The sequence below is a fragment of the Lontra canadensis genome, unplaced genomic scaffold (assembly GCF_010015895.1).
Source record: "Lontra canadensis isolate GAN:19392208 unplaced genomic scaffold, GSC_riverotter_1.0 scaffold1, whole genome shotgun sequence".
Taxonomy (NCBI): Eukaryota; Metazoa; Chordata; class Mammalia; order Carnivora; family Mustelidae; genus Lontra; species Lontra canadensis.
Genome location: NW_022630995.1, coordinates 120,828,233 through 120,954,241, shown reverse-complemented (window position 1 = coordinate 120,954,241; position 126,009 = coordinate 120,828,233). Strand labels below are relative to the sequence as shown.

The 126,009-nt window shown below is 38.3% G+C and overlaps 1 protein-coding gene and 1 non-coding gene across 3 annotated transcripts; both read right to left on the bottom strand.

Annotated features, from left to right (window-relative positions):
- Window positions 1-53,343: 53,343 nt before the first annotated feature.
- MND1 (meiotic nuclear divisions 1) lies at window positions 53,344-122,896 on the bottom strand. 2 transcript variants are annotated; one of them, XM_032862532.1, is made up of 8 exons: window positions 122,742-122,888; window positions 115,066-115,131; window positions 110,804-110,861; window positions 106,365-106,513; window positions 74,039-74,113; window positions 70,903-71,017; window positions 60,706-60,750; window positions 53,344-53,562 (listed from the first exon to the last, which is right to left on the bottom strand). In XM_032862532.1, the coding sequence occupies exons 1-8, from the start codon at window positions 122,742-122,744 to the stop codon at window positions 53,456-53,458; spliced, it is 618 nt and encodes a 205-aa protein (XP_032718423.1). In that variant the 5' UTR covers window positions 122,745-122,888; the 3' UTR covers window positions 53,344-53,455. The 2 variants fall into 2 exon arrangements, with proteins under 2 accessions (XP_032718423.1, XP_032718430.1); XM_032862539.1 differs by lacking the exon at window positions 70,903-71,017 and having other exon boundaries at window positions 53,453-53,562; window positions 122,742-122,896.
- On the bottom strand, window positions 109,414-109,542 carry LOC116871878. The gene has a single exon (XR_004383544.1). It is a non-coding gene; the product is annotated as a small nucleolar RNA SNORA65 (small nucleolar RNA).
- Window positions 122,897-126,009: the final 3,113 nt, after the last annotated feature.

Genomic DNA, 126,009 nt, shown 5'->3' with positions numbered 1-126,009 from the left:
CCCGCCCCCCGCCGCCGCCGCCGCAGCCGCCGCCGCCGCTGCCGCCGCCGCCGCTGCTGCTGCTCTGGCCCCGCGCGCGCCGCTTGCTCTGCGCGCGTGTGCGCCACAGATAGGGAGGGACGGAACGCCGCGGGGCGCCGGGGGACGTGGACAATGCGAACGCGGCGGTCCAGGACGCCCCGCCCGGGCGCGGACCCCACGGCTGCGAGCCCGCCCCTCGGCAAGCGGCCGCGTCCTTCCCAGATCGGCGGTCCTCCGGCCCTGTCTGCGGCCGTGCCGGGGTCGCTGAAGAACTGTCGAGAGGCGCTAGCAGGCCACTGTCGCCAAGTGCGATCTGAGGAACTTTCGGGTGGTTTCCTCTTTGTTTGGGCACGCGGGCACAGTCGGGTTATTATCCACGAGCGAGAGGGTAGCGCTGGACGGTGGGAGCGGGGAGTCGCCCGGCCAGAGGCCTCAGACAGGATATTAGTGGAAATAATGCAGTGGTTGTCAGGAAACGCTAGTGCAGCCACATGGCTACTGCCAGTTATGCAGCGAGGATATCCGGTGGCTGCAAAGTCTGTAATTTAGAATAAAAAGAGCTCTCCCAAGACTCGAGAGGCTGACCTCAGCGAGGCGTGGCGGTGGTGTGCGCGGCAGCCTCCGTGGAGACGGTCCAGGTTGTGACAGGTGGGGAAGCCTCTTCCTAGAGCACTGAGAGCTTCAAAGACCCTGCAGATACTCCCCGGAAGATTCATATTGTAAAATTCAGCTAGCCTCTTCTGAAACACGGTTGAGATCGAGGACGTGGTCAGTTGCCTGTTTCTAACATTAACTGGTTGAAACACGGAACCCTTGAGAATGGATTTTCTAGCCCCAGTATTTTGATGCCAATAACCAAAAGTATGCCTAATGTCTGAGATCTCTTTTAAGTTTAAGATCATGCCTTTGCGAACGGTATCACAAAGGTTTATTCAGCAATCGCTTTGCATAACCTGGAAGTATTTGCAGTCTTAAGATTTTTTAACTAGATTGCTGCTTCCAGAGTGGTTTGTATGAAATGTAGAGAATATGAGCAGTGTAGAAGAAAGCGGGGAAGTGTCTGGGGCACACCTGTCCGCTTACACTGATTCTCTAATTGTTTCTGGTGCCTTACAGTCCAGACAATGGGAAAGCAGTGGTCAAAGAGCAGGACAGATACCAAAGAAGGACTAAATCAATCATGGGTCCTCTCTCTCCCAAGGAAAAAGTCACTTTGCATTATCCAACTTCAACACCTCCAATGTTCACTCTGTTCCCTGCCTTTTCCATGTGTTCCTGCTGGCATCTTCCTTTCTGTGGCAAGGATCTTCAATCCCATTCTAATGTATCTTTTTTTTCATTTTACTTCTTAGGTTTGTATTTGCCCCTTGAGCTCTGAAGGTTTTCCCACTGTGTTAAGGGGTCCTCTTCTGACAAAAAAAAAAAAAAAAAAAAAAAAAAAAAAAAAAAAATTTGCATAGCCAAAGTAGACATTAACTGCACCTTCCAAGTTTGTTTTTAAATGAAAGTTCTCTCATTGGCCTATTTATTTACAATATGTATTTTTAAGTCCTCTTAGGACTTAGGAAAGCAAGCAAACACTGATGACCTAACAGGTTTTATGAAACAGGTTTAATAAGCAGTCATGGTACAAAACTTTTTTTTACTATTTTTTTTTCTTTTTGACTGATTTTTAAACTGTCTTTTTTTTTTACTTAAAGTCTTGCCCACACTAACCAGTATCACAGAATCAATGAAAATACCTTAAAGATAGAGGAAAATTGCTGTGGACCATATATAAAAAGAGCTTTATTTTGTTCTCCCTCTGAAACTTTTTGAAGGCCAGCTTCATTTTCAGATTGTGGTCTTGTGTACTTTACAAAGTGGGTAATGCTCTTTGACTGTTGTTCAAAAAGCCAGCAGTACGTATCTACAGTGCCATGGGGCTGGAGAGGGATATGGAATTACACAGCTGTCTTCTTAGATAAATCTGACCTACTTAGCCTTCTCTGGAGGTAGTTTTCATGCTGACTCATGAACAACAGAAAAGTTATGGCATCCATGTTTTGAAGTAAACTTGTTTTCCAAAGAAGACTCTTTTGTCATTTACTCCATTATTTGCCTGTAGGAAATAAATATTCAATTGTCACAGAATATTAGAGCTGGAAAAATTTTGGCCATGAAATAATAGCCCAACTGCCTAATTTTATAGAAGGAGAAACTGAAGCCCAGTCAGGCTGGAAATATCCAAGTTTTAGTGGCAAAGTTGTGGAGAACTATGTAGAAATAAGTTTAATTGAAAAAAACAATTATTATAAACACGAATTAACTCAATATGCAAATTATTTACACAAAACTAAAGCATGGAAGAGGCACTAAGGAGATAGCTTACTAGAGTTAATCAATTTTAAATTAGATCCACATAAGTTAAAAAAAAAAATACACCTGGGGCATCTGGCTGGTTCAGTTGGAAGAGCACGTGACTCTTGATCTTGGTGTTCTCAGCTGGAGCCCCACACTTGGTGTAGAGATTATTGTAAAATAAACTTCTTTCTCTGTTTCTCTCTCCCAAAGTAAATAAATAAAAATCTTAAAGGAAAAAAAAAGAACAAAAGGGACACCTGGGTGGCTCAGTCAGTTAAGGGTCTGACTCTCAGTTTTGGCTCAGATAGTGACCTCAGGGTCATGAGATCAAGCCCCAACTTGGACTCAGCGCTCAGTATAGAGTCTGTTTGAAGATTCTCTCCCTTTGCCCCTCCCTCCATGCTCTCTCTTTCTCAAATAAATAAAAAAAAAAAAACTTTGAAAAAAAAATAAACTTAAAACACACGCACACCTAAAACTCACTAAATCTACTCTTATTTTGAAATATACAGGATATTGACATGCTTTTGACTTCATTCACCCTTGTTTGTTTTTTCTTAATGAGTATTAATGAAAACCAAGCAAGTCTATAAATGTGAGTTACATCTCAACACATTCTACATAAAATTGACAGTGAAGTGTCAAGTCCAAATCATCTGTCTCTAGTCCAGAAAAGATTCAATACACCAGGTCACATAGTGGTTGTGAAGACTGAATGAGATACTATATGGTAAGCATCTAGTATAGGTGCTCAATAAATGCTAGTAATGATATTATTATGTATTCACATTGTGGGGACATGCCTGACCTTTCCTTCATAGGGTAAGGTTTATACAGATATTCAATTATTTGAATTACTTATTCATCATCACTGATCATTTATCACTTAGACATACTGGAAATGGGAATGCTTAATGAAAATGTACATAAACAACTATTTGCTATACATCCATTTTGGGCTTCATCCAATCATGACAATAAAACCAAGTGTTTCGTCAAACAACCACCACCTTCATTGCTGGGATCCTAACCTCATCTTCGCTGGGAGAAAAGGCCCAGAAGGGATGGCTCTTAGGAATACAGAAACCTAGTGTTTATGATCAAGGACTCCTAAGAGGCAAATTGTCCCCTTGACCTAAGGGGACCAATTGTTCACTAACTTTATTCCATTTCATCTCATCTCAGGAAACTTTGATTAGGTGCATTAATAAGGGTTCTCGCCTTGCTCAAATGACTCCGTTGTGTTAAGTAATGGTCCTTTTCCATTATGAAAACACCAACCAGCGGTATTCACAGTTAAAAACCGTCATTTTCTGATTTGTTTTCCAAACTTGTAAGGCTGTACAATGAAAAGGATAAATTTTGTGCAAAAATTAAAGTTAAAAATAATAAAAGTTTTTACCTAAAAAATACATTTTGGAGGCACCTGGGTGGCTCAATTTGTGAAGTGTCTGCCTTTGGCTCAGATCACGATCCCAGGGTCCTGGGATCGAGCCCCACATCAGGTTCTCTGCTCAGTGGGGAGTCTGCTAATTCCTCTGCCCCTACCCCTGCTCATACTCTCTCTCCCCCCAATTCAAATGAGTGAATGAATGAATGAATAAATAAATAATACATTTTTAAGAAATTAAAGATAAAATATTTTAAAGGTAGATTAAAATGTGATTTATACAGGATACCCTGAATGTGGTCATGCTAAAGGCTTAAATATGATTAAATAAATGATGCATGAGTGAAAAACAAAGAAGTGAACAAAATAAAACATAACAAAAAAAAAAATTGTCATCTTCCCAGTCTCCTTTGTAACATGGCATGGCTGTTTGCCTTGTTTCTGGTCAATGAGATATAAGCAGACCTCTACTGGCATGGCTTCAAAGAAAGCTCTTGTTTTCATGATGAAAAGTGATAGGCTCAGCTAGGACAAGTCTTCTACTCTGTGTCCTTCTTCCTGCTGGAATATAGATGTGATGCGCAGAGGTCTGCAGCCATCAGGCAAGATTGAGAAAGAAAACTACACATCGAGGACAATGGATTGGAAACCCAGAAGTATGGAGCCTTGTTGGAATCATGAAATTGCTAGATCACCTGCTTTTAGATAACTTGTTTGGGCAAGCAGAAGTAACCCCTTCTCACTGTACTCAATTTTTCTTTTATTAGTAGCTAAAAACAATCCCAAGTGAAAAAAAAAAAAGTCAACCAAAACCAAAATGAAAGTAAGCAATCATCACTAACAATAGCCAGCTGCAAAGATATTAACAGAGTGCTCATATAACAAGGGGAAAAATAGCAAACAAGCAGGTGGTTTATTTTACAAGTGCATTAAAATATGATGCATCATTTTATATCAGTTAAATTAGCAAAATAAATAAAAGCAACAAAAGTAAAAAAAAAAAAACCAGCAAACTGGTTCATTCTCCAATGGACAGTGTCATCACCAGGTATGTCATGTTAGGTCATTGGAAATGGCCCTCATGATCCGTGTGACATACAGCTGTGAGTGCCCATCTATCCCTCTTCAAGTGGCTTTGCAGTCCCTTCTTTCAATGCTCAACTTCTAAAAGTAGGAGTACCATCTAATGAGTCCCAAGTTACAATTTTAGCCTTAACCTGAAGTTCACACTCATATTCCCAACTGCCTACTTTCCATCTCCACCAGAAGGTCTAATAAACATCTCAAACCTAATGTCCCAAACTCTTGCTTCTACCTAACCAGACCTGCACATCCCCCATCTTCCTAACTTCTAGCCCACTGCGGTACCATTTCCCCATTTTCTCAAGGCAAAATTCAAGAGGTCATCTTTAATCCTTCTTTCCTTTATACTCTTTAGATCGATCAAGTCCTAGGGTGCTCACCTCCAGAATATTCCCCATACTCAGCCTTTCTCAACCACTACCCTGATGTAAGAGTAGCTCATCCGTCAGGTAGACTTTGACAGTTGCCTTCTACCTGTCTTTCTGCTTCCATTCTTGCCCCTTACATCTGGTGGTACAATAGCCAAAATGATCTTTTTAAAGCAGAATTCATCGGGCAGCATTCCCTTTAGCAAATAGAGGAATACTCTCTCTCTCTCACACACACACACACACACACACACACACACACACACACAAATAAATCAGAATTCATGTGCAAAACACTCTAGTGGTTTCCTCTAAAATTAGACTAAAATCCCAGCTCCTATCCCTGTCCTGCAGGGAAGTGAGATCTAGCTCCTCCTCAACATTCTGACTTCCATCTTCTACCTGTCTTCCCCTTGGTAACTGTTCTTCAGCTCAGGAGCCTTGATGTTCCCTAAGCTCATCAGGCTTGACCCCCTTCTCCAGGTCTTCACACTTGCTGTTTCCTCCACATGGGAAGCTCTTTGTCTGATTGGCACACCTCTGGCTCCTTCCCATCATCTACTTAGGGCTGCTGAGTAGGCTGTGTGTGAAGAGTGTGAGGAGTAGGGCCTAACTTCAGCTCTGTAAGTCACCAAGACGGGCTCTGGCTCCAGGGTGCCTGGAGTAAGAAGAGCTGCCTTCTGATGCCACAAAAACACTGACCATGGCCAAACCACATGCCTATGCTGTGTCCTCCCAGAGGGAGGGAGGGAGGAACATTTTCTAATAAAAATATTATTTCTTATGTCTAAGAAGAAGGGAGAACTAGCTATCACTGGACACTGATTTTACTTGCATGTCTTATGTAAAAACACAACAAGGATTTATCTTACTGTCACCATTTTACATGTTAGACACTGAGATTGAGAAGAGTACGTTGTTAATCCAGACTTAAAATTGGACTCTAATTCCAACGTACCAAACTATCTCTAAAGATGAAGAAGTGAGAACTCACTTGGAAACTTCCATTTCTTTCATGTTTTAATTCTACTTCTTACTTAAGGATGCTTGTAGGAAAGTTAGAACAATCTACAAAGGCCCAACTATAGTTATTAAGTATAAATTACTATTACTACATAGAGCTACAAAACATACCCACCTAGACACCCTCAAGGTAATAAATTAAGGTCAATATGAAATCCAGTAAAACCTGTCATTTTTCTTTTGAGTCTCTACACTTTTGGAGATTCAGTTCTTATCCTTCTGACTTCTGTACATACTTTTACTCTATTTGGGAAAGTTATGTGTTTAAACTTCTAAAATAGTGGCTTCATTAACCTATTTGTTTACACTTATAAGGAAGATCTACAAGGGAAGTCAAAAAGCAGACCAATGAGTAGGATTGATTTTTCTCTTCTTTTCTGGCTTTTTTTCTTCCTTGTTTTTAAAAGACAGAGAAGTAGATTTCAGAAGGTTGGCAGGAATCATAGTTCTGTAAATTGAGTCAATTTCTCCATGGATGATCTTGGGAAAATATTTTGTAAGGTCCCACTTACGCTATAAAAGCAGGCCTAGCCTTAGTCTGGGAAGCAGAAATAGTGAGTACTTTTTCAGTTGCATTTCATGGTCCAAAGTGATTCCTTGTAACTCAACTTCCTTTTCTAGAAATAATAATATAGTGCTTAGAGCGTGCCAAGCCCTATCCTAAGTACTTTGCATATAGTAAGTCACTTAGTCCTTCCAACAACCCTTGGAGGGGGGTATTATTATGATCCCTATTTTACAGATGGAGAAATTGAGGCACAGATAGGTTAAGGTATAGCAGCCCAATGTCACAAACCAGTAAATTGCAGAGCTAAAATTTAAGCCCACTAAGTCTGTCTCTGGAATCCATGCTCTTGACCACCAGAGCAATACCAGCTTTATAACTTCAAGTGATTGGGAGGTTAGTTATGAGCACTCTGTACCATTGGTGATCATTAGAAACGTCTGTAGAATACACTGAAAATAAAGGCCTTTATGGCACAAAAAATCTAAAAAATTGTTAAAAGGACATCAATGCTGAATAACCAATTTCTAGTCATTGAATGTGTCATTGTTCCAGAAACAATGGCATTCCTAGTAGTGGAAATGGGTCTGTCTAGGTGAGGTAAACTTGACAGATGAACTAAGATATATGAACCCATGTTGGCTATAGAAGCTTCACAAACTAATCCCATCTGCCAATTTCCATAACCAGATAGAACCTCAACAGTAGTATTTCAATAAAACTTACCTGACCCACCCACCTAAACAATCTAACTGCAATTTTAGAAAATATGCTCCATGACCTTGAACAAAGCACTTCACCTCCCTGCACTTGCTTTCTTACCAGTAAAATGAAGCCATAAAACAATATGATCTTTAAGGTCCTTTCCATGTCTAACATTATATGATTTTCTGTCCAGACCTGATAGCTTGGAAGCAAGAAGCTGGAACTTTTTTGGTCATTGTTTATTTTTACTTCAAAACCCACTGAATAAAGCAACTTCACAGCTTCCTGAACTTGCATGCTTTGAGATCACAATCATGTTAAGTTTGGACCTTGTAGTTCAAATAAAAAGCTGCCAGGTCAGCAGCAGGGAGCCAGATGTTATGGAGAAGAGGTAGGAAGGGGTGACCTACCCTTTCCTTAGGTGCACGCCTGTTTTGCCAGTGTAGGGCCACTTAGCGAAGTGTACTGTTGGTAGAATCTAGTGTTCTATCTGTGGGGTCTTGGGCAAGTTACTTAACCTCTCTGTGCCTTACTTTCTCATTTATAAACTGGCGATGATCATCATCAACCTCACGAGCTGTGGCCGGGAGACGAGTCTATAGAAGAGTGCCTGGCACCTAGTAAATGCTACAGAATGTTGTTTCATTCCTGTTTCCTGTATTAAGGGAACCTTGATGAGAACCCGAAGAAGGCAAAGTCCAAGAGTTTATATGGCCATGCAAGAGAGAAGCTCACACAATGGCCTCTAGAAGGCTTCTACCACATTACCTTGAATGCCAGGCCAACGTGAAACTAGAGCCCTCATATTGTGAAAACGCCCCCACTTCAGTTCTTCCTTTAAGACACGTGGTTAGATTCCAGCTCCCAAGCCGATACAGGGCTGCCTTACTTTTTCCCCAATGGCAAAGCAAAGCAGACCACCAATTAAAAAAGGAATATCTGGGGTAAATTCTGATCTGTTTGCTCCTGTATGATCTCCCTCCCTTTTCAAGAAACAATAATGGGCAAAAACCCTGACCTATGGGGCGCCTGGGTGGCTCAATTTGTTAAATGGCTGTCATTGGCTCACGTCATGATCCCAGGGTCCTGGGATCAAGCCCCCGTTGGGCTCTCTGCTCAGCAGTGAGGCTGTTTATCCCTCTCTCTGCCTGCCTCTCTGCCTACTTGTGTTCTGTCAAATAAATAAATACAGTCTTAAAAAAAAAAAAGGGCAAAAGTTCAAAATTTATAAAAAAACAAAACACCACCAACAAAAAAACCCTGACCTAGGTAGAGGTGAAGTAACTTCCCAAGGTCCCAGAGCTAGGTGGTGGGGACAGAATTAGAACCCAGACTGTCTGGTTCCAGAGTGGGCCCCCATGGGCTAGTAACCACAGCATTTTGCTGCATCACAGACTATATTCAGTGTGCGTGTGTGTGTGTTTGAAGAAGAAAGCAATGTACACCCTAAAGGGCTTGAGAGGAAGGCCTGCTGGATCATTGAAAAATATACTGGCATGGAGCACCAAACATGACATCTGCCTGCCTTGTGCTGACTCTAGGCCCCTATGCACCTCCCTCAAGAAAAAAGCAGCAGACCCCTGAACAGGGAGGGCCTCCACCAGCGGAGGGAGTCCGTTCCATGCAACTCACAAGCCCCCCTGGAGTGCTGGCTGGTCATGATGGCCACACAGGGCAGCAGGTCCCATGGCTTGGGAAGAGAAACCGGGCGGGGGACAAACCGAAGGCATGGAACACAACCTGAGGCAAGTCAGCGGCCAACAATAGCTCAGAGGTAACAGCAGGAACAGCTCAAACTGCAGTGCAGCCAGCATGCCCTAGGACTCTGGGCCGGCAGGAGGCAAAGGGGCAGAATCACAAACAGCGGGTGTGTGAACCTCGAGTAGTGGCTGCTACTGCCGCAGGCAGAAAGCTGTACAGACAGCCTCCGACCTCAGCCAGCAGCTCTTCAAGATACCTAGAGTCCCAGAAAAAAGTGACAGGGGCAAGATGGAGGTGAAAGGGCAATGTCTGGGACTCGGGAGACAGAGGGTCCAGTCCTAGCTGGCTCTGTGCCCTCATCACCCTCCCCTATGTCCTCTGTAAGCAGCACATTAAACTGGAAGTTGTGGGTAAATAACTTGGAGAGTTGGAGGTTACTAAATTGGTTAAAAGACTTTGGCAATCATCATCATCTGTGTGTGAGGAAAGAAGTATCTAGACTATAGCTATTTTGTTAAATAGCAGTCAAGAGTTTCTCCTCTGCCAACATGCAAGCAAATGCTCAGTAGATATTTTTTTAAAAGATTTTTTTTATTGATTTGAGTGAGAGAGGGAAAGGGAGCCTGAGCGAGGTTAGGGGCTGAGGGAGAAGGAGAAGTCGACTCCCTGCTGAGCAGGGAGCCTGACATGGGGCTTGATCCCAGGATCCTGGAATCATGATCTGAGCCAAAGGCAGACGCTTAACTGACTGAACCACCCAGGTGCCCCAAATGCCCAATAGATTTGAAGGAATGATCAATCCCACTCCTTTGGAAATTGGTTTTGCTTTCTATTAAAAGTTATCTCAGTCCTGAAATTTTATACTGATAGATCAGCCTCACTTAGACATGCAAATTAAGATAACTGCAGTATCATTTTCTAATGATTACATTAACAACAATAACAACAAAAAACCCAAAATCATTATAAAACCCAGTTTGGGAAGGATTCAAAGAAACCAGCCGTTACAGTGCTAGGGACGGGATGAGTTGGGACTTCTTCCTAAAGACAAGCTGAACACAGACTATGAGCCATGAAAATGACCATAATCTTTGACACACTAATATTCTTAAAATTTATTTTGAGAAAATAATTTTAAATAAAAGCTATTTTGCAAGATATTTACAGCCATGTTATTTAATAGCTCTAAACTGGAAACAGTCCAAATAAATCCATGAATGTGGAAATGGCAAAAATAACGATGATAGTTATACCTATAGATAGGCTTTTTAAATGCTGTAAAGAGAAAAAAGCACACATAATGCTGGAAAGAAGGGATTTCTAGGCAATGAGATTAGGATGCGGTGGAGGATTGTGTTGTACTTGGGCAGAATGTGCGGCCCACGAAAGGATAAGATAGACCCAGCTCCACTTGGAAGGGGTGTAAGTGTCAGGATCAAGGATGGGCTGGGTCAATTCAAACACAAACCAACAGCCCTTGGGAAGCCATGGTCATAAACAATTAGTTTATGCCTTCTCCTATCAAATGATTAAAAAAAACCCACTAACTTCCAGTTAGTACTGGAAGAGCACAGCACAGGTCTTTGGGCCAGTCGGTGCTGGTTACTTAAATGGGAAAGGGGAATCAATGACTGAATTTTCATCTGTTCTTTGAGTGAGCGGATAACTAAACATATCCCTAAAGCAGGAAACTGGTACGCAGGCCAGTGGCTCAAAAGGAGCAGGGCTCTGGGCAGGAAATGGCTAAGACAGTCTTTCAGGTTGTCAGAGGAAGTTGATGCAATGAAGACAAGACTCTGGGAAAATGTTGCTCAAATAATAAGACCAAATACTTCAGGTCACCTCTGAAGAAGCCCAGATGTCTTCTTAGAACAAAAAGGTAAGAGGCCAAGAAGATTTGTTGAAATAATGTGTACAGAAGTGCTTTGCCAACTGAGAAATGCTTTTTAAGTACTATAAAGCCGTGGAGACTGGGGCTTCACGCTAAAAAACAAAACAAAGCAAAACAGAAGACAAAAAAAGATTGCAAAATGAGCCACTGTGTTCTTTAACTATAACTCTAAATCAATAAATGATTTTATAAATTCTTAGAGCTCTAATTTTGAAGAAGGGTTGGTAAAATCATTATCTTTTTTTCTACTCAAGCTATGATTTTATCTTGGCCATTTAACCATGTTGGCTCTTTTCAGATCTTTGGTAACCTATAAGCCAGCCCTAATTAAATGGATCCTGTTGTGAATTAGTGAATCAGTCTAAAAACACCAATTTGGTCATGATTCGCTCACGGATTTTTGTAGTCTTATATTTTAAATAAAATGACCACTTCATTCATTCATTCATTCATTCAGGAAAGTTCCAAGAGAATCTATGTGTCTATGTAGGTAGGGTGAACATAGTAGGTCAATAAAAAGGTACAGAACACTACAGATTTTAAGAAAAGAAAAATATGAAAGTAGGGTTACAGTATATAAATTGTTCTTTCTGCTGATCTCTACGAGCAAATTACTTACACCATTTCAAAGAACACCATTTGCTCTTTCTTGCCCAGTCTTAGCATTTGGCTTCATAAAGCCTGCTAAATTGTGCTAGCTAAATGCTTGCTCTCACATGCACTTACATGTCTCTGTGATGTTTGGTTCACGTGGGCCAAGAGTCAGCGTCTACCTCAAGCCTCAGGGAGATCAGGCTTCAACTCCTGCTGTTTGAATATAATATATCTCCCCTCATGTCTTATTAAAACAAAGCCTTTCGATTTGATTTTCTTCTTGAGACTACTGGGCCCACAGTGGTTTTCTTTCTCTACTGTTGCTAACCATCTCCTGTATCATTAAGACCAGATATGGAAAGGTGTACACTTTATACACTTCTGGCTGAGAAAGGCAGTCATCTTCACTAGATACCAGTTTGTCCACACGATGAAAGTAGCATTTCATTTCTGATGGCCTTAATTATCCTTGGGGCTGGGTTTTGTGTTGTCTTTATAAACACACACATACACTCATACACAAAGAGCCTAGTTCTCTTTAGGCATTTATCCAGCTGTGAGTTTAGCAAGGCTTCTTGCTAATGGGGAGACAGAATTACAGCTCCAAACATTCCCCTGCCACTGATCCAGAACATGTGTTATCATCTCACACACTGTAAATTTATTCCAAATCCCTGCCAACAGGGCACAGTCTGCATTCCAAATATCTAAGCCCCTGGGACAGGGAATCATAAGTCATGAATATGCCATGCTTTCTCCTTTCATGTGTAAACAAAGTTTGTTAAACATTTTTGATTCTTAGGACTATATTTGGGGGTTTTCTGAAAACAGAGAACAGCCTACAAAATCTCTGTACCTTTGTAACAACAGATTTCATTTTGAGGATACCCAGTTTCCTCGATGTCACTTCCAATCTCCTGGTAAGGGTTGGTTAACAGAAAATGGGGCAAGATGGAGGGGAGCTCACATTTAAGATAATAAAGTGACTCTCGTTCAACTGACGAGACACATAAACAGTCTGACTATGATGGTCTCATGGGAATAGAAGGCTAGGATTTCAAATGCTATATAAACAGTTGCAAATCTCTGCAATTACTCCAGAAATGGACTCCCAGCACACATGGCCATGTCAGGAATAAACAGAGCTTCAGTTCTGTGCTATCCCATATTGACGACTTGAGTTCCTATTGACTTATTCCTTATTCGAAATAAGCACAGAGAACAATTCAAAATAAATGTTGTGAACAAACACAGTTAAAACTTTTCTTTATTTTTGTGACCGTTGGTGACTGGAGAGCAGTAGCTGGGAGAAGAGAGAGTAAGTGTCAGCAGCAGCCTGGCTTTGGGAACATCTTGAGGAGAAGCAGGAAAGTTGGTTAATCTCCTCAGAAGTCCTCAGCCCCAGAGTGTCTGGAGAGCGCCAGCTTGGTTACCATGGTGATACCAGCCATTCCATCATTTCACCTTACAAGGTCTCTATTATCTCTTCACTCTTGAACATTAGCCCACCCCACTCTGCTTTGACCCAGCTGTTCCTCGTTAGATCCTAAGAAATAACCACATATGCACACATAGGGAGAGCCAATTAATATTTTGTGACACATGGGTTCATGCCAGAGGGTGAAATTGCCAATGTAACTACTCAAGTACTTATAAGAAGAGGATTCTGCCCAGGTTCAAATCCTATTTCATCATGCACATAAGGGTACTAGGGTGATGGTGGCATATGTGGATGAGTGAGTGCTAACAACAACAACAAAAAAACATCTGGTAGGCTGCATAATTAGCCCAAATTATTTTTGAGTTGGTATCGGATAATGAAGACAGAAGTCCTCTAGCTTTTAAGAGGGCTGGCCTCCAGGGTAGACTTTTGGTCAACCAGCCGAATGAGCTCAGGCAAGCCTTTTCTCCTCCCATGCCTGTGGGTTTCAAACAACAGAGTAGAGGTGTCGAAGATGGTCCCTACGTCTCAAATCCAAGGATTCACTTTTTTATTGGTCTTTCCTTCTCTGAGATAAAAGATTTTACTGCACATTTCCAAGTTTATGTCTTTGATCTTGCTACTTTAAACCTTTAGGGAACAAAAACAATAATGTTTGAAATAGGAGTGTACATTATCAAAATAAAGGAAATTTAACCTTTTATACTTTTTTAAAAGATGAAACTATGTCTCTGGGAAAGGCAATACATAAGATTATAATAGGAAAGAATGATTCAAATCTATTTAAGTATACTAGGTGTTTTCATTTCCTGAAAAACCAAACTATGAACAATGGGAATAAAAACTAGATTTGAATTCTATAACAATAAAAGTGGATCCTTCTCAAATATGAAGATGGAAGTCTACATATTAAAAGTGCCTCTTGAGAAATGTTCTCCTAGGTTTATTTCTACTTATTCCAGTACAACAGATATCATGGTCAGCATTTTGCCGTAAATGCCACTGACTATAAGCGCTTGGCTTCGTTGACCCGAGTCCAAAGCCAGAATGTTGGAATTCTCTGGAAGGAAGAAGGTCTGTTCTAATTGGCTGTAAGATGAGAGTAGAAATGAACCAGTGGTAGCAGGGCTCCAGAAATTTCTCCTGCATAACTCAAGGAGGGGCAGGGGTGGTGGGACTATAAGACATGACTTTAAGTGGGAAGCTCAAGCTGGGCTTCATTAAAAAGAGGATGATTTGAGAGGAGTCAACCTTGCAGCCATCAAGGGGCAGAGCCTTCCAGGCAGAGCTCAGCCAAGACCCTGTGGCAGAGCTGTGCCTGCAAGAGGCCAGTGAGGCTGGAGAGGGAGAGAGTGCAAGAAGAGATCTGAGAGCGAAGAGCGGAGTGGGTGTCACGCAGATTAGCCAGGACCTCTGCGACCACCATCCCTCTGCAACCACCCTCAGTGCTGCAAAGTATACTTCTACTTCCCAGAAAGATGGAGAGTTGCAAAGGGTTTTAAGCACACTGACCTGATCTGATGTACATTTCAGGGGGGATTCCTTTGCGCCCGTGTTGAGAATAGACTGCCTGAGAGTAAGGATGAGACAAACCAGTTTGGAGGCTAAGATGGTAATTTGGTCTAAAAATGATGATGACTTGGACTGGACATTGGCAAATGGAGGGACTGAGAAATAGTCAAATTCCAGATAGGTTCTGAAAGTAGAGTTAATAAGATTTCCCAACAGAGATTGGATGTGGGATTTGCAGGGGGAAAAGGAGCCAAGAATGACTTCAAACTTCTTGGCCTGAGCATCCAGAAAAGTGGAGTTGTCATCAACCAAGATGGCAATAAAATGAAATGGCCAGCTTACCCACAAATCTGCATTTTTTTCTTTAGAAAAAAAATTACTGAGCTCTTATTTGCCAGGCACTGTGCTAAGCATTTGATTTTATTTAAACATAGCAATGGTGCTGCAGGGTATATACTACTAGTATGAACTATCATTTGCAGATAGAGAAACCGAGGTTTAGAAAGATTCAGATAGGTAAGTCAGACAGTCAATGGATGGAGGGTTGAAATTTGAACCCCAAAAGAGCCCTCACTCATACTGCTCTACCTGGTCAGGTCATACTCTGTTTACCTGCCAGTATTAATAGTATCCTCTTCTAAAGTACAGGAATACAGCACAGTTATCTGGGTAAGACACTGCGCAACATTTAGAACCCATCTTCACTTTGTGAAAGGTCAACCCAGGACCCATTATCTCAGCTAGGAGCAAGAGGACTCACATCAGGGAAATGCAAATGAAAAACCACAGTAAGATATCACCTCATGGGGCACCTGGGTGGCTCAGATGGTTAGGTGTCTGCCTTCAGCTTGGGTCGTGGTCCTGGGATCAAGTCCTGTGTCGGGTTCCTGGCTCAGTGGGGGAGTCTGCTTCCTCCCTCTCCCTCTGCCTCTGCCTCTCCCCTTGCTTGTACTCTCTATGTCTCTCCCTCAAATAAATAAATAAATCTTAAAAAAAAAAAAAACCCACCTCAACCCTGTCAGCATGGCTATTATCAAAAAGACAAGAAATAACAAGTGATGGCAAGGACACAGAGAGAAGGGAACTCTTGTGCACTGTTGGTGAGAATGGAAACTGGTGCAGCCACTGTGGAAAACAGTATGGGGTTTTCTCAAAAAATTAAAAACAGAACTACCGTATGATCCAGTAATTCCACTTCTAGGTATTGATCTCAAGAAAATGAAAACGTAGACCCCATGTTCATAGCAATATTATTTCCAAGAGCCAGGATACAGAAACAACCTAAGTATTCATTTTTTTTAAAAAAGGATTCTATGTTTTTTTTAAAGATTTTATTTATTTTTGAAAGAGAGGAAGAGCAGGGGGGAAGGGCAGAGGGAGAGGAAGAAACAGATTCCTCACTGAGCAAGGAACCGGATGTGGGGCTTGACTCCAGAACCCTGGGATCATGACCCAAGCTTAAGGCAGACACTTAACTGACGGAGCCACCTAGGTGCTCTAAGATTTTATTTTTTTTAACTAATTTCTACACTCAGCATTGGACTTAAACTTACAACCCCGAGATCAAGAAGTCTTATGCTCCACTGACTGAACCAGCCAGGCATCCCCTAAGTGTTCACTGATAGATGAGTGGATAAAGAAGTTGTTACATGTGCGTGCGCGCACACACACACACACACACACACACACACAAGAATAATATTCAGCTATGAAAAAGAATGAAATCTTGCTATTTGTAAAAACAGGAATAGACCTCAAGGACATTATGTTAAGTGAAATAAGTCAAAGAAAGATGTATGATCTCCCTTATACCCGGATTCCAAAAACCGAAACATAACAAAACCCAGCTCATAGACAGAACAGACTGTTGGTTGCTAGGGGCCTGGGTAGGGGAGAGCACAAAATGGGGTCAAGAGATACAGATTTCCAGTTATAAAATTAGTAAGCAATGCGGATGTGGCATACAGCAAGGAGACTATAGTTAATAATACTGTATTGCATCTTTTAAAGTTGTTAAGAGAATAAATCTTAAAAATCTTCATCACAAGGAAAAACAATTTTGTAACTGTATGGTTATGAATGGTAATTCGACTTACCATGGTGATCATTTCACAATGTATGCAAATATCGAATCATTGTGTTGTATACATGAAAATGATATAATGTTAAATGTCAATTATACCACAACTAAAAGAAAAGGAACAGAGGCCATCAACTACTTGTAAATAGATTGGCACATTTGAGTTAGCCTCATCACCCCTTGATGTCAAGATAAGGTGGATATTGATCTTCAAGCCAGTATAAAGGAGACACATGGCATAGAATCCTCGTCTCCACAAGACTATGGTTTCCCATGAAAGGGAGATTGTTTGGGGGAAGGCAATGTGTGTTGCCGGATTACTGGTCAAGAAAAGGTTTTCAGGACTCCTTTGAGGTAAGAAGACAGTAAGCAGGACAGAGTTCATCATATATCACGTGATACATTTGTAGACACTCAGTAATTACGAAATGAACTGAAAAATAGGTCATCCAATAGTTTTTTCTCAGAGGTACCTTACCCCAAATAGGAAAAATTGAATAAACAAATACAAAAAGTAAACCAGTCATCAGGAAAGTTGCCCTGGATGTTAAGGTGACAGGTACGGGGGCAAAAAAATGAACAACTCTAACACCATATGTAATGTGAACCCCAAATGAAAGGTGGTGAGAAAGACACAAGGAGCAGAATTGCTCGGGATTTAAGGCAAAGCCCTGGAGTTCTTAATGAATTCTGTAGACTCATATCTCCAAGCAGTAAGAACTATGTTATCATGACGTTGAGAAGATCAAGGGGAATGAAAGGAGGAGGGTCTTTTTCTCTCATTTATTTCCAAGGGCGGAGGTGTTAGTCCCACTCCCGGACTCTACATTTCTCAGAAAATGGGGAGCCAGAGAAGGGGAAGGTGAATACAGGCATAGATGTCACGCTGACCTTTTCATGACAGCCATACCAGCTTCACAGTAAGGAGATTTATTCAGAGTCTAAAGATATTATTGAGCCCGACTCAGGGGTACTCTCTCAGAGGCAGTAGGACTCTGAAGTCTGGGTTTCATCCTCATTCTTCCACTCTGCATGACTTTGGGTAAGCATCTTTTTAAACTCTTTGTGTCTCAGTGTCTTCATCTGTAAAATGGGAATAATAATGGTTCTTATTATCATTGTGTTGTAGGGAAGATTAAATGAGATAATTCACTTATTAGTTTAGAACAGTGACAGATACATCAGAGGTACTGAGATATTAAATTAAATTTAATATCTAATATTTAAATTAAAAATTAACAAATATTGTTAGTATTATTGCTTAGTAGTAGAATACAATCTTGGCAGTCGGTAAAACTTTTTAGGTAATTACTAGAAAAAACCTGGAAGGCTCTTGCTAGGATAGTCTCTTGAAACTTGTTATTTATGCCCCATAGAGAGGCAGACCACCCTGCTGGGTCTTCCCTTACTTTCTACATATATCCCTTCTAGTTCACTTGAAATCCCCCAAAATCTACATCCTTTGGTCTTCTTGCTTGCTGTTCTTGCTGCTACCATTTACTATACACCTAGCAATAAAATAAAATAAAATAAAATAAAATAAAATAAAATAAAATTTAATTTAAAAAAAGTTAAAATAGCCACTGTGTCTCCCAATTACCATTCCAGTATACATGCAAGCTTGTTCTTTTGCGCTCCCACCATCTTTCCTGCCTATAATAACCTCCCTCCCACTTTCTGCTCATTTGAATCTTGCCTGTCACTAAAGGGCTACTTCCAGTTCCACATTCTCCAGCAAACCTAACCTGACCATGTTCCCAGCCTAAATCTTCTGCTATATTGTCTTTAATGTGCTATCTGTAACACCTTTCTCTTTTTCCTTCCTTCCTTCCTTCCTTCCTTCCTTCCTTCCTTCCTCTCTCTCTCTCTTTCTCTTTCTTTCTTTCTTTCTTTCTTTCTTTCTTTCTTTCTTTCTTTCTTTCTTTCTTTCTTTCTTTCTTTCTTTTCTTTCACAAAGAGAGAGACAGAGAGAGGGAGAGCGCACAAGCAGGGGAGGTGGCAGGCAGAGGGAAAGGCAGAGGGGGAAGCAGACTTCCTGGTGAGCAGGGAGTCCCAACTCGGGACTTGATCACAGAATCCAGGGATCATGACCTGGACCAAAGGCAGATGCTTAACCGACTGAGCCACCCAGATGTTCCATCATGACTTATTTTAATCAAATGATATTACTCATGGGATCACTGTTGATTTTAATCCCCCAGTAACTATTTCTACTTACGTTCTTACATTCTTCAGCTTCTTTTTTCTAGGTTTTTTTTTTTTTTTAAATTTCCTTAAGTGATTGCTACACCCAATGTGAGGCTCCAACCCACGACCCTGAGATCAAGAGCCACATGCTCTACCCACTGAGGCAGGCAGGCACCTCTTCACTTCCAGTTTTATTGAGCTATAATGGACATATGACATTTTAGTTTCAGGTGGATGACATAATGACTTGGGTAGATACAATGAAATGATGACCACAGCAAGTGTAGTTAATATCCATCATCACACTTAGTCATAGATTTTTTTTTCTTGTGATGAGAAATTTTAAGATCTACTTTCTCAGCAACTTTTGAATCTATAATGCAGTATGTTAACTAAACTCAACATGCAGTACATTATATTTCCACGACTTAGTCCTCTCATGACTGTGGTTCATCTTACCCACTGCCCCTGCCCCTTGTCTCTGGCCCCCACCCATCTGTTCTCTATATAATCTTCAACTTCTAATTTTTTTACTCATTTCCTTCACCAAGAACTCATGCAAAAATAGCTCTCCAGCTTGAATTACCACAGATTCTATCGCCGTCACGTTCCAGGCCTGCGTTGTGCCTGTGGTTCCCTCCCTTGGTCACTACCAGAAGTTGCTTTGACGGCTCACCATCACAGAACCTGCAGATGTCTCAAGATAGTTAACAATAAGAGGCATTTTGAAAGCTCCATTGTTCTTTCGCTCTGAGTCAAACTTTCCCCTCCGTGCTGGGCTGGCTCTTACACAGTGCTTTCGTGTGCAGACAACTCAGGGGCTGTGGGTCAACTCTGAATGAGCTGACTCCACGAAAATGCTTGCTTTACCTAAAACTACATAGCAGTCAACTCCCGGGGTAGTAGTCCCACCTCTAAAAAGGCCAGCTCACCTCTTCCAGTGCCAGAAATTAGAAAACTTCTAAGAAAAACAAAAAAAATCAGGGGCCCCTGGGTGGCTCAGTGTGTTAAAGCCTCTGCCTTCAGCTCGGGTCATGATCCCGGGGTCCTGCGATTGAGCCCCACATTGGGCTCTCTGCTCCGTGGGGAGCCTGCTTCCTCCTCTCTCTCTCTCTCTCTGCCTGCCTCTCTGCCTACTTGTGATCTCTTTCTGTCAAATAAATAAATCTTTAAAAAAAAAAAATCAGTGTCATTTCCATTGACCTGGGCCTGTTGTTGGTTTTCAGATATGTTTATAACAGGAAGAAAGAACTTTCAAAAGCAGGGAAGAATATCTCAATCCCCCACTGGGCTTCATTGTTTCTCTTCTCTCTCCATGGGCTTGTTCTGGGTTTCTCATCCAATCAAATGGCTCCAAAAACCACACCCCAGACTCCATCTCTGGCTCCAGCTTCTCTTCTGGGTTTCACATTACTGACTGCATACAGAGTGACTCTCCCTGGAAATTCATTGGCTCCTCAGACTCCAAATATTCCATGTGGAGTTAATAATCTCTCCTTCCACCTACCTCCTTCCTGTCTGATATTACCTGTCTTGCTTTCTTGCACATTGTTCCTACCAAACTAGAAGTTTGATGTTGGCTTCGACTCTTTCAACTCTCTCCACAGTAAAACACTGCTACTCTGAATGTTCTCTTCAGTGGCCGTTGCTCTCCTCCCCGCTGACAGGAGGGCTGATGTAGTTGCTACATCTAACCTCCCTTTCCTCAAGTTCATCCTGATGTTGCTGCTGGTGATTCTTCTGAAACCCAGATTTGATCTAATTATTTCCCTGCTGGAAAATGTTGGATGGGTTCCTACTGCCTACAGAATAAAGTCCAAATCCTAGCAGGGCCTACAGGGTACTCTACACTCTGAATCTTGGCCACACTCCTGGCATTCCTTCTCCAATTCCTTTCCCCAAATCACCCCAAGCTCCAGGAATGAATGAATGGTGTTTCCTGAAAATCCCACTGAATTTCCCAATCCCATTTTTGCTCTGCTCTTCTCTCTCCATATGTAATACTTAACCCTTTTCTTTCTTTTCCATTTCTGTTTCTTCACATCCATCAACTTATTCTTTCAAAAAAGAATTATAGCAATGATCATACTATGCCAAGCAGCGCATGAAACTATCCTTATATCTGTAACAGACCAGCCCTGCCCTCAAGGAGTAGCGGAATGGTGAAGCCAGGTGTATAAATGGTAGCTTTTATAATCATACAGGATGATAAATAATGTAGGGCCCAGTCTCTTTTCCTTAATGAAGCGTTCTCCCACCTCCCTCAGGTAGAGTCAGTGAATTGGTGACCTTCTTATCTATATCCCCCCAGGCTGAGTTGGTCACCACCTGGTCAGTGTTTGCCTCAAGTAGACTTGACCACCCTTTCCTGAACCTTAGTGGTCTTTATGTCCCTAGCACATGATGCATCTTACATACTTGGTACATGTTTCTAAACCAGGGGCCACTCCTCAGGAATACTGAGCTTAGAGCCTCCCTGTGTTTCTCCACTGAATTCAGTGTACGTGGCTATGAGTACCAGGAACAGCAGTAGCAGAGATCATCTCCTGGAGTCCTCATATAAATCTACAATAAACATTACTTCTTTAGTCAACTTTCTAAACGTAGTTTTATTACGAATTTTCTCCCTGCAGAAGCTGCCTTGGCTTCTAGTGGCTAACAACAAGAACATAACTAGGATACCAAGTTGCTGATTCCTCTATTTCTGGCCTGATGGTATGGAGAGAAGAAGGAGGTTGCCCAGAATAGGCACAGAAAGGTATGGAATTATTCTGTCAGTTTCACTTAGTTAATAAGACTCTCTTTTGAAACACAAATGTTCTCTTGGGGATTGAACCTATTGGCCACTTGAACTTGGAGTACGGTGTGTTAAAGTAATCTGAAGCGTGTATTGCCTACTAATTCCTTGGTGACTGTGGCTTCCATATGCATATGACAGGGTCATCTGATGGTTTTCCAACTCTGAGAAATTGGAAACTTTACATGAAGTGCATTTTATTTCATTTTTTAAAAAGATTTTATTTATTTGAGAGAGGAGAATTAGAGAGAGAGAGAGCATGAGAGAGGGGAGGGTCAGAGGGAGAAGCAGACTCTCCACTGAACAGGGAGCCTGATGTGGGCTTGATCCTAGGATTGCAGGATTATGACCTGAGCGGAAGGCTGTTGCTTAACCAACTGAGCCACCCAGGTGCCCCATGAAGTGCATTTTAAAAAGGAATAATTTTAGGACAAAGTATAGTTTTAAGGACACAGCCTTGTTCTGGGAATTGCTATACCCATGATTAATCCATGATTCATGGATTAAGAAGACACCGAACGATTAAGATTGTGCCCATGAGTGTGACAAACATGCAAAAATGGCAGGTGAGAGCAGGCAAAAGAGCTTGCTTGCTTGCTTTCTCTCATTTTCCTTTAATTAATTACTTCATTGATTTCTGTCTAGGATTATGATGACATACCTTCTTTCCAAGCTATTTGTAAATCACTTGGGATTGTCACAACCTAGACGATATGGTCAAATTCAAACTCACTCAGGCTTTCATCTTCACTTGGCCCATGTCCTCACCTTAGATCAAATGTTACTTTCCCTCTGACTTACCCTACCCACCCCTGCTTCCACTTCTGGGTTCCTTGGCTTACTAGGGGCTAGAATGTCACCTTCTCTCAAACCTACCTATCCTTCCTTCATTTATTTAGCCAACAACAATCCCCTGAGAACTCACATTCACAGGACCATGCTAGCAGGGAGCACAAATACCAGTAAACACTGAGATATCACCAACCTTGCTCTTGTTTGGGTGACTTTTCCCCCATTAAGGTGTTATTCATAGTTTGGCCAACACTTTCTTTTCCTTTTTTTTAAATTTAAATTCAATTAGCCAACATATAGTTTCATCATTAGTATAGCCATCATTAGTTTCAGATGCAGTGTCCAGCAAGGCCAACACTTTCTGAACAAAAAACCAAATCAACCACCTGACATGAGATATGAAAGCAGCTCAGGAAAGTTTCAATCCAGTTACTCTGGAAAATGTAGTTTAACACTCCCATTTTCTGTACCATACTGCCATATTGTTTCAACCATGAGGAATTAAGGAAAGAAGAGTTTTTCTCAGTCGGGATGGAATTTTAAGATAAGACTGGATCTAAAGTGGCAGAGGGACAGACGGGCTGAGAAAGAGTGATCACAGGAAGAGAAAGGGTGAAACTCAACAGCCCTATTGGAACAGTAACTCCTTCTCGCACTAGTGATCCCAGTCCAGAAGCCTATTCTGGTAAACCCCTCAGTGAGTTTTGTTTGATTTTATTTTAAGTTGAGTTTATAGCTATTACTACTAGATTTCAAAACTTAAGAGATATAAATAACATTGGATAGGGTTCAGGGAAGAACCACTGTGAGAACCACCATGACTAAAGTGAGGGCAATGATACCTATTAATAGATAAAGAAATTGAAATCACTTAGCTTGAGGGAGAGCAAGTTTAAGATCAACCCAAATGCTATCTTTAGTGGATAAAAAGGTCAGAAGAGCAATGGACCAGTAAGAAAAAGACATACTCTTTTAGGCACTCCTTTTTAGAATCTCTCTTTTTAAGAGGAATGATAAACTACTCATAATTTTGTTAAAGTGAAGTTGAGAAATAAAGGCTTTCTTAATACTATCCATAAGATTTGGCTTATATAAAAAGTATGTAGGAGCCTCTGCATGGAGAGCAGGGGAAGACTATTTATTTATTTATTTATTTGACAGAAAGACATAGCAAGAAAGGGAACAAAAGCAGTGGGAGAGGAGAAGCCACCTTCCCACTGAGCAGGGAGCCCTATTCATGGCTTGATCCCAGGACCCTAGGATCATGACCTGAGCCAAAGGCAGACACATAACGACTAAGCCACACAGGCACCCCTAACTTCTAAAATAACCATTAAGTGTCCTTAATGCCACCGTTTCTACATCTAGAAATGGTCAAAATGGTCATAGATTTATATTACTATATTTTAAACACACACACAAAATCTGTGGAAGAAAGCTGGAGTTAACATGATGCTAAATAATGTCATTTTTAGGAAAATTCATACTCACGTGCCTGCTTTTCTAAGACTCAGATAATAGTCTTAGTTTTCCTGCAAAAACAAAGCATTCTTATAATGCAGAAATGGATGCTGTAAGGAGATAGACCTTGGCCTTGAATTCAGATGCAGAGTGATAGGATGTAATGGACAATCCATGCCCTCTTGGCTGCTTCTATATGGAATTCCAGTTAAGTCTGGGGAGGAGCACAGCAGTAATGTTGGTTGGGTGGGACAATGTTTCTTTATATCAGGCAATAATGTCCCAAAGTACGGAGTCCTGAAATAGAAGTTCTTGGGGCTTCTTCATTCTTGGTTTTTCCCCTTCCAGGTCCTCTTTACTCTACTCCCAAAGTTAGATCTTCCCTCCAGCTTTATTCATGGAAGCATCAGTGGGCAACTAACTTGTGAACTGAAACTGCAGGGAGCCATACTGTTCCTTTCCTTGACTATCCTAAAGAGGTAGATGAAGCACTGATTTGATTGTCCCACCTGAAAATAGATATCTTCTCTTACTTTCAACTTTTAGAAAATAAATTTAGATCAAAGCAACTCATAATGACTTCTAAGAAACATGAAAAGGTTCCCTTAAAAGAAAATATATCTAAAAAAAAAATTTTTTTTTTAAGTAGTCTCCACGGTCAGCATGGAACCCAGCATGGCTTGAACTCATGACCCTGAGCTGAGATCAATACCTGAGCTGAGATCAAGAGTCAGCTGCTTAACCGGCTGAGTCACGCGGGCATCCCTACATTGAAAACCTTTAAAACTTTTTAAAGGCCTAAAAAAGCATCTACCATTTCCTTCTGGTAGTTCTCTTGTGATATTTTCATGGAAATCGTATCTGTGCATTGCCTTTAAGGAAATGTTCATATTTTCTTAGGATCCCACTCTGGGCATGGCTAGATGGGTCAATGAGTTTTGTTGATCGTTCCTAGTTCTGCCTAGGTACTGGTACTGTGTTTAACAACAGAAAGTTCAGAGCCTGATCTGTTTGGGAGATTATTTTCTCTGAAATGACCAGCTGGTCATTTCAAAATGCCAGGTGAGACTGATCCTGCCCTCCCATCAGCCATTACGTAGACACCCTGCAGTGAATTAAGGAAGGAGGACATTTTGCTTTTGGGGAATAAGGTCAAAAGTCACCCCTATGGCAATTTTAGAGCAGAAAAGGAGATTCTCATTTCAGTAAAAGGCATAGACTTTTGAAAATAAGGTTAGAGCTGAAAGGAGACAGTTATTAATTTATTTAATCCACTTTGTCTAAAAACTGGAACCCCACTCAACACTTATCATAAAAGTGTCCAAAATTTGGATTCAGGTATGGTATTTCTGTATAAGGAATGCTAATCAAAAGGGTGGAAACAGGCCTCTTCCTATTTTTGCCCCCATATATTCTACCCAGAAAACCATTATGGGGATGGAAGGCCAAAGAGAGGTAGAAGGGAAGAAATGCTCAAAGGGATTGAAGACTGGTTGAGTGCTCACTTTCATTCACTAATGGAGATAAAAAGTCTGGATTTGGGCTCTTGTCTCTGAGATTAAAAAGAGCCCATCCCATGGGGCACCTCGGTGGCTCAGTCAGTTAAGTGGCTGCCTTTGGCTTGGGTCGTGATCCTGGAGTCCTGGGATTGAGCCCCAACATCAAGCCCTGCATTGGGCTCCCTGCTCAGTGGGGAGCCTGCTTCTCCTTCTCCCTCTGCTTGTTGCTCCCCCTACTTGTGTGCTCTGTCAAATGAATAAATAAAATCTTAAAAAAAAAAACAAAAACCCATCCCAAAAACAAGAGGACCTTAACCAATGCCACCTTGAAATCTACCTCCAGTCTTCTTTTGCAAACCAATAAATACTATAAAAAATCCTAGTCACAACTGTGACAACTGTGGCAGGTTTTAAAAAGTGATATGGATATATACATTTTTCTTTTCTTTTAGAAAGAGGAGATCCTTTGTATCCCCCTTAAGAAGGGTAGGTCCATTTTGGTTTATAAAGGAAGGAAATCCTGACACAGGCTACAACAGGGATGAATATTATACTATATCAAATACACCAGTCATGAAAGGACACTATGATTCTATTTTCATGTGGCACCTCGAAGAGCTGATTCATAGACACAGAGAGTGAGAGAGTGCAGTTGCCGTGGGCTACCAGAGAGGCCATGGGAGTTATTGTTTAATACCTGATATACAGAGTCTCAGTTTGGGATAATGTAAAAAGAGTTCTGGAAATGGGTGGTGGTGAGGCTTGCACAACCACGTGAGTGTACTCAATGCCAGAGGCTGTCCCCTTAAAAATGGCTCAAATGATAAATGTAATGTTACCTCTATTTCACCACAATTTAAAACATTAAAATTATTTAATGACAGTTCTGCATGTTGGCTCTTTTCTAGATGTCTGGACATAGTGCAATCTACATCTGCTTCCCAAAACATAGTGTGAAATTCATAGAGTTGATTTAGCTCACAGTAAATATCTTCTGAATCACAATGGGGACTTTGACAGTAATGTCCCCCAGCTCACCTGTGGGTTGCAAGCTGCCTGCCACATGATTTATTTTTACAATTAGCCTGGAGCAAGAACTGAGTAAACGCTTGATAAAATAAATTCTTAGAAGGTATTGCTTTTCTCCTACTTTCCTACCCTCATCCCTCCCTCATGAACACCACATAAAAAGCAACAGTTTGTAATCTTTTTTTCTTCTTTTTTAAGTGTTAGCATTAACATTGGATGGGAATTTCATTCTTCTTTGAATGCAAACAGGCTACATTCCACTCTGGGAACATCCCTCATTTCAACCTAGAAGGTACCCTATTATGGAGCTGGTTATCTTATCCAGCCGGAGTCAGAGACTAGGGTGCAAAGGGACATTTCCTGTCTATCTTTCCCCTAATATGGTTTCTTCTTTGTGGGGAGAGGAGTCAGGGAGTGCTCTGGGAAATACAGCTTTCTGGTCCCCAAGTTCCTCTTTCGATTTCTATAATTTTCACTTCCTGTCCCATCAGAAATCCCCACGCAGTGGTGCTTTCTCCTCTCTCTCTCTCTCCCTTCCCTGTCATTTGCCTTTCATATCTCCCCTGATAGTACTTCTGGGTTTGTGCCCCGCCTCCCTGCTACTGCAACCTTCTCTGTCTTCACATTTTGGGGTCCATTTCCCCGAAAGTACTGGCAGGCCATTTCTATACCAAATGTAATGCTCTGCTTTCAGTAACACCGTTTATACTTGCAAGCCTGGATGGCTCTTCCTGGTGCTTTTTCCCAGTATAAACATTGGCTAATGGGAGTCAGGGTCTGCCTTCTGAGTGCTTCCATTTTCTAGCTCCTGCCAGACATCTGGGCTGACAGGGAAGATACCCACCCTCTGCATGTGATATTGCCTGCTGCTCTCTGACTAGTCAAAGAGGAATTTCATAGGGAAGGATTTACCTCCCACTCTTTCTCAGAAACACACGTCCCCATTTCACATCAATGGTGTCTTCTGGAAGGATAGAAATGTGAGAGTTTTCATTGGGTAAGCCAGCTCTGAAACCTCAAGTGTCATCAGGCCCTTTGCTCCCTTTCAGAAATTCTAACCTATATAAATGTCTAAGTCCTGTGTCCGTTGACCCTGTGTAAATGACTTGGACTTGGCACTGAGAATCCTTTCCATAAAGTTCCATTTTGGAGTGCTGGCATGGTTAAGCCTCATTTATTCACGTCCTCCTATTCCAGAATGAGTACAGTTACCTAGACATGCTACACCGACGTGTCTTTCTGCACTTTATATAGAAAAGAAGTTGGCCCTTTGTAATGTTCCTAAATCTCAGCCCATAAACCCATTTTTGTAAGGAAAACATGTCGGTGTACTTTACTTTCTATATCAAATTGTTTCCCATTTTAAGGTCCCATCCTGCAGGATGAGAGATTGAACCTGAGTCCCTTTTGAGGCTCTCTCCTCATTTCCTAAGATTTTGCCACAGCCCTGGGATCTTACATAGTATCAAGGGCTTGTGCCTCTGATCTTCTGTTCATAGACGTCACCTGCTGCAAAGAGGTCCACTCAGATCCAAGGGCTCTTGGCAACTTCAGGGCCATATTTGGGACGTGGAATTCTTGCCCACCTATGTACTTCAGGGCCATATCTCTCTGGAGCTTGCCTTGTCCTTAGCAGTGCAGCTAAGAAGCAGTGCAAGGGTCCCATGCATTTTTAGGACCCCCAACTTTCCCTCTCTTTCCTCTTCCACCTGACCTGGAGTAATTTTTTTCTAATAGCAAGGAAATCTTCCCTTCGTGTTTTTGGCGGAGACATTTTGACTCTGCCCACTCACCATCACTGCTTCCCCTTGCCTTTAGACCAACAGTCTACCTACAAGCAGGAATCCACAACCCTCTCTGGGGCTTAGGCCTTTGAAGAGAATCCAGGATTTCTGCTCTCTGGGACTATCACTGAAATGGCGAGCACCCATCACGCCTGCAAAGTAAGATAAAGAAGAGCCCGACTCTAACTTTAGGTCCCATTTCCACCAGCAGTTTTTGAACACAATGATTGTGATAGCTACAAATGACTTTTAGATATCTGACTGATTAAAGAAAACCCTTGTCTCCCCAAAGTAGTTGTCAAGTCTTTATATAAACTTGTACCTGTAGAGTACAAAACTGCATGTCTCAAAATTAGTTCAAGAGTTATGCAAATTCTCTCTTGTGGAGAAAATTAGCAAGTTATTTCTAAATTTATAGATAACATTTCCCCTTAGACGTTAGGATCACTGAACAGGCTCAGATGTGTGTTTTACTTACTAGTCTTTCTAACTAAGAGAGTGAAGCAGAAGTAATTACAAGCATTCAACAGGACATTTAAAAAACCATTTTTGCTCAGTATGCATGTAAGAGAAACATCTTGCTTTCTTCTATGTTCCAAACTCCAAGTCACTCAAATTCATTCCGAATTCAAAATCATTCAAGCAGACTTTTGATTATGGAACAGGACTGTGGGTCTGACATCTTCTCACATTTCATTGATTGATTGATTGATTCAATTTCTATGTAGGTTGCTACTCCAGGAGCACTTAAAAATGATTTTGTTTTAAAGATAGTAACACACATTCGTATATGAACTTAAGAGTTTCCATAATGTTTCCATTATGTTCATTATCATTATCATTATCTTTTTGGATCCTCAGAATCACTCAAAGTGGCTGTGCCATTGAAAGGATTTTTTTTAACAGTAGTTGTAGCTGATATTTGCCTACAGATAAGTACTAAGCCCAAGGGCTCCCTTAATGAGGGGGTTCCCAGCCAGAGCTCTGGAGTTGTGCAAAAGATGCCTGCTGCCCACGTATGGAATAATCATAAATCCTTCAACTTCTTTATTTTTGTAGACACCTGTGAATAGCATTACTTCTAGTGTATGTGTATGCTGAGAAAGTCTCAAGTGTTTCTGAAAATGTACTAAGAAGTCATAAAATGGATCAATGGGAAAAGGTTATAATTTATATGTATTTTATATATAATTTATATATATATATACATATATATATATCACAATCAAAATTGCAAGTAATAAAGGTATTCCTATAACTTTTACAACCTAGAATGTATTTAGTATCTGAGAGAGGAAGCAACAGAAAATTGGGGCCTTAGGTGTCTTGGCTTTCTATGGGAATTTCCTTCCCTTAGAGAAAGAGAAGACAAGAACAGAAAATATGAGGGCTAGAGGTAATCCCTGTCACAACAGGAAACCACAAACACACACACAGACAGCTGAAATGACCGTAAGAGTTCTTCCTGTCTTTTTTTTTTTCCCCTCCAAAATTTAAATGGCAGAGTTTTTCACCAGGCTACATTTAAAGGGTAAATTGCCACTCTCATTTGAGAAGTTACTCAGACCAGAAACTGGGTGGTGCCTTTAACATTGTCTTCTTCCTCACCCTCACCCCCTCCTCTGTGCCATCCAACCACTCAACAAGTCTTCTCTATTCAACCTGTAAAATATGTTTGAAATCTGGGGCACCTGGATGGCTCAGCGGGTTAAGGCCTCTGCCTTCGGCTTGGGTCATGATCCCAGGATCCTGGGATCGAGCCCCGAGTCAGGCTTTCTGCTGAGCGGAAAGCCTGCTTCCCTTCCTCTCTCTGCCTGCCTCTCTGCCTAATTGTGATCTCTGTCTGTCAGATAAATAAAATCTTAAAAAAAAAAAATGTTTAAAATCTGTCCACATCTCACCTTCCTTGCACTAACCCAGCTCCCACCACTTCTTACCTGGATTATCATGGTAACCATATACGTATCCCCTCTCCCAGTCTTGCTATCCCTCCACACACCACACCAGTATCTCCCAAAAGGGTTCTGCACCTACAGAAGGCATAGGATGAGCTATGGGGTCTGGAAAGAAAATCCTAGGACTTTGGGGGGTGGGGGGCACCTGGGTGGTTCAGTGGGTTGAGCCTCTGCCTTCAGCTCAGCTCATGATCTCAGGGTCCTGGGATGGAGCCCCGCATCAGCTCTCTGCTCAGCAGGGAGCCTGCTTCCCCCTCTCTCTGCCTGACTCTCTGCCTACTTGTGATCTCTCTCTCTGTTAAATAAATAATAAAATCTTAAAAAAAAAATAAAGTGCAAATTGTGAGAATTTAAAAACAAAATCCTAGGACTTCTATTTATCTTATCCTTTAAAATGACTGTCTCTGCATTTTATAATAGACATAATATTATGTAATAATAAACATCACCTCACAGAACCTCTGGCCTTTCTTGCATTCATCTGCCCCGCTCCAAAATACCTTATCTTTAAGACTCGGCCCTGATTAACCATTTGTTTTTCTATCAGGACTTTTGAGATGCCCCTGGACAATTATTCTTTTACCCGGACTCCCCAGCACCCTCTGAAAAGCTTTATTAAAGCACTCAGTGTGTACCTATTTCTACCTATTTCCTTTTCTGTGCCAGGATTACCTTCAGGACTTGGACCTCGTCATTCCTCTTTGTCATAGGTGTGAAGGAGGCATTTCATAAGTGACTGGAGATCTCAGGTGTTCAGAGAACTTACTCTGTAGAAAAAAAGTTTCAGCTGGCTTCATTTCCTAATTCTCGAAAAGTTACAACCATCCCTTAGATCAAGCCAAACACTCTAGGTATCTCCACAACTTTTATTAAGACACATTTAATGTTTCTATCTTACCCATCTTGAGAACTGGCTTTGTTAAAGGGTTGGGAAGAGAACTAACATTCTGCCTACTGCTGATTTTTTCTTCTCCCTCTTAGAGAAACTAAATTAAAAGAGAGGGTGAGTAACTCAGAGACTGAGTATAAACCTGGGATTGTAGCGAAGAGTACATGGAAATTGCTATTGTATGTAGACACGAAGATAAAAGAAAGAAGAAAAAGGTAAGAAAAGACACACCTGATGCTCTTTGAGGATGGAAAAATAAGAGAGTTAGAAAAATATTTTCTTGGGACTTAGGACAGGATGAATTCAAAACAGGACAAGAATTGGTTTTTTGTTAGAATAACAACCTCATAGAGATCATTTCTACTCATGCCTGTTCCTCCCCCAACAACTTTATTCCAAAGTCAGTTTAGTTGCTCCACACAGTATCTACCAGCTTCTACACACAGGGGATTCTTAATCTTAGTCCCTGGGCTGTTTAATTTGTAAGCTTGGATCCTAATAAGGGTTCAGCTTGCTCCCCTGAGTCCCATGAACTGCTCTGAGACAGTTACCATACATGGGCAGAGAAGCCTCCCAGGAGGGAAAGGGGGAGGGAGCCCTCCCTTCAGCGCGGTGCTTATACAACCACAAGGGGAGCGCTGCAAAAGGAAAGGTTCTCTCTGCCTTCCTTTAAAATATTAAATTCTAAAAATGTCTGAGAGTTACCTAACAAGCACATCTGAGTTGCCAGAATTAGTAGATTAAATATAATTAAGACCTAGAATATCAATTCAATCTGATGGGTTTCTGTGACTGCTGTTTTAAATACATTAGATACTTGGTATCCTCAAGAAACAGTCATAGAAACATATGTACATTGTGTTTCAGTAATAGCAGAATAAATGTCATTTCCTTTTTCATTGACAATGAGTTATGAATGTTGACCTACAGACAGTCCCCAAACAAGTTGCATTCCAATAGCTCATTTCTAAGTCAGTTGTTAGGCACGTGGAACATAGTTTCCCATAGAAACAATTTTAGATGGGGTGGTTTGGATTTCCAGATATGGCCAAAGAAGTCCATTTGCCCATAAGTAATTTTACTCAAGACCCTAACCACTACGTATAACAATGCTTTTTTATAAGAAAATGTTTTCTGGTTTTCTACTTGGGATTTCCTGTAACTCATCTTCCCTTGTCCTGGAAGGGGTGGGGAATGCCCTGATTGTAGAGCTGGTTGAGAGTTGGTGGTGGTGTGAAGTCAGGGAGGGAGAATGCCAGGAAACGTAGGCTTCTCCAGCACCAACAGTAAGGACTCCAAGGAGAGAGTGAGGTCTGGTGGGGTCTGGGCACTGGAAGACGGTGCACCTGTGACAATGACCTCTGTCATTATATTTGCATTGAGGGGTATTTTATTTTCTCCTAGCAAGAACTTCCTAAATACTCAGAATGATATAAATACGTTTGACTGAACACAGTGTTGATTTCTGTGTCTACATTATTTCACACAATTCTCCAAACTCAACATCTATGAGGTCAGTTGTTTTTACCACATTTAAGAAAGAGGGCACAAAGGCTCAGGGACTTTAAATAACTTCCTAAATTCATCCAGTTGGAGCCAGCCCTTGAACCCAAGTTTGTCTGACTCCAAATCCACTATTCTGTATTCCAAGGACTTAGGGAATAATTCCAACAGCTTATCATTAAGTTTTCCGTGTAGCAGTTTAATTAAGTCAGTAACTATACCCCTCGAGGAATTGACTGAGTTAATGGCTCAAAAAATATGAAGTGCTTTTTATGCGGAGGATGTCGCTAGACATCCAAACATGAACATTTAGATAACTTTGCATAACAACAGAAGACCAGTGCCACAAGAATGGACATACCTGAATTCGTTATATGGAGACTTATGAGAGGTCACCTGGAGCTGGCAGTCTCAGAAGACTCATGAAAGATGTTTGACTTGGACTAGACCTTAGAAAAATGGCTTTAGATAGAGAGTATGCCTGATGAGGGGCTCAGCTGAGCAAAGTTTGCATACTAATGATTGAGACAAAACTAGCTAGATTTACCTCTTGCTACTAAGTGGAAAATAAGATTGAAAAAGTTGGGGCTAGACAGTGTGGAGACATCTAGGTTTTTTCTGTTATAATTTAACTTTTTGAACAAGCAATAGATAGTTCAAATCTATAAAAAGGAACAGAGGAAAAATCTCTACCTCTCACAGAATTAACCACAAGTATCCTGTGAATTCTTCCAGATATTTTTGTGCATATACAAGCAATTACAAATATATATTATAAAAATATTGGGGTGCCAGTGGGTTAAAGCCTCTGCCTTTGGCTCAGGTCATGATTCCAGGGTCCTGGAATTGAGCCCCACATCGGCTCTCTGCTCAGCGGGGAGACTGCTTCCTCCTCTCTCTCTGCCTACTTGTGATCTCTGTCAAATAAATAAATAAAATCTTTAAAAAAATATTATATATTATTATACATATAGTATATCGACAATACATATATAGATATATCCTCACATAACACAGGAATGTGTATGTGTATATATATTAAAAGGTAGCATATGACCTGTAAATTTTGATAAGCCATTACATTATTTACATTGATATATTCTTATTATTTGATTCTGTTTACTTATTAAAATATGATGCTATTTCCTGGTGTGGATTTATCAAACAAATATCAAGAACTGGGATGCAGAATAGGGACAATGATATCCAGAGGTAGACTCAGAGTCAACTTTGTATCTATGGATCTAAATGCAAAAAGTGTGGGTTTAGGTAACACCATGTATACTCCTCTCCTTAAGCTTTCTTCATAGCTTTATAATTGACTGTTTATGTGTTTACCTCACTCGATTAGAATTCTTTGAGGCAAATAAACTATAGGACTCATTTATCTTTATATCATCATCTAATACAATGCCTGGCAAATAAGAGTACTTAAAATAAATGTTCAAATGATTTAATGAGTGGAGAAAAGGTATGTTGGATGAATGTGAATAATATGATCAAGGAATGCCTTGAACAACATAGCTAAATCCTAGGGCATCAGAATATAAGAAGGAACAGTAATACAGGAATATAGTTTGATGAAACTCTGGAGAGATGTGTTAGGAAATATCAGCCAGTAGAGAAAAAGAGGGAATAGATTCACGGGAAGAGGAAGAGAGAAAATGAAGGTAGGTCTTTGAACCACCAGGAAGGAGTTGGATCATGGGCAACAACAGAGATGATGGCTTACATAGGAAGTATGGGCGTGAAAATAACCGGAGGTAGGATGGTCAGAGAGCTGAAATTATGCTTAAAGGGCTCAAATTTGGGGCACCTGGGTAGCTCAGTGGGTTAAGCCTCTGCCTTCGGCTCAGGTCATGATCCCAGGGTCCTGGGATCGAGCCCTGCATCGGGCTCTCTGCTCAGCAGAGCCTGCTTCCCCCTTCTCTCTGCCTGCCTCTCCTCCTACTTGTGATCTCTGTCAAATAAATAAATAAAATCTTAAAAAAAAAAAAAGGGCTCAAATTTAAGTTTGTTTGTTGATTGTTTTTAAATTTTATTTATTTGAGAGAGAGAGAGAGAGAGAGAGTGAGAGAGCATGAGAGGGGAGAAGGTCAGAGGGAGAAGCAGACTCCCCATGGAGCTGGGAGCCCAATGCAGGACTCAATGCTCATCCTCCTGTATCATGACCTGAGCCGAAGGCAGTCTCTTAACCAACTGAGCCACTGAGGCACCCTATTTTTGTTTTTTTTTTAAATGGGTAAAATTAAGTAAAGTGAGGTTGAGCAGAGAGGCCAGGGTGGCAAATGTCTAAAATAGTTGTAGGGACTGAGAGGAAGGACTGACTGAAAGCAACAGGTGCCTTCTGGAATAAGGCCAATTATAACTTTGAGTAAAAGCATTGATAAGCAATACTCTGTGTCTATTTGGGGCAAGAGATGATGAAGTTGCAAGTCTTTTGTGCCAAATTCTGTGTGAGTGCTCTGGGCCTATAGAAAGGAAAAATCAACATGCTATCTTGGAGCTTTTGTCTAGTACCAGAGAAGGTCGTCCAATACCTCCAAATATATTTGGTTCCAACATTACACCTTACTCTTTTTTTTTTTTAAATATTTTATTTATTTATTTGACAGACAGAGATCACAAGTCAGGACCCTGAGATCATGACCTGAGCCGAAGGCAGAGGCTTTAACCCACTGAGCCACCCAGATGCCCCTACACTTACTCTTAAAATGATCTTATTATAACATTGCCCTATAACGTGGCTGTCACTGCTGCTATTCTGTTCATACGTGAGAAAACTTAAACAACCTTAGATACTTTCAGTTATGGTTATGCAAAATAATTTTGATATCGTGGTACTTTATTCCCTGAAGTTGTGCTATTGTCAAATGCTGACACTGTTCTAAAAAAGAAGTTATCCTTCTGGATCCACGAATGGAATTGTTAGAGAGTACATTTTTATCTGTTAAAAACAAACAAATAAGCAAACAGACCATTTCAATCCCATAACAAACTGATTTTATTAGGGGACTTATGGCAAAATATTTGTTCCCCTTAACCTAAGAATCAAACTAAATCTGCTCAGATAGAAATTGCTAAGCAAGTTAAACTCAGTCACGTGTGGGTCCCCAGAGCTCATATAACACAGGAAACACATGTAAGCAAGAAATACACTTACTTAAGCGTGGTGACAACAACAACTGGACAGAAAAAAAATTACACATCTGTTCAATTTAAATGTGTAAAAAGTTCCCATAGTAAAAATAAATAAATAAATAAATAAAAAGTTCCCATAGTGACTTTTCCAAATGTTATGAGAAACATGATGCCTTCCAAGTTCAGGCTTGCAAAACAACTCACCCTTTCTGCAGCAAATCCAGTCTCCAAATTGGTAAGTTGTATTTTAGAGATGTTGTTTAGAAAGCATTTAGGCTTTGCCTTTCGAAAGCCAATCTTTAACCTAAAGACATGTGAACAGTAATTACAAACTTTCTTTTTATTAATAGGTTCTAACAGATTTTACAAATCTGTTTTTGATAATAGATTCCCAGCTCATTTTATACAGATCTTTTTAATAAAAAATTACATAGAGTTCATTTCTAAAAACCCATGGAAAAGGCAGTTAAAAAAGTCCTCAAAGCTATTACCCTTCCTCTTCTTTTCTATAAAATTCAACTGTCTTATATTTTTCATTCTTTTTTAGAGGATCAGTTCTTCATGAGTAGGGAGTTTTCCCTTCTTTCTTTCCTTTCCTCCCTCCCTTCCTTCCACCCTCCCTCCCTTTCTTTCTTTCTTCACAAGGGATTTATCCTCAAAACTCCCACAAATGTGCAAATAGATATGTTTGGAAATGTTTTCTGAAAATATTGTTGGAAACAGCATGAAACAGAAAAATTGAGAAATATATGTCAGTTTCAGCATATCTTTTTTTTTTTTTAAAGATTTTATTTATTTATTTGACACAGAGAGATAGAACAAGCAGGGGGAGTGGAAGGCAGAGGGAGAGGGAGAAACAGACTCCCCAGTGAGCAATGAGCCTAATGTGGGACTTGATCCCAGGATCCTGGGACCTTGACTAAGCTGAAGGCAGACACTTAACCGACTGAGCCACCCAAGTGTCCCTCAATTTCAGTATAGCTTAATAAAGAAATACTACATAGCAAGTAAAACAAACTTTTTGAAAAAAAAACTCACAAACTTTTAAATGAAAAACAAAATATTGTTGATCTATATGTACTGAACGGTCTAATTTTTGTTTTTGCTCATTTAAAATTTTAATTGAGTAAGGGCATCAGGGTGGCTCAGTTGTTAAGCATCTGACTCGATTTTGGCTCAGGTCATAATCTCATGGGTTGTGGGATGGAGTCCTGGGTCAGGTTCCACACTCAGCAGGGAATCTTCCTGAAGATTCTCTCCCTCGACCTTCCCCCGACTCACATGCACATGTTCTCTAAAATAAATAAATAAATCTTTAAAAAAGTTATAATTGACTATCTTTAGAGACCAGAGAGTCCCAATGTTACAAACATAAATTGTTTCAGAGCAAATAGAATGAAGGAAAACATCCACACCTTTTATCCAAATCTGTAAAGATAGCACATAAAGAAAAAATTAAAGATCAGTTTCACATAAACAGTGATAAAAAAATTCTAAAGGAAATGTTAACAAATAGATTTTAACATCACATTAAGAAAATAGTTCAGCATAACCAAGTAGGTTTTATGCCAAGAGGGTTGAGCATTAGAAAATGTATTAATATCATTCACCTTATTAATAATCTTAAAGAGAAATATCATATACTTATCTCTATAGATGGGGGAAAAGACTTTGACAAATTCAACAACCTTTCCTTATACAAATATTTGAGAAAACAGGACTAGATGAATACTTAACATTATAAATTATATACTACAAAATTATAAAAAGCCAGCATTTTAATTATATAGAAATACAAATGGCATTCCTGCTAAGGTCAAAAACAAAAAAACAAAAAAGATGTCAACAATCTCCACCACAGTTTTATGAATGGTATTAGCCAATGCAATTAGATAAGAGAAAACGAATAGAAGCATAAGAAGCAGAAAAAAAGAATCAAAACTATGTCTATTTGAACATGATGTGATAGGATACCTGGAAAACTTCAGAGAATTAATCATAAACAAATTCAAAAAACGAAGACAGCAGGATGTAAATTATAGTTGACCTTTGTCAACACAGGTTTGAACTGCGCAGGTCCCCTTATATGTGGATATTTTTCAACAAATACAGTATAATACTATAAATGTGTTTTCACTTCTTTATATTTTTTTAAAGATTTATTTATTTGACAGATCACAAGTAGGCAGAGAGGCAGGCAGAGAGAGAGAGGAGGAAGCAGGCTCCCCACGGAGCAGAGAGCCCGATGTGGGGCTCAATCCCAGGACCCTGAGATCATTACCAGAGCTGAAGGCAGAGGCTTTAACCCACTGAGCCATCCAGTGGGTGATTTTTTTTTTTAAATATTTTTATGATATTCTTTATGATATTCTTAATGATTTTATGATACTCTTTATGATATTCTTAATAACATTTTTATGATATTCTTAATAATATTTTTTATGTTTTTTATGATTTCTTTAATGATATTTTATGATCTTTATGATATTCTTAATAACATTTTCTTTTCTCTAGCTTACTTTATTGTAAGGATGCAGTATATAATATGTATGGCATAGAAAATGTGTTAATTGGGGCGCCTGGGTGGCTCAGTGGGTTAAGCCGCTGCCTTCGGCTCGGGTCATGATCTCAGGGTCCTGGGATCGAGCCCCGCATCAGGCTCTCTGCTCAGCAGGGAGCCTGCTTCCTCCTCTCTCTCTGCCTGCCTCTCTGCCTGCTTTGTGATCTCTCTCTGTCAAATAAATAAATAAAAAATCTTTAAAAAAAAAAAAAAAAAAAAAAAAAAAGAAAATGTGTTAATTGACTATTTGTGTTATCAGTGTTTTCCAGGCAACTGGAAGCTATTAGTAGCTAAGTTTTTGTAGAGTCAAAAGTTGTATGTGGATTTTTGACTGTGTGGGGGTTGGCATCTCTAACTTCTGTGTTGTTTAAGGACCAACTGTAATATGCGAAACCAATAGCCTTTGGATACATAATAACCAGTTAGAAAATAAGATGGAAGGGAAGACTCCATTTGCAATGACAACAAAAAGGATAAAATACTTAGGAATACACTTAAAAACTTCAACAAAGAGATAGAAAATATCTTTAAAATCTAAGAGCTGTAAGAATACAATAACCGAAATGAAAAATATGCTAGAGGAAATCAACAGCAAATTAGAAGATGTAGAATAGATCAGTGATCTGGAAGACAGGGTACTAGAAAGCACCCAAGTTGAAGAGCAAAAAGAAAAAAAGAATAATACAAAATGAGAATATGTTAAGGGAACTCTACAACATGATCAACCATAATAACATTTGCATGATAGGGATCCCAGAAGGAGAAAAGAGAGAGAAGGGGGCAGAAACTTTATCTGAAGAAATAATAGCTGAAAACTCCCCTAATCTGGGGAAGGAAACAGACATCTAGGAAGCACAGAGAGAGCACAAGTTGAATTCAAGGACACAAGACGTGTAATAATTAAAATGGCAAAAAGTAATGATAAAGAGAGTGTCTCAAAAGCAGCAAGAAAAAAGAAAACAGTTACAAAGGAAATCCAAAAAAGCTATCAACTGATTTTTCAGCAAAAATTTCTGGGCAAAAGGGAATGGCATGGTGTATTAAACTGCTGAAAGGAAAAAAATCTACAACCAAGTATACTCCACCTAGCAAGATTATCATACAGAATTCAAGGAGAGCTAGTCTTACAAACAAAATTTTAAGGAGTTTACTGCCACTAAACAAGCCTTATAAGAAACATTAAAGCAGGGAGGCCTGGGTGGCTCAGTCGGTTAAGCATCCAACTCTTGATTTTGGCTCAGGTCATAGGCTCAGAGCTGTGGGATCATGCCCCAGGTAGAGCTCGGTGCTCAACAGGGAGTCTGCTTGAGATCCTTTCCCTCTGCCCCTACCTCTAGCTTTCACACATACTCTCTCTCTCAAAATATATAAATAAATCTTAAAAAAAAAAAAAAGAAATGTTAAGGGGAATTCTTTAAGGGAAAAGAAAAGACAATAACTAGGGGAAAATTATGAAAAGAAAAAAATTTATAGTTAAAAGCAAATATATAGCAAGATAATAGATTTTATAAAGCCAGTATGGAGGTCAAAATACAAAAGGAGGAAAACATATTTACAAAAATTAGTGAAGGGTTACACAAAATAAAAATATGTGAACTATGACATCATATACATAAAACACACAGGAAGGAGTAAAAATTTAGTACTTTTAGAATGTATTTGAACTTAAGTGACCATCAACTTAATATCGACTGCTATACATATAGGACATTATCTATGAATCTAATTGTAACTACAAATAAAAAACCTATAATACTTACACACAAAATAAAGAGAGAGGAGACTAAGCATTACACTGAAGAAATCCATCACATCACAAGGGAAATAGTAAGAGAAAAAGGAACAGAGAAAAACTACAACCAGAAAACAATGAACAAAATGGCAGAGTACACACCTATCATTTAAATATAAATGGATTAAATGTTCTAATCAAAAGACATAGGGTGACTAAATGGATAAAAAAAGAAGACCCTCACATATGCTGCCTACAAGAGACTTCTTTCAGATCTAAATATATATACAGACTGAAAATGAAAGGATGGAAAGATATTCCCTGCAAGCAAAAGCAAAACAAAACAAAAGAAAACCCAAAAAACAAAGAGCAAGGGTAGAAGTACTTTTATCAGACAAAATGGACTTTAAAAGAAAGACTACAGAAAGAAACAAAGAAGGGAATTACATAATGACATAATGATCAATCCAACAAAAGGATATAACAATTTTAAATATCTATGGTTCCAACATAGGACCACCTAAATACACAAAGTAAATATTAACAGACATAAAGGGAAAAATTGACGGTATTACAATTGTAGGTGACTTTAACATCCAACTTACATCAATGACTAGATTATCTAACTAGAAATCCAACAAAGAAACAATGGCTTTGAATGACAGGTAAGACCACATGAACCTAACAAGTATATACAGAACACTTCACCCTAAAGAGTAGAATACACATTCTTTTCAAATTCACATGAAACATTCTCCAGGAGAGATCAGATCTTAGGCCATAAAACAAGTCTCAATAAATTTAAGAAGATTGAAATTACACCAAGCATTTTTTCTGAACACAACCGTATGGAACTAAAAATCAATTACAAGAAAAATAAAATAAAAAAAAAACAAAACTACAAACACATGGAGGTTAAACAGTGCTACAGACAAGATAACCAATGGGTCAACAAAGAAATCAAAGAGACAATAAAAAATACATGGTGACAAATGAAAACAAAAAACACAACAATACAAAATCTTTGAGACACACCTAGAGCAGTTCTAAAAGAGAAGTTTATAGTGATAGAGGCCTACCTCAAGAAACAAGAAATATCTCAAGAAATCTAACCCTATGCCTAAAGGAATTAGAAAAAGAACAAAGTTGAAAATTAGTGGAATAAAATGAAAAATAAAGATTGGAACAGAAACACATGAAACTTAAAATGAAAAAAAAAAAAAAGAAAAGGAATCAAAGAAACTAAGAGCTGGTTCTTTGTTTTTTTTTTTTTTTTTAAAGATTTTATTTATTTATTTGATAGAGAGATCACAAGTAGGCAGAGAGGCAGGCAGAGAGAGGAGGAAGCAGGCTCCCTGCTGAGCAGAGAGCCCGATGTGGGGCTCGATCGCAGGACCTTGAGATCATGACCTGAGCAGAAGGCAGAGGCTTAACCCACTGAGCCACCCAGGAGCCCCAGAGCTAGTTCTTTGAAAACATAAACAAAATGGATAAGCCTTTCGCCAGACTCATCAAGAAAAAAAGAGGACTCAAACATAATCAGAAATGAAGAAGAAATAACAACTGGCACCAAGAAATATAAGAGAATATTATGAGAAATTATATGCCAACAAACTGGACAACCTAGAAGTAATGGATAAATTCCTAGAAACATATAATCTTCCAGAAATGAATCAAGAAGAAATAGACAATTTGAACAGACCAGTTACTGGTAACGAAAGTAAACTGGTAATCAAAAACTCCCAACAAACAAAAGTCCTGGACCAGATGGTTTCACAGGACATTTAAAGAAGAGTTAATACTATTCTCCTCAAACTATTCCAAAACAATAGAAGAGGAAGCAACACTTCCAAATTCATTCTACAAGGCCAGAATTACCCTAATACCAAAACCAGACAAAAGCAATACAGAACCAAAACCAAATCAAACCAAATCAAACCAAAACTGCAGGTCAATATCCCTGATGAACACATGTAAAAATCCTCAACAAAATATTAGCAATTAGCTAATTAACAAACCAAATTAAAACTATCAATTACCAAGATCAGGTGGGACTTATTCCTAGGATACAACGGCAGTTCAATGTTCACAAATCAATCAATGTGATACCTTACATTATAAGAGAAAGGATAAAAACTATGACAATCTCAATAGATGCAGAAAAAGCATTTGATAAAATAAAACATCCATTCATGATAAAACACTCTCAACAAAGTGATTTTATAAGGAACATATCTCAATAGAATAAAGGCCATAAAGGAAAAACCCACAATGGTAGAAAGAGAAAATCTTTTCCTCTAAAATCAGGAATAAGATGAACACATCCACTGTCACCAATTTTATTCAACACAGTTTTGGAAGTCCTAGCTGCAGCAATCAGACTAGAGAAAGAAATAAAAGCCATCAAAGATGAAGTACAACATTTACTATTTGCAGATGACATGATACTACATACAGAAAACACACACACACACACACACACACACACACACACACACACACACAAACTATAAGAATAAATGAATTCAGTAAAACTGCAAAATACAAAACTAATACACAGAAATCTGTTGCTTTTCTATAAATAATGAAATAGCAGAAAAAGAAATTAAGAAAACAATCCTATTTACAATTGTACCAAAAAGAATAGAGTATTTAGGAATAAATTTAACCAAGGAGGTGAAAGGCTTATCCCCTGAAAACTATAAAACACTGATAAAAGAAACTGAAGGTGATACAAATAAATGGAAAAATACACCATGTTTATAGACTGCGAGAGCCACACATTGTTAAAACATCCATAATATCCAAAGCAATGTACAGATGCAATGTAATCCCTATCAAAATACCGATAGCATTTTTCACAGAACAAGAATAAATAATCCTAAAATTTCTATGGAACCACAAGAGGCCTTAACTGGCCAAAGCCATCTTGAGAAAGAACAAAGTTGGAGGTATCGTAATCTTAGATTTCAAGATATACCACAAAGCTATGGTAATCAAAACAGTAAGATACTGGCACAAAAATATAAACACATAGTTAAATGGAACAAGACAAGGAACTCAGAAACAAACCTTGTGTTGTATAGTCTATTAATCTATGACAAAGGAGGCAAGACTATACAACAGGGAAAAGACAGTCTCTTTAGTAAGTGGTATAGAGAAAAATGGACAGCTACAAGCAAAGAAGTGAAACTGACCACTTTCTTACAGCATATACAAAAATAAACCAAAATGGATTAAAGGCCTAAATGTGAGACCTCAAACCCTAAAACTCCTAAAAGAAAACACAGGCAGTAATCTCTTGAACATTAACTTTAGCAGCATATTTATGTATACCTATCCTCAAGCAAGAGAAATAAAAGCAAAAATAAACTACTGGGGATACATCAAAATACAAAGTTTTAGCATGGTAAAGGAAACCATCAACAAAAAAGAAAAAGCAAGCCACTGAATGGGAGAAGATATTTGCAAAAGATATATCTAATAAAGGGTTAGTATTCAAAAATTAACCCCAAAAGGATTCATATCCAAAAGAACTTGTATGACTCAACACCAAAAAACCAAACACTCCAATTAAAAGATGGGCTGAGGACCTGAACATTTTTCTAAAAAGGATATACAGATGGCCAGCAGACACATGAAAAGATGCTCAACATCACTAATCATTAGGAGAAATGCAAACCAAAACCACAATTAAATATCACCAATCAAAACAGCTAGTATCAAAAAGATAAGAAATAAAAAATATTGGCAAGGATGTGGAGAAGAGAGACCACTTGTGCACTGTTGATGGGAATGTAGATAGCTACTGTAGAAAACAGTGTGGAGGGGCACCTGGGTGGTTCAGTGTGTTAAGCCTCTGCCTTCGGCTCAGGTCATGATCTCAGGGTCCTGGGATTGAGGTCCGCATCGGGCTTTCTGCTCAGCAGGGTGCCTGCTTCCCCCTCTCTTTTTGCCTACTTGTGATCTCTCTCTCTGTCAAATAAATAAATAGAATCTTAAAAAGAAAAGAAAACAGTGTGGAGGTTCCTCAGTCAGAAGAGCATGAAACCCCTCTTCTTCCATATTTTTTAAAGAGCATTCAACTCTAAGGGCCCCTGGGTGGCTCAGTTGTTAAGCGTCTGCCTTTGGCTCAGGTCATGATCCCAGGGTCCTGGGATCAAGACCCATGTTGGGCTCCCTGCTTGGCGGGAAGACTGCTTCTCCCTCTCCCACTTCCCCTTGCTTGTGTCCCTCTCTCTCTGTCAAATAAATAAATAAAATCTTAAAAAAAAAAAGAGAGAGAGAGAGAGCATGCAACTCTTGATCTTAGGGCTGCGAGTTCAAGCTCCACATTGGGTATAGAGATTACTTAAATAAATAAAACTCTAAAAAAAATAGAAATAGCATATGATCCAGGAATTCCATTGCTGGGTATTTACCCAAAAAGAATGAAACACTAATTTGAAAAGTTATTGCTGTCCTGTTTTACTGCAGCATTACTTACTATAGCCAAAATATGGAAGCAACCCGATGTCCACTGATGAATGGATAAAGATGTATATAAACACACCATGAAATATTACTCAGCCACAAAAAAGAATGAAATTTTGCCATTTCCTATAACATGGATAGACCTAGAGGGCATTATTCCAAGGGAAGTAAGTTAGATAGAAAAAGGCAGAAACCATATGATTTCACTTATATGTGGAATTTCAAAAACAAAGCAAATGAACAAACAAAAAAACAGGCTCCTAAATACAGACAGTAAACTGGTGATTGCCAGAACAATCTGGCAAAGTCAGTGGTGGACAAAGTCAGTGAAAGGGATTAAGAGGTACAAACTTCCAGTTATAAAATATACAAGTCATGGAGATGAAAAGTACAGCATAAGGAATATAGTCAATAATATTGTAATAATGTTACATGGTGACAGATGATGACTTTGCTTATGCTCAACATCACTAATCAGCAGGGGAAATGCAAACCAAAACCACAATTAAATATCCTCATACCAATCAAAAGGGATAGTATCAAAAAGACAAAAAATTAAAAAAATGTTGGCACTGAACACTAATGTATAAAATTGCTGAATCACTATGTTGTATACCTGAAATTAATATAACATTGTATGTCAACGCTATTCCAATTAAAAAAAAAATAGGGGTGCCTGGGTGGCTCAGTTGGTTGGGTGTCTGACTTTAGCTCGGGTTGTGAACCCAAGGTCCTGGGATCAAGTCCCACATCGGGCTCCCTGCTCAGTGGGGAGTCTGCTTCTACCACTCCCTCTGCCCCTCCTCCCACTCATGTTCTTTCTCTTTCTCTCAAAAAAAAAAAAAAAAAAGAAGAAGAAAAAGAAAAAAACTGGAAAACTGAAACTGGGGGAAAAAAGAATACACTTAAGAAATGTGAAAAATCCACGTGAAGAAAATTATGCAATCTTTAGAAAAACACAAAGGTATGCTTGAGCAAGTGGAAAGGTATTACCTGCTCTTGGTTCTTGAATAGGATGCTTCATCATCATGAAGATATCAAATCTCTCTATGTTAATTTATAAACTAATACAATACAATTTTAAAAAATAGCACCAGGATTTTTGTTCTGCAGTTTGAAAAGTTGAAACTAAAGTTTGATCTCAGGTCAGTTTGTCAAACTGATATAAAACTGTGACTTAAAGAAGAAAGCTGCGGGGCGCCTGGATGGCTCAGTCAGATAAGCATCTGATTCTTGATTTCAGCTCACTCAGGTCATGATCTTAGGGTCCTGGATCCAGACCTGCCTCAGGTTCCTTACTCAGTGGGGAGTGTGCTTAAGATTCTCTCCCTCGGCCTCTGCTGCTCCCCCTGCTTGTGTGTGCACATGCATGTGCTTTCTCTTTCCCTAATAAATAAAAAAGTCTTAATGAAAAAAAAAAAAAAAAAAAGCAAGCAAGCAAGCTATATGCTGGCATTCCTCCAAGAAAAGAACTCATTACCATTGAGTTAGTTAGTCCTACTACCTCTAGTTGATTTGTTGCCATGTATAACGAGGATTTAAGATTACTAAGTCATCCAGTTTCCAAAAGAAGCTCAAAAATATCAATTTGCAAGTGACATCTTCCATGGGGATATGTTGGCAAGTATTCTAAGTTAAAAAATAAAATACAGTTTAGGCAAAATAAAACATACCTTGCAGGTCATATGCAGCCCACAGGCTGTCAGTTTTTGACCTTTTTGATCAAATTTTTCTGTAAAGGGTCAGACAGTTAATAATTTTAGGCTTTGCAGGCCATAAACACCCTCTGTTGCATATTCCTGTCCATTTTTACATCATTAAAAAATGTAAAAGGACATCCTTAGCTCAAGGGCTGTAAAAATCAGGCCTTGGATTTGGCTCTAGGGGTTGTAAGTTGCCTATCTTGGTTAATAGAAATCATTGCCTTTGAGATTCAACGAATGCTTCTAAAGGCAGCCATGTTATCTGACTTCCATCTCTCACAAATATATATATATATTTAATTAAGCTGAGATAAGTATATTTAAATTCAATGCTGTGGGACATTTCATAATGCAGTACATTTTTCTCTTGGTATAGGGAAAATATTCAGAAAGCATATCCTGAAAATGAGTTTATGTGTGATTTTAAGATACAGTCCTACCATCTGTCACATTTTAACTGCTCTTACAAATGATGCCATATTGGCTGAAAATGTTTCCTATTTTATTCCAATCAGGTTCTTAAAAAAAAAAAAAAACAGTTTTATCAGGTTTACAATTTAGACTTTTGTGTTCAAGAATTATAAGGGTTGTTTCTTGTTTCTTGGCTGGCCAACTGTATTCATTTCCTTTTTTAATCCCTTAAAAAGAAGCACGTTTGATAAAGTTGGATAATAGCATCTATTTCGGAGACAGGCAAAGAAATTTGTAATCCCATTAGACTAATGATATGGCAAACATCAGGGGAAAAGTCATATCCAATTCATCCTTACAGATCGTTTTGGTCCTGGACCAACCTCAGAAGGGACATCAGTGATACGATCTGGCCCTGAACAACTGTGAAACTTATTAGGAGACTATAAAATCTTTCTCCTAGTATTCTTTAAAAACAGGATAGTGAGATTTAAAAATAACTACAGGGGCGCCTGGGTGGCTCAGTGGGTTAAAGCCTCTGCCTTCAGCTCAGGTCACGATCCCAGGATCCTGGGATTGAGCCCCGCATCAGGCTCTCTGCTCGGCAGGGAGCCTGCTTCCTCCTCTCTCTCTGCCTGCCTCTCTGCCTACTTGTGATCTCTGTCTGTCAAATAAATAAATAAATAAAATCTTTAAAAAATAAATAAATAAAAATAACTACATGTGAAGAAGACTAATTAGAGATGGATGTCAGCTCTCAAATACCTTTTAAACTTCATAATTCATTTGGAAAGATACTGGGAGTATCAGTTATAGTATTATTTACCAAACCAAATTTGATCTTGGATCACTAGTAATTTGACTCTTGTTCTACCCCAGTTGTACTCAGTCTTCACATCAATAAAAAAACCAGCCTGGGATGAAGGATTTCCTAGAGATTGGCTGGACCAATGCCCTGTGCTTCTTTGTCAGTATCTCTATTTCCGGGGAAAAGCAAGCTTAAAAGAAGCTTTTTTTTTTTTTTTTAAAGATTTTATTTATTTATTTGACAGACAGATCACAAGTAGGCAGAGAGGCAGGCAGAGAGAGAGAGAGGAGGAAGCAGGCTCCCTGCTATGCAGAAAGCCTGATGCGGGGCTCGATCTCAGACCCTGGGATCATGACCTGAGCCAAAGGCAGAGGTTTTAACTCACTGAGCCACCCAAGCACTCCTTAAAAGCAGCTCTTAAAGATGAAGAACAATGATGTGCTAGGGTAGGCAAGCCAAGTGTTAAGTAGCAGTGAACCACCTGTTAAACACAGCCATCACTAAAGATTAAATTACATGAACTATAATGAACCCTTATATATTAAAAACAATAATATTGAAGGTAATAACTCATCACTCCCTAATTATTTTACATTTTATCCTTCTTTGTATTCTTGACATTATTTGCATCTATTATATCTGTATGGTAGAAATATTTATACCACGCAGATGGACAAATAATATAAATCAGGTCCCATCTTACCACCTATAGAGTTAGTTTAAACACTTAAAACCAAATTACTGTATGTTGGTTAACTGACCATAATAAATAAATAAATAAATAACCCAGAAAGAAAGAAATAACCATATTCCTGGGGGGGTACCTAGGTGGTACAATTCATTAAGCATCCACAGTTTTGGCTCAGGTTGTGATCTCATGGTCATGGGATTGAGACCTGCATCTGGCTTCACACTCAGCATGATATGCTTGAGACTCTCTCCCTCTATCCTGCTGTGCCTTTCCCACCCCCCACTAGTGCTGTCTCTTTCAAAAAACTAAATGAAATCTTAAGAAAAAAAAGCACATTACTGGCTTGGGAGGGTAGCCTAGTCTCTGGTTGGCTCATATACAGACCCCATCTCAATCATTCTTGTTAGCCCCATAATATGGACTTAAAAGAAAAAAGAAGGTGCCAAGCAGCAGAATACACATTTTTCTCAAATATCATAGAGCATTCTCCAGAATAGATATGCTGGCCACAAAATAAGTCTCAGTAAGTTTAAAAAGCTTGAAATCTCATCAATTCTTTTTTTTTTTTTTTAAGATTTTATTTATCTATTAGAGAGAGAGAGCCAGAGAGAAAGCACAAGCATGGGGAGCAGCAGAGGGAAAGAGAGAAGTAGGCTTCCCGCTGAGCAGGGAGCCCAATGTAGGGCTCGATCCCAGGATTCTGGGATCATGACCTGAGCTAATGGCAGATGCTTACCTAAGTGACCCAGGTGCCCCAGAAATTGCATCGATTTGAACCATAATGGTTTAAATCTAGAAATCAATTATAAGAAGAAAACTGGAAAAACCACAAATATATGGAGATTAAACATGTTATTTAACAACCAAAGGACAACAAAGAAATCAAGAAATAAAAAAACACATGGAGACAAATGAAAATGGAAATCAACATACTAAAATCTATGGGATGCAGCAAAAGCAGCTCTAACAGGGAAGTTTATAACCAACCATACAGGCCTACCTCCAGAAACAAGAATAATCGCAAATAAATATCTAACTTTACCTAAAGGAACTAGAAGAAGAATAAAGGCCAAAGTGGCACCTGGGTGGCTCTGACGGCTAAGCGTCTGCCTTCGGCTCGGGTCATGATCTCAGGGTCCCGAGATCAAGCCTCATATCGGGCTCCTTGCTCAGTGGGAAGCCTGGTTTCCCCCTCTCTCTGCCTGCCTCTCTGCCTATTTGTGATCTCTGTCAAATAAATAAATAAACAAACAAACAAATAAATAAATAGGCCAAAGTTAGTAGAAGGAAATAATATAGATCACAGCAAAAATAAATGAAATAGAGACTAGAAAATACAATAGAAAAGATCGGTGAAACTAAGAGCTGGTTCTTTGAAAAGATAAAATTGATAAACCCTTAAGAGAGGGCTGGGGCATCTGGCTGGCTCATTTGATAGAGCATGTGACTCTTGATATTGAGGTTGTAAGTTTGAGCCTCAGAGTGAATGTAGAGATTACTTAAAAATAAAATCTTTAAAAAAAAAAAATAAGAGAGGGCTCAGAAAATCAGAAATGAAAGAGGAGAAATTACTATTGATGTCACCAAAATACAAAGGATCATAAGAGACTATTATGAATAATTATATACCAACAAACTGGACAACTTAGAAGACCTGGAAAATTTCCTAGAAATATACAATCTTCAAAGATGGAATCAGGAAGAAATAAAAAATCTGAATAGACTGATTACTAGTACTAGTAAGAACAGAGAATCAGTAGTAAAAAACTCCCAATGAACAAAAGCCCAGGACTAGACATCTTCACCAGTGAATTCTACCAAACATTCAAAGAAGATTTGATACTTACCCTTTTCAAACTCTTCCTAAAAAACTGAAGAGAAGGAAATGCTCCTAAATTCATTTTATGAAGCCAGCATCACCCTGCTAACAAAACCAGAGAAGGACATCACACACGCACACACATTACAGACCAAATCAGTGTGATACACTACATTAACAAAATGAAGGATAAAAATCATATGATCATTTCAACAGATGTAAAAAAGGCATTTGACAAAATTCAACATCAATTTAGGATACGAACTCTTAACAAAGTGGATATAAACAGAACATAACGTATCATAATAAATGCCATATGTGACAAGCCCATAGCTAACATCACACTCAACAGCAAAAAAGCTGAAAGGTTTTCCTTTAAGATCAAAAGCAAGACAAAGATGCCCACTCTCACCACTTTTATTCAACACAGTACTGGAGTCCTAACAAGACCAATTAAGCAGGGAAAATAAACAAAAGCCACTTGAATTTAGAAAGGAAGAAGTAAAACTATCACTATTTGTGGACATGATTTTATATATAGAAAGTTCTAAACACTCCACAAAAAAACATTATAATAAACCAATTCTGTGAAGCTGGAGGGTACAAAACTAATATATAAAAATCTTTTACATCTTTATAAACTAACTAACAGAAAAATCCTAAATAGGCAAAGTAATCCTGAGAAAGAACAAAATTGAAGGTATTACATTTCCTAATTTCAAACTATATTAATCAAAACAGAATGGTAAATGGCATAAAAACAGACACATAAATCAATGGAACAGGTAGAGAGCTCAGAAATAAACCCAAGTATATATGGCCAATCAGTTTATGATGACGGAGGCAAGAATATACAATGGGGGTAAGGAAGGCTTTTTAATAAATGGTGATGGGAAAACTGGACAACCACATGCAAAAGAATGAAACTGGACCACTATCATACCATATACAAAAATTAACTCAAAATGGACTAAAGACTTGAATGTAAGATCAGAAACCATAAAAATCCTATAAAAAAATACAGGCAGTGAGCCCTGTGACACTGCTCTTGGTGATATTTTTTTGGATTGGACTCCAAAGACAATGGCAACAAAACCAAAAATAAACAAATGGAAATACATCAAACTACAAATTTCTATACAGAAAAAAAAAGTTAAAAAAAGACAATCTACTGAATGGGAGAAGATATTTGCAAATCACATATTTAATAGAGGTTAGTATCCAAAATATAAAGAACTCATATGCCTCAATAACAATATAAAAATAATCCAATTAGAAAATGGACAGAGGATCTGAATATACATTTTTCTGAAGACGACATACAGATGGCCAATAGACACATGAACAGATGCTCAACATCACTACCCATAATGAGATATAACTTCACACCTGTCAGATTGGCTATTATCAAAAACAAAAAATAGTAAGTGTTGGTGAAAATGTGGAGAAAAATGAATTCTCATGTACTATTAATAGAAATGTAAATTTCTGCAGCCACCATGGAAAACAGTATGGGGTTCTCTAAAAAAGGTAAAAATGAACGAAAATCCAGTAATTCCACTTCTGGATATTAATCCAAAGAAAATGAAAACACTAATTTGAAAAGATAGGTGCGTCCTATGGTCAATGTAGCATTATTTATAATAGTGAAGAAATGGAAACAACCTAAGTATCCATCAATGGATGAATGGATAAAGATGTGGTACAAAATACTACTACTCAGCCATAAAAATGAATGAAACCTTGCCATTTGCAACAATGTAGATGGACCTAGATGGTATTATGTTAAGTGAAATAAGTCTGACAGAAAGACAAATGCATGGAATTTGTATGTGGAGTCTAAAAAAATTAGCAAACAGAACAAAACCAAACTAAACTCATAAATACAGAGACCACACTGGTAGTTGCCAGAGGGGAGGCTGTGGAGAGTAGGCGAAATGTGCGATGGGGATCAAGGGGTACAAACTCCCAGTTATATAAATAGTAAGTCATGGAGATGTAATGTATGTAATGCACAGCATGGTAACTATAGCCAATAACATCATTGCAAATTTAAAAGTTGCCAAGAGTAAATTTTAAAAGTTTTGATCATAAGAAAAATTTTTCTATATCTTTATATGGTAACTAGACTTACTGTGGTGATCATTTTGCTAAGTATACAAATGTCCAATTGTTACCCTGTACACCTGAAACTAATATAATACTATACGCTAATTATACTTCATGTTTTACAAAGGTACCTAAAATCTTTTAAGGATCATTAGAAATGGCTTCCTTTTGGAAGATACATACACTCTCTTTAAACAAAGAAGTATATTTTCTAATAAATAGCAAACTGTATCTGAGAAATTTTGGAATTTCCACAATTGGTGTTTCTGGGAAAGGCTTATGATTAGTTATTTTTATTTTTTGTCCTTTTGTCTCTCACTTCAAATACTTTCTCCTGTGAAAAGAGCTGTTGCCCTAAGGCAACATAAAATAGCCTTGAGAACAAAGAACAAAGATGGACCAATTTGCTCCCCCCAACCTCCAGGAAGTAATTAAGAAGGCGCAGAGCGACTCCATGCAATACAAAGGCCAGATTCACCAACAAATGGTTTGGATGGTGTTTGGTCATTTCAGACATATGGGGTATCTTATTCAAGTTACTTAAAAGAACATCAAAATTAGTATGAGACAAAATTAAGGCATGTGAGTAAAGAGCATTACACACATTAGTTTTAGTTTTTTTAAAGTTTTTCTTAGAGTGCCTGCCCATACTCTAAATACCCAAGCTGAACTGGAAAAAAAGTTATACACACAAAACAAACTATTTTTCATTTGCTTTTTAAAAATGTAGTTGAAAAAAAGAAAATCCCTGAACTCTAGTAGGTGATGTGTGGCAGGCTAATGCCACTGTATCTTATAAAAAGTGCATAAAATGGGACAAAGGGTCCCATGCATGTTCTTTACAGTAAAAGGGCATCAAAAAGTCAAAAGAAGTTTTCATGACTGAGAAATTACTACCTAACTCTAAACTTGAGTACACCAACATTTTGTATTTTTTTCTATAGTAAATTCACAAACATGATGCAGTATAGTGAAAATCAACCACATACATTTTCCACTAAATAATGAAAAATAGTAGAGAATCCATTAAAGTTTTAAAGGTTTTTTTCCAAGTATTTATGTGTGGGTATATGTCTGTAATAGGACCTTCAAAGGTACCCTTAGTTCTCAATGTTTAATATTTGAGTGAAACTAAAAAAATGTTATCATGTCATGATGTCTGTGATCCCTAAAAAATTATTTGTAAAGTAGATGATTTTATTTGCATTATCCTACTTTGATGACCACCTGGGAATATGGTCATAATCCTGCTTTTGATAGATCAAAAAAAGAGAAAACCATGTTCACTTTGTACTTTATTTAAAATTAATTAGTATATGTGCTGCCGAAGCGAGCACTTAAAATTAATTAAATGATAAACACAATTACAGGTAAATGGCAATTCGGTACATTTGAATAACATTTTAAAAATTACATATTCACAAGTACATAGATCCTTTACCAACATTGAACATTTTAGTCTATGTAGTCAAAGTCTTCTGGAATTCCAAAGTTTTTATCAATTTTATTTTCTTCGAAACCAAATTTTCTTTTGGCCCAAGATTTTATTGCAAATATATTATCTATAAAGAAAATTGAGAAATATTTTTAAGAATTAAAAACACAATCATACAACATGTTAAATATAATTCTTTTTTGTTATTTCTATTACCTTCAGAAGTGTCAACATAGGAAATGTGCTTTATTTTCAAAAGTAATGGCAATTCATTTCCGAAGAAAGAATATTCTTTAATTAGTATTTTGAGCAATGAGATTGCATATTTAAAAATGCAGGAGATTAGCTGCCATTAAAGAATACTCAATTTAGGAATAATCCAAAAACAGGGAAAGATAACAATGGTGTCTCTTCCACCATTTCCACAGCAGAGGCTCAGGAATTAAATTGCTCCTACCCAAAGGGTACACATTCTCTCTAGACTTTTTCACAGATAATGATGGTTCCCAGATAATCAGGTCAGTGTGAGGAGAAGGGGAGAGTAGAATAGAAGGTAGTTCTCCTATCTTAAGACTAAGATAGGAGCAGAGGTATCTTTCGTGTCCTCTGAGGGGAATTTAAAATGCGTTTTGCCACAGAAGAGGTATTGTATCTACCTACAAGGATTTATCCCAAGGAAACAAAGTAAATTGTGTACAAAGATTTATGGTTAAATCTTTATTCCAATATAATAAAAGAAAAAGTAAAAAGAATATAACTATCTAATCTCATCTATTGTACTTCACTTTATTGTACTTCAAAGATAGTGCAGTTTTTACGTATTGAAGGTTTGTGGCAACCATGTATAGAGGAATTCTATTAGCACCATTTTTCTAATAGCAGTTGCTCACTTCATGTATTTATGTCACATTTTGGTAATTTTTCACATACTTGAAACTCTTTCATTAATATTATTATATTTGTTCTGGTGATCTATGAGCATTGATCTTTGATGTTACTATTGCAATTATTTTGGGGCACCACAAACTGCACCTATATAAGATAGCATACTTAATCAATCAATATTTTGTGTGCCTGTCCCACCAACTGGCTGTTCTCCCATCTCTGTACCTCTCCTCAGGCCTCCCTATTTCTTGAGACACAACAATATTGAGATTAGGCCAATGAATAAACCCGACATCGGCCTCTAAGTATTCAAGGGATAGGAAGCATTGCATATCCTTCACTTTAAATCAACAGCTAAAAATGATTAAGCTTGGTGAGGAAGGCATGTCAAAAGCCAAACAGGCTGAAAACTAGGCCCCTAGTGCCAGGCAGTCAAGTTGTACATGCAAAGAAAGAGTTCATGACAGAAATGACAAGTGCTACTCCAGTGAACACACAAATGATAAGAAAGTGAAACAGCCTCATTGCTGATATGGAAAAATTGGAGTAGTCTGGATAGAAGATCAAACCAGCCACAAAATTCCCTTAAACCAAAGCCTAATCCAGAGGAAGGCCCTAAGTCTCCTCAGTACTCTTTAGGTTGAGAAGTGAGAGTTGGAGAAGTTGCAGAAAGAAGAGTTGGAAGCCAGCAGAGGCTGGGTCATGAGGTTTAAGGAAAGAAGCCATCTTCATAACATCAAAATGCAGGAAGAGGCAGCACGTGCTGATGGAGAGGCTGCAGCAAGTTCTCCAGAAGATCTAGCTAAGATCATACACTGAACAACAGATTTTCAATATAGATGAAACAGCTTTCTACTGAAAGATGACACCATCTAGGACTTTCATAGCTAAAGAGGAGAAGTCAGTGCTGGGCTTCAAAGCTTCAAAGAGCAGGCTGACTCTCTTGTTAGGGGCAAACACAGCTGGTGACTTTTACTTGAAACCAATGCTCATTTACCATTCTGAAAATCCTAGAGCCCTGAAGGACTCTGTTCAAATTAAGCCCTGAAGGATTGACTCTGCCTGTGCTCTCACACAACATCCATTCTGTGGCCCATGGATCAAAGAGTATTTTTGACTTTCAAATCTTCTTAAGAAATACACTGCATAGAGCTATAGTTGCCATAGATAGTGAGTGATTCCTCTGATGAATGTGAGCAAAGTAAATTAAGAACTTTCTGGAAAGCATTCACCATTCTAGATGCTATTAGGAACATTCATGATTTATGAGAAGAGGTCTGAATATCAACATTAACAAGTGCGGTGGAAGTGGGTTCCAACTCTCAAGGAGGACTTTGAGAAGTTCAAGACTTCAGTGGAGGAAGTAACTGCAGATGTGGTGGGAACAAAAAGAGAACTAAAATTCGAGGTGGAGCCTGAATGGGACTGAAATGCTGCAATCTCAGGTTAAAAGTTGAAGGTATAAGGAGGTGCTTCTCATGGATGAGCAAAGCAAGTGATTTCTTGAGATGAAATCTCCTCCTGGTGAAGATGCTGTGAAGACTGTTGAAATGACCAACAAAGAATTTACAGTGTTACATAAACTTAGTTGTTAAAGCAGGGGCAGGGTTTGGGAGAACGGACTCCAATTTTGAAAGTTCAACTGTGGATAAAATGCTAACAAACAGCATCACACGCTACAGAGAAATTGTTTGTGAAGGGAAGAGTCAATCAATGTGGCAAACTTTTTTATTGTCTTATTTTAAGAAATTGCTACAGCCATCGTGACCTTCAGCAGCCACCACCCTGGTCAGTCAGCAGCCATCAGCCTGGAAGCAAGACCCTCCACCAGCAAAAAGATTACAACTCACTGAAAGCTCAGATAGTTAACGCTTTTTGGCAATAAATTATTTTTAAATTAAGGTATGTGCCTTACTTATTTAGACATAATGCTATTGTATACTTAATAGACTACAGTATAGTAAAAACATAACTTTTACCTGTACTGGGAAGCAAAAAATTGATTTGACTCACTTTATTGCAGTATTCACTTTACTGCAGTGGTCTGGAACTGAACCTGTAATATCTCTGAGCTATGTCTATATTTTGTTATGTTACCCTTAACAAATTAAGGGTAATTTGTTACCTTTAACAGATTTAAGTTTGATCACCTTTAAATATATCATTTTAGGAAATTTAATTCCAAGTACCGAATAATAATTACATGTTTGGGATGAAGTTTGTTTCTCACCTGACTACTACTCCATCAAATAGAGTGTTAACAAAACATCCCCAGTTTTTTAAATTAAACTGTAATGGAGTATCAGCAGATGTTAAAAAATGAATCTTTATGTAACAGATTAAAGCAAATCTTTAGTTTTCCTGGGGACCTATGAGAGACCACTACTAACATGAGACACTCCAGAATGATTTGTTTCGTTTTCCTAGAGTCTACATAACCATACATTCTTGTCAGTCACAGTTAAATACTTAACACGGGGCCCACTGCTGCGTGAGACGGGTATGAAGTTATTACAGGTACCTATAAGGTAGACAGCTTACACCTTCAAGCTGACACAAGAGTTGAGAGAGAAATATTAACTTATTACTAGATAATTCCAAAGGGTTATGTATGTTAAAGAGAAAAGAGAAAGTATTATGTGTATAGCTTCCAGAACAGACTCCAAGAGCACAGAAAGACTGCCAGCAAATGAGAGAACAGATGCAACACTGTAGGAAGCATGAAGGAACAGACTTCAAACCTGGATTGGGAGAGAGAAAACTAAGGCAGCACAGTAAGGTTACAGGCTTAGCAGGAAGGAGTTGCTGGTTCACATGAATGCAAGGAACCATTTTATTATAAACATCCAGAGATTACATTCGATTTTTGCCAAAAGGCTGAGAAGCGATTAAATCTCCAAAGATTAAAACGAACAGAAGACCAAACAAAAGCCTATCCACAACAACGCTTCATGGACCAACTCCAAAAGACTGACTAAACCTGTCTCGGCCTGCTGGATGTCTGCCTTCAAGACAATGTTACCTGCGATCTTGATAATTTATTCCCTGTCAAATAAAATTTTCCTATTATGTGGAAATTTTTATAAATGGATAAAAAATAGTTTTTTTTTTTTTTCCCTTTAAAGAAACAGCCTTACGAGTAGTAGGATTTCTGTTTATTTCCATGGTGGCATCCCCAGGATATATGCAGAGATAAAGATGGGCAAAATCATAAACGTGAAATCTGTGTTTAGGACCTCACAACACCTATCCCCCTCCTCACTCACGGAGATGCCTCTCACACAAAGTCATAAAAACTCCACTATCTTAATTATTATGCAAGATTTTATATAAGTTGTTAACTGACATTTAAGGTGTATTTAAGGGGCGCTTGGGTGGCTCAGTGAGTTAAGGCCTCTGCCTTCGGCTCAGGTCATGAACCCAGCATCCTGGGATCAAGCCGCATCTGGCTCTCTGCTCGGCAGGGAGCCTGCTTCCCTTCCTCTCTCTCTGCCTGCCTCTCTGCCTACTTGTGGTCTCTGTCAGATGAATAAATAAAATCTTTAAAAAAAAAATAAGGTGTATTTAATGCCATAAATCATTTAGATGTGATATTTCCAGTTATATTTATACCCTAAGGTCATCTCTCATTTTATAAAACTGAAATAATGAATTACTGAACAGTAACTATCTTCCATTCTAGACACATTTTAAGAAATTTTTTAGATAAAAAGAAAGCAAAACCTTAACTAATAAGTAGGTAACAATCTCTGGTTACAAGTATTACCGATGTTTTCTTTTTGTTTTGAAGACAGGTTGGTTTTCTAAGGTGTAATTTGTTTTAAACTCCATGCTTTTCTTAACACTTTTAAATTGGAAGGATCAAGTTGTAACTTCAAATGGAAATATGGCTCCCAACAGCTGTTTCTGCTGTGCTAAAAACATCTTCCTTCCTACATGATTTTAACAGTTTCAGGTTCTTTCTCAACTAATAACATAAGGGGAAAAAGTTCAAATTATTCCTTTTTTCATAACTGGACGTTTATGATCAAGTGGAAAACATGAAAGGATTTTTTGTTTTCATGAAAGGATTTTTTAAGAGAATAACGGGAAAGGGGAGTATTTGTTTATCTATGTATCTAACATTGCGTGAAAGGGCTTACAAACTGTTTTATTTAATTCTCCCAAAACGTAAGGTAGATATAATCTACACAGAGGAAGCAGGTTCAGAGAAGTTCAGTAAGTGATACAGCAGCTAAAGCACACAATCCACATTCCTTTCAAAGTGAAGTTCTTCTCACCATATACAAAGGCTGCTTGTTCCTACTGCTTACTGAGCTGCTTTCCCGAGAGCTATTGCAGGAAATCACTTTGTCTTATTTTTAACCTATGAGTCCACTTGTCTTCCTTGCTCAAAGTTTTGTATTTCTCAAATTTTCTATTGATATCAATGTATTTATTATTTAATTATAGTTATTGGACACACATCTCATTTTTCTCTTTTAGTCAATGTTAGCTTGCTGTTTTTACCCTCGTCAGTTCTCATCACTAAAACATTACAATATTTATGAAATGTATTACTTTGTAATAAATAAGATTGCAAATTTATCAGAACAAAAGGACAATTACAATTATTTTATCAACCTACTTAATTCTAAAATAGACAAGGACACGTGATTCGTGAATGTTGTGTGACATACAGAAGCCTCGACACAGAGTCAGGAAACCTGGCTCAAACCTTTGTACATCCAGTGACTAACCACCTTTGACTGAAGGCGTCACTTTAAATTTTCTGCGTCTCTGTGTCAATATAATTTTACCCATACTCTCCCAGTCAAACAGAACGATGATGAGTGGTACATGTGAAGGTATTACAGACTCTTACCAGGATGGTAAAAGTTCAATTACCATTACTTTAGAACACTAGAAAAATGTCAGTGTAATTTGTAGACATATTTTAACAATACCGATCACACCTGTATATATTTGATAATAATCCTTATTAATTGTCATCTACACTTTAAGACACAGCGGAAAATACCTTATTAATTCTCATTTCTTAGAACATCTCTGGTGTAGACCAGAGTGTATATCCATTGGCAAATGGATTAATGAAGTATTTATATGAAAGCAGGTATACAAAGAAGACAATATCATGTAGTGGTAAGAGCTTGGACTCTGGGATCAGAAAAGCTGGATTCTAATTCCTGTTCATTGCCTAGCCCATGTGTCGCCATGGGCTCCCAAAGGCCTCAGTTCCATTGCTAAAATTAGGGATGATAATCCTATTTAACTCACAAGATTGTTGCAGAGATAAAATGAGAATGCACCACAGGTACTCTTTGTGATGCCTGACTTATAGTCCAGCCCTCAACAAATGTTAGCTATTATTATCATGAACAAGAAGACAAATCTTTAGGATTCATAAAATTCCTGAAGTTTTATCTTGTACTAAAATCATAAAGCTTAAGTAATTAGCCCAAGTGACTTATCTAGGAAAAATTACACAGAAGTTAAACTGTAAGCAGTCGTTGGTTTTACAAAAATACATTGTATTTTACATACAAAATGACTCACAGTATGATTTTTTAAAAAATAAACTTAAGTAGGGGTGCTTGGGTGGCTCAGTGGGTTAAAGCCTCTGCCTTCGGCTCAGGTCATGATCTCAGGGTCCTGGGATCGAGCCCCACATCAGGCTCTCTGCTCAGCGGGGAGCCTGCTTCTTCCCTTCTCTCTCTGTGTCTGCCTCTCTGCCTACTTGTGACATGTCTGTCAAATAAATAAAGTCTTAAAAAAAAAAACTTAAGTAACTAAAATGATTTAATATAATGATTTAATAAAAACTCAATACAGGGATGCCTGAATGGCTCACTCAGTTAAATGTATAACTCAGTATTGGCTAAGGTCATGAACCCAGCATCATGGGATTGAACCCTACATCAGGCTCAGTGCAGAGTCTGCTCGAGATTCTCTCTCTCTCCCTTTGTCCCTCCCCCTGCTAACACTTGTGTGCACTCTTTCTCTAAAAATAAACAAACAAAGTTTTTATTTTTTTATTTTTCTAAAGATTTTATTTATTTATTTGACACACACAGAGAGAGAGAGAGAGAGAGAGACAGCAAGAGAGGGAATACAAGCAGGGGGAGTGGGAGAGGGAGAAGCAGGCTTGCTGCTGAGCAGGACCCTGGGATCATGACCTGAGCCAAACGCAGATGTTTAACTGACTGAGCCATCTAGGAGCCCCAACAAACAAAATCTTAAAAAAACAAAAAACAAAACTTAATACATACACTTCTGGAAAGGTATTTTCTTGAACAAAACTAGGTACAATAGCTTCTGCATTTCATATCACAGTAAGTGTGGAAAAAGCTTAACTATAGCTTGTGAGTACCATTATAATACATACCAGTCCATCTGTTAGCAGCTTCTTTGGCTATTTTATTTGCTTGTCCTGAAAAAAAAATTTTATAAATAGTCATATTCATCTATTTATACATTTTTTAAAACATGAACAAAATGTTATACAAATAAGAGTTTATGTAAAAAGTTCAAATAGTGACATATTGCATCTGACAATCCTACTTAACTTCTCAGATTTTAGTTTCTATTAGTCATGAATAGTCAATGTAAAGAATTTCCCTTAAATGTCCATTATTATTGTACTTGTTCCTTTAAAGGTAAGTGTGAGATGTGTTTCTCAAATAATTATAACATCAAGAGAATAAAATAATTTAAATTTAATGATAAGAATTTTAGAGTATATGTATTAGATTATAATGAATCTGACTTTAAAAAATATATTATACATCTTACTATTAAATTATCTATGTCTATGTCTCTCAAGTTAATCTACATAGCACATAACAGTGCCATGATCAGCTGAGCACAAATACTACTTATTATGATGGCATTTATTTATTGAAAGATAATTTATATACTACATAATTCACCATATTAAAGTGCATAATTTGGTGGGTTTTAGAACAGGGTTGTAAAACCATCACCACTACCTAATTCCAAAACATTCTCATCACCCAAAAGAAAATCTGATACCCATGAGTAGTTATTCCACATTCTCTTTCCCCACAGCCCCTGGAGACTATTAATCTACTTCCCATCTCAATGAGTTTCCCTATTCTGGACATTTCATATAAATGAAACAATACAATATGTGACTAGCCTCTTTTACTTAGCATCATGTTGTAGCATGTATCAATACTTCAATCCTTTTTATTATCAAATAATATTCAATTGCATGGATATACCACATTTTGTTTAGTCATTCATCAGGTGATGGACATTTGGGTTGTTTATTGCTAATATGAATAATTTAATAATTTTTATGTGAACATGTTTTCAATTCTCTTGAATTGGATATATATATCTAGGAGTGGAATTGCTGGCTCAAATTGTAACTCTACTATAACATTTTGGGGGAATAGATAAATTGTCTTCCAAAGTGGCTATATCATTTTAACAATACCACCGGCAAACTAAGAGTTCCGATTTCACCACATCCTCACCAACAATTATTTTCCATTATTTTTATTATAGCCATCCTATGCATTGTGAAATAGTTTCTCATTTTGGTTTTGATTTGCATTTCCCTAATAATTAATAACGCTGAGCATCTTTTCCTATACTTATTGACCATTTGTATATTTTCTTTGGAAAAATTAATGATTTGCCAATGTTTAAATTGGGTTTTTAAATATTGTTCAGCTGTAATTTTTAAAAATATACACCTTTTGGATATTGGACACTTGTCAGGTACAGATTGGTACATATTTTCTCCTATTCTGTGGGTTTTCTTTTCACTTTCTCGGTAAGGTAACTTGATACACAAAAGTTGTTAATATTGACGAAGTCAAATTGATCTGTTTTTTCCTTCAGTTGTTTGAGCTTTTGGTGTTCTAACCAAGAAACTGCTGCCTCATCCAAGGAGACAGAGATTCATTTTAACAATATTTTCTTTTAACAATTATTTTAGTTTTTCTATAAACACAGAATGTCTTTTTAACTAATTAATTAGTTAATTTTTTTGAGAGAGAGAGATTAAGAGAGAGAGAGAGAGCACATGAAAAGGGAGAGGTCAGATTGAGAAGCAGGCTCGATCCAGGGACTCCAGGATCATGACCTGAGCCGAAGGCAGTTGCTTAACCAACTGAGCCATGGAGGCACCCCACAGAAGGTCTTTCTGTTTATATGTCTTTAGTTTCATTCAGTGTTTTGTAGTTTTCCATATAAGTTTTGCACTTCCTTGACTAATTTTTTGTTCATCTGTAAATACATTTTTTCTTAATTTCATTTTCAGATTGGTCATTGTTAATATATAAGATACATGTGATATTTATATATTGATTTTTGTACCCTACAACCTGCTGACCTCACTTACTATTCAACATGGATGACTTTTAGTTCTCTTTTTTGCCTAATTACCCTGGCTTGAGCTTCTAGTACAATGCTGAATAGAAGTGTTAGGGAGGCCAGACTTGAGGAAAGCATATGGCCTTTTACCATTCAATATGATATCAGCTTCAAATTTATTATGAATGCCCTTTTAAAAATTGAAGAAGTTTGGGGCACCTGGGTGGCTCAGTGGGTTAAGCCTCTGTCTTGGGCTCAGGTCATGATCTCAGGGTCTTGGGATTGAGCCCCGCATCAGGCTTTCTGCTCAGCGGGGAGTCTGCTTCCCCCTCTCTCTCTGCCTGCCTCTCTGTCTACTTGTGATCTCTCTCTCTCTCTCTCTCTCTCTGTGTCAAATAAATAAATAAATAAATCTTAAAAAATAAAAAAAAAGAAAACTCACTTTGAAAAAAAATTGAGGAAATTCACTTCTTTTCCTAGTTTGTTGAGTGTTTGTATCATGAAAGGGCATTGGATTTTGTCAAATATTTTACTTTGTCTAATGAGACAATCATGTTGTTAGTGTCACAAATTAATTTTTATATATTGTGTGTCCAACAAAATAGCTTATTATATTTTTATGCAGCTGTATTTTAAATCAAATAAGAGAACGCTAAGGAGATAAAAACAAAAATACATATATATTGTCTTTTATATTTACCTATGAAGCAGACTTTACCAGTATGCTTTATTTTTTTGTGTCACTATCTAGTGTCCTTCAATGAGAAAGACTCCCATATTTTTTTAGGGCAGGTCAGCTAGTGACAAACTCTCCCAGTTGTTGTTTACCTGGGACTATCTTACTTTGTCCTTCTCTTTCGAAGAAAAATATGTCTGGATATAGAAATCGTGGTAGACAGTTATTCTACCCCTCCTCACTTTGAATATGTCATCTCAATGCCTTTGGCCTCTCTGGCTTCAAATAAGAAACAACTTGTTAATATGATTGAAAATTCCTGGGGCACCTGGGTGGCTCAGTGGGTTAAAGCCTCTGCCTTCATTTAAGGTCATGATCCCAGGGTCCTGGGATCAAGCCCCACATCGGGCTCTCTGCTCTGCAGGGACCTTGCTTCCTCCTCTCTCTCTCTGCCTGCCTCTCTGCCTACTTGTGATCTCTGTCTGTCAAATAAATAAATAAATAAAATCTTTAAAAAAAAAAAAGAAAAAAATTTCTTCTGTATGATGAGTCACCTTCTTGCTGCTTTCTAGAGTCTCTGTTTACCTTTTGACAAGTTGATTATGATGAGCCTTTCTGTGGATTCTTTAAGATTGTCCTAAATTAGAGTTTGTTAAGTTTTTTTGATGTATAGAATGTTTTTAATCAAATTTGAGAAGGGTTCAGCTCTTATTTATTTATTTTTTATTTTTATTTTTTTAAGATTTTATTTATTTATTTGACAGACAGAGATCACAAGTAGGCAGAGAGGCAGGCAGAGAGAGAGGAGGAAGCAGGCTCCCTGCTGAGCAGAGAGCCCTACGTGGGGCTTGATCCCAGGACTCTGAGATCATGACCTGAGCCGAAGGCAGAGGCTTTAACCCACTGAGCCACCCAGGCACCCCTTATTTATTTTTTAAAAACTATTCTTTCAGTCCCATTCTCTCCCCTCTCCTTCTGGGACTTCTTTAACCTGCTGAGCCACCCAGGCGCCCCTTCTGGGACTTCTTTTATGTATATGTTGGTACTCTTGATAGTGTGCCACAGGTCTCTTGAGACTCTGTCAGTATTTCTTCATTCTTTTTTCTTTCTGTTCCTCAGATTGTATTACCTCTATTGAACTATCTCCAAGTTACTAATTATTTCCTTTGCCTGCTTAAATTGGCTGTTAATCCCGAGTGAAATTTTCATTTCAGTTATTATGGTTTTCAACTCCAGCATTTCATCTGATTTCTTTTTTATTTCTGTATCTTTGCTGATATTTTCTACCTGGTGAGTTTTCATTCTCAGACTTTCCTTCAGTTCTTCAGACATGTTTTTCTTTAGCTCTTGTAACATATTTAAAATAGCTGACTGAAATTCTCGGTCTAGCAAGTCCAACATCATGCATTGTGCATGAACCATGCTTCCTTTGTACATTTCGCAAATTTTTGTTGAAAGTTGGACATTTTAAATAATATAATGTGGCAACTCTGGAAATCAGATACTTCCCTCCCCCCTTCCCAGGGTTGTTGTTTTTGTTACTTGTTATTCTTGTTTGTTCAGTGATTTCTCTGAACTAATTCTGTAAAGTCTGTATTCTTTGCTATGTATGGCCACTAAAGTCTCTAATTTGCTTACCAGGCAGCTAATTGAATAGAGGTTTCCTTAAACACCTGAACTAAAACTCGAAGTGTTTGCTGAGAGGCTTTGTATGTGGTTGGGGCAGGATTCAAGACTCAGCTAGGCAATTTATAACTTTGCTTTGGCCTTTGCTTCTTGTATGCAGAGTGCTATAGTCTGCTAGAGGGGGGAGTTTAGGAACTTCCCAGGACTTTCCTGAGAAGGTGCACAGCCCTATGGATGCATATGGCCTTCTATATTTCAAAAAACATGTTGTTTTTCAAGGCACATATGAACATCTCTTCCAGCCTCTCCTTCTAAGCTCTTTGATTAGTCTACTGTTTGGCTTAACTGTTAAGCCAGCTAAAATAGCTATGAAGTTAAAACTCTTCCCTGTAATTGTTTTAGACTAATGCTCCCCAAAAAGAGGCTGTTAGCACTGGTCAAACTATAAGCCAGATCAAATAAGGACAATCCTTCCTATTGGTGGCTTTCAGAAAATCACCGAAGATGTCAAATAGTAACAATTTGGGGGAAATGAGGGTCTTAAAGAACTCCAGTTCCATTTTACTCCCTCTGATACCAGGAATGCATGGCTGTTATTTTTTAAGGTTAGTGCTGAGCTAGAGAGTAGGGGATGACAATAGGACAAGTTAAAACACCATAAGACTTATTATTCTTGCTGAGATACAGCCATTTTTTCTTGAATAGGCAAACCATTGGTGAATTTCTAGAATTCTGGAAAAGTTGCGACATTTTTTGCCAGCTTTCATGGAAGGAAAATTTTCAGAGGTCCTTACATCATTTTCACTGTCATCCTGGCATTTCTAAGAAAATTTCTTAAGTACTTCTAAGATTTACTTTCAAGTATTTTTGTAGGATTCAATTTTTACCACAACTTACTTTGACCTTAAATAATGGTCAAAGTAGTTAAAATTAAATTTCATTTTTTATATATTATTGCTTGACTTCTCATTTCTTAGATACTAGCAACCAATCTTGCTAAAACTTATTTAATGTAGATATCAATAAGTCAACTTGTCTGATGAAATATGTTTCCTGCAAGAATAAGTGAGAAATAAGTAAAAGATTATACATAGCTATGTCTACATGAATATAAATGTTACAGCTCTTCTCTGCAGAAAAACTGTTTCAAAATAAATCATGATAGATTTAGAGATTAGCCTGATTATTGTGACATGGGTGCTATAACCACACTATTAAGAAACAAATGTTATTAAAATCATTTGTGAAACTCATAATCCTTTAATCCACTGTAATCTGTTCTGCAAGAACATGACAACCAAAATCCTATGAAACCCTTCATTATCAAAAAGCATGTTTTAAAAACAATAATCTCTTTGGGAAAAGGAAATAATCTCATTTGGGGGAATAGGGGTTAAAATCTAAAAAAATTCTCTAGCTTTAGTAATATAGAGATCGTTGCCATTTACTACTTAAATGTTTAAATTTCTTGAATCTGTGGGTTTATAGTTTATATCAAATTTGAAAAAAAATAGTCTTTATTTCTTCTGATATTTTTCAGGCCTGGATGCACACACACACATACACACTCCCAAGATACACACACACATATACACCCTCCCCACCCCCAGCATACACTCCTTTTGGGACTTTGATTATAAATATATTAGGTCACTTGAAGTTGTCCTACATGTCATGGATGCTATTTTCGTTTAAAAATTTTATTTTTCCTCTCTGGTTTCATTTTGGATAGTTTCTACTGCTATGTCTTCAAATACTCTAATCCTTTCTCCTGCAAAGTTTAATCTATTAAACCCAATCCAGTGTATTTTTCATTTCAGACATTGTAGTGTTCAACTCCAGAAGTTTAACATGGATCTTTTTTATATCTTCCATGTTTCTACTTAACTTTTTGAACATATACATTTTTTTTTAAAGACTTCATCATCTATTTTCGAGATAGGGAAAGAACGTAAGCAGGGAGAACGGGAAAGGGCAGAGGGAGAGACTCCCCAAGTAGAATACCCACTGAGCACAGAGCCCTGATGAAGGGCTCCATCTCATAACCCATGAGATCACAATCTGAGCCAAAATCAAGAATCAGGTGCCCAACTGACTGGGTCACCCAGGTGCCCCTGTATGATACATTTATAACAGTTTTTAATGTTGTTGTCTTCTAATTCTACTATCTGTGTCAGTTCTGGGTCAGTTTTGATTGAAGAATTATTCTTTTCATTAAGGAACATATTTTCCTATCTCTTTGCATGCCTGATAATCTCTCATTATATGCTAGACATTATGAATTTTATTTTGTTGGGTGCTGGGTATGTTTGTATTCATATAAATATTCCTTAGTTTTATTCTGCGGTGCATTTAAGTTACTTTGCAATAGTTGGATGTTTTCAAGACTTGGCTGTTATGGTCTATGAGCTGAATGGAGAACAAAGTTCAGTCTAGGGGTAATTAATGCTTGCTAACGGAGGCAAGATGTTCTGGAGTGCTCCACCTAATGCCTTGTGAACTGTAAATTTTTCCAATTTGCCTGGTGAGAATAGGCATTATTCTTGGTCCCATGTGAGTGTCAGGCACTTGTTCCCTCTAATTCTCTGAAATTGTTCTTTCCCCAGCTTTGCGTAGTTATTTCACTAGCATTCACTGCATAATTGAGGGGAACCCTCTGTGGATACCCAGGGATCTCTTTCTTTGAAACTTCTCTCTAGTATGCTGTCCTGGGAACTCTAGCCACACTGGTCTCCCTGATTCTCAGTACCCTTTGCAGGGCTCTGCCTAGGTTCTCCTTTCTTGTGCCACAGCCTAGAAATGCAATAAAACAAGTTGACACAATTTTAAGACTTATTTTGTCTGCTTCCCTTTCTCTAAGAATCATTGTCTTTTATTGTCTGATATCACGTATCTTAAAAACCCATTTCATATATTTTACGTGTTGTTTTTCAGGTGGGCAGATAAATCTCATTGATTACTACTCTATTTTGTCTGGAAGTAGAAGTGTCACATTTGAATAAAATTTTATTTGTTAGCTGCTCTGAATTTTAAAACAGAGGAAATAGACATTTCTCTCTAAAAGTATGAACGGAAGTTAGTCTAAAGTTAGGTGTACAGGTTTTGATAAGATTTTTTTTTCTTCTGATAATAGTTTGGTAGCTTTCCACAGGAAAAAATATCCTACCTTCACATCTAAAATATACTTAGGGAATAAGAAAATTATCCTACATAACTCTATCTACTAAATAAGTTGAAATTATCTATAATTAATGTATTTTATTAAAATAGATAAATTTTTAATGGAGTGAAATAAAATACAAAGCCAGGAAGGACCCTTATTCTCTCATTCCCCTATAAATATCAGACATGCACAATGTAAAAATGTCAAAAATTAATACACATGAATTCATCATTACAAAATTCTACAGGATCCAAATACAGACCCATTTTATGTGACTACATAATCAAATAGAAAAAGATAACCTAGGTCTGATATTGATGAAAACTGGTAAAGTTTCTTAACTCACTGTTATCCAGAAAACATTTTCTTCTCACTGACTTAGACCTCATAGCCTGCTTAATACTCATACACACTGACATGTTTTCCTTAGGTTGAGAAATAAAATTACCAACCATAAGGGTTAAGATGGAGAATAGAGGTCAAGCAACCAGTATAAATTACAGCTGGCACTTCCTACTCAACTATGCTATGCTACTCTCCACAAAATTCATCATCCTTTATATAACCTGAAACTTCTTCCATCAAATTTCATCAGCTCTCTAAGAGGTGAGGCAAATGCCAAAATTGCTGCTTGATTCAGAGATACAAGGAATGGCAACATCTGAAATCACATGCCTGAAATAAATATCTTCCCTCTCAGTGAATCAGTCTGGCACAGTTCTCTGCTCTTGTGGATTTCCTGCACCTCAAGATGATCCACTGGCTGAGCATCACCATCGGGGCAGGTCAGAGGAGTTTTGTAAGACTAAGTAAGTTTTAGCGATTCCTCAGGGATCAGAAGTAACCAAAGTTATGAAAAGGACTGTAAAAATAGGAGGTCATAAGGAGAGGTAATGTCAGTCATGGTCATGTGCCCAGGGAAAGAGCAATGGCAATATAATGGGGGTCACAAAGTAGAAAAGCAGAGCCTTGACTGGGTATGGCTGTGAGTTTTAAGTCCTTGAAAGAAAAGAGAATGAAACTGGGTAAGCAAAGAATTGGAATCATCAAGGAAAAAGTCCCCTAACTACACAATACTGAAATCACAAAGGAAGGTAGAACCAAGTTAGAGTAATATACATAGGATCAGATTTGATAACTGTGAAAACAGAATTTTCATGATGAACTGCTAGAGGGCACAGACACACTGATCCTAAAACTAAATTACCTGAAGGCATTCAGTCTGGGAAAGAAAACTGTTCTCAAAGTTTTCTTTCATGACACAGTTGATGTCCTCTTTAACAAGCAGTATGCACTTCCTTTTAAAGATGATTCATGAGCAGACCAGCTTTCTCATAGTAAACTCCTAATTGCCTCTTGCTGCTTTGAAGTACTTATGTTTGCGGAAGGTCATTTGATATTAATTAAAACTTCAAGACTGATTAAACTGGTTAATTTTGTAGCAGATTTGGTTAGCACCTTTTTCTGAAGGATGCTGATAAATGATAAATGAATTAATCTATGGGCAGCATGAAAGAGCTAACATGTCTCTCTAAATAGTAAATACTTGATTTACAGAAAATGATTGGCTCAGGGGTGGAGAGGTTCTTCTGACTCTACCTCTCAGTCACCCTGGCTGAACCAGGGCCAATACATACCACATCTAGACTGGGGACTGCATGTACAGGATTAATGCCTCATGGAGATGTGCAAACCGGTGACCTGTCTCTGAGTTTAACTTCAGATTACACGAACTAAACTGCTTAAATATTTTTTAATCGCAAAGATGACCATCAGGAACAACTTAATTGTAATCCAATTATTCTCAAGCTAATTTTAAAGTACCAAATATTTTAGATTTCTCTCAAAGCCTTCAATCACATACTATTAGTTTTTCACTAGGTAGAGTTCCCTAAATGAAAATCAGGCTAAGATAGAAAAATGTGATGAAAGTTATACATATTTTCCTAAGCAACTAGATGAAGTATCCTTATAATATACTCTTTTACTTTCTTAAATGTTCAAATGTATATCTTTACATAAATATATTAAAATCATTCAAAATAAAGCTTTGGAGATTGGTTTTAAAGTAGGGGAAAACATCACTGGTATGTTCAAAAGACAAGTCAATGCACAGACTGATTTTCTGTAACTTGCAACATCATATTTTTGGTATTATCTCGCCTAGAAGATAATGGTGGGTTTTGTTCTCAAGTCAATATACTTGGGGGCAACTTAAACTCCTCTGACTTCTCAGTTTCCTAAACTCAGTTTTTGTCTTTATCCTCCTACCCTCTCTACCGTTCTTCTTAAAATGCTTATAATTTCAGAGTTATCACTATTCAATGCCTTAAGACTCTGATGGAAACACTAATGCAATATTAAAACTGTTCATGGCTTGATTTTCTCATATACATGGAGGAGGGTTACCAGGTAACTAGAAGTACGAAGTCTCATTGACAAAGTCAAAAACTTTCAAGGTGTGAGTCTGCTTGAGATTCTCTTTGCTTCTCCCCTCAGGTGTGCCCTATCAAAAAATAAATAAATGAATAATATAAAATAAAATAAAATAAAATTTTTTTAAAAAAGGAAGTGCCTGGGTAGCTCAGACAGTTTGGCATTCGACCCTTGGTTTTGGCTTGGGTCGTGATCTCAGGGTTGTGAGATCAAGCCCCCTGATTGGCTCCACACTGGGCATGGAGCCTGCTTGGGATTCTCCCTCTGCTCCTCCCCTCACTCTGAAACTTTAAAAAAGAATTTTAAAAAACCTTCTAGGTGTGATATAAACTTACGTATTTCTTCCACAACTTGTGGGTCACATTCCTTGTATTTTTCTACTTCTGCCTTTAGCTGTTCCCTTTGGTCTCGAAGTGAAGAAAGCTCTTTTGCTAGCATGGTTCGCTCTTCCTGCATTCAACATAGTTTTATGTAAATTAAGGCAAGCAAAATGCCATATGTTGTAAGGTTATACATTTTATAAACATTTCATTTTATTTCTCATAACTAATGTGCACTAGGCTTTTGGACAGTATTATACAGACACATACCTATATTCACAGTATAAGAACAAACTCAACTCACATTTTTCTCTGATATCTCAAGCATCTTTCATATAATTTGACTGGTTGAATGGGAATTAATATGTAGAATCGACCAGTCATAAATAGACGATTATCATATCACTGATTATCAAATGTTTGGAAAAGATACTGCCTCTTGGGTAGTTTCATAAGATTGTGTCAATATAAGTAATATTTTATGGCAACATCATCATTATGCAATTTTCCTTAAAAGTGTGACAGACAACTTTTCAACCTTTAAGGATGATTAGCCTTTAAAAATATTTAAAGATATCAGAAATAAGAAATTATTGCTTGTGGCCTCCTATCACTTTCCTTTAAAGGTAAACCACAATAAAGCTTTTAAAACAACAGGATCCAATAAACATATTTGAAATTTCTAGCCATAGTTCTCACTAACAGGTGGAAGTCACCGTGCCACAGTTTTCAATTCTTATGTGTGAATGGTTATGACACAAACTTATAGGATAAGTCTGAAGCAAAGCCAAGCAGAGTTCAAGCTGCCTTGATGGGATTTATTTAAGGTTCCTTGCTAGCTTATATTTTGGTACTTGTATTTTTTGCCTTTTGCCTTTAACTGTTCTCTTTTGTTCCAAAGTGAAGAAAGGCTCCTTTGCTAGCATTTGTATAAGGGAATGCAGAGCATTGTACAGAGCAGCATGGGCTGAAGCAGCAGAGTCCAACAGAACTCTACAATGATAGAAATGTTCTAGATCTGTGTTCTCCAATGCAGGAAACATTAGCCACATGGACCTCCTGAGTATATGATATATGGCTATTGTTACTGAAAAACTGAATTTAATTGCATTTCTTTCTTTCTTTTTTTTTTTTTTAAGATTTTATTTATTTATTTGAAACAGAGAGAGAGAGAGATCACAAGTATGCAGAGAGGCAGGCATAGAGAGAGAGAGAGGAGAAAGCAGGCTCCCCGCTGAGCAGAGAGCCGGATGCGGGACTCGATCCCAGGACCCTGAGATCATGACCTGAGCCGAAGGCAGAGGCTTAACCCACTGAGCCACCCAGGCGCCCAATTGCATTTATTTCTAATTCAAATGTAAATAGCCACATACGATTATAATGTATATTGTATTAACATAACTCGGAAGAGATTTAAAAATAATTACAATATAGGATGGCTATTTACCATCCACACCCAAAATTATACATGCTCCACTATGAAAATTGAGAAAAGTAGCAAAATGGTGAAGAATCTGTGTGAAGGCAATAACTCTAGACACCCTGAACTGGGAGACACCTCAGACTGTTACTAGCACTGAGATCTGTGCCACATTACTTTAATTTTTTGTGCCTTTGGTTACCTGAATTAAAAATGGAGATAGTAATAGTGGGTACCTCCTTGCACTGTTGGCAGGATTCAATGAATATAAAACGCACTGGGATATACTTGCCTGGCTCACAGTAAGCAGATTATGTATGTTAGCTATTTCTCCTTCATTGTCAGCAGCATCATCGTGACCATGAATAATGCCTAGTAAATGGGGGCTAGGTGTTTCTGAAAGATCCTGATTGGTGTGCTCAAGATGAACACAAGAGTTCATCTTTCTCAGGAGCCTTTCTAAACTGTTGTACTCCTCCAAGCGCTGCAGCATCCATAAGGATTTTTCCCAGGTGCAATGGAGGCAGGGGACTGGGTAACCCACAACAGACAACTTTTGGGCATGGATATTAGTTGAGGGTGCATCTATAATTTATTGCCAGCGTTGAGGAAGAAAAAAAGGATCAAATAAAGAAAGGGTATTTGCTATGGTCCATTAAAGAAAGGTAACAGCTTCAGGTTATGCCCAGAACTTATCTTTCCTTAAAAATTCTTCAAAAATTACCATTCTCTAATTCTTATCTGTGACTGCTGATTATTCACATAAAAGAAGGTATGTGAAATTATTCTGAAAAGCCACGATAAGCCTGTGGTGTATTCTTTTCTACATTGCGACTGTTTTTGAGTCTTTCACAATTAAGTGGTACAAATAGAGGCCTAGATAGAATGCTTAGCGGTGCATTTAGATCTTTAACATTTTTTCAGGTCATAAATCCGTACTGGAGATTAATGAGGAAATTAGAATGTAAAGTGATTTTTTAAAAACCCCTAACATAATACTTCAGAGAACATTATACTTTGTGAAATAATGTCAATATTCACTTAAATATTTTAGAAATGTTACAAAGCCCCAAAGATAATAAATTGATAGTTTTCAATTTGTTCTATGCCAAAGACTTAAGAAGCATGACTCTTAAAATTTTACATAAACATTTATAAAGGGCTTACCCTGTGCCAGGTACTCTTCTGAGTGCTTTGCAAATATTTGCTAGTTTAATCCACACAATAACCTAATGAGGTAGATTTTATCCCCTATTTTATAGCTGGGATAATTAAGAACAGAAAATTTAGGAGACTTTCAAACCCAGGCTGTCTAGCTCCAGGGTTTATGCTTCTATGCTATGCTGCCATACACAATATAGTACAATAATAGAAAATAAACCTAGATTACAATTAGTGAATCCTACCAGGTCCAATGTTCATGTCCTTTGCTGTACTCATCTCTCTTCTGGTAGGAATGGTACACTCCTCACAGGAAGCTCTAAATTCTTACTCTTCTATTTTTTTTTTTTAAAGATTTTATTTATTTATTTGACAGAGAGAGAGATCACAAGTAGGCAGAGAGACAGTCAGAGAGAGAGGGGGAAGCAGGCTCCCCACTGAGCAGCCCAATGTGGAACTCGATCCCAGGACCCCGAGGTCATGACCTGAGCTGAAGGGAGGAGCCACCCAGGTGCCCGTTACTCTTTTATTTAGAATTGACACTATTAAAGACTCTAAAGACAAACTTACTGTTTCATGTCGGCCAATTTTAGCTTTCTCAATGCTTTTCTGTAGATTTGTGTGCTTCTGGTTTCCCTCAGATACCTGGAAAATTAAAATAAAATGGCTTTCTAAGATAAACTTGCTTAACATGAAGTTTATGAGTCAAGAAGTCAAAATGAGATTTTGACTTTTTAGTCCAAGGCAGTGTAACAAACAAGTCAAGACTACAATGGGAACTAACTTCTCTAATTTGAAGAAAACCAAGTACCATGAATCATTAGGGCAGAATGGAAAAAAAAAAAGTTCAAAAACGTTTCCTCTCATCCCGTCAGATTTATCTGCAATCTTTATTTATTTATCTGCAATCTTTATCAAGTCCCCTAATTCCATGTCAAGTAACTTGAGGTATATTATTTAGTTAGAAATTGAATTTGAAAACTCAAAAAAAATGTTTTATATGAATTCTTTCTTCAAATTTCATTTCACTTCTGCCTAAGTCTTTTGAAAACATCTTAGACTGTTTCTTATAGGCTTGTAGTATTATGGCCTGTTTCACTAACATAGAGTTAAAAATAATGCATCACTTATTATTCTTAAATCAGGTACAATATGAGGAATTACATACTTGATATACTAAATTTTTTTTTAAAGATTTTATTTATTTATTTGACAGAGATCACAAGTAGGCAGAGAGGCAGGCAGAGAGAGAGAGGAAGAAGGCTCCCCGCTGAGCAGAGAGCCCGACGAGGGGCTCAATCCCAGGACCCTGAGATCATGACCCAAGCTGAAGGCAGAGGCTTTAACCCACTGAGCCTCTCAGGCACCCCGATATACTAAATTCTTAAAGAAGAAAAAAATCTATGAGCCTGTTGCTGATTTTAGGCATGTTTTACATACTTTAAAAGTGATCAGTTCAAGTACTGTACTAAGCCTAGAAAGTAGTAAATTTTATGTAGAAATGGATCAAATAAAACCAGCATAAAGAGACCATAAATATAGGTCTGAGTGGCTGAGCCCACACCAAATAGGACTGGTTAATTTCAGAACATTACTCCCCCTGCTTCTCAATTTTATTAATCTCACCTGGGCCCATGACTAGATAAATAACCACAGGATTTTCCCAGTATTAAATTCTCCACCACATCTTTTGCTAGTTGGAAATTTCAGACTCATATGATTGGGTAAGAACCTCCTTAAAATATAAATTACTCCTTCCTCACTCTTGAGTTACAAACATTTGGAAAGTAATAATTGGATGAATGATTTCTCTAAGTTGATTATAAGAAGCTGACCTTTTATAGTATGACCTAGTTATATGTATAGGGTAAATAATACTATGTGTCATAGGTTAAAAAATCACAAACAGTATCTTCAAAAAGTTAGCTTTACCCTGGCTTTAGGAAATCTTCCATTACTCAATATGCATAAAGGAAATGCTGTCAGCTTTCCTTTAATTGTTTTCTAGTCACTGATTCTAATCAATACCATGAACAAGATCCATCTGTGATGCCAAGAAGACAACACCACCAAACCAGTTATACCTCTTCTGAGGGTAACTACCTTCCTAATAATTAAAAACAAAACAAAACAAAACAAAACTGCTATACATTTAGGAGTCAAAATAAAGCTTTAAAGTCCTAAATTTAACACAACAGTTCTCATTTATAAAATAAAACCATGTTTAAAACGTTAATAATCCATCATGCAGGACTCACCTGAAATAATAAATTCATGTGACCTTTTTTTTTAAGAGATGGAAGAATTTTTTTTTAAGATTTATTTGACAGAGATCACAAATAGGCAGAGAGAGGCAAGCAGAGAGAGAGGGGAGCAAGCAGGTTCCCTGCTGAGCATAGAGCCCATGTGGGGCTCAATCCCAGGACCCTGAAATCATGACCTGAGCCGAAAGCAAAGGCTTAACCCACTGAGCCACCCAGGCGCCCCTTCATGTGACATTTAAATTCAGGAATAGAGAATCATCCAGTGAAAAAAATACATTAACCTATTAGCATAACATATTTCCATTAAAAGTGTTCTTAAAATATCCTGATAGGTAGATGTTATCCAAGTAGTTAATAATTACAAAAATAAGCCAATAATTAATGGATATATATCTTAGTTATATTAATGAAGTGTCTTCCAGGTACTGTATGTCTGCTTATAATTATTTATAACTAAAAAAATTTGAAAGAGAGCTGATTCAGTAATTCCTTAACTCTGAAAATATTATCTGCTTTAAATGTGATCTCACGGTTTGTCATTTTAAGTATGCAGTAATGGAGGAAAGACCAACTTAGATGATGTGATCAAATGAGAAGCTTCTGCTAACCCTCCTAAGTACTGAAGCAACTAGGTTCAGCTCCATAGTGAAGGATTCTTGGGGCTTTGTTCTTAAAATCTCAGCTACCAGAAACAGTGAAACCAACTCTTGCAAGGTAGCCCTGGCTAACAGCTTTTCATCTCCACATCTCTTAGAAGCAATACCACTGAGTTCTTTTTTTTTTTTTAAATATTTTATTTATTTATTTGAGAGGTAGAAAGAGACAATGAAAGAGAGAGAGCATGAGAGGAGAGAGGTCAGCGGGAGAGGAAGACTTCCTGTTGAGCAGGGAGCCCAATGTGGGACTTGAATCCAGGACTCCAGGATCATGACCTGAGCCCAAGGCAGTCGCTTAACCAACTGAGCCACCCAGGCGTCCCACCACTAGATTTCTTAACAGGCACCTGGAATTCAACCAAACCCAGGCTTTCAAGGGATAAGCACTGAGATTTGTAGCCACTGTGCGGTTATTATCTAAACCAGTCCTCAAACTTTAGCATATATCAGAATCACCTGAAGGGCTTGTTAAACCACAGGTTCCTGGGCTATACCTCCCAGTTTCTGAACAGTATTCTGGAGTAGAACCTAGTAATCCGAATTCTAATGTTCTCACAGGTGATGGGTGATGCTGATGCTTTGCATTCGTGGGCACCACGATTTTGAGAACTACTGACCTTAACAAAAACCTGTTTTGTTACAATAACGAACCCAACTACAAATACACAAGATGTTAAGATATGGGAGAATATTTTCTAGTTCAGCAAAAATGAATTACTGCTAAGTACTGTAGCCTGAACTAGAAACAAACAAAATATTTTAGTAATTCTCCCACTAAAAGAAATAAAAAAGTCTGCATTTACAAATAGAGAAAAACAAGTGATACTTGGTTTGTCCAGAACGTTATTCACCATAAAATTCCTTTGAAGAACTCTCTATACACATTTTCATGAATAAAACAAGAGCCAACTATATACTATACCAAACCCATTTCCAACCTTCACTAAATAATTTGGTAAAACCCAGTGATTCAGAACAAGCAACAAAAAAATGACTTATAATTAGTAAGAAGAGGATTTCATCTTTAGATTTGAGGATCTGATACAATGCCGCTCTTTAATGCATTCCAGACCACCTATACAGACACTCAGGGTTAAGAAACATAATGCCAATGTTTTCTAAAGGGCTAATTCACTGCCTGGAGGAACTGTCTGTTCATAAGAACAGAAAGACTGATTCAAGCTGTCTGCACTGGAATTCTCATTTGCTCTTTTTAAGAAATAAAAAAATTTCAAAGCATTGCAGAGGAATATAGAAGTTCTCATAGGTGGGAAAGAATGTCAGGCAACAGGGAATGTGGAAAAGAGGTAACAGCAAGAGAAACAAGATGAGTCTACTGCTTTATCAAAATTCACATACAGTTATGTAGGGAAAAATAAGTTCTATGTCTTGTTCCTCCTTAAAAAAAAAAGCAGTATCGGGACGCCTGGGTGGCTCAGTTGGTTAAGCAGCTGCCTTCTGCTCAGGTCATGATCCCAGCATCCTGGGATCGAGTCCCACATGGGGCTCCTTGCTCGGCAGGGAGCCTGCTTCTCCTTCTGCCTCTGCCTGCCACTCTGCCTGCCTGTGTGCTCTCTATATCTCTCTCTGACAAATTAAAAAAAAAAAAAAGGCAGTATCATTTATTTTGGTACTTTATATATTTAAAAAATTTTGTTAGAGTATCTACAACTTTAAAATTCAGTTTTTAAGGTGGTATTTCATTTAGGCATCAGTCATAAGGAAACTATGAACAGTAAAGACATTTATATATAATGAAAATTGCCTTATAAATTGCCTTTATATGTAAAAATATATATATATAGCCTTTATATATATAAAAAATTGCCTCTCTATATATGTAAATTCCCTTTATATATATAAAGATGCAATTGCCACAATAGAGAAATCTTAAATCAATATTTCATGGTATGAATGTGTCACAATTATGTAGCTAAAGGAAATGTTTTGGAAGAATTTTTAAATGACACTGAAATATAGAATAGAGTTTTTAAAAAGGTGGAAACAAAACCATCAATACATTTCAGAGTCTATGACCAAAAAAAACAATAAAATGCACAAAATTTTAAAAATGATTACCTCTGTATCGTGGAACATACTTTCAAACTTTCTATATAATAAGCAAACATCATTATTATTTAAAAAAAATTCCCATTATAAGCAATATTTGAATATTCTCAAGAAATGAGTAATTTTTATTTTAAAAGACTCAAACAGTGCAGAAGAATTTAAACAAAGTGTCTTTTTACTCCGACTTCTGCACCATCCCCAGAATCCCCTCTCTATAGGTGACTCCTGTAAAGTCTAGAGGGCATCCTTCTTTTCCCATTCCTCTGCTTTATTTTCAGATATAGGTCAATATAAAGAATATCTCAAACACATACAGGTTTATCTTTCGTTATGTTCTATAACTTGCTATTTTTATCAAAACTCCCATGTCAACATACATACATAGGTCTACTTAATTTTTTAAAAATTTTATTTATTTATTTATTTGAGAGAGAGTGAGAGCATGCACAAGCAGGGGGTGGAGGGTGGGTGGGACAGAGGGACAAGCAGAATCCCTGCTGAGCACAGAGCCCAATGAGGGGCTCCATCCCAGGACCCCAAGATCATGACCCCTTCCAAAGACAGACGCTTAACCAACTAAGCTGCCCAGGCACCCCTAGTTTTTTTTTTTTTTTTTTAAGATTTATTTTAGAGACAGCGTGTGCACACAAGTGGAGGGGGTGGGGGGGCGGCAGAGGGAGAAAGAGAGACTCTCAAACCAAGTACCCACTGAATGCAGATCCTGACTCAGGGCCCAATCCTTCCACCCTAAGATCATGACCTGAGCTGAAATCCAGAGTCAAATGCTTAACTGACTGAGCCACCCTGGTGCCCCTAATTTTTTTTTTTAATAGATTTTATCAGAGTACTTCTAGGTGCTGGATGGAAGGCACAGAGAGTTTTCCAAGTAACTCCTGCCCCCACAGACACAAGTACCAGATTCATTTTCATTTTCAAATGAAACCCCCCATTTTCAACCCCCACCCCCAAAGTGATCCACTGAACCTACATTGACACATCATTATCACCCAAAGTCCATGTACATTAAGGTTCACTCTTTGTGTTGTACATGCTATGGTTGTGACAGATGCATAATGATATGTATTCATTGGTATGGTACATACAGAGTATTTTGCCCTTAACATCTTCTGTGCTCTGCCTATTTATCCCTGACTCCCGCCAACCTCTGGCAACCAATGATCCTTTTCACGTCTATATAGTTTTGTCTTTCCAGAATGCCATATAGTTGGAGTCACACATTATGTAATCTTTTTAGACAGGCTTCTTTGATTCAGTATGAATTTAATTTAGTATGAATGCATAAATATGCACTTATGCTCCTCCATGTCTTTTCATGTTTTGATACCTCATTTCTTTAAATCGCTGAATAACAGTCCATTGTCTGAATGTACCATAGCTTATTTATGCATTTACCTACTGAATGACACCGTGGTCACTTTTGAATTTAGGCAGTTATGAATAAAGCTACTATAAAATTGACATGCACATGAGTTTTCCACTCATTTGGGTTAATCTCAAAGAGTGCAACTGTTGGATCATAAGAGTCTGTTCAGTTTTATAATCAGCTGCCAAATTCTCCTTCAAAGTGGCTGTACCACTTTGCATTCCCAAGAGCCGTGAACGAGAATTCCTATTGCTCCACATCCTCACTAGTAGTTGGTGGTAGGTTCTTTCTTTCTCTAGTGTCTACATACTATTACTTTATTATTCTCTTGTCAATAGCTATTTTATTAATGTCTCCTTTTCCATATGGCAAGCCTCCAACACTCCCATCATTTGACATAGACCTCTGTGCACACGTGCAAGTCTTTCTGTGAGGCATAGTATAAGGAAAATTGCTGGCTCAAGACGCAAACATGTAACTTTCTGTTAGCACTTTTTATTGTGGAAAATTCACATTAAACTTAAACATCTTAACCATTTTAAGTGTATAATTCAGCAGTAGAAGTACATTCACAATGTTGAGCAATCATCACCATTACCCATGTTCAGAATTTTTCATCACCCCAAACAGAAACTTTATACCCATTAAAGAATAACTCTCCATTCTCTTTTCCATGCAGCCCTTTGTAACCTCACTTTACCTTCTGTCTCTGTGAATTTGCCCATTCTAAGTACATCATTTAAGTGGATCATGTAATTTTTGTCCTTCTGTGTCTGACTTACTTCACTTAGCAAAATGTATTCAAGTTTCATCCATGCTGTAACACATGTCAGAATTCCATTCCTTTTTAAGGCTGAATAATATTTCATTTTATGTATGTATCACATTTTGTTTATCCATTCAACTGTTGATGGACATTTGGATTATTTCCACCTTTTGGCTATTGAAAATAATGCTGCTATGGACACTGGCATACAAGTATCTGAGTCCCTTCCTTGCTTTCAGTTCTTTTGGGCATGTGCTTCAGAGCGGGATTGCTGGATTATATGGTAACTCCAAGCTTTGATTTTTGAGAAAATATTAGACTGTTTTCCGCAATAGCTTCACCATTTTACATTCCCACCAGCAGTGCACAAGGCTTCAGTTTCTTCAACATTTGTTATCTATAATTTTTTCTTACATAACATATGTGAAGTAAGTGTTTAACTTTGAATTTAGTCATTTTGCCCTTCACTGGTAGTATAATACAAACTTACTCCCTGCAGTTTTCCCCAAAGTGGTTACTGGTAGTTTAAATCTGATAATCTGATGCCTGAAAATGATATTCCATTACTGTTTTAATAGCATGTCTTTGATTATCAAGATTTAGCATCTTTTCATCTATCTACTGATCATATATATTTTTTCAATGACTTAATACCCTTTAACCATTATTTTATTGCATTGTTTACCCTTTTTTTGGGGAAAGATTTTATTTATTTGATAGAGGGTAAGAGAGAGAGCATAAGCAAGGGGAGTGGGAGAGGGAGAAGCAGGCTTCCTGCTGGGCAGGGAGACAGATACGGGGCTCAAACCCAGGACCCCGGGATCATGACGTAAGCCAAAGGCAGATGCTTAACTGATTGAGCCACCCAGGCACCCCAGTTTATCCTTTACTTAAATATTTTTAGAAACTGTGTGATAGATGGTAATCACTTGGTTATATATGTTTGACTTTTAATGTCTTTCAATGTACAAGTTTTAATTTTTTTTGGCAACTCATCTATCTTTTGGCTTCCAGATACTGTGTCTTACACAGAAAAGCCTCTCAATCTAATACTGTACAAATAGTTTCCTTCTATTATTTGTATTCTTTTGATCTTTCACTTTGTAAAAGGCCTCTGGTTTATTTTGGAAATGATGTGAGCCAGGGCTCTAAATTCAATTCATTTTGATGGATATCCAATTATCCCTATAACTCATTTACTAGTCTGTCCTTTCTCTACTGAATTGATAAAGATGTATAGGATCTTTGTTATAAAGTAAACAAGCATGCATAACCCTGTTTAAGGTTTCTTTTTACTGCTATACTTATGTTTGTCTATTCTTACAAAAGTAGCAAGTTTTAATTACTATGGCAATATATTTGTTTTGATATCTAGTAGGGAGAATCCCACCTCATTGTTTTTATTTTTTTTTAAAGTTTATTTATTTATTTACTTGTCAGAGAAAGAGAGAGAGAGCACAAGCAGAGGGAAGGGCAGAGGCAGAGGGAGAAGCAGACTTTCTGCTAAGCCAAAAGCCCGACGGGCTCTATCCCAGGACCATAGGATCATGACCTGAGCTGAAGGCAGACACTTAACTGACTGAGCCAACCAGGCATCCCTCACCTCATTGTTCTTTAATACTTTCTTGTTCCTTCCTACAATTTCTCTACCACATGAACTTGAGTATCATCCATAATAATCTAATGGGATTTTGATGACCACATTAGCTATATAGACATAAACTGACATTTTTACAGTTTTCTCATTTGTGAATTTATTGCTCCATTTTTAAAAAAGCTCTTTCACGTCCTTCAGTAGAGCTTTGTAGTTTTCTTCATGTATGTCTTGACCATTCCTTTTTAGATTTTAATATTGTTTTGGGTGCTACTGAGGGAAGCCAATGACCCCTTGCCTAAGCCTATCACTGTATGGAGTGTTCTTTGTCACAGTAGTTGATCTCAAGTGTTACTGAATCTGAATAAAGTCAGTCTTTTTTTAGTGGTTATGGGAAAAAACTCTCTCCTGCCGTCTGGATTGTAAACTCCAAGGCTACAAGGAAGTAAACAGCCCAGATCACTATCGGCAGCCATTTCACAACAGTCTAGAAAGCCAACTTTAGGACGTATCACAAAAAAGGCAAAGCTAATATAAATGCAGAGAAACAGAGTCACAATCTTGATTAAACGATGCCTAAAGTATGTTCTACTTTTGAAAAAATTTAATTTAAATGAGTCATTAAGTCAATTCCACCTTTATCATTCATGCCAAGTAAATTTAAGTGTTCTGCCATTACCACGGTAAATATCTTAACTATTACAACAGATAAAGCTTTAATAATAGTCTATTTCATTTACTGCTGGTTAGCAATGAATGCTGTGAATTATTCTGGAAGATATCAGATTTAAAACATTCTTATTCCTCTATATTGGGTTATAGAACTAAGTCTCAAAGAATAAGAGTGGGTGGAATGAAGTGACATATGCCAGGAAGTTCTTCATTCAATAAGCTTTTATAAAGTGCCCACTATATATAGTTTGAATAATATGAGCTTGAATCTTTTCACTAAATTAATATAGTAATGAATAACTCAAGGCATGTAGTGAGTACTGACTGTTGAGTATTTTTGAATTTTTTCCTTATGCAATAAGATAGTTGCTCATTAAGAAAAAAAAAACGACACTCTGAAGCTAGCAAATCAGTACTCCACTTAACAGGGAGATCACATTTCCAGCAATCCAACCTGTGCAGCACACTAAAGAACCTGGAAATGAGAAAAGTATACCAGAAATTTTAAATAATGGACTTAGGAACTAACAGTGCAGATCCCATTAAGAAAGCAACACAGGGGCACCTGGGTGGTTCGGTTAAAGCCTCTGCCTTCGGCTCAGGTCATGATCCCAGAGTCCTGGGATCAAGCCCCGCATCAGGCTCTCTGCTCAGCAGGGAGCCTGCTTCCTCCTCTTTCTCTGCCTGCTTCTCTGCCTACTTGTAATCTCTGTGTCAAATAAATAAATAAAATCTTAAAAAAAAGAAAGAAAAGAAAGCAACATAAAGGGAAAATGAAGCCACTTGGTAAGCGCATACTTGAGAACCCAAGGAACTCAAACTCTCACACATAATATACCTGCTGAAGATGAGATCACGACAATCAAAATTACAATGTGAAGAAATGAACTATGAGTCATAGCAGTGCACAACAAACAGGAAATAAGCATTCTTTCAATTAGGAGTATTAGGAGTATGTATGTTCAATAAGACTAAGTAATAAGAGGAGAAATGGAAAACTAAAGAAATTACAAGAAGGAAAAAGCAAGAAGATTTGGAAATGAACTACTTGAAGCTGAACTATCTGAAAATGAACTATTTTTGATTTCTAGGAAGTGATAAAAAATTAAAAAGTAGTTAAAAGATGTGGAAGATAAAAACAAGTCCAACAGAAGCCTTATATAGTGTAGTGAAAACAGACTTAGAAGTTGTAACTATAGTCAGAATCCAATTAAAAGTCCCTCAGATATTTTGAAAGCCAAAAACATGAAAAATCCAACTGACGAAGTGAATCAAGTTAGATACAAAATTACAGAGGATTAGACTCTTCAGACATGAGAACTGGGTTCTAATATGATAAACTCAGAGATAAGCGGTATGCAGCAGAGGTTACTGTCTACCAACATCCTCTCTTCCTTGTAAGAGGACCCCAGTGAATAGTGAAAATAAATGCAAATTAGTACGTCTGTCAGTGGGGTGAGCAAGAATATCTCCTAGATAGGAAACCTCTATTAAGAAACTCATCTGCTTGAGAAGGAAACCCAAAATCCACTTGGAAGGGCAAGCCTAAAATTATTTGGAATGACATGTTTGTTTGTTTGTTTCTTTCTTTTTTTCTTTCTTTCTTTCTTTTTTGATAAAGGAGAGACTTAGAATTAGGTATAGAGATTTGGGGGTGCCTGGGTGGCTCTGTTGTTAAGTGTCCGCCTTCGGCTTGGGTCATGATCCCAGGGTCCTGTGTTCGAGCCCCACATCAGGCTCTCTGCTTGGTGGGAATCCTGCTTCTTCCTCTCCCACTCTCACTGCTTGTGTTCCCTTTCTCACTGTCTCTCTCTCTCTCTGTCAAATGAATAAATCTTTAAAAAAATAATAAAGATGAGATTTGTATTAATATTTTTGTATTAAAAAAACCTCTATACATATTTTGCACTGTACTCATGGGGTAAAGTCATAAAAGCAACTTAACTCTGCCCCCAAATGCCATTTTAAAAACAGTTCAATGTGGGAAATACTTCTCTGCCACTGGATGAGGAGGTAGGAGTCCATGACTTCCCTGATGACTCTTACTATCTACAGTGATTTTAAGTTGTGAAGCAAAGCCTTGAATCGGAAATTACACTAACAAAATAATACTTTCAATATTGATTTAAAGGTAAGATTTCCCTTTTCAGCCACAGCTGGCTGCCAGTGGGTCTTTTGCTAGAAGAAGGACAATGTCCTCCTCTCTTTCCTGGACTAGAGTTTCTGTTCTCCCTCCAGTCCACTGCCTGGAGAAGGGGAAAGAAAAAAGGTAAAGGGATAGAAAATAGCGTAGACTAGGTACTGTTGCTAAGATGTCTCAGTGCTCTCTGGGCTTGACAGATGTTTAAGCTAAACTCTTGCAAAGCTACACTCCTGGGTTCTTTGTAGGCTTCCCTTTTGTGTCCTCCTAATCATAATCCCCACAATGCAGAAGGTACATTCCTCTGAGGGCTACACAACAGTCCACTGGCTCACCGTCTCCCTTCTCTAGCTTGACCCTCATTCCCTTCCAGTCTGCTTTTTCAGAAGTTCGTTCCACACAGACTTTATGCTAGGTTCTAGTGCTCTGTGGATGGAATTGAACGCAGCTCCAGTGCCTCTTGCTCGCTCACTTTTGACTATGGCTCACATGTTGCCCATGGAGACACTTATACCCAACACACTCCAGGATTGCTGGCCAATTCCATACTTTCATGTAATAATTGACAGAATCAAACAATACATAGATGGTAAAATGAGCAAAATTATTTTTACATAAGGAATTGGCTATTTTGGTACAGTCTTTCAAGAGCACTGTGAAATAATATGCCCAAATTTTACTCTCACCATTTCTGAATACTTATAAGAATTAAGATTGTCCACTATTAAAATTGTTAATAAAAATATTGCTGAAATGTTATTTAGAATGTTTTTGACCCAATAACTTACTCAGTTTCTTTAAGTAATTTAGTTTCATTAGAAGCTACCAATCTAAAATACAACAAATTACTTGCTAAGAAGCATCAGTTAAAGAGTTTAAGCTCAAAGTACTATTTAATTTAAATACAGACGTTAAATGTAAAACTTCAAATTTCTATTTAAGTCATGTTAAAGATTTACTTTTTTTAAAAAAGATTTTATTTATTTATTTGACAGAGAGAGAGACAGTGAGAGAGGGAACACAAGCAGGGGGAGTGGGAGAGGGAGAAGCAGGATTCCTACCAAGCAGAGAGCCTGATGTGGGGCTTATCCCAGGACCCTGGGATCATGACCTGAGCTGAAGGCAGATGCTTAACAGACTGAGCCACCCAGGTGCCCCAGTCATGTTATAATAAACTCCACATTAAATTTATAAAGCCAAAGAACAAGTCATAAAGAGACAACAGTGTTGAGAAAGTGATTAGAGGACCTGCTCATAAAAGGCTTTCATCTTTTTAAGAAAATAAAGTCCATTCTTCTTTTTCTACTTCTGCCTCTTATGGTAGAAAGATTCACAAGAACTTAGATTTCAAGGGATTAAAAAGGTAACCTAAAACTTTCTTCCATAGCCAAAATAGCTTTAGCAGAGTAAAGGGAACAACCCAACACATTTGGATGGTAAACTAAAGAGTCAAGAATAGTCAACCAAACTAAGATTCACAGCAAGTTTAAGTGTTAGAAATTATTGAAAGGTGAGATAGATATAAGTTTTAAAAATATAATAATTAGGGGTGCTTGGGTAGCTCAGTTGGTTGAGTGTTGAATTATTGGTTTCAGCTGAGATCATGATCTCAGGGTCCTTGGATGGAGCTCCATGTCAGGTTATGTGCTCAGTGTGGAGTCTGCTTGAGATTCTCTCCCACTGACCACCTCCATCCCCTGCTTTTGCACTTGCTCACTCTCTTTCTAATAAATAAATAAAATCTTTAAAAAAAAGGTAATAATTAACAAAATTTAAAATTGAGGTTGTTTTGCATCTAATCTAAACCAACACTTACAATAAATACAAATACTAGGGAGCGTGACCAAAGCCCTATATTTGAATCTGATGAAATATAGGCCTGGAAGTTTGAACCACACCTTTGGTCAAGTAAGAAACATACTTAAACAAAAAACACCCAACTAACAGGGCCATTCTGGTGAAACTTTATCTAAATAGATAAAGCAGCCACAGACATTATAAATACTGAAACATTAAAATGTGTAAAACATTGATGTTTTTATGGGTAAAGCAAGTCAAACTAATTGAAATTTTAGGGCTCTCCCAAGAAATTAATACATATATATTCTTCTATCTTGACACTACCACCACCTGGTGGCAGGATATCAAAATTGTAGGCTCAAGTTTTTTTGTGGAGTCAATCTCTTCCAGGTTGGCTGATTTGTGGAGAAGATAGTTATGAATGAAGAATGGAGGTCACAAACCTGTAACTCACATGAAGCACAGAAGAGTACAGAGAATTCTATAGCTCTAGAGTCAGGCTTTTCAAACATCCAGCAACTAGCTCCAATAACAAAGGAAAATAATTCCTGAAGAAAAGTTTAAAAAGCCTAGTCCAAAGCTACCTACTACTAAAGAAAACATAAATAAATATAAAAGAGAAATCATGAGTTTTATCAAAAATCTCTGAATTCTGCGGAAAAAGTCATGCAAGTTTGAAGCTGTAATATTACCCATTGTAATTATTAAATTCTTTACCAACAAAAATACTTAGTTTATATACTCCATCCACTCCGAATTTTTTAGTCACTCAAACTTATCAAACATATATTTATTCTTGATTATCTGAGATGAGAATAAGAACATTCAATGTAAAAGACATGACTTCTAAGTGCATATAGATATAATTTTGCAGACCCTGTTAGTTGCCTCTTTTTTTTTTTTTTTAAGATTTTACTTATTTATTTGATACAAAGAGACAGTGAGAGAGGGAACACAAGCTATGGGAGTGTGAGAGGGACAAGCCGGCTTCCCTCTGAGCAGGGAGCCCAATGTGGGACTGGAACCCAGGACTCTGGGATCATGACCTGAGCCAAAGGCAGATGCTTAACTAACTGAGCCGCCCAGGTGCCCCTGTTAATTGCTTCTTTACAGGCTTTCTCTGTAAACAGAACTCCAGCTTTGTTCAGATTGGGGTACTAATATGCTCAGAGAGAAATGTGTCCCCTCCCAATCCCAGAGGATGTGTCCCCTCCCAATCCCAGATGATGAATTATGATGGCTTACCCTTCCAGCGTGAGCATGTGACTCAAAGCTGACAGAGGAACATAAAGAAAAGCCTAGTTGGGAAAGGGGGCATTCTGGGATTTTTTTCCCGGAAAAAAAAAGAGAGGTACAAGAAGCAAATCCATCTTTCTTTCTTTCAGCTTTGAACCCTGTCACAGAAGACACAGTAGCTGCAGTAGCTACCTGGATCCAAAAGGGGAAAGCCAAAAAATGGCAGAGAAGCTAGTCATCAATCCACGGTTAGAGTGACCAATCCTGACAGCCCATCTCCAAACTTCTTATATAAGAACCCCTACTATTTAACCCACTTTGGATCTACTTTTCTGTTATTTGTGGCTGAAAATATCCTGATTCATGTTTATGAAAAAACCCATAATGTTGGGCAGCATTTCCCAATGGAACATTAATCCCTCATGACAATGGGTCAATTAAGGGGCACCTGGGTGGCTCAGTCAGTTAAGCATGACTTTGGCTCATATCATGATCTGAGGGTCCTGGAACTGAGCCCCATGTCAGGCTCCCTGCTTTGTGGGGAGTCGGCTTGTCCCTCTTTCTTGGCCTCTCTCATGCTCATGCTCTCTCTTTCAAATAACTAAATAATCTAAAAAAAAAAAAAAATGGGTCAAGTAAGATTCACAATGCATACGCCAGCATATTATAGGATCTGAGAACTCAAATAAACTAGTTTATCTTTATTAACCCAGGATCCCCCAATAGTTTTCATTATAGAACTTTCCTTTTAACTAACACCTATTATATATCCATTCCACAGAATTACTTTGGGTAATGATGAGCTAGTGTCCCGCGAATCATAACTCGGGTAAAGTGGTAAAAGAAAGTATGGTAAAAAGTGGTAAAAAGAAAGTGTGGAGTTTAAAATTCATGCTTAATCATTCATATACATGATATTTCTGAGGCTAAATCTTCCCCATGATGAGATTACTATAATCATGACTACGTAGTGGAAATCATCTTTACTGCTATATGTTGTAGACTGAAAGACAAAGAAAACCTATAGGCCAAGAAGGAAGGCTCCTAGACCAAGAACACAGTATTAGGGACTGAAACTGAACAGAGCTGTATTGATTTACGCTTTCATTCAACATTTATTATGTCTCTTCCTGTCTCAATAATTGCATTAAATGCTAGGGAGAAAGCATGATTAAGATATCTCTGCCCTCAAAGAACATCTGCTGTGGAAATAAGGAACATAAAGACTTCACTCTATAAAAGGAATATATATAAGATGGTCAAAGCACAAAGAAGTTCTAAACTATTGAGGAGGAAGGGATAAAACTCAGAAAAGATTCTTAAGGTGGGTCCTAATGGATATAAGTCTCTGATTGCTGTGCAGGTTGGAGTCTGTTAGTTGCACTAGTAAAAAAAAGCCAGCCAGGCACAGCATGTAAAAACACAAAGATATAAAATGAGTAGCACTTAGGAAGCTATAAACAATTCAGTATAACTGGTCTGTAGGTCTAGCAAAGGGGTAATAGCAGGCTATTAGGCTGGCTAGTGGCGGGAGCTAGATTACAGAGAGCCTTAAGCCAGTCTGAGGAATCTGGACTTTATTATTCAAGAGTGAGAAAAGTCTAAAGGACGTTAAAGATAACAACTATAGCAGATAGGAGAAAGTGAAGACTGGAGACAGGGAGACTGGTGAAGAAAATAATTCAAAATTCTGGGCCAGAGATAATGAAAATCTAAGCCCAAACAGTGGCAGTGGGGCTGGAGACAGAGACATTTGAGAGATATCACTGTGTAGAATCAACTGAGGTTTTAGCATGAGCTGGATAACTACCACGTTTGGGCAACGAAGAGGACAGTAGATCCAGGGTCTAGGAGATACAGAAGCAGGTTTGGGTAATGAACTGAGCTGTGAACATATGACTGTGATTTGCCTGTCAGCCATTCAAGGAGAGAGGTCTAGTCAATAGCTGAACACACAAGTGTGGAGCTCAAAGCAGAGGTATAGGCAGGAGATAAAAACTGGGAAATAAGAGGTATGCAGGTGGCAATGGAAGTCACAGGAATAGATAAGATTTCCCAAGAATGCTCAGAGCAAGAAGGGAGAGGGACTGAGGACAGAATGCTGTGGGCCAGCCTAGGGATCCCTAGTTTGTCAAGGAAGTTGCTTGAATTTGAGTTATTTTTCCCTATTTCAAAAATCTTCACAGAAAACCTGTATCCTAAGACAGAAGCCACCTAGGCCAAAGTCCCATGAATGGTAGTCTTAAATGATAGTTCTTTAAAAATGAGACTCGGGTAAAAAGAATATGCAAACTCTTCCTTACAATTAGGGAGACTGAAGTACTATTTTAAAGCTTAGATTTATATCAGCTAAATATGTTAGCACTAGTTATTTCACATCAATTTTGTAGAGCTCTTACTGGTGTCACTTAGATCTCTGGTTGAAAAAATGAAAAACAAAATGGAATAGGAATGAAATAATAGTCATGAATCTAAAACAGGGCCTTGATAATAATTTGGAAAATACCAGACTAAGATTATTACAGGAATGAAAACAGGGCAAGTACAAGAAACACTAAACTAACTAAAGGTAACTGACAATAATTGGTAATGGTTTACATAAAAGGTAAATAGAACCAAAATTAAACTTCCAATGTGAAGGCACCAGAATTATGGAAGTGACAGACGCCAGGATGATCTCCATTTTCTATATTCTTAGACATGCTCAGTTAAAAATTGAAGTCTGTAAAGAATATGAAATTTCTTTTAGAGCTACAGATTTTACTCAGATATTGGTTATACAGATTAAGACTGTAGTCTAAGGGAATAAGTGTGGAGGAGAAAACATTCTTTAGAATCAATCTTGAAGGACATGAGAGAGAAGAGAAGAAAACAGGAATAAATGATAATAGAGTAGTACCCCCCGCTTATCTGCAGGAGATACAGTCCTAGACCCCTAGTGGATGCCTGAAACTTCAGGTGGTACTGAGCCCTACATATACTGTTTTTCCCTATACATAGATACCTGTGATAAAGCTTAATTAATACATTAGGCACAAGAAGAGATTAACAACAACAGCAACCATAAAACAATTACAATATGTTATAATAAAAGTTACGTGAATGTGCTTGCTACCCCTCTCAAAATGTCTTATGGCACCAATACTCGCTCTTCTTTTTGTTATGAAGTGAGATGAGAAAACATCTGAGTGATGAGATGAAGTGAGGTGAAGGACACAGACACCGTGACATGGCATTAGGTTGCTGTGGGCCCTGTGACCACACGTCAGAAGGAGATTCCTCAGCTTCTGGATACCATGGAGAGCAAAACTGCTGACAAGGGGGGGGACCACCATGGAATGGCCAGAAAACTTTTAATTATCAGGAGTAAGGAGCTCTACAAGGCAGTCAACCTTGTCAGAACTGGTAGAAGGAAGAAATTATGAAGAGAGAGCAAACCAGCAGAAAGGCACTGAAAGCATTAAGTACTGGCACCAGAAGCAGTGAAATCCAGGAGAAAAAACTGAGGCAGCAGTATAATGAATTAAGAGTTTGCTCCCTCTCGGCTACTGTGGAATAGTACCTGATCATTTCTCTTTGGCTGAACATGTTAACATGCAATTCATTTATGGTCTAGTTTCCTTCTGAATCAAAATATGAATTTGCAAGGACATGGTTAGCATGGTGTTACAGGACTGAGAAAGCGCACCAACACTTTTTGAAGGACTGAATGGCTCCCCACTTCTTATGGTAAAGGCTTTCCAATCGGGTGGATGGCTTTCCACTGTCTGGCCATTGTCCCCCTTTAACTCCCTAAGGTCCCATCAGTCCATTTCAGTCATTCTACTCTAGTCACACTGGCCTCTTTCATGTTTTGTAAATTTAATGTGTTCATAAGGCCTTTGCACCTGCTGTTTTCATTGTCTAGATAGGTCTCTCTCTCTGGATGTTCCTCCCCAAGATATCACAGGTTAACTCCCTCTCCTTCCAAATGTGCTTTCTCAGTGAGGTCTACTATGACCACTTGATTTTTAAATCTGCACCCTGCCCCCCAACTCTAGCACTACTCTTTTTTTTTCATATACCCATCACCTATTCATATAATACACAGTCTGCATGTAATTATGGTAACTATGTTTATTGTTTGATATCTGTCTCCCTCTACTAGAAAATGAACTCCACAAAGGGAGGAATCTTTATCTGTTTTACTCACCGACACATGTCCCAAGAGCCCAAAACAGTGCCTGGCGCAGAGCTGAAGCTCAATAAATACTTCTTGGATGAATGAACAGATGAATCATGGGGAGAGACAGAAAGTGAGTCTTCTGGAAGGTGTGGTGAAGCTTTTTCAGCACTGTCTTTGAGGATATATCATATCCAGATATTGAAAAAGTTCAGCCCAGGAAGAGAAAGCTGGTAAGGAGGAAGACAACAGAAAGCATACAGACTCACCATAGCTATGCTTGAGCACAGATGGCCTTGGTGAAGAAAGAAGGGATGTGATACATGAACAATAAACGAACATCTCCATGTGTGAAAGTTGGGGAAGTAAGACCTGATGCTCTCAATCTTCTCCATCAAGTAGAATGCAATTATCAAAGCTCCTGAAAGGGGCGCCTGGGTGACTCAGTTAGTCAAGCAACTGCTTTTGGCTCAGGTCATGATCCTGGAGTCCCATGATTAAGTCCAACATCAGGCCCCCAGCTAGGTGGGGAATTTGCTTTTCCCTCTGATCCTCTCCCATCTCATGCTCTCTCATTCCCTCTCTTTCAAATAAATAAATAAAATCTTAAACTCCTGAAAGACTGAATTTTACTTATGAACTACAAATGTTAAGTAGCTTTGTAATTTAGCTTACTAAAGAGGAGAAATAGTTGCCAACTATTTACCTTGTTGATATAATGTGACCTTAAAGAAACCAAATTCCACAAAAATCAAAGTCCCTTCTTATCTGAAAGAAATACTAAAAATGATAAATCAAGAACGGAATTATTACCGGCGCCTGGGTGGCTCAGTGGGTTAAAGCCTCTGCCTTTGGCTCAGGTCATGATCCCAGGGTCCTGGGATCGAGCCCTGCATCGGGCTCTCTGCTCAGCAGGGAGCCTGCTTCTCCGTCTCGTTCTGCCTGCCTCTCTGCCTACTTGTGATCTCTGTCAAATAAATAAATAAATAAAATCTTAAAAAAAAAAAAAAGAATGGAATTATTACAATTTCTCCAGCTGGACTTTATTCCCTATTGAACATCTTATGAACAGAAAATGATTAATACAATAAAGACAGAACTTCCACTGAGAAAAACCAGCTTGATTTTGATATATTACTTCTCAGGATTTTACTTCCTAAAAGAAGTCCATTTTGGAACATTAGTTAGGCATAATTATTGATGCTTATAAGGTGATTATGCCACTAGGTGACGATTTTCTGGCTTACTACAGGAAAAACAGGCATTACTCTTCTTTCCTCATTAACAAAGGAGTAGAAGACTTTACAAGAGAGAGATAAATATAAATTTTACTGATAGAAAGCTGCACTGAATTCTACAAAACTAACATTTTAACAAACTGAACATAAGTTGATAATACTAACGCAGCAAGTAATGTCATTCCAAGCAATTTTATTTATTACTTTCTTTTGTCACTTTCTTTTTTCTTCCTTCATGTTGTAAAAATAATGACAAGAGCAACAAATTATAAATACAATGAGCCATACAGTCTCCCTGTGCTTTCTGCTACCAGAAGAGTCACTAAACTGTTACACTAGGTATCAATGAGGGCCTCCAGCAAGCCAGGTCCTGTAAGGGACATAGTATACACATGATCTCACTGGAGATTTTAATATTGCCATTTTACGGATTAAGAAATGGAAATCCAGAGACAGTAGGTAATTTTGACTAGGTAGTAAATGGCAATATTGCTAGCTGAAATGAGGTCACCTAGATATCAAAATCTATGCTTTCCAAAGAGAATCCTGTCCCTGTGGGTATCATATGTTAAATCTGTCAACATTTTAAATACTAATAAACAATGTCCAGAACAGGGGTGCCTGGGTGTCTCAGTTGAGTGTCTGCCTTTGGCTTGAGTCATCCCAGGGTCCTGGGATAGAGCCCCGCATCTGGCTCCCTGCTCTGCAGGGAGACCACTTCTCCCTCTCCTCTGCTGTTCTCCCTGTTTGTGCTCTCTTTCTCTCTCAGTGAAATAAAAAAAATCTTAAAAAAAACCCAAAAAAACAAAAAAAACAAAAAACAAAACAATGTCCAGAACAATTTCAAATGAGGTATCTTCAAAAACAAACTATATTTTGAGCTATATAGCATATACTTAGCTAAGATTAATCTTTTGAAATAACATATTAAAATAAAATGGTATCTTTGGTCAAGAAGAACCTTTCAGGGTTGCCTGGGTGGCTCAGCTGGTTAAGTGTCTGCCTTCGGCTCAGGTCGTGATCCCAGGGTCCTGGGATCCAGTCCCACATCGGGCTCCCTGCTCAGCCAGGGGACTGCTAGGAGACTGCTTCTCCCTCTCCCTCTGCCTCTGCCCCTCCCCTGCTTGTGGCTTTCTCTCTCTCACTCTCTCAAATAAGTAAATAAAACTTAAAAAAAAAAAAAAAAAAGAAGAACCACTTTTCAATGCAGCAGTAATCAAAATTATTCAATAAGTAAGACCCTCTGGCATTTAAAAAAGTAGAAAACCCTTGGGCAGACAATATTTGTAGAAGTATAAACATATACCAATAAAAATGTATTTGTACAGCAAAACTAGCAAAAAAAAAAGATTATACAAGAAAATGGTCAAGTATTACCATATTTCAAGGAAGAATGAAAACACAAATATTATTTGTTGATTTTAACAGTTTAGCCCAGCATCACTAGTGCACCCCAAGGGGGGAAAAATCAAAGATAAAGCGGAATGTTTTCTGTATAACTCAGGTATTCATAGAGAATGGACTACATTATCAATAAACACTTTATTATCTGATCAATTACGCTACAGTTATAGAACTTTATACTCCCATAAAATAATGTCCTGTTTATGTTACTATGCCTGAGGCCAACCCTTTTGGCTCACTGACTCATCTAATCTACCTCCAACCTCCTTCCTCCGGTACCCAGTTCCATTCCCAGTTTCCTGCAGAGCTAGAAGTGGCAGTATGACAATACTTCGACCTATAAAAATTAGGTAAAAGCCTATTAGAGAGCTTTTGGAAAAGCTTTTGTTTTCCTGCTAAGAGAGACAGCCATTCCAGCAACTTCCCTTTCCCCTCTTCCATACCATTCTTCAGCTATGACAAGAGGAACTGTGGCAGCCATGTCATGATCATGATGGAAAGGCCAAGGGGATCACAAAGATGCCGACTCTGATACCACTGCGTCACTGATCAAGACTAAGACACACCTACCTCTGGACTGTGTGTGAGAAAAATAAACTTCCATTTCAGCCACCATTAGTCAGATACTCAATTACTTGCAGACAAAAGTAATCTTTATCAAACCTCCTAGGAAACTTTAAAGCTAGTAAGAATGGAGTTTAGAAGCTGATCAGTTGTATGATGTGTTCCTTTATTTGTTCAAATTGTTAAATGCCTACGTTCTATCAGGCTTCATGTTAGGTTTGGGGGAGAGAAGTTGAAGATAAAAAAGTCTCTTCGTTTGAGCCACAACCTTAATATGAGAGAGAGAGGTATAAATATGACAAGTGTGATAAATGCTCTAATAGAGCATGAACAGACTTCAATAATAGCAAAGGGGAACCATGAGATTTTCTTTCTTTTTGTTTTTGCAGAATTCAAAGTCTAGATGTAAATCAGAAAACTCTAAGACCAACCAGGACCAGTCCTGCTCTTTCGTCCCAAATGATCAACGAAAAGTGGGAAAGGAAGAAGAAAGTCCAGGAAGCAAATGAAAGTTAGACATTGGTGAGGATTTCTGATAACCCTGACCTACCTACAGCTGTTGTCCACACTATTAGGGCACAGGAGGTGCAAAGCAGCACTCTGGCCCATTGTCTTCAGGAGCACAGTGGGCCTCAAATTGCTCCATCTTATTTTTACAGACCCAGAGTGGTCTGGAAGACCTCGCTGGGAGAGAGGGTGCCCATGCCCAAGGAAGAGAAAGAGTACACTAACTTGAGTAGGAGATGCAGCTGCAAGGCAGAGAACTAAGAAGGAACACTGGTATTTTAGGTGATGCCAGCCTGGGTAAATGCTAAGGACCAGACACTTCTTCCAAAACCGTTCCTATGTAAGCCAGAATACAGATGTTCACCCCAAAGAGAAAGTGGGCCGCTGGGGAGGGAAGAATCCAAACTGGCTGAATTTACCTCAGTTTATTGAGAAATCCTTCAGGTGACTTCGTTTTTTACTACCAGGTGGAATAGGCTCAAATTTGAACTTAGGTTTAATTCTTGCCCATGTGAGTTTGTAAGTTGAGCATTTATATTTGCTATGTAAGGATCCTGTATATATTTTTACCCAAAAACATTATCACTGTCATCATTTATGCTACCTGAACCTTTCAGAGAATATAGAGAGACAGCATGTGTTCTCCATCCACATACACAGACAAGCAGCAAAAGGGAAATCCACTTTTAGGTTAAAAATGCTGTTTTTTAAAAATCTGAGCTTTGTAGACTCAAAGTGTACACTACTCATGACTATGGATTCTACTCCTAAACTTCTCCCCAGCCTATTTTCCTCCACCCTAGAGCCAGTGTCTTATTTCAGGACTTCATCATCTCTTAGCTGAACAATTTTACAGTGGACATTCCAACTTACCCTCTGTTCTGCCAGCAGAAGCATCTTTCTAAAATAAGGCTCTGAGGGGCACCTGGGTGGCTCAGCTGGGTTAAGTGGCTGCCTTCGGTGCAGGTCATGTTCTCAGGGTCCTGGGATCCTGCCCAGATTTGGAGTTGGAGTTAGGGCTCCCCACTCAGTAGGGCTGTGCTTGTCCCTCTCCCTCGACCCCTCCCCTCAGCTCATGCTCTAATAAATAAATAAAACATTTAAAATAAAATAAGGCTCTGATTACCTCATGTCTCTACTCAAAATCCTTCAACTGAGAAAGAGTCGTTTATTATCTGCCTACCAGCTATATAGTTCATTCATCCCTTACACAAAATGGAGCAGTACAGAACAACACCTCATACATGAGGTGCCTGACTAGCTCAGTCACTAGAGCATGTGACTTTTAACCTCAGGGTTTTAAGTTCAAGCCCATGTTGGGTGTAGAGATGACTTAAAAAAAAAAATCTTAAAAGAAAAAAGATTCTGTCACACATTATCTAGTTCTGTACACATCAGGTCTTTGCATAAAATAATAAAAGCTAAAGCATTACTATGTATTGTGGCACCTGGCTGGCTGAGTCTGTAGAGTACGTGACTCTTGATCTCAGGTGGTGAGTTCAAGCCCAACATTGGGCATAGAGTTTTACATTAAAAACAAAACAAAACAAAACAAAACAAAACACATTTCTATGTATTAGTCATTGCTGTAAGCAGCTATATATAACACATTTGTTTATCACAGCTACCCTGTGAAGTAGGAAACATTAGGAACATTTTACATATGAGAAAAAAAGAGGCAAAAGAGATCCCTAGTAAATGGAAGAAGTTGGATTGGAATCTAAAGAATCTTGGTCTGGAGTCTACTCTCTTAGGCCACTGCCTTAACATACTGGTCTCTGTTACCCACTATGCCCTTCACCCTCAAGACCCTTATGAGCTCCTGTAATTCTTTTCAGAACCAATTTAAATGTCTCCTTCCTTAACGGCAAAGGCTATCCTCAGCAGAATTAACCTTCACCTCCTTTTGTACTACATCTTCTTCAGTATAACACATATCACACCACCATGCAATGATTTGTGGACATGTGTGTCTCCTCACTAGACTGTGAGGTTCTGGGGACAGGAACTACCTAATTTATCATTATGTCCTTCTCATCAGTTTCAATGCCTACCGCAGCATCTTTAAGTTACAATAAGATAATCTATTAGGGTCTTCCAAATCAACACACTGTGTCTGAAATCCATCTTAGCATGGATTTCGAAATGTAATGCTTAACTTTCATAAAAAGTTTATTACTTGCCTTACCAAGTACAGAACATGAGACACAAATTTGAATATTTTTATATTGCCCAAAGAACTTAGCACACTGCACTGTATAATTGATGGCTTATTTGGCACCTTAGAAAATATTAAAGAGAAACATAAATTATAACCATGAGGCTTTTAGACTGTCTTTAATAGTGATCAATGCATACAACCTAAAGGCAAGGAAGAAAAAAGAATGTGTTTCTTGATTTAATTTTCGGATCTACTACGAGAATGTCCATTCTCAAGAGATGAATACATTCCTGTACATAATCACTGGCAGGAACAAAGCAGAACAGAATGATGAAAAACAAAGCCAGAAACAAGCAAGCAAGAAAGAAATGAAAGAAGGAAATTTAGAGTTCCTCCACTCTCTCTCTAATCTGGAAGTAATTAACAAGAAACTCAAAGGAAGCTAACCTTTCACTTTGGCAATATGCTAAATAAACTAATCCTTCAAGCGCAACCTTGAATTTGGAATCTGATTCACTGCCACACTAAGTGAGTACTTTCTATCCTATATAAATCCCAACATCTCTTGCAGCACTTTTAATCACAACTCTATTATACTTTTCACTCTTAATTTCACTCTTTCATGGGCATATATCTTATCTTTAGCACAGGTTACAAGTTCTTATAAAGTATGAATGTTGACTTCTACTTCTACAAGCTACCTCGGGTATTTGGTAAAATGTTTTGCATGTGGTAGACCCTCAAATATTTGTTCTGACTGAATAAACTTAGAGTGTATACTCCTAGGTATAGGAGAATATAAAATATAGCTGAATCTTTGGCTGCCACATACTGAGCACCATATCACTTAATCTATATCACAACCCTTTCAAATATAATCTCTATTTTACAAACTGGGAAACTGAGGATTTAAAGAGTCTAAGAAATTTTCTGGAAGATCCTACAACTAGTAAGAAGTGAGGTTGTGATTTCAATCCATGTCTCACTTTGAACTACTTCTGTTTCCATTAAGCCACATCGCTTCTTTAAAATAAGTGATCTTCAGAACCATGGCTGAGGGGCACCGTCTGATATTGACATGCCATCTCAAATTTTAGTGAAAGAATAAAGCGGGTTTAGGTCAGTGAAAAGGCACTGAGTTTTGTTTGTTTTTTAAATAACTATTTATAGCAAATGTCAAGGGTTATCAACCTTTTACAAATGATTTATCATTTATCAAATCATTTATCAAATGATTGTATCATTTATCAAAATCACGTTTTTCATTTACTTCTGGAGTGCTTAGAACAGAAGGTATAGGACTACTGCCTAGGTGTTCTCTTCTGACTTGACCTGATTTCTGAGCATGTGTGTGAGATTAGTCTTTGACCTCCAGCTTGTAAATGGGGGAGTGGAGAGAGAGGTGTATCACAAATACATCTGATGCCAACTCTCAGACCTGTAGGGAGAGGAGTATGTTAATAGTAACTAATCAGAACATCGTATTCCTCAAACATTCAGAGCAGTGATAAAAAGTTCACTTTTTAAAAACAGATTCACTGAACTAGAGATTCTAACTAGACCTCTTCCTTACTTCTACTAAGGTTTGCCAAGCTCCTTCCCTTTTAAGTAGATATCATGCAAAATCCAGAGGCAACGAAATAAAAAACATACATTAAGCCTTTTATTCCCTGAAAGATAAAGAGTTTCTCTGGCTTAAGAAATCAACCAAGAAATATTTAATCAGCACCTGTTATGCCCAATTTCGGGCACAAATAATTACCTGGAAGAAGGTAATGAATTAATTACCTACTAATAAAGAAATAATTACCTGGAAGAAGAATGAAAAGAACAAAAGACTGGTAGAAAAAAGTTCAGAGAACAATTATCTAATAAAGGATTTGCAATAGGAATATATAAAGAATTGTCTAAACTCAAAAATAAAAACAAACCAAGTTTTAAAAAAGACCAAAAAAAGGGGCACCTGGGTGGCTCAGTTGGGTAAGCATTCAACTCTTGGTTTTGGCTCAGGTCATGATCTCAAGGTTGTGAGACTGAGTCCTGCAGTGGGCTCCACGCTCAGTGTGGAGCCTACTTAAGATTTTCCCTCTTCCTCAACCCCCCACCCCCAACTCACACATGTGCTCTATTTAAAAAAAAAAAAAAAAAAGAAAAAAGAAAAAAAAATTTTAAATAAGAGATCTGTATCAACACTTTATCAAAAGAAGACATATGGATGACAAATAAAGATGTGCAAAGATGCTCAACATTATTAGTTTTTGGGGAAATGAAAAAAAGACATAATGAGATATCACTATATATTTATTAGAATGGGTTTCATACTAAGTATTGACAAGGATGTGGGAGGACTGGAAGTCTCATACATTACTGGTGGGAATGTAAAATGCCATAGAATTTTAGAAAACAGTTAAATATACACCTACCATATGATCCAGCCATTCCACTTCCAGGTATTAATCCAACATAAATAAAAATATATGTCCCTACAAAGACTTGTACACAAATATTTATAGCAGCATTACTTCTAATAGCTCAAAACTAAAACAAAAAACCCAAACGTCTATCAAAAGGTAAACAGACTGTCATATCTCCATATAATGGCATATCACTAAGCAATAAAAATGAATGAATAATACAGCAACATGGATACATCGAGATAATTATGCTGAGTAAAAGAAGCCAGGAAAAAAGAGTATATACTGTATAATTCTATTTATATAAAATTCTAAGACATATAAATCAATGTATAGTGACAGAAAGCAAATCAGTGCTCGCTTGGGGATAGGGGCAGAGAAAGCAGGGAAGGGAAGGTAAGAGAGAAAGATTAAAAAAGGGAATGAAGAAATTTTTAGGGGTGAAGGATATGCTCATTATCTTGACTGTGGTAATGGTTTCATGGACATATACATATGCCCAAACCTACCAATTTATAATCTTTAAATGTGAGCAGTTTTTGTATGTCAATTATTCCTCAATATAGCTGTTAAAAACTAATCAAGAAGGTAAGACTTATACACGTGAAAGGTTGAACAAAATTTAAAATCTGTGGTCTGTATCCTCTAAATGGCCCCAATGTTTCCTGCTCCTTGGTATTTATGCCCATCTGCAATCTCTGCTTATGTGTGGGCTGTGTTTAATGACTGTTTCATTAAAATAGAATGTAGCAGATGTAAAAAGATGTCATTTCCAAGATTAACTTGTCAACAAATCCAGTAACTTCTGTCTTGGACTCCCCTGTTTGCTCTGTGGGAAGGCAACTGCTATACCATGAGCTGCCCTATGAAGAAGCCCTTCATATAAGGAATGAGGGAGGTCTCTGTCTAAACTCAGTCCAACAGCATTCAGGGGACTAAATCCAATAACCATCTGATTGAGTTTGGAAGCAAATCCTTTCCCAGATGAGCCTTCTGATGAGAATGCAGCCCTGCCCAACTGTTTGACTACAACCTGATGTGAGACTCTGAGCCAGAGGTACCTAACTAAGCCATGCCTGGATCCACAGAACTGTGAAATATCAATATTTGTTTCTTTAAGCCCCAAAGGTTTGGAATACACAATTTGTTACAAAGTGATAAACAACTAATAAAAAATCCAAGTTACCTTTACGGAAAAGAAGTCTTCAAAGCAATTGTATCCACTTAGAATACTTTCTGATAAAATAACAGAATATTTGACTAAAACTGGATTAAACAAAGGTTAATCAGTCCAAGGCTAGTGCATATCTCAAAATGCCACCAGAAACCCAAGCCCTTTTTATTCATGCTCTAACATTCTTAAGGAACAGGTCTTCCTCCTAATGTTTGTTATTGTAGGGTTACAATATAATCTCATGTCCACATCATGAAAAGGGGAAAAGACTGTGCCTTTATGACGAGAGTAAACACTTTCCTACAAACCTCAAAGCTAGTCTTCTACTTACATCTCACTCATGAGAACTGTTTTCCATTGCCACTCTTAGTTGAAAGGGAGTGTGGGAAGATGAGCAGTTTTTCCACAAGACACTCTGCTGCCTCAACAAAGTGTTTTGTTAGCAAAGAAGAAAGGGGCAATGTTCATTACATAGAAAACCAGCAGTATGTGCTAAAGCAATACATTATATTATGGTAAAACCAAAAATATTATAGATTTAGAGAAGGCCCAAAACAATGTAAGCTATGGGAGCTTGAGATGGTTTCTGAGAAGAGAGATGGTTAGAAATTGGCTAGGTAGAAAAGAAAGGCAAGGGAATTCTCTAAGAGGATAAAAGAACAAAAACCATGAAGGCAGGAAAATGCAATAAGGCCTAAAAGTAAATTACCCTGTATAAAGCATCTGATATTATGACTAACTTAAAAAAAAAAAAAAAAGCTGCTGAGTGATGAATATGCATGTTGTTTCCTAGCAGAGAAAACAAATGCAGCATCATGTTTAAAAGATTAAAAAAAAGGGCAAAAGGATCTGAATAGACACTTCTCCAAGGAAGATCGCAAATGGCCAGTAAACACATGAAAAGCTGCATGACATCATTAGTCATCAGGGAAATGGAAAGCAAAACCATAACGAGATGCTACTTCACAACCACTAGGATGGCTCGAGTCAAAAAGGCAGGTAATGATAAGTTTCAGTGAGGATGTGGTGAAACTGGAAGCTTTACACACTGCTGGTAAGAATGTAAAATGGTACAGCCAAATTAGAAGTCTGGAAGTTCTTTAAACAATTAATCATGTTATCAAATGACCCAGCAATTCCCAATAGAAATGAAAACCTATGTCCACACAAAAACTTGTGCGTGAGGTTTACAGCAGCATTGCATATAAGAATCAAAAGGTAGAAACAACACAAGTGGCCATCAAGTGGTGAATGGATAAATAAAATGTGGTATATTCATACAATGGAATACTATTTGGCCATAAAAAGGAATGACGTATTGATACATACTACAACATGGCAAACCTTGAACACATTACACTAAATGAAATAAGCCAGTAATGAAAGATACACATTATGTGATTCCATTCATTTGCAATGTCCAGAACAAGCAAAATTTATAAGACACAGAAAGTAGCTTACTGGGGGGCACATGGATGGCTCAGTCAGTTTAGTGTCTGGCTCTTGATTTTGACTCAGGTCATGATCTCAGGGCCCTGAGACTGAGCCTCAAGTCAGGCTCCCCACTTAGCATCGAGGCTGCTTGATATTCTCTCCCTCCTCCTCTACCCCTCCCTCTGCTCACATGTGCTCTAAAATAAATAAAATCTTTAAAAAAAAGAAAAAGGAAGGAAAGAAGTAGCTTACTAGTTGCCTACAGCTAAGCAGGGGTAGGTGGGCTGTTACCACCTTGCTCCAAACTACCATTACTTCACAACTGGTTTATTCCAATAACTTAATCTACCTGTTTCCCTGCTTCCATTCTTTGTCCACTAATGGATTCCAAGTGCCTAGAATAGTATCTGGTACACAGAAGACAGAAGGTATTCAGTAATTTTGTTGTTATTCTGACTCCAAGTCCTGTGCTCTTTTCCAGCGTTTTCCCTTGATTTATTTTCAAATATCTATCCTGGTAGAAGAGAGAGTGCTACTCAGCATACAAAACCCCTTCCTATTTCCAGGAATTGCTGGGGCCAATAAGAGGGAGCTAGCGCCCATCACAGAAACTAGAAACCCCAATTATTTATTTCCCCAGCTCCCCTGACAACTAGAGCATGGGTCTGTAACCCAGTTGGTCAATCACTCGTACTTCCCCAAACTGTGACTAGTAGCTAGGCCAGAAGTTTTTTTTTTTTAATTTTTTGAGGCTTTTTGAGGGGGGAGGGGCAGCAGCAACATCTGCTTCTTTAGTCAGGGTCAGGAGCACCAGTGGAATCATCTGAGGGCAGCAATATCAATAGAGCTAGGTTCAGGGGTCATGGCATGGTTCTGGGGCAGCAGAATCCTCACCACACAGGATTCATGGTGTAACTCGGGCTGTGGCCTGGCTGTGCACTTTCCCTCAGTTCCTGCCTACTTCTAGAACTGGGTTTCTAGCCTTCCCAGTGATTCTGTAAGTCCTTCTTGTATCTTCCAATAAATTCCTTTTCTGCTAAACGCAGCCAGACTTAGTTTGTGTTGCTTATGATTAAAAACACAGACTGACGGAGGGCTGCCTACAAACTTTGACCTTAAACCCAGGAGCAGCACTGTAAAAAAGTGGTGTTTCAGAATTTTCCTGTGAAGAAATGTAATCCCATATTCTTTCCAGACAGAAAAAAATTAATCTCCTTTACTATTCTTGATTAACTTTTCCTATTCCTATTATCTTCTAGAGAATCAGAGATCTTCCTATCTCATCCCAAAACAAGTCCATAGCCCATTTCCCTAAAGTTCCAGTTTTTGCATACACTGTAAATGCCACATGATAATTCACCCCTTCAGTTGCATAAAAGAATAAAAAAATAAAATTCAAATGTAGAGGAATCTCGTAATGCAGACAGAATACACGTTCTTGGAAGCAACCAAGAATACAAAATACAGGGGCACCTGGGTGGCTCAGTGGGTTGAAGCCTCTGCCTTCAGCTCAGGTCATGATCCCAGGGTCCTGGGATGGAGCCCCGTGTCGGGCTCTCTGCTCAGCGGGGAGCCTGCTTCCCTTCCTCTCTCTGCCTGCCTCTCTGCCTACCTGTGATCTCTATCTGTCAAATAAATAAATAAAATCTTTAAAAAAAAAAAAAAGAATACAAAATACATGTTGCTTGGAAGCAACAAAACAAGTTTTGTTTATTCATAAACAAACTGCAGCACATCTATGCAATGGAATATTGTTCAGCAATAAAAAGAAATGAGCTACCAAGCCACCAAAAGACATGGAGGAAACTTAAATGTATATTACTAAGTGAAAGAAGCCAATCTGAAAAGGCTACAGACTGCATGATTCCAACAATAGGACATTCCAGAAAAGGCAAAACTATAGAATAGTAAAAAATGCCAGTGGTTGATAGGGATTAGGGGAGAGGGAAGGATGGATGAATACTGGCGCACGGGAGATTTTTAGGGCAGTGAAACTACTCTGTATGATCCTATAAGTGCAGATACATGACGTTTATGCATTTGTCAAAATTCATATAACATACAGAATGTGAATCCTAATGTAAACTATGGGCTTTATTTAATGACAAGGTATCAGTGTTGATTCATCAACTGTAACAAATGTACCACACTAAATGCAAAATGTAAATCACTTTTCAAAAGTTCATGTTATGCCATTTTACTTTTATGAAAGACCTATATTCATACCTATATTGCTAATTCAGAGAAATCTGAAGAGTATTTTTGCTTTTACAAAAAAAAGATAAAAGCAAAAATAATGTCTCAGTGTTCATTTTGTAGCAAACCAGTATAGAGGTAGCACGTACTCAGATCACTGAGCGTAGCCCCACCAAGTTCCTTCCCTGGGAATGATACTCAGCATTTTAGTGTCAACCTCCACAGCTTTGAGCTGTATCTATGAGCATCTGCGCTTTATCTTGATTTATTTTGTGCATCTGTTAGCAAGATGGTATCTTACAGGTATCACAAAAACCTAAGAGAGGCTACTTTTGGGGTCATGGACACTCAAATTTTTTCCATATAGATTATTGGTAATTGCTTTTTCTCTCTATGCCATTTTAACTTACAAAAGGTTTCATAGGAATGCTCCACTTTTGGTTAGTGGAGAACTAAACAGTTGACCACAGAACAATGCAGAGGTGAGGAGTGACCCTCATGAAGTCAAAAATCCACATATAACTTTTGACTCCCCCCAAACTTAACTACGAATAGACCACTGTAGGCCAGAAGCCCTACCAATAACATAAACAGTTGTTTAACACATATTCTGTATGCTATGTGTATTATATACTGTATTCTTACAATAAAGGAAGCTAGGAAAAAGAAAATGTTAAGACAATCATAAGAAAGAAGATAGATTTACAATATTACATGTATCGAAAAAAAATCCATGTGGAAGTGGACTCATACAGTTCAAACCCATGTTCTTAAAGAATCAACTGTATTTGGGAACTCTCTGTAGCTTCGCATCCAATTTGTAACCCTAAAAGAAACTAAAATAGTATAAAATAATATCATGGCATATGGAAGGATGAAAGTTAAAACATTCTAAGCAGCTTGTGCTGTTTAAGAGAAAGAGATCTTGATTATCCTTAGATTTTGACTCAAATAATGCATGTTAAAAATTTAATGGAAACCACTAAATGAAAAGAAGATTAAATGAAACAAAATCTTTTTCTAAAAAGCAGATCTGTAATTTTTAACTGTGGTGGCTTACCTGAGATTCCAGAATCTCCAACTTGCGTTTCCTCGCATGAAGAGCTTTACTTGGAAAAGCCCAGTAATAATTAGACGTTCCAATCCTCTCACAGTCGACCATACCATCATCAACCAAACTTTGAAGGACTTCTTTCACTGACATAGCAGCTAAAAGAGATCATTTTTAAAGATGCTATATTGACACATCATAAATATAATTAAAAGGCTAAAACTGAAGATAACACTTGCAACAAATATTACAGATCAAAGGTTAATAAATTAACAAATAAGGAGCTTTTAAAAATAACAACAAAAAAGGCAAAACACATCAACAGAAAAACAAAAGTATATCAATGGACATCTACAAAATACACAATCAATAAACAAAAATGTTCAACTCCATTAATAATTGAAGAAATGCAAAGTAAAGCAGTGAGATATGATTTCTTGACTACTAAATTAAATATATCTAAAAAATATAGTAAAACATTCAGGGTAATGGGTACTCTCAATATGGGAAGAAAATCTGGCAATATGTATCTAAAACCTTAGATATAGGCATAACTTTTATTTAGAAATTCCACTGTTAAAAATTCAGCTAAAGAAAATAATGATGGATATGCACAGAGATGCTTGTAAAGCACTGTTTTCCACAGAAAAAAATCCGGAAGCCAGTCCAATAACTGGACTTTTCAAAGTATTTTATTGTGACAGGATACTATGTAATCATTAAATTTATGTTATAAAGTATTTAATGGCATGGATATATATATATATGCATTAAAAATATACTTTGTAGAATTATAAAAAAATACAAAGTTAAAAGACAACAGGCATTAATTAGACAGTGGTTATCTTTAAACTGTGGGTAAGAGACAGTTTTTATTTCCTTCTTTTTTGTTCATTTTTCTTAATTTTTTTCCAAAAATGAACATGTATTGCCTTTTTTTGCTAAAAAAACTAAAAAAGAAAAAAAAAAACCTTGTGAACTGAATGTTAATGGTAGGAGTAAGATAAAAAAATCAGAAAGAGGGGCACCTGGGTGGCTCGGTTGTTAAGCGTCTGTCTTCAGCTCAGGTCATGATCCCAGGGTCCTGGGATCGAGCCCTGCATCAGGCTCCCTGCTCAGTGGGAAGTCTCCTTCTTCCTCTCCCACTCCCCCTGCTTATGTTCCCCCTCTCACTGTCTCTCTCTCTCTGCCAAATAAATAAATAACATCTTTTAAAAAATCAAAAAGCTTTTAAAAATAACATATAGGGGCGCCTGGGTGGCTCAGTGGGTTGAGCCTCTGCCTTCAGCTCAGGTCATGGTCTCAGGGTCCTGGGATAGAGCCCCGCATTGGGCTCTCTGCTCAGCGGGGAGCCTGCTTCCCTTCCTCTATGCCTACTTGTGATCTCTGTCTGTCAAATAAATAAATAAAATCTTTAAAAAAAAAGCTTATAAAAATAAATAAATAAATAAATAAAAATAACATAAAAATGTGAAGTCATTTCATAAATGTTTGAAATTCACAAACTATTCTTACTTTCTTTTTTTTCTATTCTTACTTTCTATTAAGTAAAACTGTACCAAGAAATTATTCATATTTTATTATTTTATTTACTTGTCAGAGAGAAGAGAGAGAGCACAAGCAGGGGGAGCAGCAGGCAGAGGGAGCAGCGGGGAGAAGGAAAGCACGCTCCCTACTGAGCAAGGAGTCTGATGTGGGACTCGATCCAAGGACCCCAGGATCGTGACCTGAGTTGAAGGCAGACGCTTAACTAACTGAGCCACCCAGACGTCCCCAAATTATCCATATTTTAATGTCATCTTCAATTTTTCCTACAGCAAATCCCCAAATATAATAAAATCTATTAGAAAACTAAAGATCTAATAAATTAAAAAAAATTGATACCAAATGTGCAAACCATCCAACCTCACTTGCAAAGAAGTACAAAGTGAAATGAAATATCAAGGATTCTAAAAATGAAAACACAGTTCTAAGAAATGAACGTTAATATAACTTGGTATAACCTTCCCTAAAGGCACTTTGAGAGTACGTATTAAATGCCTAAAACTACACAAGGTCCTACTTTCTTTCTTTTTTTCTCCCCAAGTGTGAGACTTGAACTCATGACCCTGAGATCAAGACCTGAGCTGGGATCCAGAGTCAGATGCTTAACGACTGAGCCACTCAGGTGACCCAAGTCTCTATTTTCTATTCTATTTCTAGGAACATTTCCTAATGAAGTAATAGGAGATGTGGAAAAAATTTAGGGGTGAGGAGGGAAAGGGATGAATAGATGGAGCAAAGAGGGTTTTTAGGGCAGTAAAAATACTCCGCATGATACCATAATGACGGATCTGCGTCATTAAACACTTATCCAGAACCACAGAATGCATGACAGCAAAAGTGAATCCCAATGTAAACCATAGACTTTGGGTGATTACAATGTGTCAACTGCAGTGTACCACTGATGAGTGATGCTGACAACAGGAGGGGGGAGCAGGAAGCATATGGGACCTCTCTGTACCTTCCTCTCAATTTTGCTGTGAACCTAAAACTGCTCTTTAAGAAAAAAAATTATAGATAGCATGTTACACATTAATTTTAGCAGCAAAATCTGGGAACCATCTAGGTGTTCAATAATAGTAACAGGCTAAACAAATTATGGTACAGTAGGCGGTCACAGAATGAAACATTAGAGATGCAGATGTTGTAAATTTTTTTTTAAATTTTATTTTTTATAAACATATATTTTTATCCCCAGGGGCACAGGTCTGTGAATCGCCAGGTTTACACACTTCACAGCACTCACCATAGCACATACCCTCCCCAATGTCCATAACCCCACCCCCCGTCTCCCAACCCCCCTCCCCCCATCAACCCTCAGTTTGTTTTGTGAGATTAAGAGTCACTTATGGTTTATCTCCCTCCCAATCCCATCTTGCTTCATTTACTCTTCTCCTACCCCCTTAACCCCCCATGTTGCATCTCCTCTCCCTCATATCAGGGAGATCATATGATAGTTGTCTTTCTCCGATTGACTTATTTCGCTAAGCATGATACCCTCTAGTTCCATCCTCCAGGCTGTTCCCATGCTTTCGGCACAGAGTCATCCACATGAAGAACAACCCTGTTTCCTAAGCTGGGGTTTACTCTCAGCTCACCACTGGACCGCACCAGCCAACAGAAACTGATCAGGTGCAGTGGCGGGTGGCTGGTGTTTGGAGATTTTTGATGACTGTTTCAATCTCTTTACTGGTTATGGGTCTGTTCAGGCTTTCTATCTCTTCCTGGTTCAGTTGTGGTAGTTTATATGTCTCTAGGAATGCATCCATTTCTTCCAGATTGTCAAATTTGTTGGCATAGAGTTGCTCATAGTATGTTCTGTAAATCTTTTCTTAAAAAAGTAAATGACATAGGGAAATGTAGATGATATAATGTTAAGTGAAAAAATTCATGAACACAAAACTGCATTTGCAGCATGATTCCCTCTGGGAAAAAAAAGGACAGATAAATGCATACACAGACACAGAGAACCTAAGAATTGGAAATCAAAATACACCAAAATGTTAATAGAGGTGATCCCAGAAAAGAGGGCTTATGAACAAATTTTACTTTGATTATATACTTTATAATTTTCAAATTTGTTAAAATAAACATGTATAGTTTATACAAGGAAAACAAGGTTTAAAAAATAAATATATCATACATAGTGGGTTTAACAGTGACCCTTCAAAAGATAACTCCCAAAACCTGTGAATGTGACCTTACTTGGAGAAAGGGTACAATTAAGGATCATAGGATGAAATCATCCTAGATTTAGGCTGGGTCCCAAATCCAATGACATATGTCCTTATAAGAGATAGAAAGGGAGAAAACAAAGGGGGAAGTTTATGTGAAAACAGAGGCAGAGATTAGAATGATGTGTCTATTATGCCAAGCACTACTGACAGCCACCAGAAGCTAGGAGAAAAGCATGAAATAGATTCTCCTTCAGAATCTCCAGAAGGAACCAATTCTACCAAAGCCTTGATTTTAGACTTCTGGCTTCCAGAATTATGAGAGAATACATTCTATTGTGTTAAGCCACCAAGTTGGGATAATTTGTAAAACTCCAATAGAAAACTAATATACCAGGTAAAAATATGAAGTCACATTTAAGAAATACCAGAACATACATGAACAGTTTTTACTTCTTTTGAAGTAAATTCTGCCTATAAATAAATGTGTGTTATTTGTGCATGGATGTGTGTGTGCATGTGTGTGTAGGTATAAGTATACATGCATACTCCATTTAAATTTTTCTAAAGCAGACACTTCATACATGTGAATCATGGCCATGGCCCAAGGACATCATGGAAGTGTTTTTACAGTCTTCATCCCTTGAAGTTTATGTTTTCATAAAGGAAAGACCATTGCAGAAGAGATGACCAATATTTCCCAAAATGTCTCAGCATGTCTTTGATACTTACTAATGCCTTTCTCTTTGGGAGCAATCTTCTCCATGTCTTTTAATTGAAATACATCTTTCTGTTTAAAAAAAGTTTAAAAAGAGATGAAAAACATGTATTTATCTTCTACCATATATTTATATTTACCATCATATATTAAAAAAACATTGTACTATAAAAGCTGTGTATGGTTATGAACAGTGCAACAGATCAAGTATTTTAGGGTTAGAAGAAACTGCAATTATCCTGTTTGATAGCTTCAACAGAACTTAAAAGGGACAGATTTTGCAAGAACATACAGTTCTTTAAAGTCACTGGAGAGCAGAATGTTAAGAACATCTTCCTAATGAAATATAAAAATTACTTATAATGAATTCTTTAACATGAGATAATCATCTTCTCTGACACTTTAAGACACAGTGGTTTGCTTAGCATATATCATATGCCACAGACTTAGCAGTTCTAAATAAAAACCAAACAGACAACTGTCAAGATTTGTTTCCATTTAAGGTTTCATGGAAGAGCTATACCTAAACAATAGGAAAATTATACAATTCATGGGTGCCTATCAATGATTCACCTATACAGGTGGCACGTGCACCACATGCAAAGCAAAACACTATGGGAAGAGAGGCATCTGGGTGGCTCCGTGGGCTCAGGTCATGATCCCAGGGTCCTGGGATGGAGCCCCACATAGGACTGTTTGCTCAGCGGGACGCATGCATCTCTCTCTCTGCCTACTGCTCTCCCTGCTTTTATGTGCTATCTCTGTCAAATAAGTAAACAAAATCTTAAAAAAAAAATTATGGGAAGATAAACATGTAGACTATTTAATCTTACTTGTAGTTGGAAAAAATCTATGCAGAACACTCCTTTATTCTTTTTTTTTTTTTTTTAAGATTTTATTTATTTGTCAGAGAGAGAGTACCCACAAACAGGCAGAGTAGCACTCTTCCTGTAGGGAGAAGTAGACTCCCTGCTGAACAGGTAGCCCAATACGGGGCTAGAGCCCAGGACTCCAGGATTATGACCTGAGCTGAAGGCAGATACTTAAGTGAACAAGCCACCCAGGCATCCCGAACACTCTTTTATTCTTGTACTAAGCCTTGATTGAAGTGGTGAAAAGAGCTTAAATAACAAAGTGAAGTATTCAGTAATTATAACAGAATTATTGTGATTGCTTTAAATGGAAATGTAGGATCTATTTCTTCTAAAATAAACTTGAAAAGGTAACTTCAATAATATAGAAAATAGACTTCATGAAAATTTAAAGTTCTACTCCTGCAAGGGCGTGTTAAGAAACTGAAGACAAGGGGCGCCTGGGTGGCTCAGTGGGTTAAGCCTCTGCCTTCAGCTCAGGTCATGATCCCAGAGTCCTGGGATCGAGCCCCACATCGGGCTCTCTGTTCAGCAGGGAGCCTGCTTCCCCCTCTCTCTGTCTCTGCCTGCCTCTCTGCCTACTTGTGATCTCTCTCTCTCTGTCAAATAAATAAATAAAATCTTAAAAAAAAAAAAAAAGAAACTGAAGACAAATACTGACCAGAAGGCAATATTCATGAAACATACCTGACAAAAGACAGGTACCCAGCATGTATAAGGAACTCTTTTAAAGTGTATTCCCTCTCCTCTCCCTCAAAAATGAACATACCAATGAATAAAGGAGAGGACAGATGAATATATATGTGGTAAAGTAAGTAGAGTAAAATGTTAATGGTAGAATCTAGGTGTTGGGCATCCAGGAATTAACTGTAAAATTCTTTCGTCTTTCATAATAAAATATGGGAAGAAGTAACTTCATCTCATTACACTTAAGATTTAGTAAACTAAGAAAAACATTGTCATTGCTCTTACAGTGTGAAAACAATTTTTGCACATCTATAAATAAACCATTTAAAGAAAATACTTCAGGATCTCAGAAAACATGCAATAAATTACTGCCTTCAGGCCTCCTATGCATTTTCAAAAATCAATTAAATCTATTTGCAAACATTTAGATTTCCTGAAAAAAGAACATGAACTCACTGAGACATCTGCCTATATGTGGTCCTCAAGGAAGAGCTCTGAACATACTGGCTGCCCCTGTGGGGTTACCATGTAAGTAAGTGGGCTTACAGAGTACTAACCTCAGAACTAAAATGTGGTCCCTTAAGTGAACAGAGAAAATGGCCTTAAGGAAATATTAGTTCTCCATAGTATTAAGCAGAGGTAATAAAGGAGAGATGAACAGAAAGGGCTCTAGCTCTTTATATGTGTGTGTGTGTGTGTGTGTGTGTGTGTATGTTCACATTTTTTCACACATTTTTATAATTTATAAAACTTATATATGTAAATAAATAAAAGCATGTGTAAGATACCATGGAAGGCACATAGTTTAAAGCTAGATAATGTTTAATTAAGTACTTAAGACCTGGACATTGTGATGATTTACACGGATTATTTTATTTAACCCTCACACCAACACTGTGAGCTGGGTACAATTATTACCATCCTCGTTAATAAACAAGGAAGCTGAGACATAGGTCAAGTTCTTGGTTAAGTTCACAAAACTATTCAGTAAAATAGATTTCAGGTGCAAGTGCTTTCTCATTTAGTTATATTGTTCTCATGCCATTCTTCAGTTTTTCTATTACATTAGCAACTTCAAACACACACACACACACACACACACACACAAATGAATATATAAGAATAAATGAACTGAAACCAGTATTAATTTTTAGCTTTACATAAAAACTCAGTGATTACTGAACTTCTGGAAGCTGTTAATACTCATCAGTATCATGTTATTAATTGATATCAGGGTTGAAAATTTTCAATCTGAAACAGCCAATTTTGATACTTGAGAAAATTAACATCATAAAGGACAAAATCATTCCCCCCACCACTATTCCCAGCTTTCCACTGCCCAGCAAGAATTAAGTCTACTTTTCTTGCTGAGATCATAGGAAAAATATTCAGACTCAGTAGAATAGTCATAATCTTCACATGTAAACTTCATCAATTTATCTTTCTAATAAAGATTCCATTTATTTATTTTAGAGAGAGAATGTGTGTGAGCAGGGGGAGGGGCAAAGGGAGAGGAAGAGGATCTAAAGCAGACTTGGAGCTGAGTGTAGAGCAATGTTGGGCTTGATCTCACGACCCTGAGATCATGATCTGGGCCAAAATCAAGAGTCAGAGACATATAACTGATTGAGCCACCAGGCACCTCTTTCTAATCATCATTATTAATATGACACTCTATTCTGAATTGTCAATGACTTTTGGTAAGTCATTCCAGGCGGTTAACATTAGTAAGATTACACTTAGAGGGTGGTTTTTAAAACAATACTCCCCAGAATGTTTTGCTTGTTCTACTGATAATCTGCATTATCAAAATGCAAATGTCAAGTATTCTCACTAATTATCTTATTAACTTCATAATATACTTTGCCATTTTCTCCCAACTTCTTTACACCTGTATATAATGAAAGTAGCCATAGGTTGGGGCCAGACTTTGAAGTTACAGTCAAGTATTACACTAAGACACAGGAAGTTGAAGTTAGTGTTTTTTATAAGCCAAAGATTTAGACTTGAACCTGGAAGAAAGAAAAAAAAAAGCAACATAAAGCAACATGGTAAAGAAAACAGCTTCTAGAGCCAGGTGCCTGAGTTTGAATCCTGGCTTTGCCACTTAGGACCTAAAACTTCAAACCTATTTCCTCTTAGTGACAGGCACAAATATCTGGAATAAATTAAGGGAGCCTATGTACCATGATATATATATATATATTACACTATAGACAGATTTATCAATGTAAAGAGGTAGCATTTAGCACTGCCTCTAAAAATCAGATGGTCCTCCCGGGATTTGAATCCTAGTACTACCGCTTTTAATTTTTGAGATCCCATGCACTTGGGTGTGTCTCAGAGGTCCTCATCTGTAGAATGAGGATCATAGAGTTAAGAAAGAAGGAATCAGATAACATACACCAAGTGGTCAGAACAATGACTGGCACCTAGGAAGCAATCAGTAGATGTCAACTATTATCATTTCCAGGCAGAAAGGGGACACAATCAAATATACGCTTCAGAAAGATCATTCTGGACAGAAGTGAACATTGGGGTAGGGTTCTTCCTTCCTCCACAGCTTCACAGAAACAAAAAATGTTTGCAGAATTTTATCCATTCCTCAGGAAATTGATCAGCATTGATATTTAATGAAAAAGGTACAGTTTAACACTGACATACACTTAAGGAGAAAATTACATAAAATACTAAAAATCTTATAGAAAACAACTCACCGTCTCAAAAAATATTTCCATCATGCGGGCTCTCTTCTCCTCTGCACTTAGTCCTTTTTTCTTCGACTATAGCACAAAAGTAAAAAAGTAAACACTGCATTAAAAAAATAAAAGACTGCATTTTAAAACAACTTGGTCTGAAACATTATCTGAAATGTTATGGTCTTGTCTGTTAATGGGTTTGATAACTCTGAAGACTCATTATAACTACTACATGCCAAGACTTGTGATTAGTGCTGCCTGTGTAGTAAGAAGAACTGTGGTTGAAATAGAGCCTGGGGGGGCACCTGGATGGGTCAGTGGGTTAAAGGCTCTTCCTTCGGCTCAGGACATGATCCCAGGGTCCTGGGATGGAGCTCCACATCAGGTTCTCTGCCCGGCAGGGAGCCTCCTTCTTCCTCTCTCTCTCTCTGCCTGCCTCTCTGCCTATTTGTGATCTCTTTCTGTCAAATAAATAAATAAAATCTTAAAAAAAGAAAAAAAAAAAAAGAAATAGAGCATGGGTGGCTTAGTTGTTAAGCATCTGCCTTTGGTTCGGGTTGTGATCCCAGGGTCCTGGGATCAAGCCCTGCATTGGGCTTCCTGCTTGGCGGGAAGCCTGCTTCTCCCTCTCTCACTGTGTCTCTCTCTGTCAAGTAAATAAATAAAATCTTTAAACAAACAAACAAAAAGAACTGTGGTTAAGGTACAGTCTGGCAGTTTACAGAAACTCAATATTTATCAAATGATCCAATGATATGTCACTGTATTTACCTTCAAAAGACTTACAACCTCATGGAGAGAATAGACATAACTAATAAATGATGAAAAGATCATCGCACAAATTGCTACAAGGACAGAATGAATTCTACCCTGGGGAAGGCTGAGGGCTCTCTAGAAAGGCTGGAGATGAAAAGGATTTTGGCAAGTTGAGAAATGCTGAGAAGGTGTCCTGGGCAGACCAAACATAGGCACGATGTTATGGAAATACGTGGAATGTTCCAGAAAGACAAGAACTCAGGGATGACTGCTGTGCGGTGCCTAGAGAAGGAATGGTAGGTAAGGGGAGAAAAGTTGTCTGGGGCCAGATCATGGGATGCTGACTGTCCAGCCTAAGGAAATGTATGTTATTCTAGATGGTGAGAAGCTATTGAGCAACCTCAAAAGCAGGAGAGTGACAAGACTACAGCTACATTTTAGTAAGATGACATTTTAGTAGTATTGTGGAGGGTGTAGGATGGAGAATGGAAAAACCTATCCAAGTAGAAAATGGAAGCCTATTGCAGTTTACTATTATTCTATAACTACAGTTTAGCCAAGTGAAAATTAAGATAGTTAACACATAACTAAAATTCGTTGATAATGAATTTTATTATATATTGTATTCAGGATATATACACAAAGGTGAAATACAAAAATTTTTTTTTAAAAAGCCAAATTCTGGGGCGCCTGGGTGGCTCAGTGGGTTAAAGCCTCTGCCTTCGGCTTAGGTCATGATCCTGGGGTTCTGGGATGGAGCCCCACATCAGGCTCTCTGCTCAGCAGGGAGCCTGCTTCCCCTCTCTCTCTCTGCCTCCCTTTCTGCCTACTTGTGATCTCTGTCAAATAAATAAATAAAATCTTAAAAAAAAAAAAAGCCAAATTCTCTCAAGGTGAAGATTCACAGAAAATAACAAAAGAGAGAAATCTCATCTCTCATGGAGAATTCCACACTAATGTTTAAGTGACCTGCATTCTTCTCAAAAATCACAGAAGATTAGGAGGCAACATAAACTGTTTACTAAGAACTCTGAAACACTACACCACTTAAAAAAGCAGACATAAAAAACAAAGACTGAGCCTGTCCAACCAAATACTCCATCAGAAAATGAAAAGCCTAAAATAGATGGGGAAAGGGATTTGAAGTTGCCATTCTGAATACATACCAGGGTACATTAGTCTTTATTCTACTTATACAACCTACAAACCCACTAACTCATTTTTTTTTAAGATTTTATTTACTTTACAGACAGAGATCACAAGTAGGCAGAGAGGCAGGCAGAGAGAGAGAAAGGGAAGCAGGCTCCCTGCGGAGCAGAGATCCTGATTCATGGCTCAATCCCAGGACCCTGGGATCATAATCTGAGCCAAAGGCAGAGGCTCTAACCCACTGAGCCACCCAGGTACCTCCACTAATTCATTTTCACAGCAATAAAATTATCTGGCATTCCTTGATGAGTTGTATGGGTAAAAAAAGGAGGCATAAAGTGGTATTTCTCTTTTTTGTCTGTCTGCTCTCAAACTCTGCAGTTCCTCCAGGGTTCTCTACTGATCCCCCTCATCTCCTCACACCTTTTCTTTAATCTCTTCTGCCTTTACAGTTTCAACTAACACTTAGGCTGAATCCTCAAATCTTTACATCAGCCTCTGAAGTATGCTCCTGAGCTTCAATCTCAAGTGTCTACCTGCCTGCTGGACAGACTTCAAACTCTGAGGGTTTAAACTGAACTCTTCTCCTACATCTACTCCCCAAACCTGCTGTTCTAGATCCTGAACTCAGTTAGATACCACCTTGTTAGCCAAGCCAGAGGCCTGGCGCTCATCCCAGGTTCCTTCATCCCTCTTACTCCATATTAGACCAGTCACCAAGTTCTGCCAAGGTTAGTGCTGAACTATTTCTCAAATCCACCCTGTCTGCTCCATCCCTACAACTCTGACCTCAGTTCAGGCCTTTATTACGGGTTCTGCCTCCAGCGGTAGGCAAGCCCTCGGGCCACACTTTGTCTTACCCTCTAAGTTCAAATTCCACCCTGCCAAGAACCAAATCTAACCAAGCCTCTCCCTTGCTTAAAAGCCTTCAGTGGCTCCGAACCATTGGAAGTATCAAATCACTCTGCAGTGATACACAAAGCCCTTTCCCACCTGACCCCAATCTACCCAATACCACTCTCCACCTCAAATTTTACCATAACGTGGAGAGTAAGCAACTTGAGCTGTAATACAAAACCTAGACAGTCCCAGACTTGCCATCATCTGACTTTTTCAACTTCTTGATGGTGTGAAAGCGACATTCAGTAGAAACCATACTTTGAATTTTGAATTTGAACCTTTTTCCTGGCTAGCAATAGGTGGTATGGTACTATCGTGATGCTGGGCAGCCATAGGACCATAATGTAAACAACCCATACATACACTTACAGCCATTCCATACCCACACAACCATTCTGCTTTTCAGTACAGTTTTCAACAAAGTCACATGAGATATTCAATACTTTATTATAAAACAGGTTTTGTCTTAGATGTTTTTGCCCAGCTATAGGTTAATGTCTAAGTGTTCTGAGCATGGTTAAGGCAGGCTATGATGTTCCATACATTAGGTGTATTAAATGCTTTTTTGATTTAATGATATTTTTGACTTACAATGGGTTTATCACCATGTAACTCCATTGTAGGCTGAGGAAGATCTGTATCTTTTTTTTAAAGATTATATGTATTTACTTGCCAAAGAGAGAGAGAGAGCACAAGCAGGGGGAGTGGCAGGCAGAGGAAGAAGCAGGGTCCTCACTGAGCAAGGAGACGATGTGGGGCTCAATCCCAGGACCCTAGGATCATGACCTGAGCCGAAGGCAGAAGCTTAACTGACTGAGCCACCCAGGCATCCCAATGAAGATCTGTACTTGTAATTCTCTACTCCCAGCATGTTCTTCCCCAACTTTGTGTTTTTTTTTTTTTTAAAGCTTTTATTTATTTATTTGACAGAGATCACAAGTAGGCAGAGAGGCAGGCAGAGAGAGAGAGGAAGAAGCAGGCTCTCCGCGGAGCAGAAAGCCCGATGTGGGGCTCGATCCCAGGACCCTGGAATCATGACCCCAGCCAAAGGCAGAGGATTTAACCTACTGAGCCACCCAGGCGCCCCCAACTTTGTGTATTAAAAAAACTGTTCTGGGCACCTGGGTGGCTCAGTGAGTTAAAGCCTCTGCCTTCGTCTCAGGTCATGATCCCAGGGTCCTGGGATAGAGCCTCACATCAGGCTCTCTGCTCAGCAGGGAGCCTGCTTCCTCCTTTCTCTCTCTCTGCCTGCCTCTCTGCCTACTTGTGATCTCTGTCAAATAAATAAATAAAATCTTAAAAAAAAAAGAAAAAACTGTTCTAAAACACTTGTTCCTCTTGCCTATTTAAAATTCCAAAAAGTCTCCCAAGGCTTAGTTCAACTATTCTGTAAAAGAGCTTCCGTGGAGCTCATAGGACAGTCTGAGTGTCATTCCATGTGTTCCCAGAACACACCTTCATCAAATCAATTGGTATACTTCTCTTTCTCAACCGACTCAGCCGACTGTAAATTTCTTCAGAACACACACTACCCATGCTTTCCTAGAGCTTAGTGCTAGATTAGAGCAGACACAAAGGCCAGCCCTTGACTTCAAGGCCATGTATCTAAAGCCCTAACCATAAAATTTGAGACTATTCAATCTCCCAAATCCCGTAACACCCACTGCACTCACATAAATACAATACAGGGTAAATTAATAACAAGAATTCTGTGATAACCACCTGGTGCCTTTCTTGGAGAGATAAATCATAGAAATCTCAAGTAAGCAATCTCTAAGAAATCATATAGACCTAGTCACTAAATCAAGAGTCAAGAGCCAGCATTCAATCCTGCTTTAATTAGTACCCCTTCGCACTGGCCTCAGCAGTATCAGAATAACCAAGCATGAAATTCACACTCAGTTAAGAAGACTTTTTTGGCTCATTTCTCTAGTCTAGTGGGTTTCAAACTGCCATTAGAATCATCTCAGGAGCTTTTAAAAAGTACTGATGCCAAGGCACATGCTATTATGAAATTGAAAGAGAATCTCTGAGACCAGGCCTGGGCCTGCAAGTTTTTAAGAGCCTCTCCAGGTACTTTACCTGGTGTTGGGATTGAGAATACTGCTCTTCTCACCCCAGAATCTAGAGGTGAGTCATGTCACTGTGGGGCAGTGAGGATCCCTTTAGGGCTTTAGTCTGTGGCTACATCAGTGGAAGACAGATCCAAAGCTTTAGGAAAAGCTCCAGATATTTTGGTATTGTTAAACTGCTCCCAGGAGAGACTCACAGACTCCACAAGAATCTGCCACCAAGACACAGACCATGAGACAGTGTAGAGTCCTGGAAGCACACAGTTTTGCGAAAGCTCTTATCATTCAGTTCAGTAGCTAAAATAGTTACTCAAGAAGTATGGATGAGCTGTGACATCCATTTAAATTGTTTGCAGGCTAATTTGTTAGCCTCTTTCATGACTGGAAATAGTTTTTATAATTAACCACAGTAGGACAGTATCATGGCCAGAATTAAAATAACTAATGTAAAAAGGATCCCATACTAATTCATATTTAGAAATTTCTCCAAAAAATCAACAGTGGCTCATTTAATACTTAATATTAAAGAAAATATGCTAATAATGTAAGTTAGAGATGCTTTCAAATTAATAAGTCAGGGGACTCAAGAACTGACCTGAAGACAACTAAGCTTTGGGCTGACCAACATACAGCTATCCCCACCTTTCAGAAGACCTACATTAGTACCTGCTTTCACTAATCAAAAGAAATCCTAAGAGTATTTTCACTGGTATAAAAAAAGGCAAAAAGCAAAAATAGGAAAATAGTGTTGAGCATTTGTTTTGCGAAGGGCCCACCATGTTCCTTCCCTGGGAACCACATTCAGCACCTCAAGCATAAGCCACCACGGCTTTGAACTGTGTCGGTGAGAATGTGGGCTGTATCTCAATTTATTTTGTGCCCCTGTTAGCAAGTTCTGTCCTAAGGTATCCCAAAAGCCTAAGAGGAAAAAAAAATTAATTTTTTTAAGCCTAAGAAGTTATTCTTTAGGGTCTAGGAATGCTCAAAAATTTTTTCCATTAATAATTAATAATTGCTCCCTCACCTCATGCCATTTCAGATTATGAAAGGCTTCATAGGAATGCTAGTTTCAAAGAGTGGGGGAACCCTGTATTTTTTTTTTTAAGATTTTATTTATTTATTTGACAGACAGAGATCATAAGTAGGCAGAGAGGCAGGCAGAGAGAGAGGAGGAAGCAGGCCCCTTGCGGAGCAAAGAGCCTGATGTGGGGCTCGATCCCAGGACCCCAGGATCATGACCTGAGCCAAAGGCAGAGACTTTAACCCACTGAGTCACCCAGGTGCCCTGGAAACCTGTATTTTAAACCACTTAAAAAACCATACATTTAAGAAACCTCCAATTAGGAGTTACAGAATTCCTCAAATCAGCCCCTTTTCCCAATTACAGTAAAATTTAGAAAAATTAAAATAGAGGATATCTGTTGCCCTCAAAACAGAGAGTACATTGCATTTCTCCGATTCCAAAAATATGCCTGGATTTATAACAACTGTTTATTCACGAAGCCTAACCAAATCAAAACAAACAGCTATTAACTCACAATCAGGAAAGAGAACAAAGGTTTGTCTTGTCTCTGATCAAGGTAACACTAAACTTACTTCTTCAGTATACATAAAAAAATAGGATGTATCTCAAAATTTTATTCTAATTTATTTCATGTTTCTTCATTATCAGAGATAATCATCTGAAAATAGTTAACAACATATTACCATTTAGTATTAGAAGGTGATTCAAATGTAAAGGTAGATTAGGTAAAAGGATAAATTTAATGCATTTGTGCTGCATAGTTCTGTCAGTTGTATTAGACCAGTAACTATGAGAAACATGCAATCACGCAGCACTGGCAACAGATTTAACTGCGGTCCTGTTGTTTCTGAGACCACTTTATGCCCAGGTGGCTGCGTTGTTAGTTTAACCACAAAGAAGCCGTTATCAGTTGTAATCACATCTGGGCAAGTATCCTCAAATACCGTACAACCTAGATCATGCCCAGCAAAATAACGGCCACTTAACTAAATTAAGATATTAAAATCTTAGATCCATTTAATTAGATGTTGATTCTCTGCCAACAGAAGCAGAAAAAAAATGACACCAAACCGAAGGTTTATGAAAATGATTTGATGAGGTGTAAGACATTAAATTCACCAAGATAAAAGGTCGATCTGGAATCTTACCAGAACTTAACCTATCATGGTATGCAAGGAAGGCGAACTCAGTGCTTCTCTAATAAAGGGACCAAACAACTAACAATCCGAAGCACAAAAGGACATCGACCCCTGAACTTTAGGGAAAAAGCAGCGATCTTCAAAGAAATCTTACTGGCATAAAAGACTCGCTAGGTTACTGCTGAAATCGTGAGCCATTCAGAAACATGCTCTGAGAACTACAATACATGGCAACCCTCAATTATCAAAACACAAGAGCCATTAAGATCCAAGGCTTCGGTCCGTCCCGCTCACACCCTTCCTGGTTCTTCCTAAGAGGCTGCAGCTTGGGCGGCCAAACCCCGGGAGCCCGAGGCTCGGGTTCTGAAGCGACTCGTGATCTGACTGGTCGCTAAGTTTGTGAGGCACACCGGGCCACGTTCGCGAACGCTTCTCGGGTGTGCTCCGAGGGCAGCGCCGGGGATAGTGGGGCGGAGAGGCCCAGGGGTCGCGGGGGTCGCTGGGGTCGCGGACCCCGGGCCCCAGCTCTGTCGGCCCGGCGGCCCCAACAGAGAAGCCAAGCACCCCAAGGCCACCGAGGCCCTAAGCTGCGTAGGGGCCTTGCGGCCCGGAGCCGGGAGGCGCGGGACCGGGGAGCGCGGCCTCAGCTCTTACCATGGCTCGGGCGGCGGGTCTTCCGGTGGCCGGGCGGGAGCGGGAGGCGAGGGGCGGGGCGGGCCCAGGCGGGTTTGATTTTGGCGCCTATGGCGCAGCGAGGCGGAGCCGCTACAAGGACGAGGTGGGAGGGAAGTAGGAGGGAAACTGACTTCCGACCCGCGGCCCCGGGGACCCCTGGTGGCGGTTCTGAGAGGCCGGCCGGAGAGGGGCGGACTGGGGGTTCGGCGGCGCGACTGGTCCCACCTCTTCTCCCTGTGTAGAACGTGCGTGACTCCTTTTCTCTCTCTGAGAAAGTCTTGAGCCGTCACTTCAGTGCGTGTTTTCTTCGCGCTGCAGAAGCCGGCCTAAGTTTGCTTTAAAAAAGAAAAAAAATAAAAAAGAGAGAGGTGGTTTGGGGCTCTTCGGCGGCTCAGTCGGTGAAGCGGCTGCCTTCAGCTGAGGTCATGATCCCAGGGTCCTGGAATCGAGCCCCGAGCCCCGCACGGGGCTTCCTGCTCAGCGGGAAGCCTGTTTCTCCCTCTCCTTCTGCCTGCTGCTCTGCCTACTTCTCTCTCTGTCAAATAAATAAATAAAATCTTAAAAAAAAAAATCCCTTTGTATATTTGGCTTGTTTATATATAGTCTGTTGTTTTTTAAGTAACCAAGAGAATGAATTTCAAATGAAAGCTGTGGGAAACTCGCTCCTTCATGACCTGACAATAGATGGGGATTGGGTCTAAAGCTTGGGCCCCTTCGCCTAAAGTCACTACAAAATTAACTCAGACTTGTCAATTGTTTTGAAAATTATTTTACGTTATTGGGGACCATTTAAAAATATTCTAACTTTACTGAAAGCATAAAGAGTGGCATCTAAAGTGGGAATTTGTATCTCCTATTGCTTCTTTAAGAAAAGGAAGCGAAGAAGGGATATATTGATTACATAGAGTTCCATTACTTTGTTATAGATTGCATTACAGTACTATATGACCGACGGTACGTCAGGTCATTTTAAATAGTAAATGGGTAGCCATTTAATACATGTTTTACTATGTACTAGAAAAAACATAAGCAACACATTATACTCTAGATTTCTCACACATTCCTCCAGATATGAATGAAACACGCCTGTCTGAAAAAATGAAAGTGATATTTAAGAAAATATTAACTACCCTGGTGGTATCTAGATTTGACAAAAATCATAAAGGTGACGTTTGTGGGAAGGCTTGTCTTGGTTCTGAGACTGCCATAGCTGTTCCTCCATCAGACGTGGTCCTTCTTCACTTGGCTTACTCTTACCCCGCTTCTGACATAACCTTCAGGAATCTTCAGACGTAACCTTCAGGAATCTTTCTGTTTCCCCACTCCCACGGCACAGCAGAGAGGATCCCTTCTGTGGTACGCTACAGCACTCTGCAGTTTTATCATAGCACACCACATTCATTTTAGAACTGTTTTTGGAGTACCAAACCTCAGAATGACTCCATCAAGGACTGTACCCCGAACTGAAGAACCTTCTCTTAGTTCTTCCTTGAAATTCTGGAAAGTGCGTCCTCGAGAGGAAACTTGTTAGGAAGCAGGAAAAGAAGGTAAAGCCATTTAAAAAGAGACAGGAAAATCTGTAAGGTAGGGAAACCAGTAGGAAAATGAAAAAACCAAGAGAGGAGAAACTTTCCAACAAGAAATAGTCAACATAATCACCTTTTTCAGTCACATGGCATCCCCTGAGTTAGAAATGGCAGTGCTATTATGTCATTCGCACAGAGCAGCTGTCCCGACAGGGACAATACCCAAACTGGTTCCTGGAGGATGAAAAAATGTCAGATGGTTTGTGGCCCTCCAAAGGACTATAGTACCTAAACAGATACATGACATATTTCTGGTATTCAAATTTTATGGAGTTGGGGTGGGAGGGATTAGAAAAAAATGTCTACAAGAGCTCCTGAGAGGGATGACAATGGAAAAAAATGTTGAGAAACACTGGTATAGAATAAGTATATAATTTATCATCCAAAGTGGACGAAAGGGACTGTATTTATCATTATGTGTGGACAACAAACATAAATCAGTATTGTCCCCATCAATCATGTGATAACTTGGAACTTCCATAGTGCTATATTAATAACACTTAATGGTTCTTACCTTAATTTGCTCTGTATCAGAGTTACTGATGCTCTTTTAATCTTTCCATCTGGGAGAACAGGCAGAGTAGGTAACTTCCTTTTCTTTGTTATTCTGTCTCATCTCTCATTTCTTCTTGAGCATTCTCTGGTCTCACAGCATTCAACTATCTGTTCTTCCCTAGATAACTTATGCTCTCTTGCCCTCTTTCAGCAAGCCTTGGTTCATCAGTGGTCTGCCTCCAACACCCCTCCTCTGTGTTCCTCTGGGGTGAGTTCTTAGCTATCCACTTCCTCAGCTCCACCCAGCAACTCCTGCCACCCTCCACTCCTGGCAGGGTACCTGGGTGCAAGCCCAGAAGAGTCTGAGTTGAGTCTGAGTGGGGCCCTAGGTGCCCATGAGGGTGTCTCTACTTACCAGGCAAGTATCCCTATGTCCAACAGTGTGTGACATTAGATAGCAAATGAAAACCATAACTGTAGGTTAAGAGGCCACAGGAAAAAGGGAAAAGCCTTTTAACATTCTTTTTGAAGAAGGGCTCTGTGTTTCCACTTTGCACTAGTCCCCACAAATTGTTACGTATCCAACCATGTATATATATTCATTTAAGTCTCACCCCAGTAGAATAAAGCTCCATAAGAACAGGGAGTTTTTAGTTTGCTACTGTTCCCCAGTGGCTAACTAGACTCTATAAATATTTGCCAGTGAATACATATACAAGCAGCTCCTGGTATTATAATTGCCTGGCCTGGTTCACTAACCAAACTGTAAGCTCTTAGAGGTTATAGGATTTGGTTCATCCTTATATCCTTACACCTACCCTAAAGCCTGGTGTATAGCAAGTGCTTAGACCTTTGTTCAGTGACAAAAGCAATGATAACAAAAGACATTAGGGCTGGGTAGAGGATAGAATGTCATCTGCCCTTCCTGCCTCTTTACTTAAGCAATAATAAACCACAACTTTAATTGAACTTGTCTGCTCTGGAAAAGGGTGCATCTGGCTTTATGTGAAGTGAGTCCTCAAAGCACAATTTGAAATATGCTTATATGTGGGGCAACTGGCCTATATCAAGAATGCCATATCTCTGCTTCTGGAAACTTCCAAAGAGCCCACAATGGCAATGGTGCCTGCTTGATTAAACAAAAAAAAAAAAAAAAAAAAAAAAAA

Bases quoted from the DNA above. Each gene is read 5' to 3' on its own strand.
- MND1 (XM_032862532.1), bottom strand. The intron at 106,514-110,803 runs GTAAGTATCAAA...GATCTCTTTTAG, and splicing joins TCCCAAAGAGAAAGGCATTA to CTGCTATGTCAGTGAAAGAA. The intron at 53,563-60,705 runs GTATGTATTATA...TTTTCTTTATAG, and splicing joins AGCTGCTAACAGATGGACTG to ATAATATATTTGCAATAAAA.